The sequence below is a fragment of the Lycorma delicatula genome, chromosome 3 (genome assembly GCF_047948215.1).
Source record: "Lycorma delicatula isolate Av1 chromosome 3, ASM4794821v1, whole genome shotgun sequence".
Classification (NCBI taxonomy): Eukaryota; Metazoa; Arthropoda; class Insecta; order Hemiptera; family Fulgoridae; genus Lycorma; species Lycorma delicatula.
In genome coordinates, this window is record NC_134457.1 from 138,774,707 (window position 1) to 138,890,286 (window position 115,580).

General features: G+C 31.7%; 3 protein-coding genes across 7 annotated transcripts in view; 2 read left to right on the plus strand and 1 right to left on the minus strand.

Moving 5' to 3' along the window:
- LOC142322041 (RYamide receptor-like) overlaps positions 1-8,352 on the plus strand; it is a 591,685-nt gene extending 583,333 nt beyond the window's left edge. For all 3 annotated transcript variants that reach the window (XM_075360648.1, XM_075360649.1, XM_075360647.1), the window contains one exon: positions 7,666-8,352. In XM_075360648.1, coding sequence (XP_075216763.1) covers positions 7,666-7,926 — 261 coding nt within the window. In that variant the 3' untranslated portion in view covers positions 7,927-8,352. The remainder of the gene's footprint in view (positions 1-7,665) is intronic.
- A 6,254-nt stretch (positions 8,353-14,606) lies between these two features.
- DCTN4-p62 (dynactin subunit 4) lies at positions 14,607-52,097 on the minus strand. Of its 2 annotated transcripts, XM_075360652.1 has the most exons (10): positions 51,866-52,097; positions 49,709-49,779; positions 45,739-45,911; positions 43,050-43,198; positions 40,198-40,369; positions 37,728-37,911; positions 33,058-33,259; positions 22,155-22,372; positions 18,403-18,513; positions 14,607-14,917 (listed from the first exon to the last, which is right to left on the minus strand). In XM_075360652.1, exons 1-10 carry the CDS (start codon positions 52,040-52,042, stop codon positions 14,893-14,895), a joined length of 1,482 nt encoding a protein of 493 aa, XP_075216767.1. In that variant the 5' UTR covers positions 52,043-52,097; the 3' UTR covers positions 14,607-14,892. The 2 variants fall into 2 exon arrangements, with proteins under 2 accessions (XP_075216767.1, XP_075216765.1); XM_075360650.1 differs by lacking the exon at positions 14,607-14,917 and having other exon boundaries at positions 16,229-18,513; positions 51,866-52,096.
- Positions 52,098-64,391: 12,294 nt separating this feature from the next.
- LOC142322043 (uncharacterized) lies at positions 64,392-100,935 on the plus strand. Of its 2 annotated transcripts, none has more exons than XM_075360654.1 (5): positions 64,392-64,520; positions 73,412-73,505; positions 81,845-82,043; positions 94,278-94,466; positions 100,119-100,935. In XM_075360654.1, the coding sequence occupies exons 1-5, from the start codon at positions 64,505-64,507 to the stop codon at positions 100,587-100,589; spliced, it is 969 nt and encodes a 322-aa protein (XP_075216769.1). In that variant the 5' UTR covers positions 64,392-64,504; the 3' UTR covers positions 100,590-100,935. The 2 variants fall into 2 exon arrangements, with proteins under 2 accessions (XP_075216769.1, XP_075216768.1); XM_075360653.1 differs by lacking the exon at positions 64,392-64,520 and adding an exon at positions 65,010-65,531.
- Positions 100,936-115,580: the final 14,645 nt, after the last annotated feature.

A 115,580-nucleotide genomic window follows, 5' to 3' on the forward strand; every position in this document is an offset into this window, starting at 1 on the left:
ATTAAAGAAAAACAAACCAACATACTTGGCGTTTATAGACCTAGAAAAGGCTTTCGATAACGTAGATTGGAATAAAATGTTCAGCATTTTAAAAAAATTAGGGTTCAAATACAGAGATAGAAGAACAATTGCTAACATGTACAGGAACCAAACAGCAACAATAACAATTGAAGAACATAAGAAAGAAGCCCTAATAAGAAAGGGAGTCCGACAAGGATGTTCCCTATCTCCGTTACTTTTTAATCTTTACATGGAACTAGCAGTTAATGATATTAAAGAACAATTTAGATTCGGAGTAACAGTACAAGGTGAAAAGATAAAGATGCTACGATTTGCTGATGATATAGTAATTCTAGCCGAGAGTAAAAAGGATTTAGAAGAAACAATGAATGGCATAGATGAAGTCCTACGCAAGAACTATCGCATGAAAATAAACAAGAACAAAACAAAAGTAATGAAATGTAGTAGAAATAACAAAGATGGACCCCTGAATGTGAAAATAGGAGGAGAAAAGATTATGGAGGTAGAAGAATTTTGTTATTTGGGAAGTAAAATTACTAAAGATGGACGAAGCAGGAGCGATATAAAATGCCGAATAGCACAAGCTAAACGAGCCTTCAGTAAGAAATATAATTTGTTTACATCAAAAATGAATTTAAATGTCAGGAAAAGATTTTTGAAAGTGTATGTTTGGAGTGTCGCTTTATATGGAAGTGAAACTTGGACAATCGGAGTATCTGAGAAGAAAAGATTAGAAGCTTTTGAAATGTGGTGCTATAGGAGAATGTTAAAAATCAGATGGGTGGATAAAGTGACAAATGAAGAGGTATTGCGGCAAATAGATGAAGAAAGAAGCATTTGGAAGAATATAGTTAAAAGAAGAGACAGACTTATAGGCCACATACTAAGGCATCCTGGAATAGTCGCTTTAATATTGGAAGGACAGGTAGAAGGGAAAAATTGTGTAGGCAGGCCACGTTTGGAGTATGTAAAACAAATTGTTGGGGATGTAGGATGTAGAGGGTATACTGAAATGAAACGACTAGCACTAGATAGGGAATCTTGGAGAGCTGCATCAAACCAGTCAAATGACTGAAGACAAAAAAAAAAAAAAAAAAAAATCTTTATTTCTAACTCATCAAAATATAAGAAGCATGCGAAAAAATTATTCTTAAGTGAAATTATTGTTTTAAAATTATTTTCTAAATAATAGTATTAACTGAGATATGGATTTATGATGAATAACTGAATAATTATCAAATTGATGGATATAATCTTTATGCCAAATGTAACAAAACTTATAGAGCTGGAGGTTTAATAGCGTACATGCAAAACGACATTCCAGTCAAGGTTGATGAGGCCAGTTTCTTATTGGCTGATGGCATTAGTTTATCTTTGTCTATTGATAATCATGTTTGTAATATTTTTGTTTTTTATAGATATCATTGATCGATACTGGAGGTATTTTTTAATGAGTTAAGTACTTTCTTAGATATCCACAATAGCAATCCTGTAATGATGCTTGTAGGAGATATAAATTTCAATCTTTTAGAGGAAAATGACATTGTTAATAAACATAAATTTTTGCTTTACTCAAATGGTATGGAGTCTCTGGTCAACACCCCTATGAGGTTGGATACAAATACTTGTATAGATAATTTTTTTCATTAAATGTAAATAATTCAAAGAAATTTCTTTAAAATTTTTTGCTGATGTCGCACATACTGGCATCACAGATTATTCCATTATATTTATCTGGAGTGATATTAAAAAGCTGCTTATACATGAACTCAGAATGTAATACTGTACATCAATATAGTGCTATTAGTTTATTTAGGTTTAAACATGAGATCTTAAAGGCTGCTTATAATAAAGTATTTAATGAAAAAGATGTAGACAGACTTTTGAGCTATTTTATGAAGTTTTATAAGTATTTTCTGAAAAAAGGAAAGAGTTTAAAACAAATAAAAATGTTATAAAAATTAAACCCTGGGTTTCGGATAATTTATTAAATAGAATTAAAAGAAAAAAAATCTTGTTTAAAAAAGTTAAAAATTAACTGTATAATTTAGATTTAAAAAGATATTACAGTAGGTACAGGAATAGACTTAACTATGACATAAGGAAGGCTAAAGAATCGTATTTTAGAAACTTCTTTATTAATAACACTGGTAATACTAGGGAACACTGGAAACTAATTTACCAGTTATTAGATAAAAAACATGAAATAGATGGAATTAAAGCCGAGAAAAATAGCCAAATAATTAGTTAGGTTCAAAAGGTTTAGGATATTTTTAATAGCTATTTTTTAGGAATTGCAAAGAAACGAAAATCACCTCTTGACAATATTTATATAACAATATTTTTTCCACATCGGAAGTATGAACCATTATTTTCCTTATGCCTACACATTATCTCGAGATTGAAAAAATTAAAAGTCTATGAAAACCAAAATATCATTTGGTTTTGATGAGATTTTATTTCATATGCCCTAAAATTCATGTGTGAACATATTTCTCATGTTTTTTGTGAATGTATGCAATTTAAGTCTGCAGTAGGGTAAATTTTTCTAGAAAGAAGCAGTGGTAGTTCTTATTTATAAAAAAAAGAGTTATAATTATGTTGGGAACTTTAGGCCCATAGTCCTTCTTTCACAATTTTCAAATATTCTGGAAACTGTAGTAAAGTCAAGACTGGTTAACTTTTTTAATAGAAATAATTTTTCAGAGTTAATCAATTTGGCTTTCAGAAAAATTTAGGCACCGAAAATGATTTACTTAAATTTGTCTTACAATTGGTAAATGGTATCAATGAAGATTCTATTATGTCATCGATCATAATATATTATTAAATAAGATGGAGCAAGCAGGTATTTAACTGGTTTGAATCCTACTTATAGGGAAGAACTCAAAAGGTTAAAATTAAAAATACGCTCAGGAATGAATTCAGTGTCCCTCAGGGACAGTTTTGGACCCAATTCTGTTCTTAATTTATATTAACAACTTAGGTTCTGGCAAATTTCAAGGTTATCTGACCTCATATGCAGATGATACAGTCCTTTTTTTATAGAGAAAAAAGCTTTGATCAAGTTTTGAAATCTATTGAAGAGGACTTATTTAAAATTAGATTGTGGTTAACTAAAAACCTAATTACGTTAAATGTACCTAAATCCAAATACATAATCTTCCAGTTAAAGGGTGAGAAAACTAGCAACTCACATGTTAGATATCACAATCTCACTTGCTCTAGAATAGCTAAGTATAGTTGTGGTAGTATTGATCAAGTTGGTAGTATGAAATATCTAAGGGTAACTATTGATTTCAATCTTTCATGGGAAAAACATATTCTTAGTCTAAAGAATAAAATGCTATATTACGTGAGAAAGTTTTATTATCTTCAGGATTTCTGTCCGTCTGGTGTTCTAAAAATGCTTTACTTGACTTTGGTTGAATTTCGTTTAAGATATGGTGTTGAGTGTTGGGATGGTGCTTATTTTAATAAAATCCGACCTATCGTGATAGGCCAGAAACGTCTTATATGTATAATATGTAGAATACTTGCTAGGACACATTCATTCCTGTTTCTTTTGTATCTTGAACTTGCTCCCTTTGAGGCATTTATACTTGTTTAAGGTTCTAAACTTTTCTTTCTTAGGAGTGAAGATAAGGCTCTTAAGTGACTAAGTGACTGAGATATGCGAAGCAAGGGTAATTTTGTACTTCCTAGACCTCAGAAGGAGTGTTTTCGTAGATCTTTTACTTTTTTGGCACAAAAGGTTTATAATTTTTTGCCAAATTGTGTGAAAGATAGTCTAGGTTTAAATTCATTTGGAATTTCACTTGAGCGCTGGTTCATTCAGTATGAAAACATTGAGTTCTTTTTTGATTCAGTTATGACTAAAATTGACTAGTTATTCTAGGGAAGCATAAAGCTTATGGCTTTCATGAATCACCTTTTGACTTCTAATGACAAACTGAATGATTTTCCCTCTCTTTAATACTTCTATAATCTTTAGTAATTGTTAAATATCTACTCGGCCACTTCTGTCCTAATTTATATATCTTTAATATTCTTCAGTGTTTTAATCATAAATTGATGGTAACTCCTAAAACAGGACTCTTGTCCTCAAGGAGTACCTAATTTTCCAAACTATTGTTAAACCACAAAAATTATTATTTCATCATAAATTATTGCATCACAGTTTTAAATTAGAAAACTACAGTTACTCTTGTGAGCCTGTTGTAGGTCAACAGAAGTATTTATATAATTCATAAGCTATGTCTAATATGTAACTGTGTTGTATATTGTATTGTTTGTCTTAAAAAGTGTATTCTGAGTTTGGAAAATAAATTATTATTAAGTGCTAAAAAGAAAAACACAACAAAACTTATGAAACAAGAAACAATTAAGGACATGGTGAAATTATTTTGCAATGAGTTTCAGGTAGTGGTCTTTAATAATGATGGTTGACCATTGTTCACGGTAGCGAACTGGTTCTTTGTCATTTAAATTTAGCTGTTACAGTGGGTGGATCTCAGGTCTGGTTACTCTGATCTTGTTTATCCAGTACTTCTTGAAATATTTATTTTGAAAAATTCTGCCAATAAATTTGGTTACTATGACTAGTTATCTGAATTGAAAATATCAATTATTTTAGACCTTAGTTCTTAGAGAAGTGCTATGTATCACTTATTATAAAAACGGATGGTGCGTGGCTTTGTTTGTTGCATCTGCTCACATTTTTATTTTAGTTGCTGTTGGCGCAGGGCAAACCAATGGCGGTGTGCTAGGCAGTTACGCATGGCAACTCTCTCTTTGCCGCTAGAAGCAGTCTGTCATCAATTAATTTACAGATTACTTAATTTAATTTCTAAGCATACATTATTTATATTTTATCCACTGGACTAGCCTCTGCAGCTTTTCTTCCTGCTACACACTGAGCTATGGAACACCTTGATCACCTTTCCTCTTTTGCGTCCATAATACTTGAGAAACTTGCTTGATAATATAGGCCCGAATTTCATTTATATGCAATACATATCACATTTACAGAAATAATAATACAATTCTTATGATTATTCGTTGTTTAATAAATGAAAGTAGGCTGGTAAGAGTCTTGTAACAAATTTTTGTCCTTAATTCCTTTATATGACCCAAGTAAGACGGCTATCAAAAATCATACCTAGAAACTTGACGTAAGGAGAGATAGCAATAAGCTCTCTGTTCAGAAAAACTTGCGGAACAGAAGGGTTTCGTAGCTGAGAAAAGACTACACATTTTGTTTAGTCGGATGACACATTTTACACATTACACATTTTTCAGGACCAGTAGTCCTGGACCAAGCCTCAAGGCGAAATATAGTGTTCTGTAGTAGTAGCTCTGCTGTGGGTATTGAACAGCTCGCAATGTAAATAACAAAATCGTCAACAAATACAGAACATAAGACAGGAGCCTGTACACAATTGGTAATACTGTTTATGGCTATAGAAAAGATGGTAATACACTACCTTGAGGTACTCCATTCTCCAAGATGACACTATGCGAAAGTGAATCGTCTACACGAACACAAAACGTTCGGTGATTTAAGAATCCCTGGATAAAAGCAAGCATATTGCCCTTTGACTCCCCATCTCTTGGGGGTGTTAAGAATACCATGTCGCCAGGCTGTGTCGTACGCCTTTTTGATATCGAAGAAGATAGGAACGAGGTGCTGGTGGTTTAGGAAGGCGTTTTGTATGGCCGTTTCCATTGACACTAAATGGTCAATGGAAGATTGTCCTTGTCGGGAGATAAAAAGCCATGTTTCTCCAAGTAACATGTAAGCCTGCGGTTTACATTCTCTCCATTATTTTACACAACACGTTTGTTAAAGAAATAGTAGCTTGAGGGATCGGTTTTGTCTTTATGTCAGATATGACATAGCGTTAGTTAATAAATGATTTTGCATTGCAAAATCATTTATTATTTGCATTGCATTGCAAACCTATGAGAAAGACCTTACAATGCTTCACTTTCTATTTTTAAATCAATTACCAAGCATTCTAACAGATTTTCTTATCAAATCATTTAAAATAAATGGATGGTTTTTTTATGAAACTATATTACTCTGCTAATGTGTTTTCATATAATGACTATTCATTAGCTGAAACTGAATTTTCTGCATAACGTTTATTTAAATTTGCACTGAAATATTTAACAATCAATATCTTAACATCTGTTAGTTTACTATATATTGATTTTATTTGTTTATTATGTTCACATTTATTATTACTTGACAAAACAATTATTTTTTATAATATGTATACTCAAGTTATCTTTTTATTTTATTCTGTACTTTGTAATGCTGTTCTAATTAAGGTTGTTCTTGATTTCCCTTAACCCTTCCAGGAAAATTCTGAAGGCATTACCATGTTGTAAAAACAAGATGTAACCATTCCATACTGTTTATAATAATTACATTTTTTATATTAGTGTTCAGTTTATGAATTATGATGCAAACAACTTATGCAGTTACAGTTTAATTTCATCAAGTAACAAAATGGATGAAACAAGTATGTAAAAGTAATGATTTTGCTTAAGTGAAGTGTCTTATTTTACTTTAGTTATCAATGGGAACCATTTAATTAACCTTTTAAGCCATTTATAAAATATCCTTACTTTAATCCACAATTTTCTAAAATTCTTTCTTTCTAGATATCACAGTATAGCCATTTGCCAAGTGAAACTTTACATAGTTCTTTTTTTGTTATTTTAGTTTTCTGTTAAATCTAAATTTATCATTTACTAGGAAGTTATCATCATGCAGCACTGATTACTAGCAAATGTATTATGGATGTAGCAGCCTAACCAGTTGGATGTACCAACTGATTGGCCAGTTGGTATACTGGTTAGTAAACTATCTACGTCAGCTAATCTCAGGTTCAATACATATTTAACTTGCTCGGTCATATATTAAAACAGAAGGAATCAATGCAGTCTACTAAAAAGAAGATTTGTTTTATCATGTATTTAAAAAGACTCGAATTGAACTTTCATAAACTTGACTTTACTGGTTTGATATCCTTTAAAGTAACCATTATTGCCACAGTGAATCAAAGCCATATAAATTCTTGCAAAAATGTTGCTGCTTTCTTACAAACCATAAAAGAAATTTTCACTATTGTCATCATAACCTGGTGCAATATCAATGCTTCCGTATCTGATATTTTTACCATTGCTGAAGTCAGTAACTCTTGCCCCTTTATAATGAGTGCAATTTAAAACACCCATATAATTTTATTTAACCAGGGGCAATAGGAATCAGTGTCCTTTGTTTATAAACTTATATCAGTGGGTAACTGTGTAATATCTAAGATCTTATACATATAAAAATAACATTATTAACATACAATAGCATTTTATTTTAGATTTTTAGAAACACTTAAGTATCATTACTTTGTACATCTTTAGATTCCCATTACTTATACTAATTATTCTAAGTGAAAAACTTGCCTGTCATTATTGTAGATATTTTCATATTTTTTATTATTGTAATAATGAATTAACTTATCCAGACAATATAAAATTACTCTTTTTTGCCATATAATATCCTTTACAATCCATTTTCATTTAATTGATTTAAATTCTTATATAATAAATTATATTTGTTTGTTTGATTTGTTACAGATACTACATGATAAATATCAAACTGAACTACAGAACTGGCAACATATGCCATACTTTTGGTTTGCATGCCATTGGTTAGCAATGTCTCACACTTGTTACAACCCAGTTATATACTGCTGGATGAACTCAAGATTTAGAGCTGGATTTTGTGCAGCACTTGGAAGAGTACCTAATGCATCACTTCGTCGTGCTAATACATCAAGCACTTATTTATCTGTAAGACGTAAAACAGATCATGCACTTCGTGAGGACCAAATATGAATGTTTTATTTTTAAACTAATAAAATGGTTATTTCTAACTTTATGGGTGAAAACAGAAAATAAAATCATTCTATTAAAGTGGTCCAAGAACAAAAACATAATTGAACTGAATTAGAATAGAAGAATATATTCTTTTTTATTAATGTGTGCTCCAAAGGTTACCATTGAAGTTATTCTTTTATTCAACATACTTTGAATATTCTAATATTCTTGTCCAGTTAATTGTGATTATGAATTGGGAAATGAATTCACTTTCAGTATTTTATGTTAAATGTGAACTGTGAACAGTTATAATTTAATTTATATTTTTACAATGTCCATTCACATTAAGTGTATGTATACATGCGATAACTGCATTTTTTATTTTAAAATGTTGAAAATATTGAAATATATTCTTTAAATTGTAATTTCATTCATTAAGCAATTGAATGCTCTTCCTGAAACCAATCAATAATAGTATACCAGCGACGTATATTTTTTGTCTTCAGTCATTTGACTGGTTTGATGCAGCTCTCCAAGATTCCCTATCTAGTGCTAGTCGTTTCATTTTGGTATACCCCCTACATCCTACATCCCTAATAATTTGTTTTATATATTCCAAATGATTTTTCCACAATTTTTCCTTCTACCTGACCCTCTAATATTAAAGCAACTATTCCAGGATGCCTTAATATGTGGCCTATAAGTCTGTCTCTTTTTTAACTATATTTTTCCAAATGCTTCTTTCTTCATCGATTTGCCGCAACACCTCTTCATTTGTCACTTTATCCACCCAACTGATTTTTAACATTCTCCTATAGCACCACATTTCAAAAGCTTCTAATCTTTTCTTCTGAGGTATTCCGATCGTCCAAGTTTCCATATAAAGCGATGTTCCAAACATATACTTTCAAAAATCTTTTCCTGACGTTTAAATTAATTTTTGATGTAAACAAATTATATTTCTGACTGAAAGCTCGTTATGCCTGTGCTATTCAGCATTTTATATCACTCCTGCTTCCTCTATCTTTAGTAATTCTAATTTACAAATAACAAAATTCTTCTACCTCCATAATCTTTTCTCTTCCTATTTTCACATTCAGTGGTCCATCTTCATTATTTCTACCACATTTCATTACTTTCATTTTGTTCTTGTTTATTTTCATGCAGTATTTCTTGCATAGGACTTCATCCATGCCATTCATTGTTTCTTCTAAATCCTTTTTACTCTCAGCTAGAATTAGTATATCATCAGCAAATCGTAGCATCTTTATCTTAAGAAGTTAATATTAAGTAATGTAATCATTTTACTTAATAAAGATGATAATATTTCAGAAAAATTTAGCAATATATAAATGCAAATAGATTATAAAAAATGTCGAAAATGTATAAAAAGTTCTATTTTATTTAACAATCTATGCTAAATGAAGAAAATATGAAAGATAAGTTTTATTATTTTCTAAAGGCCAAATATTTCTTTGATATTTTAAATCTAAACACTCCAGTTTTTTTTAATAAATTCTAGTTTCTTTTTATTTCATTAAATAGCACTTCAAAATTAGAAAGAATTGTAATGATGCAACTTCTCATCTCATAACATTTCATTTTACCTTAAAAAACTTTTCTTTATATTTTAAAAATTATTTTTTACTAATATTATCATCTTACTATATATATAATTACTTTTTAATGTATTTAGTAAAAATGAACTAGTCTTTCAATCTTTCTGTCTTGTTACTGACTCTTGTCTTGTTTGCAGCTTCACTTATACTTGTATTTACCGCTGTGGCTATGTTCTTGGTGCTTTAAATCCTGAAGCACTAGCCTTGTCCTCTTTTATAATCCAGGTTTAGCATTTACATAACATAACAATGGATTGATAGTAATCCATAGTTATCAATATTACAACTTTAACGGCACTGCAAGTACTACCCTATGTTAACATCAAAACAACAAATAGAAGGATTCAGAGGGTTTTTTACTGGTACTGAGTTTTCTCAATAAATTTCAAATTATGAAAATTAAAATTGCTGCTAAAACTAGTAAACCACCCATATTTAATTGCAAACAGAAATCTTAAAAATGTAGCATTTGTAATATTAAAAATAGTCAGCCTGACTATTAGAAACAACTTCTTACAAACTAGTTTTATTTATTAACACTGACAAAACGCGTGTTTTTCCATTTAGTTTGGACTTAACAATTGTAGACATCATGTTGTGGACCTAACAGTAAGACACTTAATGAGATGCTGATAAACAACTTTTACTTTTTTCAGATGTCATGTTCATTTTTTGTTTTCCCAGTATATGAAATTGTTTCATTACATGAATATGACTAGAAGTATGTGTATTATACAATATCACACAGTATTAGACTAATTATTATTAATTTAAGGAAACACACCTTAATATCCTAAGTTGTCACTTAGGATGCTGTGGCTTTAAACAGACAACTAGTGTTCATCTGCACCAATCACAGAGAATTCATCAACCAGATAACGTAACTCTGGATCTATGCTTGGAGATTTTTCCTACATAATCAACAACAAAATTGAATATTTTCATCTCTAAATGGTGTGTATGAAATGCTTAAGCTTCCTCTTATTTTATAAAAGTTAACTACCTCATTTTTTTATATTCTTCTCCTGACATGTTCATTGAATATTCTAACCACCCATGTTATCCTGAGTATATGATAACATTAATACATCTCAAATACTTTTACGTCCATAAGAGACTATCTTTATGTATAGACATAAAGATAGTCTTTGTACAGAGGCATAGGCCTCTGTACAAAAAATAAGTATGAGAATAGGTAAATTTACTGTCAGCTGCAAGTGACATTTTGATTTGTGAGGAGTTTCATCATTTTGGAAGGCTGCTCTTGTTTTATTTTGTTTATATGAAAACTACTTATAATATAAAATTACTACACTAAATTAGCAAATATATTACCATTCTTTCAGTATGATAGTTTTACTAACAGTTATACATTTTAACTGTTTACAACTGAATTCCCCTGCTTGTAAAACCTAAAAATTTAGTTTTAGAAACATTTAGTGTTAATTTGTCTTTAATGCACCATTTATGAATATTATTCATTTTTTTGCTAGAAAACAGTCCTCAAACAGAGCCTATAAAGTTACACATCATCAGCAAATAACACAACTTGAAATCTGAGTTACAGTAAGGAAGAACATTAATTAGAAGAAGGAAAAGAACTGAGCCTAAGCCTGTGCCTATCTCAAATTAGCCACAATATCTCAAATTATTGAAAACTATTATCAGTTAACTAACACCTTATCAGTTAAACAATCTGTGAAACCATACATAGTTAATATATTTAATGACACTAAAATTGATCAAATCAAGAACGTTTTTAAAATGTAAATAAGCAATACCATTCATCCAGTTTTTATGAAACAAACTTACTATGTGATAACAAATTAGAACCTTAGATCAATTACATATCACCTATGGATAAAAACAAGAAATGAAGTTATCATAAGCCTTGCTGTGCTGACTACTTCTCAGCTTTCTTAAAAGTTATTATTATTTTTTAACAGTAAAGATTGTTTCTACAATTTTCTAAACCAGTGGCAATTATATCAGTGTCATCAGCATATTATTGATAGTTTAATACTAGTATTTACTCTTCCAGACTTTTAATAATAATCTTCATACACAAAAAAGGGTAACATTTTAAACACTCTTTAATACTATGAAATATGTACGTAATCAATAACATACTAAATGAACAGAGATACAATTCATATCTAATGCATTCTTCAACAACAAACACATAACATAAAAAACACTGCCAGAAATAAAAGTAACTGATGTCAGGTGGAAAACAGCAGAACCAGTGGAATGAAACCACTGTTATAGTTTAAAAGCACAGTCATCAATTAATTTACTACATAAAAATCAATTTGGTTCTGTTAAACTAAGAACTAGGTCTTTTAATATTAGTTCACATATGTCAAGCATTCTAATTTTTATTTTTGTTATGAAGAGTAGGTATCAACAGTTATGGTCAATAGCCCAGTGGAGATTGGTAGCGTTTGAAAAAATTCCATGCCTGATCGTGATCTGAACTTTGCTTAGTGGTTAAATAACAGTAATTTAAATACTTAATTAATTTTCTTAAGTATGTTTTCATAATTAGTATTGCAACTAAATTTTTTAGTTTCAATTTAATATTTTAGAAACAACTGTAGAAATTCCATAGTTATGTTTACTTATTTACCTTTTTAATTGTGTTTAAAAGTAGGCCTACCATACATCTGGGATTCGGGCGGACAGTCCTGGGTTTTTAGTGCTGTCCGGGATAATGTCCGAGATAGCAAAAATGTTCAGGGTTTGAGAATTTTATTACTGGTGAGGATTTTTTTTAATTCTAGACCTAAATGTTCGACATCAAATTTTTAAACACTCTCTTACAGCTGTGCATCTTTCAGCCGACCTTGGAGCAAGCACTGATGTCGATTTTGATGAAGACATGGCTACCGGTCTTGCCACAATGTTTTACTTAGTAATTTGGCAACACAACAGGTGCAATGTGTTTTATGTTATTTTCATTTGTGAAGTAACTCGTCTACATGTTTTTTATCATTTTATCTCCATTTTTTATCCCATCATTTAGCAATGGTCAAAAGAAAATGTGTGTTTAGTGTTAACCTGCAACAGGAATACAAAATTTTGAAATTGTGTAATGGTAGTAACAATGAACAAGTTTATTGTTTTAAGCCAAAGATGGGAATAACAATAATAGTGATCTGGAATGTGTCGCTAAAGAAGCTACATTTTTATACCACACTGCTAGACACGAACTCAGTTTCAAAACATCAGACTACACATCTTAACAGTTAAAAAGTTACATAACCCAAAATTTTCACCTGCTAGAACCAGAACCAAGGCAATTATTGTTAACGTTACTTCACCATTTATATTTGATAATGTGTTGCGTTCTTTGGAAAACATTAATTATGTAACAGTAATGATGGATAGCTCAAACAGAAGTGAAGTAAAACTTGTTCAGATTGTTGTAAGATATTTCAGTCTGGAGGAGGGAATTCAAGTTAAATTTTAAATTTTGATGAAGTGACAGCTGAAACTGCTCAAATTTTGACTGAGTATCTTTTGCAGTATGTGAAAAAAATACAAACTTTTAAAATTTGGTTTGTTGTACTGCTGATAATAGTGACAGTAATTTTGGTGGTGTGAAAAGAAAGGGGAATGAAATGTGCTCAGAAAAGTTCAAAGTGATTTAGATAACCTATTTGTTGATTGTTCAGCCCAAATTGTACACAATTCAGTACAAACAACTTGTGATTCTCTACCCCTGGACATAAGTTATTGTTATAAATATTTTCACATATACACAGTAAGAGTAACGAAACTTAGAGTTTCTCATAGCAGCACAAGATGTATTACTTTGTTACCTGCAATAAAAAGAATTCCTTCCATTTTTGATAACCTAAAATCATACTTCTTATCTTGTGACAAGCCCAAAATTATTATTTGATTTTTTTGAAAATATAGAAGAAAGTGAGCTGTTTTTTTTACATTTTTATATGGTATTGTACAGTTATTTAATAATGTAGTTCTGAAATTGGAAACTAATTCTACCACAGCAACAGAAGCATTTCAGACATTCTGAATTAATTTGTCAACTTCAGGAAATAAAAATCAACAAATTTATACAATTTTCTGCCAAAGAATTCCTATGCACTGTACAAGAAAATAATGATGTTCAGGAACAAAGATGTTTCTCAAGCATAGACAATTTTCATAATTCTAGTATCCAATACCTGTGATTGTAAAGAACCAGTTTTGATAAAGTTAGTAAGTTTCATTGGATAAATTTACAAACTGAAATTGCCTGGTATGATTTAGATTAAAACAAACAAACCATTTCTGAAAAAAGTCATGTGTAGTGAAAAATACAACTGAAAAAGTTTAATGTTTCAGTAAACTGTTAAGACTTTTAAATAATTTCAAAATTATGTCCTCGGTTGGACCCAAAAAAGTATGATAAGCCTATTTAAAAGAGAAGCATTAATTTTTTTATATTGTTGAAGTTATTTTCACTGAAAAAAAATTAACCACCGATTTGCAAAATTATTCAGCATCCTTATCAACTACTTAGAGTGAGTAAGGAAAATAAAAATAAGCCTTCTTAGAATTAAATTATTACTCAAGGGACACCCCTATTAGGTTTCAAGTTCTCAACCCTTCTAGTTTTGGGAACATATATTAACACCCTCAGAGACTAATAATGAAAATAATTTTTATTTATATTTTAACTAAAGATCAGCACAGAAATAACTGTGATAAAGTTCAGTTTTTCAGCTATTCAAAAAATGGGAGAAATAGTTATGAGGAAAGATTGTAGATATAATTGATATCAGTAATTTGTTAGTTAAAATTATGATAGTATAATTTACACTTCATTAATTTATTAAATATTACTTTCCTGACTGTTATAGTGTAAACAGAATGAGGTATTGCTATTGGTCAAAAATGGGTAAACCCTAAATATTCATATTTTTAAAATAAAAGAAAAGTACTACCTCAGAGGCTCTAGGTCAGGTATGGCCAACAGTTTTTGCCTCCGAGCTGAATTGAAAAGAATACTTTTTTCATGGGTCAGACAAAATATTAAAATGAAAAAATGTTAAATACAAAAATTATCCATTGAAGTAAACAAAATTTTATTATGGAATTTGTTGTACTTTATTTAGATTCAGTAAAGAAAAAGTTTGTTCACAAATATAAATTGAGCTGAAGATGACTAAATATTTCTTGGCAAGTTTTTTTAAATTTCCATATTTTCCATTACTCAATTGCTTATAAAAAAAGCTAATATTAAAACATTTTTTGCAGGCTGGGTGCAACCCACAGGTCGTATGTTGGCGATGCCTGCTCTAGGCTCTAAACTGAATTACAAGTTCTGATGTTTGTACCTCAGAGGTTCTAGGCTCTAAACTAAATACACCCAACCAAGCCTGAAACAAAAAACTGAACACCTAAGACCAAATGAATACAGGAATTTGCACTAAAGAAAAACAAAACAATAAAGACATGTTAACATATCTCTCTAAGATATAATTTTTAATTATTTACTTTCTCAAACTGTAAAAATACTTGTCATGCAAGGTAGGGCAGCATTTCATGCATCTTTTATTAGTAACAGACTTAACACAAAGAGTATATCTTGTTCTTTTATATTCTGCAGAAAGAAGACAATCCTTTTTATAAACTTCATTCCTTGACTTCCCACCAATATAAAATGGAAATGTAATGGTCCCACACCAATTTTGTGGATCTTTATACATGTACAATTATTCCAATATTATAAAGCAAAAACGTTTTAAAAGTATGTCCTGAAAATCTAGCACAATTTGATAATCTCTCTTCAACAACCTGTAATTCTAATCGGTATTAATGTTCTACAGATAATAATGCACAAAATTTTAGACCAAATACCTATTGTACAGATTCTTGTATTCTGAACCATCTATCAGCATTCCCAATATTGCTATAACATTACTTTACTATATTTGGTTGTGTGATATGTTTTTTCCCAGCTCTGAATACTGTATAGTATTATGTTTCAGGCAGTGCTTCATTCAATGTAAAATGTATGAGATGATAAAAATGTCTTGCCAACTAAAACAACCACATTATTTTTTTCATCAAATCGATAATTTTAAATGTTTTATTTTACTTTTTCATCATTAACAATATCACACAGTTTATTTATTCAATGACTAGTTACTAGGCCATAGATATAAATCAAAATTATAATCATACAGTTATGATTATACAGGCCAGTTGATATTCAAACAGTACATACGCTTAAAATTTAGAAATTTAGAGTAAAAGAGTATAAAGTTTGTAATGCTTAAAATTGATATGGATTTGTACATATCGCATGCTGAAAATACATAACAGGAAAGTTACTAAACAGATCCAGCTGAAATTATGCAGATTATTAGATGATATTGTGGACTTTTTCTCATCTCCTTAACTTTTCTGTTGACTACAGATTGGAGGTATTCTCTATTGGTATAAAAATTAGAACAATAAAACCTTTATGTAACTTAAAAACACCAGCCAGAGAGTACATATATTGGCTCCAAATATTAAAATATCGTTTGAAAATTGTATATAGAACAGTCGAATGTTATATTTTCTCTATAATCTTTTTTACAAAGAAATTTCTTTTTGAACTGACAATTGTATATGAGAAAATAAACTTCCTCAAAAATTTTTCTATCACAGCATTAACTATCAAAATAACAGATAACAAAAAATACTGTATTAATTTTCTTTATTCAATAATAAACAAAGCTTTATTTCTTAAAAAAAAAAACAGAACTATCCTTACATCCATTTATTCTTTTCATAATACAACTATTTTATCCAAATACCAACAGGTGCTTTAGAAGAAAATGCGGTTATCCTTTAATCCCATTTTTTTTTTTTTTTACAATAAAATCAATAATGAATCATAAAAACTTAAATTATAAATATAGTTTAATTTTTATATAGTCTAAAAACATAGATAATTAATAATAATCAATCAATACTCTGTACTGTATTAAGCAGATATTAGCACTATTAATTTTGCACCATAACATAGTCTGTTAATATACAAAATATCTATCAATTTCTCATAATAAGCAAAATAGGTGATTATGAACTTCTAAAACAAATTTTTTTGATTGGTTTTTGTTACTGCATTTTATCTTGTAAAAAATAATACTCATTACAAATTCTGGGCTACCAGCACTGCAATGGTTGACTAACTAAACATTCAATTCACCAGTTAAGTTACTAACTCATAGAAAAAAATCAGATCTTGGGCAATGCACAATCTGTTCCCTCTTGTATCAATGTTAATTATAATTTTCTATTAACTACCATTTCAGTGAAAATACAAAAAGAAATTCAGTTTTAAGGATTATATGATGCTAAACTAATTTCTTAATATGTTTTATGTTTTAGTGTTTTTTCTTAAATAATTTAATTTTTAATTAATTGCTATTAATACATTGTGTATTAATAATTTAATTAACACACAAATCCAGTTGGTCCATACACATAAACATTTCATTCAGACATGCTCATACACATGGCATGTGACAATCTACAAACATATCACAAGTTTGTAAAAGTTATGGTAAAAATATGTAATCTTTTATAGAATAAATTCTTTTGTTTAATTATCAAGAGTAGAAAAACAAATTTATTGAAGATATGAGAAGGAGTATGCATAAAAAAATTCTTCCTTAAAAAGTTATAAAAAATAACTGCTGAAGTAAATGCTAAATTCACTGCAATAAAATATTTTATATATTATTAAATAATCTGAAAGCGTATATATTCAGTAATAAAATTATAAAAGTTGTCAATATGGATTGATTAACTATTTAAAAATATTGAAATACAAGTGTTTTTTTTTGTTTTTTTACTGTAAACTATTATTTACTTTTCTCATATGCATATTAGTCTGCTGAACTTAAAAACTATTAAGAAATTTACCTCCATATGATAATTATGTTAATATATGTATTCTTAATAGATATAAATAAAAACTAATAAAAAATAAAAAGAATAAAAAAAATTAAAAAGAGGAATAATTCCTAACATCATACTGGAGAAGGGAAAATTGTTGCACATTTCAGTTATAATCATACAAAAGCAATGTAAGAACTACTTTTACCGTCCTAAGATCACTTAAGTTATAGGCCTTGACCATAACAAATATACATAATATACTATTTAAAAATGAATTTAAGAAAATTAAAAAATATTATGAACACTTAAATACTAAAAATTGAGAAATAGTACATTATAAATGTTACAGTGCACTCCCATGTTACATAATTGAAATTAAAATTATAGCTTACAATCCACAAAATTCAATACACTTTAAGACAATTCTTTTCTCAAATAAGAAAGCTTATGCAAAGTTAAGGCTTAACTAATGTTGAATTATTAATGTGACAAGGTTAAAAAATTCCTAATAAAGCTGATAACTTTATAAAACATGTAAATTAATAATTAAAACCCTTCCTCTTTTATGAGTTTTTTTATGAAAACTCAAAAACTTATCACAACTTCAATAGATTATAAATTAATAACTTGCATGTAGTCTAACACTGGAAACCTTCAATAATTAATAGATAACTAATCCTTTTCCTTAATCAACTTCTTAATTTCTTTTTTTTTAAGTAGTATCATAAGCACGTAAGAGCAGCAATAATTTAATAAACATGTTTACAAACAAATAATATATATTTCTGATGCAAAGCAGGAGAAGATACATAAACAGATTTTTAATACTTATTTCTTTATATATAGTAATCAATTTGTTTCCTTCACTTCATCTTCAGTAATAACACCAGGTGTTAAATAAACTTTAACTTCAAGATCAACACGCTGTGGTTCCTTTTGTTCAAGAGCAGCCATAGTATTAACATACCCATATCCAAGTGTAAATCCACACATTACAGGTGTACCAGGTTTTAGAGAGCCATCTGGGGTAACAATTAACTTAATTGCAGCTTTATTGCCTTTTCTCCAAATAACAATTCTGAAAAATTGTATTAAAAAACAATAAAAAACAGTTAACTAGTTGAATGAAGTGCTAAAAATATAAGTAGTTGTAATAAATATTACTACTAATTTAAATATTAATAGTAATAAACATCAGTAATCAATCATACGTACTGAAAAAATTTTTTTCAAGAACCACTGGAATGAAGTAACTTTATTTTCTTTAATAGACTACGTCTGCTTATATAATTTAACCATTATTACGTTTTTATTTTTACTATGTTTCAATCTATTTTTATCAAACAAAATGCACCATTTTGTACGTTTGAAATGTAAAAAGGTAGTTACATAAAAATTTATTAATCAAATACTTACTTCAGTTTATTTTATTGGTTACTGTAAGCGTTATGAAAATTTTCACAAAAAAGTGCTCTCATCACTTCTACACCACTGTTAGTAACACTTTTACCATTTCCAAAAAAAATACAAATTTTACTGGTAGACTAATAATTTTTTTCTATTTTATTTTAATAAAGGGATAATTTGAATAAAAACCTACTTTTATTGTTGTTCTTATTTTTTTCAATTTTTTGTATTATAATGGATTACGATGGTTGTCCATACTCACTGATATTTGTAATTTAGCCGATGACTGATGGACAACTGTAGTCGATGTTAACCCATTTCTTCAGAGTGTTTCATGAATGCAATAAAAAACTTTTTTCTCTGTAGTTTTAAAACTATTTTTCAATGTTGTTATGTCTAACTGGAAATTACATATTGATGTTTATATATAAATATAGATTATATATTGATTTCACCCACAAATTATTCAATGAGCAGATGTCGTCAACCTGAAAGTTCTCAATATATTTCGCCTTTTTTTTTTTTATACTTCTTTTTAGATAAAATTATTTATTTTTCCATTACTATGAAAATAAACATAATTTTGTATCTGAATCAAGGGTTAACAATAAATTACAAAGAACAGTTTGGTACATATTTTCATTAATTTAGTTTTTTTTAGAAATACTTAAGTTATACTGTTAAAAGATTTTAATCTGCATATTTTTCGTTTTGTAAAACACAAAAAACAAAAACTGTAAATTTTGAATGAAAAATTTTTTTAATAAGTAAACATAATTATTTATGAAAAACAAACAATAATATTTTCTTTAAAAGTAAATGACAGAGATATTTCTATTAGAATTACTTATTATTCACATAATACAAAAAACACACAAATAAAATTATATTTTTAAAAAAGTTTTGAAAAAATTAATAATAACAATATTAACTATCTATATATATATATTAAAAAAGTATATAAAAAATAATTATAAAAAAGCTTAAATAAATAACAAAATTTTACAGTCACATACTGAAAAGAAAAAAAAATGAAAAACAGATATAATGTTTAATAGTTTTGTGATGTTCTTCAAAACATTTACCGAGACACACAACTGGTAACCCAGGACAAACTGGGCCATGATACATCATGTATTTGCAAATCTTGTTACCTACACATACATATTTTTTTGGGGTATCCTCTTCTGTCCTTCTGGGAAAACTTTTGGGATGTGTTGCAGGGTAGCAGTACTTTTTTGATGAGAAGGAACAGAGAGTGCCAAGCTTGTAAAAATGACAGCAAGGAACCAAAATAAATATAATATGCGCATAATAAAGAATGATGATGGTAGTCCATAGTCACCCAGTAAAGCCAGCATGGATGATGATGATAATAGTCCACAGTGCGTGATGTGATGAAACTTCACCAACAGAAATAAGTAAATATACAAAAAAAATGTGGAATTTTTATTATTAAACTCTTAAGTTTTTCACTAAAAAGTCAACAACTTTATGAAGCACTAAATAACTGGAAAAAGGTTAATTATAAAAATACTTTTTATGTTTTAAAAGCCCTTAACCATAACTGGCTTGTAGTTTTAAACTTTCTTATTTTTAAGTACAAGACAGTGCTAATCAACGTAATTCTTGCTAATCAACAAAACTGAGTTTAAGCCCACTTTAATACCAGTATACTCCATCTATGATTTTAAGTGCTTGAAATGTATTGTTTTTTTTTTTTAATAAAAAAATTTAAATTAAGCATCTTCAAATTATCTAATTATCTATTAATTATTTAATTAATTTATTAGGTATTTAGTGAAAGTGCTAATTTTCACCTTTCAGTGCAGTTAAAAATATATCTAGGGCAGGTTCAATTTTCTCTTTATGGTTTCAATTTTCTGGAGAATACTAGCTAGGTGATTTGACATGAATGACCCAGTTTAATGATCATAAATATCATGTATTTTGAATTCATATTGCCCACAATACATTGACAATACACTGAATTACAAACATGTTTTAGACCGACTGTCCTACCTGCAGTCTGTCCTGTCCTACCACCAGTCTAGAAATAAAATTTACAACAGGATGACTAAGTAAAAGTATGCAAATGGATGACATCCATTGCAGAAAAGATTAAAATCAAATTCCTGATAAAAGAGGGGATCTGGCCAAATGAAATTGTCTAGAATTATGGGACCTATTTACAGAATCCATTCATTTCTCTCTCTCTCTCTCTCTCTTTCTCTCTCACTCTCTCTTTCTCTCTCTCTCTCTTTCTCTCTCACTCTCTCTTTCTCTCTCTCTCTCTCTCTCACTCTCTCTCTCTCTTTCTCTCTCTCACTCTCTCTCTCTCTTTCTCTCTCTCTCAACGTTTTTGGCATACACCTCTCTCTGTAGAACAAGAGGATGATAGAGAATGATAATACTTCAGAGGATGAATGAGGATGATATGTATGAGTGTAAATGAAGTGTAGTCTTATACATTCTCGGTTCGACCATTCCTGAGATGTGTGGTTAATTGAAACCCAACCACCAAAGAACACCGGTATCCACGATCTAGTATTTCAAAAATCAGTGTAAAATCTAGTATTCAAATCAGTGTAAAAATAACTGGCTTTACTAGGACTTCAACACTGGAACTCTCGACTTCCAAATCAGCTGATTTGGGAAGACGCGTTCACTACTAGACCAACCCAGTGGGTGGTGAAAGAATAGTTAACATGGCATAACATAGCAGATTCTTGAAGTTGAATTGGAACAAAAGAAAATTAATTATGGATGTCATTTTATTCCATGACACCAGACCACACATGGTAAACTAAGCACATAAAAAATTTGCAGCTACCCTACAGCCAAAACCTATCACCTTGTGATTTTCACATGTTTGACTACTGAAAGAGGTATAGTGTTATGTTACATACAGGAGTAGTGTGCTTCATGAACAACTGGTCACAGTTAAGGTATCAAAAACCTACAAATATATGGAAAAAATGTGTTTCCAAAGCAAGTAATTATGTATAAAGTGTTTAATACTTTGAATTTCTATTTCACACCAAAAAAATTTAATACTAAAATTCTAGTTTACATTTGTACATCCTCATGTCAAGCAGAAATGTAATTAATGATCACGACCTGAAATTTACCATTGGCTAATTTTTTACTTAACTGATATGATCATCAGCTAAGCATTTCTGCCATTGACATAAAAAATTGAATAATATAAGATTCAATTAACCTTAATCACAGTAAAATGAAATTCATGAGTTGTTGTGATTGTAGTATTATTATGTAATAAGCAATCAAAACTCAGGAAATTTTACTTACTGAGGATCATCCTGGAAGTTATGAGTTTCACCAGAGTCATCATATTCAGCTGCATCATCACGAGGAGGAAGTATAATACCACCAGTTGGTAACACTGCACTAGCTGTCAGTGTAACTTGAATTCGACGTGGAGGTTCAGTTAATGTCAATTGTCTGCCTAAAGACGGTAATACAAGACTGTCCCTTGCACTTCCTGGGGGTGTAGCTGTTATTGCTCTCTACAATACAAAATATTCAAAACTCATAGTCACATAAATTTTACAAAAAAATTCTCCACATATAATTATTTCATTTTCATAATTACTTTATTTCTTCAATCTGATATTTAAAAAAAAATCAATGTAATAGTTATTAAAAGGGCTTTATTACCTTAACACAGTAGGCCTCCTATAACTGTAGTAGTACAATAAATACTATTATTATTACCATTACCCACTACTACCTACTACTACTACATAGAAGAATTGAAAATTATGAAAAAAATAATTCAGTGCAAAAACTATAGTTTCCGTTCTAAAATAACTAATCCTCTGATATCCAGGCACGTTTGTAATAAATGGTTAAAATTCTTGAAAAATAAATGCCATTTAAACAAATTTAATATAGTTAACATAAAATTTCAATGAAAATTAGGTTCACACTTAAAAAATTGGATTTAACTGAATCCAAGCCAAATAACCTCTAAAATGATAATCAAAATATTAATATTGAAAAATTTAATTTTTTTTTTATGACATCATAGTCATTAGCCACCATTAAATGCAATAACATCTGCAGAAAAAGTTGAATTCCACATTGTTAAGCTTTGTTAAACTTTGTTAAATGTACCTTACATTGTTAGAATTGTATCTTTACTTCTCATACTTCACAATTTCCAGGTCTTGTGCAACCACAAGCTAATAAATTGTGAAACAAAATTTACTAATCTCACCGAAAACTCCCAAAAATGTTAATTTCATGATATATTCAGGAAGGTCTTAACTGTTAGAAGACAAGAAGACATATTGACAACACTATACATGTACTGAATGTCGTACAAAATTGCTGCTGGGGAAGTGTGAAGACAAGAACACAACCACTGCTGCCACAACAAGACATTAATGTATCCCTTTCAGTTCAAGAACATGGCAAGGATGTAACTTATTTTTTTTTTATTCATCTCTTGTAGATCCTTTAAAACTAGATGTCTTGACTGTTATAGAACAGTTTTACCAATAATAATAGTAATAATAATAATAATAATAATATTATATTATTAAATAATAAAATAATATAATATTACCAAAAATAAAAAATTAGGTTTATCTAATGTTATCATTTTCGTTACTTTTTCCATGAGCTGTAGCATTCTTATTTTACATAGTACAGAGGCTCAAAAAGGGTTTTTGGAAAGAGTAAAAGTGGAACTTCATCTTAGTGTACTCAAAAATTCATTTTGTTACATAACCAAATCTTGTAGGTATGTTAATAAATTGTTTTTTCAAATTCTGGGCTCAGAATAAATAATGAAGGGCTTACAGAAACAGGCTGTTTTTTACCTTTTAACTCTTAGATATTAATACTACTTATAAAGAAAAAATTGGACTATTACCAAATGTCTTTCAATAAAAAAAATGGCTGCTAAATCATAAATTTTGAAAATGTCTCATTTTTGTCGCCCAAAAACTACATATGCGACATGTACCAAAAATCATGAAGCAAATAACATCAATATTTTTTAAGAAGTGTATATACTAAAACAAAAAATATCTGTACTTTTCATAAAACTGAATATTTAGATAAATATTTTCATATTAATGGGAAACGTTGCTCAGTTGCTCTGAATCATTTAGCTGTCACGCTAAACCGGTTAGGGAATCACTTCAAAAAATATCTTTGATGCTGTCAACAAGCAATCCAAATTTAAAATTAATTCCAGGCACTGTGTACAAAATGCTTAAACAAAATTCAAAAACCACAAGATGATACAGAAAGCAAACCGGAATGTCAAGATATATATATGAGCCTCAATGTGTTATAGTCGAGTCTGTGAATAAATCTTGTTCAGCACTTGGCATATCTCCCTATTAAGTCAGCAACTGACAAATCATTGCATGGAGCTTACTTGAAGCTAGATATGCAAACAAGTGCCTCATAGCATGAAAACATGCTTGCGCAATACTGAGTATAGAGTATTCCCAAAGAATCTGCCACCGGCTTGGCTAATTTTATTGACATGATTTCTAGTAATATAAATGCTTTAAATGCATTAAAATCAATAAGAACTATGCAGAATTTATATTAATTCAACTATTTGCACAATGGTTAGATCAAGCAACTATACGATCTTGGGAATCAACATCCACAGCTGATTCTTTTCCATCTATCGATGAATTTATTGTTTTTCTTAAAAAACGGAGGCAAATGTTAGAGAGCTCTGACTTAATATCTCAAAGAAATCAAATGCAAAAATACTTGATGGAGTCTTCCTCGTCTTTGAAACATTCTAATCAATTCATGTGGGATAAAAATAATTCTTATCAGGCACATGCTTATACTATTACAACTAATTTGCAATGTCCATATTGCAAACAATCTTATCTATTGTATAAATGTATAAAAAAAATATATATATAATTTGTCAAAAATCACAAGCTACATTTTAATTACCTTAATAACAATCACAATGTTAAGGATTATTATAACTCTCATTGTTGTAAATATTGTAAGTAAAAACACCATTCAATTTTACATGATAAGCGTAACTTCAAAATTGAGTCTAATCATAACTCTACTCAAAGTAATTCAAAGGGCAAAGATGAAATTGAAAATAGATGATGCATTGCTGAAAATGACGTTCCTAATTTTAATATAAATGCAAGTAGCAATTATTGTAATTTAAAAATTCAAAGGGTAACTCATATTTTACTTACTAAAGCCAACGTTAGGGTTAAAGATTCGAACAATCGATTGCAATCCTGCTGTGTATTATGTAATGCTGGCTCTCAGGCCAATTTTATTACTGAAAACATGGTGAAGTACTTAAGACTAAAACGACAATGAGAAGATTTACCGACCTCTGGAATAATAAGACCAATCTCTATAATTTGTCATTGCAGAGACCGTAATGACAAAATATAGTGTAAATATTGAATTGTACTCCAACTATGACAATTATTCTACTTCTATTAAATGTTTTGTTCTACCATGTATTACAAGTTTGATGCCCACAGCACATATAAATATATAAATACAAATAAATGGAAATTTTCCAAGTTTGTGATGCTTGCAGATAGATTTTAATAAACCCAGTAATGTAGAATGTTAGTTGGATTTGAATTATACTTACGTTTAATTAAAAAGTGTCAAATCAAGAAAGGTAAAAATTTTCCAGTTATTCAAGAAACTAAAAAGAAAGGTTGCTGAAAGGTTACTGTCTGCAAATACAGAAGAAAAACCTCCTTGCATAACATTATTAGTAAATTCTGAAATGAATATTCAAAATCAATTGAAGAAGTTTTGGAAATTAGAAGAGATTACCACTAAAACTCACACCAAAGAAGAAAACTAATTTGAACACTTTTTGGTAAACTTGAAGACAGATGAAGATGGAAGATATACTGTGCGATTACCAAGAATTTCAAATCATGTTCCTCTAGGTAATTCTCTTAACAACGCCCAACATAGATTCCTGGCATTAGAGAGAAAAGTTGAACAAATCCAGTACTCTAAGAACTGATTACAACAATACTTAACATGTAGGATTACTCAACATGTAGCAATGATAGAGAATCCATACTATCACATCATGCGGTGTTTAAAGAAAATAGCACAACAAAAACACCGAGTAGTGTTTGCCAAGGCGGAAAGTGGAATATCAATCAATGATTCTTGATGACAGGACCTGTTGTCTAACAAGACTTAATATCAATATTTTTAAGTTTTAGAACGCATGTTTATGCAATTTCTGGGGATGTAGCAAAAATGTATTGAGAAGTGTATATTGACCACAAAGACTGTGGTGACTTGCAACAGATTTTGTGGCAAAGCTCAAGTGATGAAAGAATGAAACACTATCAACTGACCACGGACACATATGAAACTGCATCTGCCTCATTCCTTCCCACAAGATGTATAATTCAATTAGCTAATGAAAATTCAGAATAATTTCCAAAGGTTACAGAAATAGTCTCCAGAGATTTTTATATGGATGACTTACAAACTGGTTGTGATAATTTAAATGAAGCAATACAATTACAAGGTGAAATAATTTTGATCCTTAAACAAGCTGTATTTGATTTCAACAAATGGTGCTCAAATGAGCCCGTACTTCTAAATTCTGTGGCTGAATTGGGCAATTCTAATCACGCATTTAATTCTGTAATCAAGGTAGCAATACTTTAGGTTTAATCTGGGATTATCAGAGAGAAATGTTGCGTTTTCAAATAAACTACAAAAATCACAATAGCCCATTCACTAAAAGAATAGTTTTGGCAATCATATCATCTGTATTTGATCCAATAGGCCTATTAGGTCCAATTATTATGCTATAAAAGATATTTATGCAAAAATTATGGCTTCAGAAATTTGAGTTGGATGACATACTTTTAGAAAATCTCCTTCATGTTTGATCTGATCTCTATGAAAAGCTCCCATTTAAAAAGCAAATTTGTGGTCCAAAATTAATCAACGGGATAAGAAAAATAGTTGATTTACAATTACATGGATTCGCTGATGCCTCGAAGGATGGCTATGGTGCTGTATATACCTACGTTCTGTTGATGATCAGGGAAATCTCACAGTCAATCTCCTTTGCTCAAAATCAAGAGTGTCACCAATAAAACAGATCTCCATATCAAGATTAGAATTATGGAGCGCACTTTTATTACCAAAATTATTCAAAAACATTGCTCTTGCTCTTGCGCTTTGTTTAAATATAAATAGTAATTATTTATGGACAGACTCTACAGTTATACTTTCTTGGATAGCAGCCTAACCAAAAAAATAGAAAACCTTTGTAGCTAACAGAGTGTCAGATTCAAGAACTTACTGAAAACTATAAATGGAGACATGTTTAATCTAAAGAAAATCCTTCTGATATACTTTCTCCAGGAATAAGTGCAAGAAAATTACAAAATAATCAGTTATAGTGGAAAGGTCCTTTTTCGTTAGGCCAACAAATGGAAAATCAGAATAAAAAAACTGTTCACGAAATTAATTTTGAGTCATCGGATTGTTTAAATGAACTTCATAATGAATGCACATCATTAATTACATAAACTAGCTTGACAGATTTACCTGATTTGTTTTCCTCAATGCCAAACATCATAATGCATTGTGTTATTGTATGAGATTTATTAAAAATGTTTAAAATATCAAAATAAAATTAATTGTAAGCATGTTTTATCTATTGAAGAGAAGGAATTTATTTTAACGTAATGTATTATTCAAATTCATAATATTCATTTTCAAACTGAAATTTAAGAATTACACACTAATTCATCTGTATCTAAAGTAAGAAAACTATATTCAATATAACCATTCATAGATGGAAAGAGACTAAGAATAGGAGGAAGATTGCAATTATCCAATTTGAATTTTGACAATAAATATCCATCATTCTTCCACCTAAATCTAATTTAACCAAGTTAATAACTGAAAATGAACATCTTAGGCTTTTGCATGCACGATCGCAATTACTCCATTCTCAACTTCGTGAAAGATATTGAATAATCAATGGTAAAAACATCATTACATCAATTCTGCACAGATGTGTAACATGTTTTTGATTCAAGGCAAAACAGTCACAGCAATTTAATAGGACAACTGTCAAAATGTCGCACTGAAATTACCTACAAGCCATTCACTAACTGTGGAATAGACTATTCAGGACCTTTATTAATATGTCAAGGTGGGCGATGCTCAAAAACTAGGATAAAATGTTATGTTGCATTATTTGTTTTCCTATCTACCAAAGCTACACATTTAGAATTAGTCAGTGATTTGTCAACCAATGCATTTATACCTGCATTAAGAAGATTTGTCTCAAGAAGATTTGTCTTAGAAGGTCTGCCTTCTAACCTATACAATGATAATGGCATGAATTTCATCGGAGCCAATAACTCACATCATTCTATGTATAAATTTTTAAATAATGAGAACGCAAGAAGAAAAATAGCGACTTTTCATCCAAAAAGAGGATTCAGTGGCACTTTATTCCGCCAAATTCATCACATTTCAGAAGCTTATGGGTAAGCCACAGTAAAATTAATGAAATATCATTTAAGACATGTGGTAGGAAATTTAGCTTTGACCTTTAAGGAGCTCATTACTATATTGACACAAATAGAAGCTGGCCTTAATTCTCACTCCCTTTGTACATATCTTCTTATTATCTTCCAATTCCTCTGATCCTCAACCTCTAATTCCAGGACATTCCTAATTGGTGGTCTTCTTACTTCTCTATATAATCCTAATGTAACTGACATTCCTTTGAACAAGCTTAAAAGATGGCAGTTCATTCAGCGGAGTATTCAGACCAGCTGGCACCGATGGTCCTCCGATTACCTCTCAATTTCAACAACATACCAAATGGAGGGCTGAGAATTCATCACTTCAACCTGGAACTCTAATTTTATTAAAAGAGAATAAAACACCACCACTGCAATGGAAACTAAGCGTTATTGATGATATACATCCTGGACCAGACAACCTCATTCAAATAGCTACAATTCTAACATCAAAAGGAACTTATAAAAAATCTGTGACCAAGATATGTCCATTACCCACCAGTGACTGATACATTTTTTTATTACTGTTTAATTTATTAATTATTTTTCTGTTTGTTATTTTTATATTCAGCTTTATGTATTTGAACTTTAAGAAATCGTACAGATTTCTAGTGGGTGGTATGTTCAATCAGCCCTGCAGTCTGGCACTATATGATATTAAACATGTGTTTTATCCATTAATTGTTAGTGCGTAACATACAACCATATATGGCCGAGTTGCCAACTTGTCAATCTTATTATATCACAAAATGTATTTAATTATAATTGTTAATTCGAATCACTCTTTGTTTTATTTGTAGTCCACTTAATATAAACGAAACAGGAATTATTTCAATCACGACCGAGAATGCGGGATCCTGCTTTTATGAAAAATTAAGGTAAGATATGTCTTATCTCAATATTCTGTACTAGGTGGTGTATTTAATGTAATTTAACAGTAAAGAGGAACAATATGAATCTTAAAAAGATTAATTTCAGTAAAGTTTTATATATATATATATATATATATATATATATATATTACCCTCCTCTATGAATCATGAGACCTTGCCGTTGGTGAGGGGGCTTGAGTGCTCAGGGATACAGAGTAGCTGGACCGAAGGTGCAACCATATCGGAGAGGTATCTGTTGAGAGCCAGACTAAGGAATGATTCCTGAAAGAGGGCAGCAGCTCTTTCAGTAGTTGTTAGGGGCGTAAGTCACAATGACTTAAACGGCCATATCAACATCACTCAGTCCTCTGAGTACTGCGCAGCTGAAAGCAATGGAAAACTACAGCTGTTTTTTTTTCCAAGAAAATGTGGCTCTGCATTTTCAAAAGCAATAATGGAGGCGCCTTCCTTGGTAAAATATTCCGGAGGTAAAATAGTCCCCCGTTCGGATCTCCGGGTGGGGACTACTAAGGAAGGGGTCACCAGAAAAGTAAAAAATAACATTCTACGAGTCGGAGCGTGGAATGTTAGAAGCTTAAAAAAGGTTGGTAGGCTAGAGAATTTAAAAAGGGAAATGGATAGGGTAAACGTGGATATAGTAGGAATTAGTGAGGTTCGGTGGGAAGAGGAAGGCGACTTTTGGTCGGGTGACTTTAGAGTAATTAACTCAGCGTCAAATAATGGGAGAGTAGGTTTCGTGATGAACAAGAAAATAGGGAGGAGAGTGGAGTATTTCAAGACGCATAGCGATAGAGTCATTGTAATAAGGATAAATTCAAAACCTAAACCGACAACGATTGTTAACGTCTATATGCCTACAAGCGCCCATGATGATGATGAGGTAGAATGTGTATACGAAGAGATTGATGAAGCAATTAAACACGTAAAAGGAGATGAAAATTTAATAATAGTTGGAGATTGGAATGCAAGCATTGGAAAAGACAAGGAAGGAAATATAGTGGGTGAATACGGGCTGGGCAAAAGGAATGAAAGAGGGGACCGACTTATAGAGTTTTGCACGAAGTATAATTTAGTAATTGCCAACACCCAATTTAAAAATCATAATAGAAGAATATACACTTGGAAAAAGCCAGGCGATACTGCAAGGTATCAGATAGATTATATCATGGTTAAGCAAAGATTTAGAAATCAACTCGTGGACTGCAAAACTTACCCTGGAGCAGACATTGATAGCGACCATAATTTGGTGATAATGAAATGTAGATTGGAGTTTAAAAACCTGAAGAAAAGGTGTCAGATGAATCTGTGGAATTTAGAGAAGCTTGAGGAAGAGGAGGTAAAGAAGATTTTTGAGGAGGACATCGCAAGAGGTCTGAGTAAAAAAGGTAAGATAGAAAATGTAGAAGAAGAATGGGAGAATGTTAAAAAGGAAATTCTTAAATCAGCAGAAGCAAACTTAGGCGGAATAAAGAGAACTGGTAGAAAACCTTGGGTTTCAGACGATATATTGCAGCTGATGGATGAACGTAGAAAATATAAGAATGCTAGTGATGAAGAAAGTAAAAGGAACTATCGGCAATTAAGAAATGCTATAAACAGGAAGTGCAAACTGGCGAAAGAAGAGTGGATTAAAGAAAAGTGTTCAGAAGTGGAAAGAGAAATGAACATTGGTAAAATAGACGGAGCATACAGGAAAGTTAAGGAAAATTTTGGGGAACATAAATTAAAATCTAATAATGTGTTAAACAAAGATGGTACACCTATATATAATACGAAAGGTAAAGTCGATAGATGGGTGGAATATATTGAAGAGTTATACGGAGGAAATGAATTAGAAAATGGTTTTATAGAGGAAGAAGAGGAAGTTGAGGAGGATGAAATGGGAGAAACAATACTGAGATCTGAATTTAAGAGAGCATTAAAAGATTTAAATGGCAGAAAGGCTCCTGGAATAGACGGAATACCGGTAGAATTACTGCGCAGTGCAGGTGAGGAAGCGATTGATAGATTATACAAACTGGTGTGTAATATTTATGAAAAAGGGAATTTCCTTCAGATTTCAAAAAAAGTGTTATAGTCATGATACCAAAGAAAGCAGGGGCAGATAAATGTGAAGAATACAGAACAATTAGTTTAACTAGTCATGCATCAAAAATCTTAACTAGAATTCTATACAGAAGAATTGAGAGGAGAGTGGAGGAAGTGTTAGGAGAAGACCAATTTGGTTTCAGGAAAAGTATAGGGACAAGGGAAACAATTTTAGGCCTCAGATTAATAGTAGAAGGAAGATTAAAGAAAAACAAACCAACATACTTGGCGTTTATAGACCTAGAAAAAGCATTCGATAACGTAGACTGGAATAAAATGTACAGCATTTTAAAAAAATTAGGGTTCAAATACAGAGATAGAAGAACAATTGCTATCATGTACAGGAACCAAACAGCAACAGTAATAATTGAAGAACATAAGAAAGAAGCTGTAATAAGAAAGGGAGTCCGACAAGGATGTTCCCTATTTCCGTTACTTTTTAATCTTTACATGGAACTAGCAGTTAATGATGTTAAAGAACAATTTAGATTCGGAGTAACAGTACAAGGTGAAAAGATAAAGATGCTACGATTTGCTGATGATATAGTAATTCTAGCCGAGAATAAAAAGGATTTAGAAGAAACAATGAACGGCATAGATGAAGTCCTACGCAAGAACTATCGCATGAAAATAAACAAGAACAAAACAAAAGTAATGAAATGTAGTAGAAATAACAAAGATGGACCACTGAACGTGAAAATAGGAGGAGAAAAGATTATGGAGGTAGAAGAATTTTGTTATTTGGGAAGTAGAATTACTAAAGATGGACGAAGCAGGAGCGATATAAAATGCCGAATAGCACAAGCTAAACGAGCCTTCAGTAAGAAATATAAGTTGTTTACATCAAAAATTAATTTAAATGTCAGGAAAAGATTTTTGAAAGTGTATGTTTGGAGTGTCGTTTTATATGGAAGTGAAACTTGGACAATCGGAGTATCTGAGAAGATAAGGTTAGAAGCTTTTGAAATGTGGTGCTATAGGAGAATGTTAAAAATCAGATGGGTGGATAAAGTGACAAATGAGGAGGTATTGCGGCAAATAGATGAAGAAAGAAGCATTTGGAAAAATATAGTTAAAAGAAGAGACAGACTTATAGGCCACATACTAAGGCATCCTGGAATAGTCGCTTTAATTTTGGAAGGACAGGTAGAAGGGAAAAATTGTGTAGGCAGGCCATCCTTGGAATATGTAAAACAAATTGTTAGGGATGTAGGTTGTAGAGTGTATACTGAAATGAAACGACTAGCACTAGATAGGGAATCTTGGAGAGCTGCATCAAACCAGTCAAATGACTGAAGACAAAAAAAAAAAAAAAATATATTACACACATATAATTACAATTATTTTTACTACAGTAGAATTAAATTTTTCTGGAAGTGTACATTACTGTGATTTCAATTAAAAAATCCAATTCATCCAGTGATAAACCTGCAAAAATTGGAAATCTGCATGCATGTTCACTTTTGATTATTATACTTAAATGTACCAAGCATCCAAAGTTATCAAATTTTGTAATAATTGTAAACAAAAAAAAAGAAAAATAAGATTTGATTTAAAATACTTTAAAATTCACATTTCATCGAAATTATCAACATCAAAAATCACAACATAAAACTTGGAATAATGGATAAGTATCATCAATACAAATAATACCTGAGGATCTCTTTGTTCCCTTTCTTCACAAAGCTGCACAGCACGTTCCCAAAGTAATTCCTCTTCTATAGCAGTAGGTAATGGACGGAAATCAACAGAAGTAAGATGCTGCGTAGGATTACACAACTTCAGAATAACTTCACTAGCCTTACCCTCTCTTAAAGGTTCAACAGAAAGTAACGTGATCTCCGGAATATGATAACTGAATGAAAGAAAAAATAAATATCAAATAATTAAACACAATAAATAATCATCTAATGTCACATAATACAAAAACAAAATAAAATTCATTTTATGCATAAAATTCAATTCATGATGAGTCTTTAGATGTTTTGAAGCAATTCCACCTGAAGTATTATAAATCTAAAGACAGCATATATTTATTATAGAAATATTAGTCGAGACTTGAACTTTTACATGTTCGTTTTCTTTTAATAAAAAAAATATCTAATTTTTTTTTACAAAATCTTGCAAGAGAGAAGCACAAACTAGCATGATATTCTTTAAGTCCTGAAGACATAAAAACTTAATTCAATAGGGCCTTCAGAAAGCTACATGTTTAGTAGTTACAAAACACTTACATACAGAATGTTTATAAAAACTGCTTCAAGAATTCAGGGGATGGTCCATCACATTGAAATAAAAAAAATATTTTACCTACATATGTTTGGAAACACTTAGTTTACCGGCTATCAGCCATTTTGTATTTTGAACATAAAAATCTATTGCTCATGAAATTGCACATGTAATTTGAATGAGGGCTGTCATGATAATTTGTGTAGTTAGATAAATTCTTAATGAAAAAAACTTTTGTCAGTAACGCTCATGATGTTGAAGCAATAGTTGCACCCCTCCACTGCACAACACATAATTATAAAATTTCTTGCTCGTGAAGGAGTTCAAGAGATGGAAATTTTCCGGAGATTGATTGCACAGTTCGAGGACCAAACACTGTCAAGGACTCATGTGTTTGCCTGACATAAAGAGTTCAAGGTAGGATGTGAACAAAAATCAGGAACACGATCGCCATCCTCCGACCAGCATTACAGACAAAAACATTCACATGATTCAAGACATTCTTGAAGACAATCCACAGGTGAGAGTATCCAAAATTGCAGAACAGGTCAAAATAAAATATGGGAGCTGTCAAGCAATCATCACAAACGACCTACAGTTCTGTAAAGTGTGTGCCAGATGGGTCCCACACCTTTAGACTGCAGATTAGAAGTTGAGACATTTGGAGGTCTGTCAGAGGCTAACAGCAAGATCTGCAAAAGAAGGTGGTGCATTTTTGAGTTGGATTGTCACCTGTGACGAAACGTGGGTCCACCACTACACTCCCCAGTTGAAACAGGCCAGAAGGAAAGGGGAGGCATCCCCAGTGAAAGCCAAAACTCAACTGTCAGCTGGCAAGGTTCTTTCAACTGTTTTTTTCAACTGGTGAGGCATTTTGCTCATTGATTTTTTTCATGAGTGACACACAATCAATGCTGCTTACTACTGCAAGCTGCTGAATGAGGTAAAGCCACAAAAAATGAGACCTACCAATTCAAGAGACCATCCTCCTCCATGACAATACCAGGCCCCATATTGCAGCTTTAACGGTCTCAAAACTGGAAGAAATGCACTAGACTCAACTTGATCATCCTCCCTAGAGCCCAGACCTATCGCCCTGCGATTTTCATTTGTTTGGGCCACTTAAAGAAGCTCTAGGAGGGGCAACATTTTGATGATGACAAGGGCGTGAATCATGCGCAATTGGCTCCTGAAGCAACCAGCTTCATTCTACGATGCTGTGATAAAAAACCTTCCTTCTTACTGAGAAAAATCTAAAGCAGGAAACTATGTAGAAAAATAAATTACATTTGACTTTTACTTTTCAATAAATAAATTTTTTTTAAATTAAAATTTTTAAACCCCGTTTATATTTGATTCTCCTTGTATTTTAACAGAAACAAAACATATTTATTAAGTTTTCAGAATAATTTTTTTTATAATGAAACTGTCTTTACAGATAACAAACCTCTCATAATATTAAATTATTATAATTTATTACACGATAACATTAATAAAAAAATTATTCCAGCTTAGATTGTGTCAAGTTATTTAATGTTATGTATTAGGAAATGAAAATTAGAGTGACTCACTTCAAGAATCTTTCTATAACTTTGTTATTTATGAACAGATTTGAATAAACAAGGTTGGCTTTGTCATAAAACACTTTTTTTTAATAACATTATTTAAATAAACCAGCAGTTGCAAGGATATTAACAATTAAAAATTACATGCACACAATTTTTAAATGGAATGAGTGATCAAGTTCATTATTTTTATATAAGTAAACCACTAAGTATCTAGCAGTACACAATTAACCACCCTAAGAGATAAATTTTTATGTTAAAAATACAGAATGGCAGATAGCCAGCTACTAAGCTAAGTGTTTCCTGATATAGTTCTTTCTTTATTTCAATGTGGGGGACCATCCACTGAATTCTTGAAACGGTTTTTATAAACACACGCACGCACATGCAGGTATGTGCATGCACACACGATTTACATTTTTTGGCCAACCAGGAAGTAAATTCAAGACAAAAAAGAAAACAAATAAGAGTCTAATTTATTAATATTAATCAAATGTTCTAATTAGTTTTTTCATGTTTTGTTATAAAATAAACTGATTCAAGTATTACACAGTATGACACTACTAATACCAAATTTAATAATACACTAACATAAATATTAAAAAATTAAATTAAATTATTAGTATAACTAATTTTCAAGTGAAAAATGACATTCTATAATTACCTAAATTATTTAGATTTATTTATCAAGCATTCAGCTCTCTAAGGAAGAGCAAAAATAAAACAAGAAAGAGATTTTGAAATAATTTAAAATAATTTAAGAATATTTAAAACAAAACTTCTAAAATTAAAAAAAAAAAAATGCGTTATCATTTAATATTATGTTAAAATATAAATATTACCCTTTTAAAAACTGCCAGCAATTTCTTGTACATAGTTGAAAAATTCAAATATTCAGCATTTTGTTATGAGATTTTTTTCAATATCCAACATTTTTTGAATTTCTAAAAAATTATTATATTTAGAAAAAACAATCTTCTCAGTGTTGTAATGTAAATACATTATATTATTGAAAAAGAAAGTTTTACTTGTAACTTTATTTTATATTTTTTGTTAACTCCCTAAAAAAAATTACTTTTTTCTTACTTCATTTTCTTAATTCTCTCTTACAAAATTCTCTCTCTTTTATTCACAATGTCCAACTCAAATCAAATTTTCTTCTTTGATATTTAAAGAAATACAAACGTCATTAAGAAACTTATCTATTTTTAATTGTGAATTAGCATTCACAAATTTATGTATATGCTTATTCTAACGTACTACAAGAAAATTTAAATCTTAATAACTTTGAATAAATCTTACTATAATGTTCAATTTTCTATTTTTCTTCTGAAATTAGAAAATATGAATTTATAGAAAATTTTTAAAATATCAGTCACTACCAATTTAATAATAGTTATTATTTCATACTCACAAATTCCTTCAAGATACTCAACTTCAAAAATCTCTGAACCTCCACTTCACATATTATAAACAAAACATGTAAACCTAATAGTATCAAAATTATAAATAAATTATGGAAATTACTTTACATAGAAGGATATATGTTACATGAAATGTATTAGTCTTAACTTTGTAACCAAAAATTAACAGCTAGTGTTACAACAAAACACTTTTTATGAGCTCACTTTTTGAATAGAACTATGGCTGAAGTCGTAAAACCTTAAAGACCTTAATTAATTCACTTTAAAATCACTCATTAAAACAAAACGTTTTGCAATAACATATAAAGAATAAAATCAAATATTAAAGAGGTCACTTTAACATTCACTGAACTGAATAGAAGAGAAACAAGTAATATTAACAGTACAAAAAAATGGTAAAATATAAATTGAAAACCAAGACCAATATGCACAAACAACTGATGCATAGCAAGCAAATATAATCTGCAAACAATAACTCTCTTTTTGTATTAAAATAATTTGTCAAGTTGTTTAAAAAATTTCTGTAAAAGAATATTCATTAATAAAGAAACTATAATGCAAATAAGTACTGTTGATATTTGGACCATACCATTTCTAGAATGAAATTAGAAAATATTGAGCTCCATTTAACACTTTCACAATTAATGGAAAAACATTTTTTTTTTTCAAGAAGACAATTACAAAACTTATAGTGTCATTTATTTTTCAGAATGAAGGGGTATTTAGAAGATATGGGTTTATTAATAGGCACCTCAGTCACTTTTTGTGGATAGGAAACAGATTTAACAAGTTCCGCCATAGATCAAAAATGAAGAATTTACTGGCCGTATAAGTCCTAACATTCTCAGTACAGAGAACCAGGATCACACCTTTATCTACAGAAGTGATAATTGCGACAAAGGGATAAAGAAAATGAGGCAAGTAGTGAAAAAGAATGGCCTATCTCTCAAGATACGTTAAGTAGTTTTACATCTTTCTTAAGACCAATTACTATTCCATTTACCAGCATATCAAACTTGAGGTTTTTAAAACATAGTTAACAAAAAAATTCAAATGAACCATTTACAATATAGAAAAAAATAAATAAGTAATTTGATGTACTCACAAAGCAGCTAATTGTATTTTGAATTTGATTGAGCTAGGATTATACTCTGGTTTGTAAACATTATGTTCACATTCTCGACATCTCTGAGAACGCTTAATAAATAAATGTTTATGAATAGGTGATAAGTCACTGGTCTTTTCCGGCTGTAGATCTGGTTGAGAAAATCGCTGATTTAATGTTGTTACTGCAGACAGAAGAATGAATCATTAATACTTGTAAAATAGAAATGGTACTTAATTGTAATTATTCTACAGACAAATTAAACAATCTTATTATCTAATTACAGCTATATTCATAACAAGATGACAGTTCTGTAATTTAGCACTCGCACTACATCTCATCACAAGTGGGTAATAATCCTACTATAATACTAACTACAACAAAAGTATTAGTTCTCTGATTAGAAAGCTATGCACATTTACAGTCTGTTAAACAGTAATATAAAAGTCTGTTTGGTAATAATAGCTAAAGTTAAGTTATAATTCTTATCACTACCAATATTGTTATCTGACCATTACAATAATGAAAATAACTCAAACCAGAAAAATTCAGTGGATCAGGAATATCAACATAATAACCTTCATGATAACTGTACAACCTTCAGACCTTCAAGGCGTTTTATGCATTAAAGATGGTGGGGAAGAAACTTGTAAACTTTCCCTATAAATTAATAGTACAAACAATAATAGATATACACACAAACCAGTTTACTAATCAATTCCAGTATAATAGATTACAGAAATTTTATACAAAATAAAATAAATAAGTTGAAAAAGTTATGTTGAGGCATTCACCACTTTAATATTAAGTTTTTTTATTTCATTACAAATGATATTTGTAACCAAATAAGCATTAACCAAACTACATGATTGCTAAAAAAAGAAAAGATGTAGTTATTGAACGCTTCATACAGCATAAAAATATGCTTACAACATCTCTCAAATATCCCTTACAACATCTCAAGGCAAAGTACCAATATCTACAAAATGACAAATTGATTTACAATTTGCCTGTGAAAAATTGCATTTGTTTTAGGAAGTTGGAAATAAATCACACTCAGTTTTTTAACTTGCTTAAATACTGTTTTAAAAAATAAGGATCTAGACATTACTACTAACCAATTTTAAAAGAACCATATCTGAGTGTAGCTTATAGCTCCCAGCTGAAAACAAAATTAATCTTGCAGAATAGAGTTCAAATTTTAGCCTAAAAACTTTAGAAAATGTAATATGTCACTGATCTTGGGCTATCTTATATAAAATACCTTAACTTGGCTGCATTTTTGTATAAGTATTTATAATATGACAAAATTCTACTGTTACACATTGAGGAAAATAAAAGAGAATCTCATTGGTTAACTTAGTGTACCCAAAAAATAAATGGCAACACAGTACAAAAATTCTTCAATACAAAAATATCCTACCTCCATTAGTGTCACAGTTTCAATAACCACTCAACTGCCTGCATTATTTTCAACATTTCACAAAGTTGTACAATTGGAATAAATTGTATAGTCTGTGAATGTAGAAGATTTTTTGGCAAACCCACCAGGTTGGTCTAGTGGTGAAATTGTCATCTCAAATCAACTGATTTCAAAGTAAAGAGTTCAAAGGCTTAAATCCAAGTAAAACTTTTATACGAATTTGAATATACATCATGGATACCGGTGTTCTTTGGTGATTGAGTTTCAATTAACACACATCTCAGAAATGGTCAACCTGATACTGTACAAGACTACACTTCAATTACATTCATACAACACATCATCCCCATTCATCCTCTGCAGTAATACTTAACAATGATTCTAGAGGCGAAACAGAAAATAAAAGAAGGAAGGTTTTTTTGGTAACCCGTTTGGGTGATTTATTGCAAGAAATTCCCATATGAAAAGTTATATCTAATGATAGGTAAAGACATGTAAGAAGTACGTACTAAGTGAATCATGAAAGAATATGGCAGTATCAATCATTCTTGAAAGCCAGTTCAGGTATCAATAATTTGTTTTCATCACCTTTCTCCTAAATTTCATGGAAATAAGCAACCACCTGACTATCATATTGTTTAAAATTAGTTTGTTCCAAAATGAGGGACAAAAATTTCATGCCAACAGAAAATTATTTTTTAAATATATTTCTTGCCTATTGTGAAACTAATCTCTTCCCTACTTTTGTTTTTTTTTTTTTTTTTTTAATTTTTTTGCTTTCTTTCACATAAAGTTTATACTGATATGCTCTAATAGATGAATGGGGTACAATCCACACAATTAATAATATCCAATGGTTTTAATCTTACTTCATTACATCCAGCAAGAAAATTACAACTCTATCAAATAAAAATATGAAATATTCATAGCATCATTTAAAATCACATGATAATAAAGTTTAATTTTTTCAAATAATGAACAAGAGAATAAGACATTTAAACGACAAATGACCACAACATATTAAAAATATTGAATCAATTAACATACCTTTAGTAAGATCTGGCGCAGTAGTAAAAAAATGCTCTGGCAATGGTTCAATATCATCTGTAGCAACAGAGGGTGCTATAGTTGGAGGATTACCTAAATCAGCATCACGTCCAAGACCCAGGGATGGCAAGCCAGCTCGCTTACGAGCCAATGCTGCAGTATAGCCAAGCTTCTGCAAATGTTATCAGTGCATAATAATAAATTTCAGTAACAAATAAATTTTTACTGCAGAATATTTCTAGTCCAAATATAATTAAGTTAATCTGAACTAGATTTAAATGTCTCAGATAATGCAAAAATGCAAAAAGCAGCCTGTAATTGCACTTGAAGTATAATTCTCAAACAAAAATAAAACAGCCATATGTTCTATGGCTACTGAAATTTTTAGGTATTTTTTCTTCAAAACACTTAGTAAATAACGGTCCAAACAAAAAGCAATCCCTTGGGCAAGTAGCAATATGCTCCCAGTGAGTTTTCCCTTATATGATCATCAATCACAAAATAATAACGTTTTTTTTTTTATAAATATAATACTTACAAAGCACTGAAAAATAGTTTCCTTTTGTATCTTAAACTCATACGTTTCAGAAAAAAAATGAAGTGCAGAAATGCAACAAATTAAATGCATTTCAACTAGTCCAAAGTAACTAGATAAAAATTCTTAACAAAAGGTTCAATTACAGACAATAAGAAAATACCCAATCTTATTCCGTTCATTTGAAAACATTGCTGCTCTGAGCAACAGTATGGCAAGTGTTTCAAAACTTTAGTATGTCATCTTAGAATGACACTTCAAAAACACAATGCAGTGAATTTTAACACAAGATTCAGCTAACCCAGAAACTTAAGCCAGACAACCATTAAAAATACCAGACATTCATCAAATGGTGGTGGAGAATCAAGTTTACAGTGATTTTGCTAAGAAAATTATCTTTAGCTGCAAGGTGCATTTCTACCTTGGTATGTCAACAAGTCAAATTGTTGCACTTGGCACACAGAAAATCCTCTCATCAATGGTCTACGCACACCTAAGAGTGAAAGTTTAGTGCGGATTTCATTCTGAAATGGAGTGAAGTGAAGTAATTCAACTTTTTGTGATCTCATTTCTCCAACACTATTTTAGATGACAATCCACTTATTGCAGCAAAAATCTAATGGACACATCTCACACAAAGTGAATGAGCAAAGATGGTGGGGTTTTTCCTCCGTGGATCATTAATTTGTTTTCATCACCTTTCTCCTAAATTTCATGGAAATAAACAACCACCTGACTATCATATTGTTTAAAATTAGTTTGTTCCAAAATGAGGGACACGTTCAAAGTTTATGTTGTGAAAATATGAATGATCCTGAATGAAAGCATAAATTTGAAGTTATTGACAGCACTGCGCCACAGCTATATAATAAACTAATTCCACAATTTTGTAAAATTAATTCAATAATGCCAAAGCCTTATAGAGGACATTTGTCATATATATTATACCACATTTAATGATAATTTTTACCTTTTCAAATAATGTAAAATAACTATGCCAACTAAAAATTAATAGAATAGATTTTTTTCTGAAATTAAATCCAGCTTTTATTTTGGGACACCCTTCAGCAGGAATGTTTAGAAAATTCTTGGACTGACACAAATATAGCGCAAGTTTGAACCAAATGATTATGATATTCATCAAATATGATCCTTTAGATGGCATGCTGCAAATTTCATACAAGTTCATTTAGTTGCTTCTTTGTAGCAACAGAGTAAAACAAACAAATTTTGTCATTTTCTAAAAAATGGATAATAATGAAGATAGGGGTGTTGTTATAAATACTTTGTTTTAAAACTATAACCCCTCAACAGACATACAAGAAGAGTTAATTCCACTTTTAACAAATTTTGCTTCTTTGTTTACGACAGTGAAAAAGCACTACTCAATTTAAATGTGGTCATAGATACAATCAGATGATGAATGCTCAAGATGCCCTAAAACTGCTATGGCCAATGAAATCATCACAAAAATCCACAATGCTATTTTAAATGATCGCCAAATGAAGGTACATGAGTTGTTGACATCACAAAATTTTGAAAGATTGTATCCACTATATTTTGATGTTTTGGGCGTGAAAAAGCTTCTGCTCGATGGTGGCCACATTTGTTAACAGATGATCAAAAATGCCAAGTTCCTTGACATTTATAACAATATATCAAAGAGATCTACTATTATATGCCAAAGACCGAACAGCAGTTAGACACAGAAAGTGCACCAAATAAAGAAAAAACACTTCCATCTGCACGAAAGTCATGGTTTTTTGGAATTCTCAAGGTCTGGTGCTCATAGACAACCAGGAAAAATGCAAGACACCGTCACTGGGAGAATTACACTTCATTACTGGACCAACTGAAAGTGCTATTCAGGCTACACCCACATCTGCCAAAAAATAAAGTCTTCTTTCACCACAATGATAAGCCTGCACACACATCTCTGGTAGTTTCTGCAAAATTCCTTGACCTAAGTTTCAAAGTGCTTTTCTATATATCATATTCGCTGAATTTGGCCCCTAGCGAATACTACTCTTCCCAAACTTAAAGTGGCGGACAAAATTTCACTTCAATATTAAGAGCAAAGCCAAGATAACCTGTCTCATTACACTGAGAGTATCAAAAACTATGGAATGTTTTTGCTCTAAATGTATTGAATTTTCAAGATAACTACATTGAAAGATAAAACATATTTTATAGAAAATTTTGCATTTTCTTTGTCAGGCCAAGAACTTTCCAAATGACCCTTGTATATATGAAAGATATTGTTAGTTTTTAATTCATAATATGAAATAACTTTTAAAACACAACTGATTACACTTACTGAATAGTGGGAATAACTTCGGTGTGGAGTATGGTAATTCTTTTTTTCTTTTTCAATACGTTCATGCACTGCCACAGCTTTATAATGTTCAATTAGAGTAGTTATACGTTCAGCATGTTCATTTTCACGTTCAGGCCAATGTCCAGTGGCTAAATGACAAAGAAACCACTTTAGTCACAGCCAAAATCTCAAACTACAATGAGCGACATTAATTACATGATATTCCTAAATTTTTTATTCAGTGTTTTTATTATTTTCTTATTTTATTTTATTCACTTCATTTATTTTATTAAACATTAGTTGAAAGAATGTACCCAATTCTATTCATATGAATTTAAGTTCAATTGAAGAATATCAATGCTACCTATACAATTCAATACTAACATATGTGACAAATTCAAAGAGAATATTACACATTAAAATTAACAAAAGTTTATCAATATAACAACAGATACACTTTTATAAGACCAATAAAGAGATCTTTTGCGCACGCGTGGTCCAGGTTATTCGACAGTAGAAATAGCAACCGAAATGATTATATCAATTATGATCTCAAAAGCATAAGTTATAGTAAAAACAGTTAGTATCAATGCCATTCTATGATGTAATATTATATTAGTAACACTAGTCACTCCTCCAAATTATTTCACTCTGGGTCATTTATAAATATGGTTAATTTATAAACATCACCAGACATTCATATTTGATTATTAACATAAACATTGACTCACAACAAATCTGTGTTCATCATAATAGAGAATAAATAATTTTTATTTTTTATAACAATTACAAAAGGAAATGAAGCCTTCAAATCAAATTTTGAGATCATATTTGAATTCAACATTAAAAAATATATAAGAGTAAGGCAAAATTATCTGTGTAACAAAATTCTTATAACCAATGTTATCAACACAAATCATATAAGATGATGAATAATTATGGAAATTACGTGCAAGGTAAGAATAAGATAACTAATAACTTTTAAGTAGTTTTAAAGGTGTAAAATTAACAACAATTTCCTTTACAATTTATTTATGAAACTAGTACCATTTAACAAACCATATGAATGAGATCACAACTATCTGCAATTGAAAGTATGACATAAATATTTACACAAATTATAAAAAACACAAAACAAGATGATTTATTTCTATCATCAGAAGTTTTATATAATATCCCATATTTTTATTAATTATTTTAATTTAATAATAATCAATTTATAAAACAAGTTTTTTTTTTTAATATTAACTTTATAAAAATTACAGTTAGTCTTCTACTCAAATTTAGTATCACAGTTACAAACAAGATGGTTAAAAATTAGTGTTGTAAATAAGAAATTAAACAGAGGGACATACAAAAATATTCATAAGCTGTTAATAAACAGATATAATCAAACAACCTATTTTCATTTTGTTTAAAAAGTAAAGGTTTTAAAAATATTATCATCAGGTGCAATGACTTCTAAATTAATAACATAAAAATAATATCTAAACTTGAAAATTATAAAACTGCACTTACAAAAACTTTTTTTCTGACATTTCATTGATAAATGCAGTTTTTCCATGTTGCACTTAATAAACCTGAATTCTTTCACTAAGTAAATTTACAAATAACTTTAAAAGTTATAAATTTATTAAAAAATTAGCACTAAATTTACACTTATCTTTGATAAACAAATGGTTTAGTGCTGTTTTTAAATAAATTTGTAACAATTTTTTTCAAACATACTGGTTCTTCCAACAACAATGTCTCATCATTGAGTACCACCTTGGAAAATTAAGGGAGTGTAATGAGAACAATACATCAACAATTAAACTCCTATTAAAAAAAAAACAGTGCCCATAATTACTATAAATGAACAACAATAAGTAGGATTACTGAAATCTCAGTGAAGATTGAATTGATAATCACATGTAGCATAATTAATTGCTAATAACTGATGCCAATTATTCAATGTTTAGTATTTTATTTCAGGAGATAACAAAAGCGTTTCTTGGGCTTTACCCAAAAGGCAGTTCTCCCATCAGGCATACTGTCTACCCAGCAGATAAGGAAATGGAGTCTCTGGATCAGTCTACAAATAGCTTCTCTCAGAGCACACCAAACATGCACTTGCTCTAAAGGTGTCCTAGATCTTTAGCACACATCTAGCAGGACTTGAACAGCACCCACACAGCACAAAATGGGAGATAAGGGATAACAGGTAAGGAAGGGGTGTGAACTGTGAGAAAGAATGACCAGTTCATATAAAAACTGTAATGCAAAATAAGCTTCACCCAGATAATAGTTCATGGATCTCAAGGTAGCAGGCACTCACTCACATCTTTTAGGAGATCAGGGCTCTTTATCCAGAAGGGAAGCAGCACATCACTGATGACTGCACTGACTAGCTCAAATACATGACATTATCTTTTCCCTAATAAGTGAAGAGCCAAAAAGGAATAGAACAGGGGTTTTTAATGAACAATCTCCTCCAATATCAAAATTATCTGACTTGTGAGAGTATCCAACTGAACTAACTATAAACTCTTCAACGTGAACCCCCATTGGAAATCTGGCATCATACACGCAAGTATTATGTGCACATAAAATTTATTAATAGATAAAATCTAAAATTATTAAACAATAAAAATTCAGGATAACTCTTTAAAAAAACTGAATCCCATTATTGGGTAAATAAATATATTACCTGCAGTCTGATCTGGTATCCCTACATCCCGAGAAGTCCAGCGACAGAAGAAACAAGCCAAGTAATAAAGTTTTGTTGCAGATTTTGAACCATCCTCAGTACTACGTGAGATAGATGTTGCACGGATAGATAATGTATGAAAACAGTTAGGGCAATCAAAACAAGTAGCACATCTAAATAAAATAAACAACACAAATAACAAAGATTCATAATAATGACCAAATAAACTTCATAAGAAAAAGAATTTATCGAAATAGGTCCAAAATTATTTATAAAAAACGCCAAGTTGTCATGGAACTAACAGCTTGATAATAAAATTAACATCTCGGAACAGAATACATACTTTTAAAAGATGGGGAATTTAATCAAGTTTAATGATTAGACGAATTTAGTAAAAATTATGAGTTATTGAAGAAAAATTTGAAACATGTAGGCAAAAGAAACTAATTATAGTAATTTTTGGTCAGTGAAAGTCCTTTCAATTAATTTGAGAACTTCAATAAACAGAATTCCAATTAAAAAATTGGAATTGGAAACTTAAAAAAAAACCTTCCAATTCAAAGAATGTGTATGTTTTCATCTCTTTACAAGTTAATTACAGAATGTTACTGAATTATGTTAACTTTATTCTAACCCCAATAATATTAATAATGTAAACGAGTAAAAACTATAATTTAACAATCAAATACATTATGTTTTTTATATTTATATATAAGTATAGTTTACATTTATAATTACTGCACCTTTAAATTTTCTACTTTAATATAAATTTAAACATATATACATGATTTTGATTATTTCTAATAATAAATGAAATAAATTAATTAACTATGATATAAATAAAAATGTACATATAACAATTTATTCTAGTCATATTTTTATCTTTCAGAAGACTATACCATTTTACAACAACTAAACAAAGTTAAGTGAGTAATCACAATTCAAACAAGGCACTAGTTTTGTAAAAATGTCCATTAAAAAACAAAAAATGATATAAATCACAGGTAAGTATGTATTTCTGCATAAACATTCATTTATCTTATCTATACAGAAAAGAACCATGAATCCTAACAAAAAAATAAATTAACAAAAGAACTTACGGGTCTTTTATAAAATATTGCTGCTACTCAAATTTTTCAACACCTTAAGTCTCTTTATATTTTTTATTATTTACTTTTTGTTTATTTTTTTTTTTATATCTATACATTTTATAGTTTATATTTATAATTTTACTGCACCTTCAAATTTTCTGTTTTAATGTAAATTTAGTCATCTAATTTGTTGTTTAAAACTGATAAGATGTTATTGCAAGTATATCTGTAATTTTTTTTAATAATGAAAAGTTTTTATTTGCAAGAATATAATTTCTAACAAAAACATTTTGTAGGTTAGATCTAATAACCTAGTTATTATCAGCAGTCCAGTTACAACAACAAACAGAAGTTACCAGGCAAAACTGAAACACGACTACATGTTATAAGGAAATCCACCTACAAGGATATCAATAGTACCACATAATGGTTGATTAATGATATTAAACAACATTAATGGCAGGAATCGTGCAATGGTAATAACTTACCTAATTTGCACTTCCAGCATCTCACTCATTCAGAAAATTATGCAGACCCCGAATCAAGTGGACACATCCATTCTGTAGAATAATTGCAGGCTTCAGCAAAGCTCAAAAATAAAAAAACCATGTAGTACTAGCCACAAATTATAATCCTTGTATTTCTGTAAATCCATGTGGAGACAAAGGCAAGGTTCTTTTTGAAAAAACATGGGGCTAGCATAAAAATGTACAGGCCTCTAGAAATATTAATTAGTTTGTATAACACTGGTAAAGATTAGATTAAATTGGGTAGTCCAAATTTTTTATCAAAAACCTTTAATATTCATAAAGAATATACTTCAACTAAATTTGATAGCAAATCATTTCCTGATACACACTGCTAAAATAAAGTTGTATTAAAAATCAACTGACAAATGTCTTCTAGGTAAGGCCTAACATAAAAAGGTTTTACAATCACCAAATAAATAATAAAGCATAAAAATCTTGAAATAGTATATTTATATTTTTTATAAACAAATACAATTTAAAAAATCAACCTTAATGTTAAACCCACAAAACTCCAACTCACAATCAGAAAATTCATAAGTAAATTGCAACTAAAGTATAAGAAACAAAAAAGTTTAAAAAAGGACTTCAAATTGACAAAAATTACACTATGTCAATCTGTATTCACCAGCCATGATATTCTAAGACCTGATGTTGTTTATGTACCCACTGATTATGAGAATATTGGGAAATTCTGACCAATTACTTGATCAACATCAATTTTTTCACACATTAATAAACCATATATTAGATATGCTTAAAATAAGAAAAATACAAGATCCAAATGTTGGAAAGTAAGTTTAAACACCGGGTGAGACCCATGCAAGGTCAAAGTACACTGTCAGTACTCCAGACAATTAGCAATCAGTTTTCTGAGTTATCTAGTACCTAGTAGTTATCTAATACCTTTTCTGAGTTACCTAGTAGTTTTCTAGTTATCTAGTACTTAGTACAGTTATCTAGTAGTATGAGTTTATCAGTACCTGTACAGATGGCAATCTGTTCTGAGAGGTTAGGGTTAATATTAAGGTTAGAGTTGAACTTAAAGTTTTCATTAGTTATAGTTAAGGTTAGAATTTTGTGGAGAGAAAACTAACCTTAACAGTCATCAGTCAGTCATTAACAATGACTGACATCGCTCTTCATTAGGTGATTATCCATCATACACATAAATAATAATGCAGAAATATGTTATAATCTCCCTCTGCAGTAACTACTATATTTTCATTTAAACATAAATTTGGCCAAGTATCGCAAGAGATTGTGTTAAGTAATTTCATACCTTGGGAAGTTGTCCCTAACCTCTTTTCACTAAGAGGTTAGGTTCCCTACCTCTCTTCACCTTTAAGTGTAGTTTGATCTTGCATAGGTCACAGTTACCTGCTATCAAAACCTGTTTTCTAACAATTAGATTTTGTTTTTTCTTTATCCAATGCAAATCTAATGAAAAATTTGAAGTTGATAAATTAATTGATCAAAATTACCACATTGAAAGGACAACAATTTGTGAAAATAGATGAAATAAAGAAAACATAAATAAGTAAACTTAAGGTTATACAAAAAAAACTTTCCATTTTACAAATTTTTGGAGGACTGGAAGAAACACAGACATAAATGTGTTGAATCTCTGTAGGCCTACTTTAAAAAGGGCAATATCAATATACAAGCACAACTAAATTCTTTTTGAAAAAATTAAAACTCTGTTTATTTTTTTATCATTTTTGTATACAGCAAAATTCAGTAATTATTTCACTGATGGTGATAACACAAAAATATTTAAAAAGAGAATAACTTCTTGTTTTCAGGGAAAAAACTAAGTGGTGTACACATTAAGAATTTGTACCTAATGTTATGTTTTGCAAGTTTAAAATATGATATATTTTAACATAAAAATGAATGCAGCTCTATGAAAATGCAGTTGTATCTTTACTACTTTAAAACATAGAACAGTTATTTCTATTTAAAGAGATAAAGTAAGATGACATTTAAATAAGTCAGTTAATTATAAGATAACACTGGGGGATATAATGAAAACATATGCAGCAGATTTCTGATATGACAGTACATTTTATAGGCTGAGAGCTGCCAATCACAACTTTCTTTACCAAAGTACGACATTTATACATAAGACTGAAGAAAAATGTAGCAAAACTAACAATGGACAAAAAATAATTTTAAACACCATTTTAGGTTATGGAGTATAACACAAGAAAAAGTAATACTTCAATATTCTTATTTAACATCATGTTTCCACACAAAATCAGGTTCCAGAATTTTATTAATACAGCCATGAAATGCCTCAACTGAATGTAACATATAGTGTTTGATAATAATTAATGAAAACAGGTTTACCTGTTCTTCTTAAGTCGAGCTTCGGATGATGGAAGATTCTCCAAACAATTTGAACAGTAATGTGAATCCACCTAAGTACAGTAAAGTCATATGGATAGAATTACACAATAATTTTGGTAAATTCATGATCTGATATTATACATAACACATAAAATAAGATCAAACATAAAAGCATACAAATAATTTGGCATCAGTTTTCCCCTAAAGAATGACCTATTTATATTCAAAATTTATCAGAATTAAAAATATATATATATCCTGTACCACAGCAAAGTATTACACCAAGAATATTAATTAAATTTTTTGCCATAATAATACTTGATGTATTTGACATTTAAAAAATTAATTTACAGCAACTTTAATTTAGATGAAAATAAATTATTTGTTATATTAATCTCTACTAATTATTTTCTTATTCTAAAATAAAAGCACATTCAAAAGTTCTTGAAATCACTTCTACCTGATGAGTATTTAAAACAGTTTTAAGTTCAAACAAAATAAAAAAAGTTAATAAACTTTTTTTGGTGGGAATGTTTACTGCAATGTCAGCACATCGCCTAAAACTGACTGTAAAAATGATTTTGCTCTACCTTGTTTCATAATCATAAATTTTCACAGGAAGTAAAGTACCACTAGTTCATAAAGTATAAACTGGTGAGACACTAATCTTTTTACATAATTTTATCAATTAGTTAACACATTCATATTGTAAATTACACCTCTAAGAGAAGAAATGAAATGTTATAATGGGTATGTAAACAATCGTGACATATCTATACAAAAAAAGATTAAAAGATATCCAAAAATATTAGTTTATGGTATGTGCCCAGATAAACATTATATTTATATTAAAAAAAATCTAAAATTGTAATTTATTATAAATATGAAATTAATAATTTAGATCTCATAGTGAAAAATTACAATGTTCTAAAACACAGCACTTGCAGATTAACTGCATTTTTAACAAAATATCTAAACATAATAAATTCAATTTTCACTTTCTAATGCTTGGAAATTTGCTACCAGAAGATATTTTCATGATTATGTCCGGTTTCTTCTTCAGCATTACTGCAGATGGAAATGTTGTTAATTGTCCTTATCTTAAAAGGACTTGGAACCCCGTTAAGTATGTGACTAAATACTCAAGAGCGTTTCAAAATAAGCAGTTCTCAAAATTGAAATAAAAAATTTTATAATCAAGTGAATTTTTTTAATAAAATGTATATAACTCATGTGAATGTTTCATTAATATTTTACACAAGTGATTGAATAGGCCACCACAGGTATCCATACAGGCAAGGGTGCATTTAGAGAAGTTTTAAAACATTTTAACAGAAGAATATGACAAATTGTATAATTCTCATGAAAAATACTAGTTCAAGTTATCTATATCATCCAGATTGATTTGATAAACACTATCTTCAAAATGACCACAGAAAAAAACAACAAACAATTACTTCTGCAAAGCAAACAGCAACATGTTGAAATCATTCTTCATAAAAAAATCATCTCATTGAATTTCATGGGTACAACCCAATAAAAAATAATAAACTTGCTCTTATTTGGAATAAAACTAAATCAAAACTACCGTTTTTAAACACTCAGCAAATTAATGGGTTGAATTCTCAACATATACACAAATGACACTTTGCAATCAATATAACATGGAACATTTGCAGTTTTCTGCTGACCTTGCTAATAATCAGAAATGCTGTGCATTTCCATATTTTGAAATATCAGTTCTTGTGGAATTGTTACAAACCTAGCTGACTGGAATCAGGCTTTATTAAGAAAAAAATCTTTAGACTTAGCAGTATTGCGGCTAAAATTAAGGGCCCATCAGCAGAAATCTACATAAAACACATACATCTTACCTTGAGGGTTTTAACTTTTAAGGTAATGAATTTTTTTACAGATAGCTTATTGTTCACTTTATTCTTGATTACATTCAATTTCCCAGAACTCACCACATCCACAATAGACAAAAACCAAGCAAATCTTCAATGTAAGCTATTAAAACAAAATTGCAAATGGATCAACTGACAACAACACTGAAGAAGATAACGAAATGAAATACTATGCACATAATAACATTAGTAGCATATTAGCAGTAACATTGTAACAAGGCTTTTCAAAATTTAAAGAAATAAAACTAACCTCATGGCAAACACAGTAGCCACATCTTAGTTTTAAACAATGTCTACAAAAGTACATCTTAGTAATTGGTTTAAGCGATCCACATGTGCACGCATATTTTACATAATCTGTCTGCATAGCATGAGCCATTAGTGCGTTTAAAATACACTTTTCAGAAAACTCAAAACAACACTTCATTACCAGAGAGAGCTATCGATAGTTCATTCCCCACATTGCGATTCAATTGATTGTTCTAGTCACATCATACCTCTCAATCTCTATAATTTTTTATTGGAATGATTATTTCATTCAACTCTTGCTGCTATTAATTGTATTACCGGCATGGTTCGAAAAATTAGTCGTGTTAAAAAAAATTTATTTTTAATTTTTTTGTAATCAAAACACGTTTACTATAACATTTTGCAATACGTAAAAAGTTTACTGGAATGAATGAAGTTAAAAATGTTTTTGTTTTTTGTGTGAATGATAATTGTGAAAAACAAACAAGAATTTAATGAATGACTGTTTTGTTTCAAATTAATTCAACAATATCGATGTTGTAGTAGTGTTTTGGTTTGAATATTTAGCCAATCAAAAGAAAGCTAAACGATTTATTAAGTTTACTGTACATATGATTACCTCACTGTAACTAAATACTTAAGAGGTGTAAAATCATGTCTTGAATAGATTTACAGTAGAGTTATTTAGAAGTATATTAAACTGTTGAGTTAGTTATAGTTTTTAGTGCTATAAGAAACATTAATGAAATAGATATTACTAAGAAAAAATTATTTACATCAATTCTTTGGGTCTTTTAATCCTCAACATTAACTCCAGTAGATATGTAGATAATTAGTTTTCGCAAAACTTCTTAATAAAAGTTGACATTTCATTTTTCAAATAAATTTTCCAATGATAAAAAATGAAATTTTTAAGTTTAACTTATTTTAAAAGTTGGATTTTGGTTGTTTATTATTTGATTGTAGATAAATGATTGGTTATTTTTTGGTATCACGACACTCTCGCTACTCAAAAAAATTTGACTGAACACAATAAATGATGTAGATGTTCAAACCGCTTGATATGCCTCATAAATTAATACTGAATATCTAATAGTTTGATGTCTGATTTATGCATTGCGTAAGGAGAGTTTGTTTGATGAGGAATTATGTTGATTGACAGTCGTCTGAAAAGCCAAACGAATCCTTACATAAGGTGTTTATATTTTAATTGCAGATAGAAATATAACAAAAACGATATGTGAAAGTAGTTCATTTAAAATCTCGACTGAAGAATGACTTAGCTTTTTATTTTGCCAATATACTCTGCCAAATTCGAAATAAAATGGAAAGCCATGAAACATAAAAATGTTCTTCATTGTTGTAGATTTGGTTTTACTGGCCTTGGTACTTTATGTGAATATCCAGTAATATCGATTTATTAGAAACGAATACCCCTTCGAGGGAGTACTTCAGTAATAGTGCTTTTGCCTACATGCAATGTAGGCCTCTTCTTCTTTTTTCCTGTTTAGCCTCCGGTAACTACCGTTTAGATAATTCTTCAGAGGATGAATGAGGATGATATGTATGAGTGTAAATGAAGTGTAGTCTTGTACATTCTCAGTTCGACCATTCCTGAGATGTGTGGTTAATTGAAACCCAACCACCAAAGAACACCGGTATCCACGATCTAGTATTCAAATCCGTGTAAAAATAACTGGCTTTACTAGGACTTGAACGCTGGAGCTCTCTACTTCCAAATCAGCTGATTTGGGAAGACGTGTTCACCATGCAATGTAGGCATTTTTTTTTTTTAACCTCCGAGTCCACAGTTAAGCATTACTTCAGAGGATGAGATATGAATGATTTGTAGGGTGTGTGAAAATGCAATGTAGGCCTGCCTAGTTTATACTTTACGCGTAGTTACTCAGTTCACCTACGTTCCATCAAAACGAATTCTGTTGAATAATTATACTATATGGAGTAATTCTTTCAACAGCACATATGTACCAATTTCCACAAAGTGAAAAATGTTTAATTCTGTTAGCAGGGTAGTTGTAATTTATGGTGTTCAAGTTTGGGATTACCAGGAGTGAAAGAGCAGGATAAACGTTCAGCAGTTTTTAAATTTATGCAGTTTTCCACTAAAAGTAATTAATTGATTTTTCATTTTGGGTGTAACTGGACACAAAAAATGTATAGAATTTTAGATCCTAAAAGTTACACTAGTATTCAAATTTGTCTCTTGCATAAAAATTGTGGAATAATTTCATCAATAAACAACTAATCAGTGCTACAGCAATTTTGTGAAAAATGATGTTCCCATCTCTAATTTATTATTATTTTTTTTTTTTTTGACGTTTTTAGGGGCATCGACTACTTTGGTCATTAGCCCCATCCCACTTCAAAAAAAAGAAAAAAAAAGGTTCAACAATTCACATTCTTATGAATCAAAAATTTACGTTCTTCTATAACTTCGAATCCACAATATTACTTCCTAGGCTTTCCTTTCGGCCATCCTTTCTTGCACCGTTTCTGCATTCTTCTAACGGCCTCAACCTCTGATGACAAGGTATCTGAGGCCTCAGACATGGCATCGTCTTCCTCTCTTTTCGATGCCAGTGACGTTCTGCGGCTGACGTCTACCTGACAGAAACATCGTTGGTGCAGTTAGCATCGTTGCTATTGAATCTAAACTAGCAAGCGATGCACTTTCCGCGGCTGATGAACTGGATTCTACCTGTACTGCAGTGCTGGGTCTAGCTGAAATAGATGCTCTCGCTGAAGCTGTTCTTTGGGCTTTTGGAGGCTCCATTGTTGCAATTTTTATTTCATCTACGTCTGGTGCTTTTTCTATAATAACCTGCACCTCCATTTCAGTAGAGTCAGATTTTCTTGTCGCAATTTCTTTTGATTTGTGACTACATGACGGAGTGATCTGTTTCTCTCCATCAGATACATCAAGATTTTTAATTTTAACGCAAGTTGGTGACTTTACAATCACAGATTTAGTTGGTTTTTTAAACGGCGCTGGTGCGTCTCTCATGTCAACGGCGTCAGTCCGGGGATGAGCCTTCTCATCTTTACTTTGTTTTCTCTGATGAGTCGACTCAATCTTTGAATCAATGATTCTTTCAATCATTGTCGCAAGACTTGGTGCCATCGTGTTAAGCAACTGCTCCACATTAATTTTAGATGTGGAAGGGCCAGCCGCTGCTTCTGCGTAAGAAGTCGATGGTCGTGGTGTACGCTGATAAACAATTTTCTTCGCTTCAGGATAACTGACCTTCTAAAGCGTTTTAACTTCCTGAATCGCTGTTTCTAATTTATATGTAGGGCAGTTTCTTGAACGACAATTGTGATGCCCTTTACAGTTAACGCAGGTTGGAGGGTCTTTACATGGGTCACCCTCATGTGTTTTCTCCCCACATATACATATTTCCTGCGCTTCACATCTAGCTGCTGTGTGTCCGAATTGTTGACACTTAAAACATCTCATCGGCTGCGGAATAAATGCTCGTACATCAAGCCGATGGATGCCAGCTCGTACCTTTTCAGGAAGATTCAGCCTATTAAATGTTAAAACATGCGAGGCCGAAGGAACAACTTCACCATTTCTTCGCATGGTTAGTCTGCGACACTGAGTCACTCCCTGACTCGACATTTCTTGTACAATTTCTTCTTCTGTACAATTAAGAAGATCGCGACAAACAACAACTCCTCTGGATGAGTTCACTGTGTTATGCGGTTGGACAGAAACCGCAAATTCACCGATCTTCTTCAACGCCTGGACTTTCTGGCTTTGCACGTCGTTGATAGTTTCGACGTGCAATCCATTAAAAGTCTTTCGGATTTCTTTAACGGGACCACCAGCACAATTTGTAGTTTCTCTTGCGATTAAGAATGGACTAACTTTTTGGAAGTTTCCATTCTCCTTTGTAATAATTAAAAATCTTGGCTTAGGTACACTATAGCCAAATAAGCTTTTACGTAAGTCTTTACTGATTCTATCAGCATCTTTCTTGATTTTGTCACACTCTTTACTCTTTTTCCTCTTCGCTTGTGGCGAATCGGAGGATTCTAAACGAGGGTGTTTACGTGCACCCTCTGCCACGTTTGATTGTTCAATATTCATGAACGGTTAACCCCTTCTGTAGCAAGGCTAGCTGCCGGGGTACACCCCCACTCCAGGGCTACTAACCTTGGAGGTCCGATCCGGTACTCCGGTGGAACCGGCATATGTCCTGGCAGAGAGCAGATGCGCAGTCTCTGCACTGACTCCAGGCTCCTACTCACCGAAATAATAATAATAATTATTATTATTATTGGTCTATCTTTATATATTTTGATTCTGAAGATAAAGAAAATCCTCCTAACTAGCTATAATTGTTTTCTCTTTATAATTCAAGTAGACCATATGTATCATAAATCAACACGAACAAGAATCAACATAAATGAACACAAGAACATAAATCTATCATACATAATGAATGATTATCAGACAGAGCACCTCTGACCCAATTAATCTCAGATGTTTTTCTCTTCTTCTTGGATCATCGATCAGGTCATAACTGCAAGCTATCGTGGTCATAAGTCTATAACTTATAATAATTATTACTGCCAATTATCATTAAAATAAGAGTAGATCAGACAATTTATCCAATTTTATTGTATAGTTAGATTATTCTTCACAAATCTTTTTGAAATTTTGTTTTAATTATTAATTAATATAACAAAGTCACTCTCAACCAGCTAAATTAGGTCTTTTAATCACAACTCATCCATTATTTTTTCCAATAGTGTTTGTGCAAAAATGTAGATCTGTGTTGCTAATTGGGAAGAAAACTTTTCTTGCAGCATTGTCTTTAAATAATTTAATTATTAAAATTTTTTCCTTAGTTCTAATATATTAAGAGTTGAGCAAGAACTGTGAATATTTGTGCCAAGTCCAGTCAATAGATTGTTAAAAGTTAGGAGGATGTAATGATATCCCATGTTCCTCGTCACTAGTATCTCATTTTTAGAAATTAATCTGAGGAACAAAATTAAATTTTTGTTAGCAAAAGTAATAAAATGTCTCTGCTTCTAACAGTACTTTTCAACTTTTGTTAAATTCATATATGTAAATAGTTTTTTCCCTCACCCACCATTTTTTTTTTTGATACTTAAGTAAACTTTATAAAAAGTGTAAGAATTTTCATGTATGTAGGTCTCATTTTTCATTCAACTTACTTAAAATATGGTAGTTGTTTTTCTTTTGTGCTTGGAATCTGGAACATCTCTCTTTAGCATCCAACAATAATCTGCAAACATTTTTGCATTCCACAGTCACTGGTACCTGTTTCGTAACTGAGATTTGCTGGTGGAAGCAAATCTCATCTGATGAGTACATTTTTTCCATGCTTATCACTGATGGTGCAGAAATTGTCTGGAAAGATGACTTTTGGCCTAACAGTTCTTTGAACTGCCCAAATTATAAAGATTTAGTATTTGGGAACCCACAAAAGCTCCTTCCTTGATCTTAAAAATTTCTTTTAAATAATGAAATCCAGCACTATTTTTTTCATTGCCTTAAAGTTTTCAAAAAATCTAATTTTATATGTAGTGGAGGTATACGAATCATTTCCAAGTTAACTAGTGGAGCATATAACATTCTTCTGTCCAGATATAAACACACTTTCCCCCATTCCTTCCTGATATAATGATTTGTCTAGTCCACAAAAAACAACAAAATTTAGTATAGTCAAGCTGTAAACCCATTAATATTGATATATTATTAATTATGTAATAAACTTTAAATTACAACATATAATTCAACAGTACTAATTGTACTGAATCTTTCCTACGAGGGTTTTCATATATTTCTTTTATGTTAGTTGCATAAAGCAGAAGAGGATTCTGCTTCAAAGTTAGGATCATCTTGTTCCTCATGTCGAACTTAAGAAGCTACCTTACATAACGATTTATTTTCTAAAGTTAGATATGTTGAAGAATGCAGTACAAGTAACCTTCACCATGAGGCACTGGCCTTATAGTGGGCAGTAAATTGGGATACTGCACTGTGTGTTTGTTTTTATACTTATTCCTTTTTTCTTTGTAATACAGAAATAACAGTCTAACAAATGGTCTTGTGGTTCATGCCACACCGTTAGTATGACAAAACTCAAGTGTTGATTACCCCTAACCTGTATGTCAAACAATTTATACAGGTTGAACAGCAGGTGTGAGCAGCCCAGTTCTTATCTTGTCCCCCAACTTCTATCAAAAATATAGTCCATAACACTTTTTAACTAGTGAAGTCAAACATTATCCTTCAATCATTAAATCTGCACACATGTAACAAAAATTATCTGGATTATTTGCACACTTCCTTGACATATTTATTCACTAACATAATACAGTAATTTTAAATCACAAAATAGAATGAAACCATACTAGATGCAAATATAGTAAATGTTTAAACAATGCTGTTGTGTTAATTTTTTCAGAAGATAACTCTATGCTAACATGTCAGAACCTACAGTAAATGAATCATTATGCATATGCAACTGTTTCATATGTAAAAAATCAGTTAAATTATTGTTTATCCCCAAAATTTAAGTTTAAATATAAGTTATCCCCAAAAAAAATGTAGAATTCCACAAAAGCAATACTTCAGAAATGTTATCACATAAAAAATTATGGAAAAATTCTGAATGCAGCATAAAAGGCTGCGTTAGGAACATAAGAAAATTTCCAAAAACTGGATTATTTTTTAAGTTATGTACATTTTTCATGAAGCATTTTTTATTTCCAAAAATAATTTTTTTTATTTTCTTCTATTTCAATAATTAGTTTACGTTTATTTAATTTAATTTTTCCATTGTTTTTTCCTTTAGTTCAACAGTAGACACAAGATCCACTACAGAACTTAAACAGTGAGTGAAACTTATATAGGGAACAAACTGATTAAATGGCTGCTGCTATGACAAATCAAAGATGAAACCTTCTGTCTGACAACTATGAGTGATGTCTGACAACTCTAAGGGTGTGTACCTTTGATTACTAATTTTATTTGATACCTTGTGGATTAAGTCTAAATTCATAATGTCTTTAGCTGTTGAGCAGTAAATTCTACCTACAAACTATCATACAACCTTACCATTTCTTCTTTTAACTGTATACTTTCACTTTTTAGAGTTTCTAAGAAATTATTTCCCTCAGAAATCTTCATATCTCCAATATTATATCATCAAAGTAACTGAATCTACTAATTGACTATACTAATCTTATATCACAGCTGCAAATGTATTAACATACGAGAGTTTTTTTTTTTCAAGGTCCGATCGGTCGCGAAATAAAACCTTGCGCAAAAATTGGATTAACCTTTGCGCAAATGTGTTGTGCAGCATCTCTAGTGTGGCCTTCAATCACGCCGCGTCACTTCATTTAGGTCTGAACACGCAGCTAGCACGTAAACATGTCTACAACAATAGCATCTCCCGCCGAGTATGAAGTGCATGCAGTAATTAGATTTCTTCAGGCTGATGGGTGTAATGCAGCTGAAATTCATCAATGAATTAATGTGTATGGTGAAACTTCAATGAGTGACAGCAAAGTGCGACAATGGTGCAGGAACTTTAAAGCGGGACTTACAGATGTTCATGATGCAGGCGGTCAGGGAAGGAAGCGAGCGTCAACCGATGATCTCATTGAGCGAGTGATGAGGCAATTCCAGAAAATCGTCGGTTCACAATTTCTGTATTGAGTGATTCGTTTCCTGAAATTTCAAGGTCAGCTCTCTAAACCATTGTGAGTGAGAGTCTTCAGTACCACAAACTGTGTGCGAGAGGGATTCCCAAGATGCTGTCCGACCATCACAAAACAATGATAATGGACCCCTCCCTAACATTTCTCCAGTGCTACCAAAATGAAGGAGAAGATTTTGAACAAAATTGTCACAGGGGACGAGACATAGGTCCATTTCGAATCTGAAGAAACAAAAGAACAATCCAAACAGTGGATGCATTCTCATTCTCCCAGTAAACCAAAGAAGTTCAAGCAAACCTTCTCCAACAGAAAGTGTATGGCTCTGTGTTCTCGGACCAGAATGGAGTTCTCTTGGTGGAATTCATGGAACGTGGCACAACCATTACTGCAGCCTCATACTGCGTGACTCTTCAACGTCTACGAAGGGCAATTCAGAATAAGCGGAGAGGAATGTTGTCATCAGGCTTTGTCGTTCTTCATGACAATGCTTGGCTGCACACTGCAGCTGTAACAAAGAAGCTCGTGCAGCGTTTTTGTTGGGAAGTGCTTGATCACCCACCATACAGCCCGAACTTGGCTCCATCCGATTTTCACTTCTTTGCTCACATGAAACGCTGGCTACGAGGACAACATTTTGGCACAGAAATCGAGCTGCAGACCAGTGTAGAAACATGGCTGAAAACACAGGCGGCTTCGTTCTATGACGAGGGTCTTGGAAATTTGGTACCACGCTATGACAATGTCTAAATCGGAGTGGCGACTATGTAGAGAAATAGGGTAACTATGTAAGTACTTGTTACAAATAAAATTTTGTTTGTTTTCACTGTAGTTTTAATTTCGTGACCAATCGGACCTTGAAAAAAAAATAACCCTTGTATATTAATCATTTAATCACATTGAATGATGTAATGCATTCTACACAAATGTTTCTAAAAGGCACAGAGACTAATAACACTTAAGTTCAAGTGATCAGGGAATTGTAAAAGTAAATGAAACTAGTCCTGGCAGGTCCAACCTGATCATTTCAAGGTTAGGAAGAAGTTTTTTTGTATTATGTATTTTTTCCTTTCTTTTTTAAATATTACTTATAAAAAGACATTTCAAACTCAGTTGTCTATAGTATAGCTATTCTATAAACATATTGTTAGAACAATCAGGCTATATATAACAGATCCTAAACAAAGAATAAAATACATGCTTTTTAATACAATTAAGTGTGTTGTACACAATTCTTACAACTGCATCATCACAATGTTTTGTGGAAAGAACTTATATGATTAAAAGAAGTTATTGAGAATTTGATATTAAAACAGGTGGCATTGTGGTTATTTAGAAGGAATTTCTTTGACTCTAAAATGACATTAGTTATGTAAACTGATAATTTCAGCATATCTGCAAAACAATTGCAGATGTTTGAAGAAAAAATGCTTTAATAAAAAAAAAGTGTGATTTCATTCATTTGCCTGACACCTCTGAGGAAAGAGTTGAATAAAAAAAGACTGAATACTTCTTGTAGAGTCTAACACAATTCTGTCAAGGAGTATTAACATTTACATACAGTGTTCATATGTTTTATATATGTGTTTCTTATATTATAAAGCTAATATAATATATTATACTTATATTATTATAATATTTTACTATAATATTACATTATATTATATTTGTTTCTTATATTATAAGCCTGCAATGGTTGTGTTTTTTTTTATAATTGATTTTTATATAATTTTTAGTGCTCTTTCTGAAAACACCTTCATTTTTTTCCATCATGTCAGGATTTTTCACAAATCACAAATTTTAAAATTTTTGAAAATTGCAAAAATGTGATACAATGAAATGAAACGTTTTCTTAATAATAAATTAATATAATACATTCACTTTTCTGGCTTATACTATGCATTATTATAGCTGTGGTGTGAAGAGGTGGGTGAGGGTTGTCATTGACCCCTTAATTTCTATTGAAAATTGCCACAAAATAAGACTAATTTCTATTATAGTGCATTTTTAAATTAATTTATTTTTATTTATTTAATTAATCTTTATGAGGTACACAATGCCTTTGGAAACCCCTCTTCGCCTACCTGTAATGATAAAGTATGTAAAATACTTACAATTTTATTTCATGAGTCGACGTTTCTTTGGACGGCTTATACTCTACTTAGCGCTTTTCCTTCTATGTACTCTATCGGGTTCATCTTGGTGTAACATCCAGCAATGGTCTGCCATTACCATAGTAGTTCATGTTCCTTGATACCTTCTTTCCATTTCTTTCATGTCCTGATGAAATCTCTCACCCATCTCTTCACTAATGGCACCCAGATTTTCAGGAAAATAGTCCACATGTGAATTTAGGAAGTGAACCTTCAATCTCATGGAACAGCCTAAATTTTTGTACTTCTGCAGCATGTTCTCAACAATTGATTTGAAGTTTGGATCCTTCTTATTGCCCAGAAACTTGGTTACTATGTCTTTAAAGGCTCCCCAGGTTTCTTTTTCTGCAAATTCCGTTTGTTTCTCAAAATTACCACCTTTGAGAAGTTTTCTAATGTTAGAACCAGTAAAGACACGCTGTTTGGTGGTTTATAAGACTGCAAATTTGTTACAGATGTATTTAAAACATTTACCTTCTTTTGGTAAGGCTTTGACAAATTGCTTCATCAAGTCTAACTTGATATTCAGAGATGGAAGAAGAACTTTATTTGGATCTATGAGAGTTTTGCAGAGCACATTTTTGGTTTCAGGTTCTAATGAAGCTCTTTTTGGCCAATCTTTCCTTATTCATTGATTCTCACTTTCTCTGCTATCACATTCACACAAAAAACAAGTACTATTTGTGTATCCCCCTTTCTGTCCTAGGAGCATCAATATTATTTTGAAATTGCCGCACATAATCCACTTATGATTGCCATATTTAATTTCATTGAGAATGAATTCCAAATTATCTTAACCCTCTTTTAAATGGATAGAATGTCTAACGGGTACTGACAAATACATATTCCCATTGTGAAGGACAACTCTGAGGCTTCTTTTGGACAAATCTATGAACAGTCTCCAATCAGTACTTTCATATGAAATGTTAAATCAAGTCAAAAGTCCACGTACAATGTGCAGAAGATTAATTCTCCTTCTTCCAAAAAATACAGAAGAAGATCCTTTTCTCCGAACCAGACCAGGTGGTGCCAGTTGCTAGCAGCTTTTCTTTTTAAGCCTCGAACCAAGCAATTCTGAATTTTGTTTGGTCAGATTTAAGTCTCAAACCAAATCACTTAGTTCAGACTGTAAATTAAGCTCTGGTGCACAGCATCTCCAGGTTTGTACTCCTCGATGTTATCTTCATTTAAATTACTTGTGAAACCGTGTATTTTAGGTAAATTTTCTGGTGGAATTGACATTGGTATATCTGGACCATGAGGAACCAGACATTAAAGCAGATGGCATATTTGGATATACGATTCTTTTTTTATTCTTCAAATTGAAACCTGTGAACACCAGTCGAACAAAAGTAACAATCATTAGTATGATTTCATAGCTCTCACCACAACACTGAAACTCAAAATCCGAACGCTTCTTGTTCATCCTATGACCACCGTCTAAGTCTTTCAACACATGTGTAGCAAACATAGTAGGTGTCCAAGTTTTGTCTTCTATTTTTACTCCAAGATACGTGAGGTACACTTGTCGAATGAAACTTGTTATATTTATTTTTTGCCTTTCCACCAGTAACTTGCCACAAATGTAAAAAAAAGAATCTGAAAATTTTTGTAGCCTCTTGAAACCATGTTGCAAATGGAAAGTTTGCTTTATGGCCAGAAAATATATTTTCCACTGACAAAAACGCGTTGATCACGGAGGATGGAAAAAACTCAATTTACACACACTGATGGTTGAAACAACACTGATAGTAGTTGCACGGTGCATGAGTGGTGCAGATAGCTGCCAATAAATATGTTACATCTTGCCCAAAGGCCATTCAATAAACAGTATTAATCGAATAATTTGAGGCTAATGAAGAATGTGATAATAAAATAACAAAAAGAAAGAAAAAGAATATATATAGTAAGAGATGGAAAAGAAAAAACGAAGAAAAATAATGAGAAAATAAAAAAAGGACAGGAAAACATAATAAATACTTAGTAATAATGCGACAAGACAGAAAGAATTATTAAAAGATAAAAAACAAGAAAAGAGCAAGAGGCACTCATTTTACAAAAGCTGAATCAGGAATAACAAGGTACACGTAAGAAAAACTATTACAATTTATTTATTACAAATCACTTAAGCTGCATCATGTTGTGAACAATAAAAAAGAAAAGAAACAAGAGAAATAGGATTTTAAATAAAAAGATTGAGAAGAAATCGTAATTAAATAATAAACATTGCACTTAAATAATCTGCTGACCATTAAAACTAAATGCTGCTGTCGTCAAGTAAAATAGGTAAGAGAAGTATTTTCCCCACTGCATACACTAGAGTGAACAAAGTAGAATAAATATTACCCAGATTTCTATTTTTATTTTTGAACAGACTCACCCATCTAATAAATAAAGTAATTGTAAACAAAAAGAAAAACTAAAAGTATGTATGTTATGTTACAGCACTAGCTTAAATATATATTCAATAGCAAAATCCATTAATTGTAGAAACTCTAAAATAAAATCCCACTCAAATTGCACAAATAAAATATTAAAAAAATTACTAAATTAAAAATAAACCTTTAGCTATACAGTGAATAATTTCATTTTTCTTAAACCTAATAAATCAGTTACATTTCAACCTGGCGGGAAAAATTAGCTTAAGAGGCAATTTATCTCCATTATTTTTTACTTCTCATGTGAAACATGGTATTACTCGAAAGGTTGTTGAACAATTAACGGGTTAGTATGTAAGGGTATACTTCCTCAGCCAGAGAAGGATGAAAACTACGAAAAGTAAGCAAAAATGACAATTAAATAATGTAATGATTTTTTGAATTATTTATTTTAATGATTAATAATTGAAGATTATTAATAACAGGAAATTATTTTTTTTAAATTAAACGTGAAAAACCTTCCTTTCTTATTAACATTGTTTGTGGCTTTAATAAAAAATATATTTTAAAATAATATAACAAGAGGTTTTCTATTAAAATTTTTATTAAGAAAACAAGGTTTTTTCAATTATTATTTCAAAGTATGACCCGAAAAATTAAGATTGTGGCGGATCTTGTCACGCTACAGTATGTATTCTAATTTAACTATATTTCAACTTGGAAATTTGCTTTATATTAAAAAATAACTGATTAAGGAAAAATAGAGTATTTGTACAAAAGTTATGTAATTTCATTTCCCAAAGGGTATAAATTTACTATGAAAAACACAACGCAATTTTTCTTTATTTTATTCTCTTCTTAATCAGTAATGTTGGTTGACCTTTTAGATTGGAATAAGTCAGCTGACGTGTTAAGCTGACTGTGAGCATTCTTTTGGTTGGTTGTGGTTTCCCGCTTTGTATTCATGGTATATTTTCAGCTTGTGTTAGTTCAACTTTACATTGCTCGTGTTTAATTATGCCTTGTGAGCCTAATAATTCGGATGAAAGAGAGCAACACAGTGAGGTAAATACAGACCCAATCGTTTATGAGCGTACGCAAACTGATAGACTGAACAGGAGGTTATTGTGTTCATTTTTGGATAATTTAAATCGTAATGATTCGTTATTTAAAAATCTGTTAAGTAATGGCAATGTAAACAATTCAGATAACTCTTCCGATCAGTTTAATTAGAAACGCTCGATAACCGAAGAATCTGGTGTATTGAAGATTTCCGTTGTGAAGATGGCATTGATGGCTGATGATTTATTTGCAGAAAATGTATTGGATGAACCTGATGAACTGGAACAAGTACAGGAGGGCGATGCAATCGAAGACCAAGACTATGATATGAACTACGATAACAACGACGGTATGTTTTTGTATGAAATGTTAGATGAGAACTATTGTATATTATGTTATTCTGCTTGTGCCTTTTGTTGCAGTTCAGATTATTAACAGGTTGAGTAACATTTAAGTTGGTTTTGATTACTGAACAGATTACAGTTTTGTTTATTGAAATAATGGATAAATAAGAACAGAGGTTTGGTAAACGCTTGAATTAATGTTCACTATTAATAAGTTGTCATATCATGTAATTGCCCGAAATTTTGCTGTTGAAATACAGTTCTCAATGAAAAAAAAACCATAAAAATTCTTGTTATTTAAAATAACAGTCATTTCAGTTCTTTGAAGAATATTCTGTTCTGAATAATTTTTGTGTAGAACTGTGTAAATATTGTACTGTAGAATTCATTAATAATTATGTGGTTAGGATTTTATGATGATTTTTAATCAACTGACAGGATATCTTTATTACAGAATAACTCTATTCACAAAATAAGCTTGAAACTTGTATGTGGGAATAATATTAACTTCAATTTGCTTTTCAAAAACAGTTACAAAAATAACAATAAGTAAACAAAATTTTAAGGATAATCAAAACTAGTTGTTTGCCAGAGTTGAGATTAAAAATGTCTCATTAGTTAAATACCCGTTTTCAAAAATAATTGTAGTTTAAAATAATCTATCTAGAATAACTTATTAATATACAATGAAGTAATATAACTTATATCTCCTAATAACACAATTTAATTGAACAACAAAAGAACTGAATTCAAGTTCAATAAACAAAAAACAATTAAATTTCAATGTAAAAATAAATTACAAGAAATAAATATTAAAAATTAAAAAAACATGACTGCCAAGAAAAAACAAAAAAAAAACTTTGCTCTTTAATACAGGATAATTACTAATAAAGGTTAATTAAAGAGCATGCAAGCAACAATTTTGTGTTCAAATTTTTTTAATTTATTAAATATATATATATATTATTTATATTGTAAATATAAATACATATACATTTTATATGGCTTTGACGGCATGTAAAATGTCGTCAAAGCCATATAAAATATGGCTATCCACTGAATAACCTTGTGGTGGCCCTGCTGTTTTTTGTGTTAGAGAAGAGCTGTTGGGTCCGGAAGCTGGTCTCTGGCGAAGTCAGGGAGTTGCGGCTTGTCCATTGAAGGCCGACCAGGCTTTCCCTCAGAGGCAGTTGAGCCCCCACTACAGTGTGGCAGTGGTGGTCCCAGAGCCCTGCAGTGTCGGTTGTCCCTGGCCAAGGTGGTTCTCCACAAGTGATCCCACTTTTGGCTGGCTATTGCTGCTGAGTCTGCCAGCCAGGGTGATTGAAGCCCGGCTAGCTGGAACGGGAAGGTAGCGTCCATGCCCAGCGGCTCCCTCAGCGAGCTGGCCAGGCCTGCTGCTCTGGCAGGGGATGTTGGCATCTGCCAGGAGATCCCACGTTGAGCCAGCCAGCGAACTTGTGTCTTCTTCCATCTTCTTCTTGGTCTTCTCCTGGTGGTCGTCAATGATGAATTGAAAATTCACTCTCGTGCACGCTCTTTTATTGGAGCCTGAGAGTGATGGGGCCGCAGTGCCGCTATGGTGGGAAAACTGCATGGTGGTAGTGATGCTTGTATCAGTACGTCCATATACTGTACGCCAGCTCACATGGAGTTGCTACAGTGTTCATCCGCCGATATTAAATTAGGCATATATCTGGTAACAATATATAAAAAGCCTATGATACTCCCGGTAATGTAAGGATTCCAATAAAGGGTCATACATCTAAATCAGTTCAGCCATTTAGCTGTTACAGTGGTACATACATACACCCTAAGTACATTACACTACTCCTTTTTGGGCAGTCGTGTAAAAAATAAGAATTAATATAATTACCCTACTTATTTAAGAGCATCATACATATTACACATAAAATAACATAATATGTATATACTCACACACACACATATACACACACATTACATTATATCATTTATTAATAATTGACCAAAATATGACAAAAAATCCATAAAAAATAAAAAAAATCTTTTTCTATACAGCAGTCCTCAATTGGCAATTGCTCACAGGCATTTATGCTTGCATCCACACTAACCCCCCCCAAAAAATAATCCTAGCTAATGCTATTAAAGCCTTAATTAGTATTTAATCCAACATTGTTGAAGATAACACACTTGAGCACCAGCGTAAATAAACAACAAAACCAGTCAAAACATACCAACATTCTGGACGCATCAGTAGAGACCAGAGTCTATGTGAGTTCAAAATGTTAACTTATGTTGATTTATGCTTGCAGTGCATAAATCTTATATTATCTTTTAGTAATTTCAACTAGCTACTTTTAGGATCTCATTTTTAAGATTCTCCTATTTCAATGACTGTATTGAAGAATGAAATACAGTTGTTTTACTAAATACAGTACTAGGTAAAGATTAACTTAATATTTTGCACTTTACATTCACTGTTGACTTTTCACAAATTGGTTGAAAAATAAGACTTTCATTTTTGAAATTTTAACGCATCATATGTTACTTTTTATATATTTGTTTACTTATTTACCCTACGTTCCCTTTATTTTGTCAACTTTTTCTTCATATTTACTTTCCCATTCTGTATCATTCATAACTATCCCAAGCAACCGTTTGCCACATACCTTCCTCACCTCATTTAATAATCCTACCATTACTACAACTTCCTCTATTATTAATTACCACTCTATAATAATTCTTCTCATTCATCTTATTTTCTAATTTTGAGGTCAATTCATTTCAATTTCTTTCAACTATAATTTTTGCAATTTCCTCATCAATTCATACACCATTTCTCTTGTCTTTCCTAGCCACCATGATATTCACCTTGAATCTCATCATACTTCTTGTAGACACTCATATTTTCTTTATTGTTGCTTCATTCCTTCATGTTTCAACACCATATAACTGTACCAGTAACAGTTGCATAATACTTAAAGTTTATAATTATTGGCAGTTTTTAGAAAGGTGGAAATTTTACTGGAAACAGCTTTCCAAGTTTATATTTTGTTACAATTTTTGTTAGCAATATTAGGAAACAAATGTATAATTAATAGAAGAATAAATATTTCAATGTTTAGATGTTGGATAACGGAATTTATTTTTATGAAAATCTATTAAGTTGTAGAAATGTTATATTTACAGGCAAATTTAGTAACTGATTGTATTTTATTGAAGACTAAAACCCAGGTTATGTATTTAAGTTATAACAGTTCTAATTATCATTAAAATCTTTCATTCCTTAAATATTTAGTTATTTATTCATCTTTTAAATCATATTAATGAAATTATTGAATACTAAGTTGTCATTTCCTCAATTTAGCAAAATTACACTACATCCTGACTCTCATAGGGGAAAACTTTCTCACCCACCCACCTTGTGACAATCCTGCTCAACCACCATCCCCTTCATTGCCAACCCTGATGGACTTTACCAGAGGTTGTCTTTTAGATCCTCTAAACTTAATAACACAACATATTTATCAGGATGTCATCAATGCAGGTGCCTCAGTAAGCATTTCCATCAGTGTATATTTACACAACCTATTATTACCTTTGTACCTTATTACCTCTTATTACCTTAGTACCTATTATTACCTCTTCCAATCATGACTACCTACCATAACTTACAGCCTTCAACTAAAAAATTAACCGGTTCACGGAAGTGTGATCCCTGCAACTTCTTTAATACAGTAGGTTTCTAAAAAAATCTTATATCTACAATCACTCAGACTATGCACTCAGATCATTATTTGATTGAGCCTTTAAACACCAAAAATACTGTCAACAAAGCATGTGCTGATAGCAACAATGACAATTTTGTCCTACAATTCAATTTACTCAAAGTCCTGTTGATTTACTTAAAAATATTGAGAAACAGATTCACTAATTTAATAAGCTTATAATGAAAACATACCCTTTCTCTCTCTCTGCTCTGGTCTGCTTTTAGGAGCGAGGTCAATACCTTCACACTCTCACACTATAGCTCCATCACAAAGTTATCCACATATCCATTCTCATCCTAATAGCAAATATTTCAGCTAATCAGGGCTTAGTGCTAAAACTCCTATCTTTGGGAAGTAAGCGCCCAAGTGGGCCCCTAGCTACCTGGATTACTACTCTGTCTATACATCTATTACAGCATCAAACCCCTTCAGTCCTCCTTCGCAGGGCTAAGCAACAAGGAAGCCAGCAACTATGTTATATTCCCTTTTGGCTTTCTATTTAAGTTTGAGGTCAACCCATAGTTGATCCTCGCAAGCTCTAGTTACTTTGGTCAGCTTCATACTTGCATATTTCTTACATCAGGAAAAATACCATGTGTGTAACAGCCATTGAATGATTCAGTCCACCTGACCTGCGATAAATGGAAACTTTGGTCGTCTATTTCTTTTATGCTTCCAGAGGTAAGTTGGCCTATCTTCTTAGCGTCATAATGTAATTGGTGCTGAGTTGCAAGGATATCCATGGGCTTACTACCAGAAATAACAAGGGCCGTCTTTCAAGAGACAGTCCTATAGGCACTAATTATAGATAACAATAGGAGATGCTGGGCTCTCAGCAAAATATTGCTATAACATTTTTACCTTATTCAATGAAGTGTCCAGACAGATGCAGCATACAGCATTATAGCATCGTGTACACCCTTACGAAGAGCACACATGGTTCTGAATTTATGCCCCCAATCAATCCGAACACCAAAAAAAGCAGAACTATATGCTTTTAATATGCTGTCTTTTTGACAGCATATTGAAAGTGCACCTTGAATCAAAGATTCTCATCAAGGATAACACCTAGATATTTCTGCAGAGGGATATACCTAATTCGATGACCTGCCATTGATAAAAAAGATCGTTTTATAACGGCTAGTTTGTCCTTGAGTAACATCATTGTTTCTCTGGGGTAAACACAATCTTATGTTACAAACTCCATAACTCAAGTACCTTGCAAACCTGGGCTCCCTGAATTTGATCTCTTTCCACAAATCTCCTTTTCTTTTACACAAATCTCTCGGCAAAAGCCCGTCTTCCACATGCACAATGACACTGCATCTGGGTAACCTCAACCGCATCAAAGAATGAAATTCAGCAACGAAAGCAGGGATCCTAAAACACTACCCTTTGAAAAATTAGATAGCATTTTTTTCTACTTCTGAGACACTGTCTTGAAGAATATCTCGGTTGCTGAAATAACTACATAACACATTCAACTCTTCTGTGTACAATCACGCTTCTACAGGTGAAATAGGGCAGAGGGTCACCAAAAATTATGAAATCAAGTAGTGTTATTGGGTCTCCAGTTTTTTTATTACTATGTTTTGTGTTGTGTGTTGAAATCACTTTTTTACCGTCTACGGGTAGGTAGTTCAATTCCTTTGTTAGGTAGATATTTTCAGTCTTGCTTAAGACTCTGTGAGATGTGTTTTGTTTTGAGTTCATTAACTAGTAGTACATTGATGGGAATGCCACTCTTGGCTTTCGCATTGGTGGCATCCTGGCCGAGACAGACTGGAATATGTCAAAAGCTGAGGGTTTGAAGATGACCTCCAGTAAAGCCCATACGGGCTCGGAACAGAGGGTGTCTTCCCCAACAGGGGTCAGGATGTCAGCTATTAATTAAATTTATGGTTGGTTACCAAATGTATATAGTAAAATTGCTTATATAAAAAAAAATTATAATTTTTTTTACAAAAACCGTCATTTAATCAAAAAATAGGCCTTACATGTCAATTATGTTAATTTTTTTCCCTGTGATAATTCTTGAAACAATTTTCTAGGTGTAAATGGAGGTTTCTGGAACGTTATGAGTAGGACTATTTGGGTTCAACTATTTCATCATAACTACCTTCATTTTCACTATAATTGTCCAAAATAGCATTTTCGTGATCATGTTCTTCAACATTATATCAGGATCATCATCATTAAACTTATTTTCAATATCAGAATCAGTTAAAAAACTACTAGAATGACTTGTAGTTGCCATGCCGACTCAAATACACAATCTCACTCTGAGAATGTAAGTAAGTGTAAAACGATTTATTTTCAATTATATCAATATTGAATTTCACTATTACTTGGGTTTACAATCTTTCAAACAGATGTCAGTTCATTTTTGAATTTCTGTGCATAGCCACGGTTAGTTTGTGATACATGCAAATCTCATTGTCGAGTTATACTCAACAAAGGTGCAAAGGGTTAAAAGGATATCTTCTTTTGTGTTTTTGGATATGCCCAAAAAAATACCTAACACATTCTCAGGCTCACTAGAAGAAACAACATTCATAACCTCAAGAATTGGATCTTCCATGCCCCTGCCTGGGTGAAAACCATACTGGTCATCCATCAACAACGTTCTACAATTCAAATTATCAGTAATACTATGAAAATACAATACCTTCTCAAAAAGCTTTCCAATAACTGACAGGGACATTAAGGGCCTATAAGAGCAGCTCAGAGTGGGGTCCTTGTCAACAACAATTTTAGAATACCTTTTTTCATCTATAAGAATCTCACAACTCTCTAACCAACTCATAGGTAATCAATGATCACTAGAACAAGCATCAACCCTACCAGGAATATTCCTACCAACAGTAATATCAATATTCATTCCAGCGAACAATCTCCTTCTATCTTCCATTCCAGCATATGTTAGTAACTCACTGTAAACACTAAAGACTCCTAATCCATACTAACATAACAAAGCCTTCAACTAATTCACCTCCATCATTTATCACTCCTCTTTGACAAAGAAGCTATTCAGCATTTAGCACTATATAACAGTTACCAATAAGAAAAGTGTTCTATCCCACTTTCCTCACAGTAACCTTGATATTGAAAATATAAACTAACAATGCAGAAATCAAGATCATAAATAACAAAATTAACAGCGACATGATGAGCATCAGAAACCTGCCTCAAAAAGACACAATCCAATGTTCTCTTACCCTCACAACTGCGGACATACTGTTACATAAAAAATATTAAAAAAAAATAAAATTCTTAAAGTGATAAATAACATTTTTGCCAACTAATAAAACCTGGCACATTACTCTGTATCATATATGGATGTTGCAGAAAAATTATATTGAGGGACCTTTTAATATTATCAACCCAGTCACTCTGACTGGGTTGTCTTTACTAGAGCTTGCAGTCCTTGCACAATCATCTGTAATTTGCACAAGTAGGAACCTCAGACGTTTAAAGACAATCTTCATACTTGTGACCCTCTTCACCACAATGTGCATAGAGTGAAGCTTATTGACAGAGTTAAGTCCTATGACCAAATCTACAACACTTAAAACATCTCTGAACATCAATATAATAATCCTTGATTATACAAGAAGAGAAATCCACTAACCTACCCTCAACAACAAATTTGTTAAATAGAGTACGTCCAACTTCAAATATACTGTGGTACCTTTGGGCATCACATCTACCAATTTTGAACAAAAACCTGTACTCAAACTTGAATGTCACCTCATCCAACTCAGTGTTTGCTCACATATTAGAGACAAATCCTTCTCCTGTGACAGGCGACGATTTATGTCATAGATAATGATTTAGCCCTCCTTTTATGTTCTGATTTATCTTGACCGCCAACTTTTTATTAATGATACTCTGAAATTGATTTAATGTAGCTCTTTATCATCCGCTATGACAAAGAAGTATTCTACAGTTTAGAAATGTTGCAGATTTCCATTAAGATATTACAGATCTCTACAGTTTTTAATCAAGGCCATTTAAAATAAATATTTTTTTATCAGTTTTTAAAGGTAAACCTTTATTAAATTAAGTTGTAATTTAAATTTACTTTATCAATTTGTAAATGAAATATTTACTTGATTTGTTCTGATAATCAGGGACTACTGAAGAAAACAAAGAAAATAATGAAGATAAGAAGGAAGAGAAGAAAAAAAGAAAGCAGAGCCAAAAACCCAAACTTAATATTTTAAAGTAAGTATGTACCTTTCAAATTAATGACTTTTAAAAAAAATTTAACCCAGCCGTGAATTTGTCCCTTTTTTAGCCTTGAATTTGACAACATAAAAAAACATATTTCTAATATAACATGTGTATGTGTAAATGTACAAATTGAACAGTTTTATTAAACTAAGTAAAACACTTATTCCATTTCAAACACAGCTAGTGGCATATGAGGTTTGTTCAGAAAATAACTGACATTTTTAATTATGCGCCAACAGAGACAGTTAGTGATGTGTGGTTGGCAGCATTATTCCGCATAAATATTTCTGTAACCACATGTTCTTGAGTTGTTGTTGATATCTTGTTTATTATTATTTTTATTTCTTATTGTTATTTGAGTGCAATGTGTTTTAGTGTTAGTATGCAATTTTTGTGTGATTTTTGGGAGCAACAGTAACGCATAAAATTTTGTGTGAAACTGGGGAAAACTTTCCCACAAAGTTTCAGCTTTTGAAACAAGCTTACAGTGATGATGCTCTGGGTAGTACGAAATATTACAAATGGTTTTCACAGTGTAAAAGTGGTCGTCAGTCAATTGAAAATGACCCTCAACCAGGAAGGTCTTCGACTTCAACTGGACACTCATGTTCAGAAAATCAGCAATCTGGTGTGTGCAAATTGCCAGTTGATTGTCAGAGAACTTTCAGAAGAGATTAGCATCTCAATTGGATCATGCCATGACATTTTGAGTGAAAAATTAAACATGCATAGAGTTGCAGCAAAGGTTGTTTTTCATTTGATGACCGAACAGCAGAAAGAACATCGAGTGGACATTTGTTGGCTACTTCATGAACAAGCCAATGACGATGAAACATTTATGCAAAAGATTATAGTGGGAGATGAAAGCTGGGTTTACGGTTTTGACATTGAGACAAAAGTTCAATCATCATGGACTCATGTATTTTGAATTCTTGCCTCAAGGTGAAACAGTGAACTGTGCATAATATCAAGGTGTTTTACAATGGTTATGTGAAAAAATTCACAAAAAGAGACCAGAGATGTGGTGAGACAACTCATAGTTCATTCCTTCATCACAGCAATGCGCCCACACACTCAGCTTAAGTCACTTAAATAAGGTTTGTGCAAGAAATTAGACAGCTTCCCTACTTGCCAGACCTGGCTTCTTGCAATTTTTTTTTTTAATTTCCAAAATTAAAATCAGTGATGAAAGGATGCTGTTTTGAGACTATTGATGACATTAAAACAAATTCGTCACACCCTAAAGGCCGTTGCAAATGAAGCCGTCCAGGACTGCCTTGTGAAGTGGAAACACGGCTGGGAAAAGTGTGTGAGTTGGGGTATGGAGTACTTTGAAGGGGACAAAAACCAATCTGTAAAATTAATAATAAAGATTAAAAAAGTAAAGTTTGGTTATTTTATGAACAGACCTCATATTTATTGGTTTGAACCTTTAGGAAATTTATTGAACACTGTTTAAAAGTGTATACTTAAGTATCTAGTGATTTGTTTCCTTCAGGCTTAAGAAAAACTGCATGCTAAATAAATATTATATGAATATGAAAAAAGATATTAATCTGAAAATATAATGTCCATTTACTAGTAGAAACTTTGAATTACATATCTAATATCACATGCTTGATATATTTTTTTATTGTAGAAATATAAATTGAAAAATAGTTGCAAAAGCTTATAATTATTTAGAAAACATTTTGATATGTTAGGATCAATAAAAACCTTTTCCATTTTTTTAAGTTGTGTCAGTATCATGTGCAGATTTAAAATTAATATTTTTTTGTTGGCATTGAAATTGTCAATTATGTTTATTTAATCCACTTTTAATTATTGTAAATTCTTATTTTTAGGTATTGGGTCACATTTTTAGTTTGTGGAATGGTACTCATTGACCAATGTTGTATAATAGTTCACTGTCTGAGAACCGGGGTAATCTACAGTTGATTGATTTTATAGTTGAGCTAAATAAGTTAATAACCTGTAATATTTAATAGTGTGGAACATCAACTTGTTTTATCTTTAGAAGATTTATATTTCACTATTCACCTCTTGACCAATCTCACATTGACCACTCCTGAAACACTAATGTTCATCATTGATTACTAATAATCAAATTAGAGAATATTCATTCCCCACTTTCAAAAAAAAATCTACTTTCTGCTAATGAAAAATAAGAATGATCTGAGTTCATGTCATCCAAAAAGTAAAAAAACCGTTTTAAAAATGTAGGTTTAGCTGGTATTTCTAGCTTCTTAATTCCATATAAAATAACTTTTCTGAAAATTTTTTTCCATGACCGTTTTTCAACATGTATGCCATTAAAAAAAAACATTTAAAAGTATTAGTGTAATAATTACAATTTGTAGTAGTAGTTTCACCATTGTTTTGGGTAATTATTAAAATATTTCTGTATTGAATAGTTTTTTATTTATTTCTCATTTGAATTTGTAGTCTTTAATATTTTTAAGACTTGTCTGAGTAACAAGAACTTGCTATGACTTTCAATGAATAGAATTTGCTCTATTTGTCTGGTGTGTTTAAAATGGAATAGGAGCAGTGTTGTATGTGGTATAAGTTAAAGTTAAAAATGCAAAGTTTCCTTTATTTATCTGAAAAATCTGATGTGTAATATGAAAGGGATTTATCCAACCATTTTTGTATTACATGGTGTTTATTTTAGAATAAGCTACATTTATGTATGCTTGATATGTTAGAAATAATATTTTTTGGCATTAGTGTGTGTAATAGTGAATTTGTTACATTTAACTCATAGAAAATGAAATAACAAACATGTTTATTTTAAAAGAAGTTTATGACTTACAAGATCTGTTTTGAAAGTATCCAACAGTAGACTGTGAAAAAATGCACTAGTGTGCATCCCTCTCCTAATCTCTTTTGTAGTAGCCCCATCATCACTCTACAACTTGACCCCCTTTCATTATTGAAAATTTCATTCATGCCCCATCAGTAGACACTGGTGTAAATTTTGGAATGTCTACCAGTTATGCTGTTGTGTTTGTTATTACATTTTCCTCCTAGAATCTTCAGTTTGAAAAAGACAAGAATCTGATTGATGAACATTAGAAATTTTGTGCTTGACTAAGAAATTCTGAATTAGATGTGATGAATGGGTGGGTGCATTATTTTGAATTGGCCACTGCCAGTTGTGTGATTCCACAGGTCTGGACTCATGCACTGACTTGTATTATAAAGATAACTCAGTCTGAACTTCCAGATATTACAGTTTGTTGACAATTTGGCCTTCTGGTCACATAGCGTAATGTGCTACTCGACAGTCAACATCACTTACACTTGTCATGGTTTCTTTGACCTTTGGTACACTGCAGTATGCCCAATGCAAATATCAAAATCTGTTCAAGCAAAAGCAGCTTTGACAAACAAATTTCACTGCTGGCTTTAGGCATATCCAAATTATATGTGTGGAAATATTTATAATTCCAATGTTATCTGCAATTTTCAGATATTCTGCCGGCAGTTTTTTACAGGGTCATTCACAGGAACCGGATGTTTTTAAAATAATCATAAAAAATTGAATATTTAGTTTAAAAATGTTTTATTGGTACTGAAACACTTGTTAAATCAAAGCATTTGTTACTTACTCATGAACGAAAGATTATGTCTGGCAAGTGATGTCCATTTTGGGCAATACATTGTTGTAGCCTTTCACAGTAACTGGCCTCAATTCTTTGCAGCATGTCTACATCAATTTGGGTGATGTGATGACGAATTGCGTTCTTTAGGTTCTCCAGTGTATGCGGTTTATTGCCGTACACACGTGATTTCAGAAACCCCCCACAAAAAAAATCACAACTACTCAAGTCGGGGGACCGAGGGGGCCAAGGAATGTCGCCGAATCTGGAAACAATCCGTCCCGGAAACAAGTTACGGAGAACAGCCATCGTTGCCCTCACTGTATGCGCTGTAGCTCCATCCTGCTGGAATAACACATTTTGAAAATTGATTCCCCAGTTTCGTAACTCAGGGATGAAAAACGTATTTAACATCGCAATGTAACGATCAGCTGTTACAGTTACGGCAGCGTCATTTTCTTCAAAAAAATATGGTCCAATAACACCGACTTTTCCTATTGCACACCAGACAGTCACCTTTGGGCTATGAAGTGGCCTCTCGTGAAGCTGATGTGGGTTTCTTTCTGCCCAATACCGGCAACTGTTTGTTGATGAAGCCATTCAGATGAAAATGGGCTTCGCATTTGTCGACAAAATTGTAATCGCTGCTTGAAATCTTGCTCGTTTAACTGCTGCACAATGGCTATCTTGTAAGGATGGAAATGCAGGTCTGTATGCAGAATTCGTCTTACCGTACTTGTGCTCATTTGAAGCGCTGCTGAATGCCTCTGAATAGAGCGGCGTGGGCTTCTGACAATGGCTTCGCTTACTCGTTTGATGTTCTCCGGAGTGCTAGCAGTTCGTCAGGGACCCGTTGGTTTTTTCTTCAATATTGAACCACTTGTTCGAAGGTGGTTTACCCATCGCAATATTGTGTTATGAGAAGGGACACTTGCATTACGATGGATATTAAACTGACGGCGGAAATCTCACTGAACAGCAGTTACGGATGCGTCATTTCACACAAAACTGTCATATGCGTACAGGCGTTGGTCTAGCGCCCATGGCTCCATCTCAACGACTAAAATGTTAATGCTATGAACAAAGGAAACGTCAGACACCAGATACGTGCCCCTCCCACCATGAACGCCCGAGTACAACCCACTTCAAAAACATCCGGTTCCCGTGAATGACCCTGTATTATCAAATTGCACTTGGCATTAATGGCATTAATATTTTGGCATGTTGATGGCCTACCAGTATGCATGGTCATTCCTAACAGTAGTTTGGCTATTTTAAATACTGTTTAACCACACTTTAATTTGTTTTATCCATAAAAAAGAATGCTTAATCTTTTGAATTGCTTTGCTTTGGATATTGTCATGTTTGGCAGAATTTGGTGTAGTATTTTTGTTTAACATATTCTGTCTTGCACAAAATAAAAATGTAAAAAGCATCTGTTACACTAACACGCAATTACTGCTGTACAACAGCTGCTGTGCTCTATGAAGTTACAAAAAAAAAAACATGGATGCATGTACTACTGCTGTTCTTTACAAAGTTTCTCATCTTTCTGTTCTTTCTATTACAAAGTTTCATGTCAGTTTCTATTCTCATCCACATACTTGTTCAGAAAAACGTCAGTAATTTTTTTAAACAGATCTGGTAATGTTGCAGTTGATTTGTTTTTTTTTTATATAATCCATTAGAACAGTTGTTTATTTTTTACATTGCCTTGTTATAAGGATAACTGCAGGTCGTGAGGTTTAAAAAGCAGTTCCAGTAACGTAAAGATTTAGTAGTGTTTACAGAAACATAATATTTACTTGAAGCAAAATGTGTTATAAAAAGCTGAAACATATAGAACATAGCAAAATTCTGACTTACTCTGGGTCAATAAGTACCTATTAAAATTATCAGTAAGAAAAGTTTAAAAGTTTTGATATTACAGCTCTTGAGTAACTAAATAAATTTGCTGTATCGGGATGGATAGCAAAGTGGGAGTGATAGAAAATGATGTGACAACACATAGTTCAGTCTGTTGAAGAGAAACTACAAACTGAAAACAATTACCAAATAGTATGATTCCAAAAGAGAAGTATGAAAAAGATAGACACAGACCAGTACAAATCTGTGGTGTACAGGGAAAAGTGTTGAACTCTTGTTGATGCAAAGCAAAGAGATTTTGCAACATGAAAAAATTCTGTTCATTTCATGGAGCAATGACTAAATAAAAACTGCTGCTCCTGATTTCAATTGTATCGTAGAGAAATTGCACTGTTGGTTATCTTTTTTTCTGTTGTCTAACCTGTTAAAACTGGATTTTTTTTTTAGAAAAATCGGCTTGCTCCCTTTTACCTACAGTGTGTATTGATATTATAATTGCAAAATCATCAATTAAAGGAGATTTTTTAACAAAATAGAAAATCATAACTAAATTTGAAAAAATACAAAAAAATGAGATGATGATATAGTTTAAGCTAATGAAAGCATCAGTAAGCTTTATTAAAAAGAAAAAATATATTACAAAAGTTTTATGAAATATATTACAATATTAACATGGTATTATTGTAAACAAAATTTTGCACATTCCTTATTTCTTATGGTATGTAATTAAAAATTGCATTCATCATATTAACCACAAAATATTAAACATAGCTTACAGTTAACTATTGAAGTCTTTAAATTATTAAAAAATAAGGTAAAAAATAGAAAATAAAAATTATAATAATGTTGCTAGCCAGTGTATTAAACATCAGCTTACCATAAAACATATTCATTCTAAAGTTGGCCTAAATGCAAAATTACATTTGACCATCACCAGTGACTTAAAAACTTGATGATGAAATTAAACAACTGAGTTACCAAATCAGATCTATAATTGAGTTTAGTTGTATGGTTATTGGTAATAATATTCATCAAAATTTAGGCTACTGTAAGTTTTACTCATTGGGTGCTGCACTTATTAATAGATCACAAATAAATATAATTTGAATCCTTCATGGAATTTTTGACAAAAGTGAATGAATTTCACAGTTTGATTGTTGCTATTATGGTACACAAATGTAATACTGCAATCCAAAGATAAAATGATAGTCATTTGAATGGTATCAACATCTGCCATCAAAAGAAAAAAAACAACAAAATGAAAGCAAAATCTCTATGAATCTATGATCATTGTAATTATATTTTGGAATCCGATTGGTCTTCTGTTACCACAAAAAGAACAAAAAATTATTATTAGGCATGTTGAGTTATTTCATTTAAACAAATTTTTGACATATTCACTACTGAATTTTTATTGAATTTTAGGCATTTATGTGGTCTTTATGCCTAAAAGGTGTGCAGAACCCAAGATTTTCATATTTAATATGAAGATAAAAATATGAAATTGTCACAAAGATGTCCCAATGCTCCTGTTATTTTGAAGTCACTGAATTATAGAAATGAAGGATCCAAGGAATGTATCAAATTGTAATTGTATTAAATGTTATGATATACTATTGACCCTTGACATTTTCACTTATTTTTCTTTACTTTGATAAGATTTTCAGAAGACAAATATTCTAATAACATGTGCAGCAATATGTCTTTGGTAAGGCAAATCTTTACCAGTGTGTATGTGGTTTCATATTAAGGTAAACTACTTAATGACTTATTTTCATTTGTTATGTTTTTACTTCATCTTGATAAATTTTATGTTCTGCTAGTGGGTGTCCCTCTAACTTCTTATTTTTTCCATTTGTTTAATCCTATACATTAAAAATGTTTTATATACTACATTTTTTATAATGTTCTGTATTGCAGCTTTTTTTCAGAATTGTATATATGTTTTCCTTAGTTAATTTTTTGTTGTGTAGTTTGTATTATTGCATTTTGTATCTTTTCTTTTTTAATTGATAATTTATCTTTGTTGCTTTGTGAAGAAACCAGTAGGCCTTTTTTAAATCTGGTGTGGAATGCTTGTTGGGAGTGGCTATGCCGATTTTGGGTCCTTTGTGATGAAAGACGTTCATGAAAAATAAATTATAAAAAACATAGCTGTTAAATATCTGGTGATTTGAAAGTTATAGCTATTTTGTTAGACATGCCGTTAGGCTTTATTAAGTACATGTGTTTTCTTTGCGAATGAGATAGCCGAGCTAGGGATAAACATTATGTTACCAAAGAATGGAAGAAACGAGACAACTTAACTCCAAATGGGAAAAATATTATTCATGAGCCCTTAGTTGAACCCAAAAAAATATTTCTACCCCCTCACCATCTCAAGCTAGGACTAATGAAAAATTTTGTAAAAGCAATGAAGGATAGTCCCGGATTTTTGTACACAAGCAGAAATTTTTTAATGTAATTAAAGGAAAAATTAAAGAAAGAAATATTTGTTGGTCCTTAAATAAGAGAGTTGGTCAAAGATGATGTATTTAACTCAATGTTAAATAATGTAGAAAGTTCACCTTGGGCTTCATCTAAAGACGTTTACAAAAGTTTTCTTGGCAAACAAAAATTCGACAATTACCACAATATTGTTAATAAACTTCTTACTTCATACAGAGCTATGGAATGTAATATGTCTTTGAAAATACATTTCCTCCACTCACATCCATTAATTTGTTTAACTTATGAAATTTATACCAAATAAAAATTCTTGGTTTTTTACATTTTAAAATTTGATGAACTAGAACATTCTTTTTATGTTTTAAGCTGAAAGACATTTATTGTTTTCTTCCTTTTTTGTATAAATTACAGATTAATGGACAATAATGGTCTGGGTGCCTTAGAAGGTATTTTTAAAGATGTTAATTTTAAAGGCAAAGGCTATGAATATGAAGACTTAAAATTGATTATGCGTAAGATGGAAATTTGGGCACATCAGCTGTATCCATCATTGCAGTTTGATGATTGTCTTGCAAAACTTGAAAAATTAGGACATAACAAATCTGTTTCTGTAAGTATTGAATATTATGTTGCATAATTTATATTGTTTGCATTAATTAATTATTGGAATCATTGAATCCACCATAGTTGTAAAATATAAGGAAATATTTTAACTGTATTGATTCATTTTTTATGTCCCATTAAATTGCTCATTTTTGAAGTTATCTTCTTTGTCAGTTCTTTTTATAGATAATATTTTAAAATTGTGTTGAAAACATTATTTTTTGTTTAAAATGAATTCTATTGACAATACTATGCCATTGTGAATTGTGTTGTTGATAGAAAGTTATTTTATATGGTAAGTTAATATTTTGTTTAGTAAATTTGATTAATCTGATAATTACCAGTTAATGTGTATAATCGCCTCCAATGCTGTACAATTTTATAAATATTTAGTAATTTATTAAATATATCGGTAATTTTCCATATTAAAATAACTACTCTACTCCAAGCAGTAACTGAATTTATTATTTAAATAATAATAACATTATTGTTCATTTTAGTGAGGTTAGCGAGCGAAGCAAGCGTACGTTATATTCGGTTAGATTATGTTGATTACATGTTCTGACGAATCATGTATGTATATATACAAAGAAGAAAAGATATATATATATATATATGGACGAAATGATTCCGGAACCGATTTAAACTTTCTCCATACTTAAAATCTCAATTAAAAAAAATCGGTTTGCGCCTCCACGTTGGTTCGTCTGGATAACCAGTTAGAAACGTGGAGATTTCTACTGGTGAACTAAATCGGAATCACCTCTCTGGATCACATCCAGAGTAGTAACTCGGGAATTTATTCCCACCGAAGGCTGACTTGCCTTTGAAAGTCAAATATGGAAGGTCTTTTAAGAAAAAATCCACCGTCTGGTAAATACCAGAGAAGGCTGCACTCGGATCCGGTGGGCAGCTGCTTAAAAGATAACAATGAATCGGAGCGTTTGGAAACACCCAAAAACAACACAACTTCAAAATTGAGGATAAGACACAAGCAAATAAACTACATTGCCACTCACAACATTAATTCTCTAACTCAACCCGGCAAACTAAAAACTCTAACAGACATAATGGACAAACAAAATATCCTAATCGCAGGACTTCAAGAAATGAGAAACACCGATCGAGAGCCATTTGAATCTCAGGGTTACAGAATTTACAAAGGAATCCCCGGGAAACGTGTGATGAAGAATTGCCCACAGTTCGGAACAGGATTTGCAATCAGTCTTAAAATAATTGACTCAGTCGTAGAATTTAAGTCTTACTCCCCCAGGATTTCAACCTTAACCCTAAAATCAGCCAATAAATTCTACACCATAATAAATGTCCATGCTCCCACCAATGACAAAAACAATCTTAAAAAAGATAGAGAAGAGATGGACAAATTCTGGGAACTTCTTGACCAAACTGCAAACAACATAAATAAGACCCACACGAAGATTTTAATAGGGGACTTTAATGCCCAACTTGGTAAAGAACGAAGATATCGTGATATTATCGGAAAATGGCCTGCCCAAAAGAAAACTAACAAGAACGGCCAAAGACTTGTCGAATTTTGCAGAAACCATAATATGATCTCAAAATCCACCTATTTTATGAGAAAACCAAACAAATTGAAGACTTGGAAACACCCAGATTGGAAAAAAGGAGAATGGCAACTGGATCATGTTTGCATGGACCGGAATTATCACAACGAGATTTATAATGTAAAAGTCTTGAGAGGAACAGATACTGGATCGGACCATTACTTAATTAAAGTTAAAATAAAATTCACCCCGCATAAAAAGAAAAAATCCCAACCTAAAAACAAAAGAGCTTATGATCCACATAAATTAATAAACAATGCCATCTTTGAAGAAACAACAAAAAAAATCAAATTAACTAATAATTTAAAAGAACTGACATCCCAACTGAAAGAAATAGCTGAAGAACTAGCCCCTATAAACCCAAGAAAAAAACACCAATGGTGGAATGAAGAATGTGACAAAGCAGTCAAAGACCGACATCGGGCTTGGATCAACCACCAAACCCAGAAAACTGAAGAATCTAACCATGAATTCACCAAACAAAGGAAAATAACCCAGAAAATTATAAGAGGAACCAAACGACAAGCCCAAAAAAAACTTGATTCAGCAAATAGAAGAAAGTTCCAAGAAAACTAATTTCCGAGACTATTATAAAATTTTTGGTCAGGCTCTTCAAAGATATGAACCACCCACCCTTATGCTGAGAGGAAAAAAGGAAATATGGCCCACACCAATAAAGAAAATGCTGAAATTTTGGCAGAAACCTTCAATAGACTCCTCAACTGTGACGACCCCCCAGAGCTTTTTGAGATTGACACTGAAACTCCAGTTAAAACTTCACCAGTAAATATCAACCCGCCAACAATTCAAGAAGTTCTCGCAGCCTTAAATGAAATAAAAAACTACAAAGCAAGCGGAGAAGACCAGCTTTTCGCAGAACTCTGGTAACACTCATCAGTTTATTCAGTCAAAACTTCCCTACATGTATGCCTCGTGAAAATGTGGAATGAAGAAAAACTTCCAGAACACTGGACCACAGCCCTCATCCATCCATTACATAAAAAAGGGGATAAAACTAATCCTGAAAACTACAGAGGCATATCTCTCCTGGATTGCACATACAAAATCCTGTCGAGAATCATATACAACCGATGCAAAGACCAACTTGAACTGGAACTTGGGGAATACCAAGGGGGATTTAGGCCATGGAGAGGTTGCCCGGAGCAAATAATATCCTTAAAACTTATGATGGACTTATATAAAAGACGGAAAAAACAACTAATAATCACCTTCGTCGACTTTAAAAGGGCCTATGATTGTATACACCGACCATCCATGCTGAATATTCTGAGAAACCTGGGCCTTCACCCTAAACTCGTAAACATGATAAAATTAACTTTAACCAATACCCAGTCCAGAGTGAAATTCAGAGGTGAACTCTCTCAACCCTTCTACATAAAAACTGGATTGAGGCAAGGAGACGGCCTCTCACCACTCCTTTTTAACTGCGCCCTTGAATTTGTCATGAGAAAATGGTATGAAGTAAATCCCAAAAATATAAAAATGGGTACTAAGAAAAACTCCATCACACTAAATTGCCTAGGATTTGCAGATGACCTCGCTCTTTTAGCAAATAATATTCAAGAAGCCAAAACACAAATCATGAGCCTTCAAAACCTAGCACAAAAGATAGGGCTTCATATCTCTTTCGAAAAAACTGAACTAATGGCCATAGATCCTCTGGTAATAGAGCACATTACGGTAAACAATCAGAAAATTAAAATAGTAAAACAATTTAAATATCTAGGGGAAATAATAACTTATAATTTAAATGAAAAAGTGACATGGCAAAACAGGACAGATAAAATGATTAAATCCCAAAAATTAACTTGGTCAACATATAACAAAAAATGCCTTTCTGCTAAAACAAAACTTAAACATTATAAAACTGTAGTACAGCCAGAAGTCACCTACGGAAGCGAGACACTTTTCAAAATCACTCAGAAAAACCGAATTGAAAAAATTCTGAAAATAGAGAGGAGAATTGTCAGAACGTGTATCAATAAAAAACACCAAAAAGAAGGCCAATGGTGGATTGTGCCAAATGAGGTGGTGTATCGAGAAATAGAGCCTGTTACTGATACTATGCGGAAAAAAAGAATCTCTTTCTTCGGTCATCTCATAAGGACACCGCAAACAAGACTGTCAAGAAATATCATTGAAAAGCTCTGGTTCCAAAAGCTAGAAGTAGGATGGATCAAAGAAATTAGAGAAGATATGAAAGAATTGGGAATTTCCCTGACTGACCTACAGAATGAAACTGGAAAAATTACAAAGCTAAAAGATAAAAGCATTAGATTTAAACAAAAGACAGACAAACGACAAAATACAACGAAGAGGGTGTTTACGGATAAAGAAAAGAAAGCAAGATCTGAACGGATGAAGAAATACTGGGCAGCTCGAAAGAGTAAAATAACACGCTTTTCTCAGAAAAGATCCAACTAAAATTGACTTAAGTGGTCCCATGTTGGCCGTAAAAGCATAATAATAATAATAATAATAATAATAATAATAATAATAATAATAATAATATATATATATATATATCTTTTAATTTTTTTGAAATTCAAGTAACTCATTAAAATATTGACCACTGTGTTAATAAAATATAATATTATATGAAATATAACTAGGTAAGTTAAACCAACCATATTAATTTCCAATAATTGATTTTCACAGTATCCTGCATCTTCAGTTGGTATATTGAATTCTATAACTACTTTAAAATATAATTCAAAACTATTTAAAAATAAAATAAATTATTAAAAGAGTTACATTTTAATATAATTACAGAATTAACACACTTGTGTAGAAGTGTGTGACATTGGAGTTCCTCCAAAATATTTATTATTCCATTATTCATTTGAAAGTACTCCTTTCAAAGAAAGGAGTAAATTCTTTGTATTTTATTACTTAGATGAATTCAATGATTTGAGTAGTAATAAACAAATAGTAAATTTTTTTACATAATTATCATTATGTATTATTCCAGGTTTTCTCTTTATTCCTTAAAATTCCATAAATTCCACAGAATAAATATGAGGGTTATTTTTTTTCAAGGTCCGATCGGTCACAAAATTAAAACCACAGTGAAATAAAAAAAATTTTATCTGTAACAAGTACTTACATAGTTACCCTATTTCTCTACATAGTCGCCACTCTGATGTAGACATTTGTCATAGCGTGGTACCAACTTTCCAATACCCTCGTCATAGAACAGAGCCGCCTGTGTTTTCAGCCATGTTTCTACGCTAGTCTGTGCCATAATGTTGTCCTCCTAGCCAGCGTTTCATGTGAGCAAAGAAGTGAAAATCGGATGGAGCCAAGTTTGGGCTGTATGGTGGGTGATCAAGCACTTCCCAACAAAAACGCTGCACGAGCTTCTTTGTTACAGCTGCAGTGTGCAGCCAAGCATTGTCATGAAGAAAGACAATGCCTGATGACATCATTCCTCTCCGCATATTCTGAATTGGTCTTCGTAGACGTTGAAGAGTCATGCAGTATGAGGCTGGAACGATGGTCGTGCCACATTCCATGAATTCCACCATGAGAACTCCATTCTGGACCCAGAACACAGTAGCCATACACTTTCTGTTGGAGAAGGTTCACTTGAACTTCTTTGGTTTACTGTGAGAATGAGAATGCATCCGCTGTTTGGATTGTTCTTTTGTTTCTTCAGTTTCGAAATGGATCCATGTCTCGTCCCCTGTGACGATTTTGTTCAAAAAATCTTCTCCTGCATTGTGGTAGCGCTGGAGAAATGTTAGGGAGGCATCCATTCTCATTGTTTTGTGATGGTCGGACAGCATCGTGGGAACCCATCTCGCACACAGTTTGCGGTTTTGAAGTCTGTCATTCACAATGGTGTGGAGAGGTGACCTTGAAATTTCAGGAAACAAATGACTCAATACAGAAATTGTGAACTGACGATTTTCTCGAATTGCCTCATCCACTCGCTCAACGAGATCATTGGTTGACACTCGCTTCCTTCCCTGACCGCCTGCATCATGAACATCTGTACGTCCTGCTTTAAAGTTCCTGTACTATTGTCGCACTTTGCTGTCACTCATTGAAGTTTCACCGTACACATTACTTATTCGTCTATGAATTTCAGCTGCATTACACCCCTCAGCCTGAAGAAATCAAATTACCACACGCACTTCACACTTGGCAGGAGATGCTGTTGTAGACATGCTTACTTGCTAGATGCGTGTTCAGAACTAAACGAAGTGATTGAAGGCCATACTCTAGAGACGCTGCGCAAAGGTTTATCCGATTTTTACGCGGGTTTTTATTTTGCGACCAATCGGACCTTGAAAAAAAAATAACCCTCGTACTTCATGGTCAGACATTATCAGGTGCAATAAAGTTTAGGTAGTAATTATCCATTATCGTGGGAATGTAAGAAAATCTCAACTAGATTTTATTTGACACAATTATGTTTTTTAACCTTTATTGCTGAAACTTTATATTTAAAAAAAAACTTCTTTTTGTGAATTAATTATGTTGTTTATAAACCCCTGGTTTGCAATGAATTCAGTTTTAAGAAAATTTTCATACACAACTTATATGAGGAGAGTTGATACTGTACCTTCTCTAGTAGGTAGATTTGTATGCTTTGTCCCACAGGGATTCTTATTCTTTAAGATTATGGGGATTGGTGTCCCCCACAGGCCTAGTCTCTGCAGTTTTTCTTTCCACTACACATTGAACTGCAGAACTCTTTACTCTATACACATATACTACACCAAGTGCTCTATACAAATTACAACATATGCCCTTACTTAACTACACAGCAACATTCAATACTATTTCTTCTTATATATATATACTCACTGATGTTGCAACACCTTAACTCAACTGTAACCCAAGGTGGAAGCTATCATGCCGATGGGTGAATGGCTCTGCATAGTGAGTCTTAAATGATGTCCTCTGTGCACCTGGGTGAATCAGTTATATTTAGCTCCAGCTACAGTATGTGTGCACTCTGATGGAGTCGTTCTTTTTTTCCGGTACTCATGGGAATCATACATGAGTACCAATTACAAATCCTACAGTGGTGGTTAGTCCACTTGAAAAAACTAACAAAAATCCAGAAGTTTGAAAAGACTTCAACCAACATTGTCGGCTGAAGATGTTTCGAGTGAGAAGGAAATGAGAGATGTAACTGAAAGTGCCAAGTTATTTTATATCTTATACAAGTTAAATAACAATAATACGTTTAATATATTTATTACAAGTTATTTCATTTCCTTTTAGTGAATGTAAATCCATAGCAAAGGTTTCTCCATTCCTAATAAATAAGTGTGTTGTAGCAGCTTCTGGCTCTCCACAGTCCATTAAAACATTTAGGAGTGGTACCTTGTTAATAGAGGTAAATAATGATGAACAGAGTCGGAAGCTCTTGGCCCTTAGATCTATAGGCAAGAATGAAGTAATATTGGAGCCATATAACTCTCTAAATTCCAGCAAGGAAGTAATCTTTTGCCGAGACTTAGTGGATGTTGAACTATCAGAGATCTTGGAAGAATTGTCACCGCAGTCTGTCACTTCTGTGCAGAGGATCATGAAGGATAATGATGTTGATATGTCAACATCCTCATTTATCCTTACCGTTTCTGCTCCAACTGTTCCTAAGAATAAGAATTGGCTACCTCTCTGTTTGTGTGCAACCATACATATAGCTAACCAGAGATGCTATTTTCAGTTTTGAAAATAGGATTTCAGGACTTTGATCACAACAAAATTGGTTGCACTAAGGAGCAAGTCGTGCGCGTTGTAGCTCTAATAGACATGACGATAGCAAATGCACAGAAAGTGAAAAGTGTATAAACTGTAAGGGCCCACATTTGGTGAGAATTCGATAATGCCCTGTCTACAAGGAGGAATTTTTTTTTTGTCTTCAGTCATTTGACTGCTTTGATGCAGCTCTCCAAGATTCCCTATCTAATGTTAGTTGTTTCATTTCAGTATACCCTCTACATCCTACATCCCTAACAATTTGTTTTACATATTCCAAACGTGGCCTGCCTACACAATTTTTTCCTTCTACCTGTCCTTCCAATATTAAAGCGACTATTCCTGGATGCCTTAGTATGTGGCCTATAAGTCTGTCTCTTCTTTTAACTATATTTTTCCAAATGCTTCTTTCTTCATCTATTTGCCGCAATACCTCTTCATTTGTCACTTTATCCACCCATCTGATTTTTAACATTCTCCTATAGCACCACATTTCAAAAGCTTCTAATCTTTTCTATCTTTCTCAGATACTCTGATGTCCAAGTTTCATTTCCATATAAAGCGACACTCCAAACATATACTTTCAAAAATCTTTTCCTGACATTTAAATTAATTTTTGATGTAAACAAATTATATTTCTTACTGAAGGCTCGTTTAGCTTGTGCTCTTCGGCATTTTATATCGCTCCTGCTTCGTCCATCTTTAGTAATTCTACTTCCCAAATAACAAAATTCTTCTACCTCCATAATCTTTTCTCCTCCTATTTTCACACTCAGTGGTCCATCTTTGATATATCTACTACATTTCATTACTTTTGTTTTGTTCTTGTTTATTTTCATGCGATAGTTCTTGCGTAGGACTTAATCTATGCCGTTCATTGTTTCTTCTAAATCCTTTTTACTCTTGGCTAGAATTACTATATCATCAGCAAATCGTAGCATCTTTATCTTTTCACCTTGTACTGTTACTCCGAATCTAAATTGTTCTTTAACATCAACTGCTAGTTCCATGTAAAGATTAAAAAGTAACGGAAATAGGGAACATCCTTGTCGGACTCCCTTTCTTATTACAGCTTCTTTCTTATGTTCTTCAATTATTACTGTTGCTGTTTGGTTCCTGTACATGTTAGCAATTGTTCTTCTATCTCTGTATTTGAACCCTAACTTTTTTAAAATGCTGAACATTTTATTCCAGTCTACGTTATCGAATGCCTTTTCTATGTCTATAAACGCCAAGTATGTTGGTTTGTTTTTCTTTAATCTTCCTTCTACTATTAATCTGAGGCCTAAAATTGTTTCCCTTGTCCCTATACTTTTCCTGAAACCAATTGGTCTTCTCCTAACACTTCCTCCACTCTCCTCTCAATTCTTCTGTATAGAATTCTAGTTAAGATTTTTGATGCATGACTAGTTAAACTAATTGTTCTGTATTCTTCACATTTATCTGCCCCTGCTTTCTTTGGTATCATGACTATAACACTTTTTTTGAAAAGGAAATTCCCTTTTTCATAAATATTACACACCAGTTTGTATAATCTATCAATCGCTTCCTCACCTGCACTGCGCAGTAATTCTACCGGTATTCCGTCTATTCCAGGAGCCTTTCTGCCATTTAAATCTTTTAACGCTCTCTTAAATTCAGATCTCAGTATTGTTTCTCCCATTTCATCCTTCTCAACTGCCTCTATAATACCATTTTCTAATTCATTTCCTCCGTATAACTCTTCAATATATTCCACCCATCTATCGACTTTACCTTTCGTATTATATATTGGTGTACCATCTTTGTTTAACACATTATTAGATTTTAATTTATTTACCCCAAAAGTTTCCTTAACTTTCCTGTATGCTCCGTCTATTTTACCAATGTTCATTTCTCTTTCCACTTCTGAACACTTCTTTAATCCACTCTTGTTTCGCCAGTTTGCACTTCCTGTTTATAGCATTTCTTAATTGCCGATAGTTCCTTTTACTTTCTTCATCACTAGCATTCTTATATTTTCTACGTTCATCCATCAGCTGCAATATATCATCTGAAACCCAAGGTTTTCTACCAGTTCTCTTTATTCTGCCTAAGTTTGCTTCTGCTGATTTAAGAATTTCCTTTTTAGCATTCTCTCATTCTTCTTCTACATTTTCTACCTTATCTTTTTTACTCAGACCTCTTGCGATGTCCTCCTCAAAAATCTTCTTTACCTCCTCTTCCTCAAGCTTCTCTAAATTCCACAGATTCATCTGACACCTTTTCTTCAGGTTTTTAAACCCCAATCTACATTTCATTATCACCAAATTATGGTCGCTATCAATGTCTGCTCCAGGGTAAGTTTTGCAGTCAATTAGTTGATTTCTAAATCTTTGCTTAACCATGATATAATCTATCTGATACCTTGCAGAATCGCCTGGCTTTTTCCAAGTGTATATTCTTCTATTATGATTTTTAAATTGGGTATTGGCAATTACTAAATTATACTTCGTGCAAAAGCCCATGATTTGCCCAGCCCGTATTCACCCACTATATTTCCTTCCTTGCCTTTTCCAATGCTTGCATTCCAATCTCCAACTATTATTAAATTTTCATCTCCTTTTACGTGTTTAATTGCTTCATCAATCTCTTCGTATACACACTCTACCTCATCATCATCATGGGCGCTTGTAGGCATATAGATGTTAACAATCATTGTCGGTTTAGGTTTTGATTTTATCCTTATTACAATGATTCTATCGCTATGTGTCTTGAAATACTCCACTCTCCTCCCTATCTTCTTGTTCATCATGAAACCTACTCCTGCCTGCCCATTATTTGACGCTGAACTAATTACTCTAAAATCAATTGACCAAAAGTCGCCTTCCTCTTCCCACTGAACCTCACTAATTCCTACTATATCCACATTCATCCCATCCATTTCCCTTTTTAAATTTTCTAGCCTACCAACCTTTTTTAAACTTCTAACATTCCACGCTCCGACTCGCAGAATGTTATTTTTCAATCTTCTGGTGACCCCTTCCTTAGTAGTCCCCACCCGGAGATTCGAACGGGGGACTATTTTACCTCCGGAATATTTTACCGAGGAAGGCGCCTCCATTATTGTTATGTGAAAATGCAGAGCCACATTTTCTTGGGAAAAAAACAGCTGTAGTTTTCCATTGCTTTCAGCTGCGCAGTACTCAGAGGACTGAGCGATGTTGATATGGCCGTTTAAGTCATTGTGACTCACGCCCCTAACAACTACTGAAAGAGCTGCTGCCCTCTTTCAGGAATCATTCCTTAGTCTGGCTCTCAACAGATACCTCTCCAATATGGTTGCACCTTCGGTCTAGCTACTCTGTATCCCTGAGCACTCAAGCCCCCTCACCAACAGCAAGGTCTCATGATTCATAGAGGAGGAGTAATCTATATTAAAGATTTGTATTGAGAAATATGTATCCTTTCCTGTAGTTTGTGGGGAATATAAAAAATCCCTCTACATGAGAAACCCAATACAACTCAGCGTTAGTTTTGTACAAGCTCTTCCCAACAATGTACAGGAAGAGAACAATACCCTTATTCCTTATAACCTTGTCTTGTATTCACTTTATTATTAAAAAATAATATAATTATATTCTAAGACGTATTAATAATTTATTTTTTTAATTTTCCCTCATTTTCTTGTTATGCTTCAAACACTAAAAAAAAAGGAGCTAAGTGTGTAAAATATTCACCATGACAAGTGATGCGTTCACGAGTCATGTGTCTTTGTAAGGACAAGTGATGCGGCAATGAGTTATAAATGTTTTTATGGACATATGCCTCAGGTTTAGCGAATACATGTGTTTCTTGTATCACACTGAACATGTTAACATTAGGAAACTCTGAAAGTAAGTATTATTGGAACATTGCAAGTTCATTTTGCATACTATTTAGTTTGTGTGTGATTGTGTAAATAAATATATAATACTGTAACTTAAATTTATTGCATTTGTTTCTGTAAACCAAAAAAAAAGTTGATAACTTTTTTTGTTTTTGCATGTTTACACATAACATACAATGGTTCCATTCTGTAAAGAACTAAAGGAATTATCCGCTGTATTTTATTAGTAGTTAAGGTGTAATAAATTTTTAGATAAAAAATGAATGTTGAAAGTGCTATTAATATATTAAAAAGATTACATTTTTTTAATAAATAAAGAATAAATAAAACCTTTTCCTAATAAAATATTTTCTAATTAATTTTTAAATAAGTGTGTCTATTTAATTTATAACCTGAGACCCAATTTGTTTTGATTATTCAGTTAAAAAAAAAAATGACTTGGACAAAAAGTGATTTGCAGTTGCAGTAATAGTTATTCACCTTTATTGAAAATATCTTGTTACTAATATGAAGTATTACTGTTTCAACAACCGTGTATGTATGTACAGATATGTTATTATCCGGGACTACTTGGACCACATTCTGTACAAATAATAAGACTACAAATAAGGAATTCAATTTTACCCATCCATGTTTGGTTTTATCCATCTGAAAATATATTCATGAATGATAAATATTTATCAAAGTACTTTCTAGAAGCAGAAATAAGTTAAATAATAATAAACTTAAATAATATTTATTTTTAGTATGTTATATTTTTTCATATTGTGAATGCTTCTGTAATGCACTGTTAATTAATCAGGTAGTTAAAATTGTATCATATATTAAAAATGATAAAATTTATTTTAAAATAACAAAAAAGAACAGATTTGTTCTCAGTCTTGAAAAAATAAATAACTAAGACTGTAAAAAAGTGTAATTTTTAATGTATATTAATTTAAATCAGTGAATATTAATAAGTTCTTATTATTATATTTAATTCAAATATTAATTATATTATTATTTATCTTATTGAGAATTTATATATATTAATTTTAAAGAATTTTTTTTTCTTTATTTTCTGATACAGACTTACGTTAGAAAGATAAGGATGGGTCTAGAAGTTGAAATTTCTAGAGATGAAGTTATTGATATGGAAGATGATGATGAAGATGATAATAAACATAATCAATTATGTCCTTCCTCATCCACCGATGCATTTGATCAACTAATTGGTTCTCAAGAGAAGACAACCCATGCTTCCACTGGTGAACCTTCGGTAAATATTACATTTTTTAAATTGTGTTTGTTTTATTTTCATCTTCTTTTTGTAAAAGATCTTTTTATGTTGCTTATTTTTAACAAACATCATCATCATTGTAATTATGATTATATAGTTATGAAAAATGGCTCTTTTTTCCATAATTTCCCAAGAAGTTTTAAAAATGTTTAACATTAATTTAAATTAAGTATAATGTTTATAGTGTTATTATGTTTATATGTATAGTTTGAATTCCCAATCAAATCGTTTCTTCCTGAGCTACTGTCAATATGAAAGATCAGCATTAACATAGTAATATAAGAATGATTTACTGATTATGTAAGGGAGTTTTTGGTTTCGGAAAGCAGCAGAACATCTGAGATGTTCAGCATATATATATATATATATATATATATGATGTGTGGTTAGAACGCAATGTTTGTCAGAAAAGAGTATATTTTCTCTTCACAATTTATTACTTAAATAATATTATCCTTGAACATTTACTTAAAACATTCAATGCAGTTTTTTGAAACAGATTGAATGCAAAAACTTGTTTTAGATTCAGGTATTAATACCTAAATCCCAGTATATAAGTTCAGATTCATTTTGAAGGAAGTTTCATTAGATATTTGCCATGGAAGTATAATTTAAATCATTGTGATGATAGAATGAACTTATTACTTACTTCAGGATGCTCCAGTAGCTGCAGCAAGTTTGACCTCTACTACAAACATATACTCAGTTATCAGTGTTATGATCATTGGCATCTGTTTCTTTAACTGATAATATTATTATTAAATTTTAATTTTATTTATATATTAGTACAAGTTTCTTTATAGCTTGCAGTATGTAATAATATGTAACATTTAGTATTGTATGATGAACCACTCTTTATTTAAATTAAAAAAAAAAAATTAATCTTTTAAGTATTAAAGTATTAGCCAAGAACTTGTCCATGATAATGAAAAAAATAATATTTCCTCAATGGTGATAAGATTGAAGCATGTATTAGCCTAAATTATAGAATAATTAAATTGATACATGAAAAACTGATTACCTTGCTATGTTTGTTCATGATGTGCTATTTACATTTGTGCCTGGAGGACATAGAAATAACTTTGTAATAAACAATGTTATTTATTATTAATAACTGTAGTACTTAAATATATCACTATTTCTTATACTTCTGCTTTTTATGTATCTTATACATTTGTTTTTTTCAATTTTAATAAATTACATAAAAAATGTGAACATTTTAATCGCATTGACGTGTAACTTGGTTTAAATAACAGTTTAAAAGCATCTAAAGTATAAATCTGCCACTAATTTGAAATCACATTTAGGTTCTGAAACCTACCCTTCTAAGCTAGGATTTAAATTACCTTAATGTTTGCAAATATAAAAACATTTTTCTACAATTACAATTCTTTATTATTTAGATGCACAGAAAATAAAATGAATTTTTACAGGTACAGAACAAAAAAATATATGGTATTCATTATATCATTTAATTGCCTTTTAAAGTCCAGATCACAGGTTCATAGGTTTCACTAAAGTTGTGTTGTTATAAAATGTTTTTTATGATTGTAAAAATTGAATTTTATATATGTTTTATAAAAACGATTTGTGACATCTCGCTGGACTGGTGCGCAGAACTCCACCAAACTCACACAACTCGCAGCCTCCTCACTGAACTCCTCTCAGAACTCCCCTTGTGGGACTGACGTCGTAACGTCTTGCTAGGCTGATTCACTTGTACTCATTTGTATCAGGTCTTCTCAGGGATATTTATACTTCTAGCCTCCTTACCTCCTGGACTGGACCCAAGTTGAAGCATGAGAACAAAGACCGAGGCTTTTGTTCCCATGAACTTCAAACCCGATCCCTTTTCACAGTACATCAGGTGTTCATTGTTTGACAGCGGGCAGTATAATAAAGGACGATTGTTAAACAGACCCATTCTTTACAATATCCTTTCTCGATTCCTCCAATTATTGTATTTTCTACTACTTTAATAATAATTGATAGGAATCTGTTACTCAGGTTCGCTATACTGGTCTTGTTATAATATTTTAAAGTTTTAGGATATCAAGTAAAGTAAAAAATGCAAAGCCACAGTCCATGAACTGGTTCTTATCCAGAAACTTTTCAGCCTTTGTTGATCATCTTTATTATAATTACTGACACATAAAAAAAAATTTATCCTGTGATTTTATTCAGACATAAAACTTTAGAAATAACAGTATGTTATGACAGAGTAAGAGGGTCATTCTGGAAAAAAATTATACAAATGGAAACATAACCAACTGTTGGTAAAAGTGACTAACATGATGTGGTATGACTGTGAACTAGTGAAGTAAGCAAGGATATGATATATTATTTTGATGTTCTGTGGCATCCATCAAGTTTAAAAATATGTTATAGCTTAAAATTTCAAGACAAGTTCTTTTGCAAAAAAACGAAAATCTACAAATGACAGTCAAAGGCTAGGGGAAGGGAACATTTTTTGGCCTTGCAGATTCCTTAAATTTCATTAAAGTAAGCCTTTGAGTTCCAGTCTCTCCAGTTCCAGAATGTTTTGAAAAACAGTCAAATTTGTGGCATTCACTATACCATTTAATTGAAAATGTGTAGGTCTGGGCTGAAATGGTATATAATTAAGGTGTATAAGGTGTTGGTTAGTTTCTTTAGAAGCTGGTGTAAATATGAGACATGATTGTCATTAGCAACTCAATCTAGCTTGTTTGAAGTCAAAATATAAATCTTCCTAATTTTGTAATTACATTTTTGGTTCTGAAATCATCTGTGCATCTAAACCAGGATTTATATTATCTTAATGTTGTTTATAAATATAAGAATATTACTGCATAATTATTGTACTTCTTTATTATTTAGGTAAAAAGAAAATAACAATGAAATAGTTATTTTTTTTTAAATTCTCACTTTTAGTTTTAAAGTTAATGATAAGACTTATCATGAGAAATTAATTTCTCCTGATAATCTTGATTCTAATATCTGACAGATAAATAGCTGACTGTCTAAAGAACGTTCTCTGAGAAAATTTAGTCAAAAATATTAGCTGTTTTACTGTTGTTAGAATCATTAAGGAAATTAAGCTACTATCTTTCTGTTATACAGGGTGATTGAAAGAAACGGGAAATTTTGAAAGTTGTGTTGGTAGCCGTGGGCTATTGGTACCACTTGATAAGTGGCGCCAGCCTCTCTAACCTGCCATTTAGTTGTCATGGGTCCTTGGAGTGGTGCGCAACGTGCATTTGCTATCAAAGCGTTTTAAAAAAACAATGACAGTGTGGAGGGGGGAGAGCATAGAGAATTTTGCCGTCATTTTAATCTGGGATGGCACGACCGTGTTCCATCAGCACATGCAATTAAAACATAGATATCTAATTTTGAGGAAACTGGTTTGGAAATGAAAAAGAAACCTCCAGGCCGTGAGCGAACCGTCCGTACACCACAGAATGTTCAAGCTTTACAAGATGCTGTCACACGAAGTCCACATTGGTCAATCCGTCGTCTCTCATCATCTTTACAATTTCATAGTTCAAGTGTTCGAAGAACGTTAGTGAAGGACTTGCAATACCATCCATACAAGTTGCAGATCCTCCAGGAACTGAAACCGAACGATGCAGTTGTGCGAGCACAATTCTGTAATGTAATGCTTCAGAAGATAAATGATAACAAAGAGTTTGTTCACGAACTGCGGATGTCAGATGAAGCGCATTTCCACCTCAGTGGATTTGTTAACAAGCAAAATTTCAGATACTGGGCACAAGAAAATCCTATGCAGCTACACCAGCGTCCGTTGCACAGCCAGAAAGTGACCATGTGGTGTGCTACGTCATCTTACGATGTTATAGGCCCTTATTTTTTTGAGGATGACAATGGTCTTGCGATTACAGTGACGTCGGCTCGTTATGTAGCCATGCTTAAAACCTTTGTTGTGGAACAACAAAAGAGATTTCCACTAATTCTTAACACAGCCTGGTTTCAACAAGACGGAGCAACGTCACATACTGCACGAATATCGATGGCAGCTGTATGCAGATTGTTTGGACAACGTGTCATTTCATGAAATGGTGACATTAGATGGCCTTCCAGGTCGCCTGATCTCTCAGCTTGCGATTACTTTTTGTGGGGGTCATCTTAAAAGCAAAGTGTTCCACAGTAGACCTGCTACAACGGAAGAACTGAAGGCAAAGATCCGTGAAGCAATTGCGGAAATTACAGTTGAGATGTTACATCAAACCATTAACAATTTAACGAAGAGACTTCGTGAGTGTTTACATAGAAGAGGAGGTCACCTGGAAGAAGTACTCTTTAAAAAAAAACTAATATTGTAAAATTACATGAAATAAAATTCATTTTCTAAAAAAAGTTTTTCATTAATGTTATTTCTTTTTTTAAATTTCCCGTTACTTTGAATCACCCTGTATAAAGTGGAAATAAATGTTTGTTTGTATGTTAGCAGAAATCTCAAGAACCGCTAAACTAATTGCTATTAAATTTTAACAGTAACTTCATTATGTAATCCGAAATATCATAGGCTATGTTGATATTTTATAAAACATAAATTTTCATAAAATGAAAAATTATGTATTAAAATTTGTAAATAATAAATAAACCTTTACAGTGCTGCACTTCTCATTCAGGTCGCTCCCAAGAAATCTTTCCATAGAGGTCTTGTTGAAATTAAAGACAACAAACCATGAGTAATTCATAATGCCAAGCAAAAACTACTGAAGATAAATTTATGAAAACTTGCGTACACATTCTTTTTATAGTAACTGCATACTAAGGGGTAAAATGAAGTAACAGTGGAATTTATTGTTTGTTTAATTTCTCTGTAACAAGTGAAGATATCAGCTTGATTTTTTTTTGTGTGTAATTTTCATGTGTTTATGTAAAAACCAATTCTAATTTTTTTGAAATTTCAAGCTTAAAGGGTTAAAATGAATTTTTGAATTTTTTTAAACCTAGCTATTTCTTTTAATTTCTTGGTAACAAACAAAAGATATCAACCTGATTTTTGGTGTGTCTGATCTTCATGTGAACATCTAAAAAATAATTTGTAGATTTTTTTTTTTTTAATTGTGAATTTACATTAAATTTTACTATTTTTTTTCATTTTCATTTCTGTAACACAGATTTCCTATAAATTAAATGTTATTTCATTTATGTTATATAAATAACAGTCTCTTCATACTGGATTGCAAGAGAGCAGATTAGAAGTCGCTGTTTATGTCAGACTTTAAATAACAATGATTGCAAACATTTAGGAAAGATTGAAAGAAAATGAGAAGCAACTAGCTAATGGAGAAAATATATGAGAAAAAAGTTTTTTTTTAAAGAGATTTCACTGTCTCTTTGGTCTATTCATTATCAAGTTAAATCTTTCCTGAGTATTCTTGAAACCCCCGTCCAACTACTTCCCAAGTAATCAGTAATTAGACAGATTAATCGAAATATTAACTGTTTTGTTTCAAGTATGCTCCTATCTTGGTCAGTCAGTCATTTACTGATGTTTATGTGTTATTTAAAGGTCATTTGCTTAGTTAACACATTGATTAACATTGAACAACATTTTGTTCCTTAAAAAGAAGTGCACTTATTGTTTATTATAAAAAAATTATTTGTGTTTTTTTATAGGGACTTACTACAGAACAACGTGAAAGAATGTTGCGCAATCGCTTGATAGCTGAACAGAGAAGAATGGAAAAGATGAAAGCTCAGCAACAACAGAATAATTCAATTAACTATAAAACTGTAATAAATCCAGTCTCACAAGTTGATAATGTTCAGCAAGAAGCACAACAAAATGATTCAAGTTCTTGTGAATTTCCAACTAATATTACAGTATCGAATGAAAGCAATTTACAGTTGTGTGCAGAAGAAATTAATAAAGATGTTAGTTTATCTGTTATAGAAACAGATAAGTCTATTTCTGAAACATGTGATTGTACAATAAAGGATAATCAAATTCAGAATAACACTTCACATGATAATGCTATTCAGAATGAAAATATAAATTATAAAACCCCAGAAATTGTTAAAAACGTTCATTCAGAAGTACAAAGTTCCCATTCAGATCTTAATAGTTTTACAGAAATGAACAACTGAATTATACAACTTTGTTCAGAATCAAGATTAATAATTAATTGTTGATTGTAATTTAGCCTTGCATCATTGCATAAAATATGTTAAATTTTCATCTCTGACTATTCATTTATGTAATTACTTTTTAAGTAATAGCTAATAAGATTTTATTATGAGTTTGAAATTACTGTACTTTCATAAAAATTTTATTAAAAAAAATGTACAAGATACTAATTGTGAAATTTTATAGCTAAATGTGATGGTTTGGCTTGAAGCTAGACAAATAACTCCAGAGATGGACAATAGCAACTTAATCTTGGCACTTAATGTCTCAATATGCAAGTGATTAAATTTTTCTCTATAATTTGTACATATATATATATTTACCTCCTCTATGAATCATGAGACCTTGCCGTTGGTGAGGGGGCTTGAGTGCTCAGGGATACAGAGTAGCTGGACCGAAGGTGCAACCATATCGGAGAGGTTTCTGTTGAGAGCCAGACTAAGGAATGATTCCTGAAAGAGGGCAGCAGCTCTTTCAGTAGTTGTTAGGGGCGTAAGTCACAATGACTTAAACGGCCATATCAACATCACTCAGTCCTCTAAGTACTGCGCAGCTGAAAGCAATGGAAAACTACAGCTGTTTTTTTTTCCAAGAAAATGTGGCTCTGCATTTTCAAAAGCAATAATGGAGGCGCCTTCCTTGGTAAAATATTCCGGAGGTAAAATAGTCCCCCGTTCGGATCTCCGGGTGGGAACTACTAAGGAAGGGGTCACCAGAAAAGTAAAAAATAACATTCTACGAGTCGGAGCGTGGAATGTTAGAAGCTTAAAAAAGGTTGGTAGGCTAGAGAATTTAAAAAGGGAAATGGATAGTGTAAACGTGGATATAGTAGGAATTAGTGAGGTTCGGTGGGAAGAGGAAGGCGACTTTTGGTCGGGTGACTTTAGAGTAATTAACTCAGCGTCAAATAATGGGCAGGCAGGAGTAGGTTTCGTGATGAACAAGAAAATAGGGAGGAGAGTGGAGTATTTCAAGACGCATAGCGATAGAGTCATAGTAATAAGGATAAATTCAAAACCTAAACCGACAACGATTGTTAACGTCTATATGCCTACAAGCGCCCATGATGATGATGAGGTAGAATGTGTATACGAAGAGATTGATGAAGCAATTAAACACGTAAAAGTAGATGAAAATTTAATAATAGTTTGAGATTGGAATGCAAGCATTGGAAAAGGCAAGGAAGGAAATATAGTGGGTGAATACGGGCTGGGCAAAAGGAATGAAAGAGGGGACCGACTTATAGAGTTTTGCACGAAGTATAATTTAGTAATTGCCAACACCCAATTTAAAAATCATAATAGAAGAATATACACTTGGAAAAAGCCAGGCGATACTGCAAGGTATCAGATAGATTATATCATGGTTAAGCAAAGATTTAGAAATCAACTCGTGGACTGCAAAACTTACCCTGGAGCAGACATTGATAGCGACCATAATTTGGTGATAATGAAATGTAGATTTGGGTTTAAAAACCTGAAGAAAAGGTGTCAGATGAATCGGTGGAATTTAGAGAAGCTTGAGGAAGAGGAGGTAAAGAAGATTTTTGAGGAGGACATCGCAAGAGGTCTGAGTAAAAAAGATAAGATAGAAAATGTAGAAGAAGAATGGGAGAATGTTAAAAAGGAAATTCTTAAATCAGCAGAAGCAAACTTAGGCGGAATAAAGAGAACTGGTAGAAAACCTTGGGTTTCAGACGATATATTGCAGCTGATGGATGAACGTAGAAAATATAAGAATGCTAGTGATGAAGAAAGTAAAAGGAACTATCGGCAATTAAGAAATGCTATAAACAGGAATTGCAAACTGGCGAAAGAAGAGTGGATTAAAGAAAAGTGTTCAGAAGTGGAAAGAGAAATGAATATTGGTAAAATAGACGGAGCATACAGGAAAGTTAAGGAAAATTTTGGGGTACATAAATTAAAATCTAATAATGTGTTAAACAAAGATGGTACACCTATATATAATACGAAAGGTAAAGTCGATAGATGGGTGGAATATATTGAAGAGTTATACGGAGGAAATGAATTAGAAAATGGTTTTATAGAGGAAGAAGAGGAAGTTGAGGAGGATGAAATGGGAGAAACAATACTGAGATCTGAATTTAAGAGAGCATTAAAAGATTTAAATGGCAGAAAGGCTCCTGGAATAGACGGAATACCTGTAGAATTACTGCGCAGTGCAGGGGAGGAGGCGATTGATAGATTATACAAACTGGTGTGTAATATTTATGAAAAAGGGGAATTTCCGTCAGACTTCAAAAAAAGTGTTATAGTTATGATACCAAAGAAAGCAGGGGCAGATAAATGTGAAGAATACAGAACAATTAGTTTAACTAGTCATGCATCAAAAATCTTAACTAGAATTCTATACAGAAGAACTGAGAGGAGAGTGGAGGAAGTGTTAGGAGAAGACCAATTTGGTTTCAGGAAAAGTATAGGGACAAGGGAAGCAATTTTAGGCCTCAGATTAATAGTAGAAGGAAGATTAAAGAAAAACAAACCAACATACTTGGCGTTTATAGACCTAGAAAAGGCATTCGATAACGTAGACTGGAATAAAATGTTCAGCATTTTAAAAAAATTAGGGTTCAAATACAGAGATAGAAGAACAATTGCTAACATGTACAGGAACCAAACAGCAACAGTAGCAATTGAAGAACATAAGAAAGAAGCCATAATAAGAAAGGGAGTCCGACAAGGATGTTCTCTATCTCCGTTACTTTTTAATCTTTACATGGAACTAGCAGTTAATGATGTTAAAGAACAATTTAGATTCGGAGTAACAGTACAACGTGAAAAGATAAAGATGCTATGATTTGCTGATGATATAGTAATTCTAGCCGAGAATAAAAAGGATTTAGAAGAAACAATGAACGGCATAGATGAAGTCCTACGCAAGAACTATCGCATGAAAATAAACAAGAACAAAACAAAAGTAATGAAATGTAGTAGAAATAACAAAGATGGACCACTGAATGTGAAAATAGGAGGAGAAAAGATTATGGAGGTAGAAGAATTTTGTTATTTGGGAAGTAGAATTACTAAAGATGGACGAAGCAGGAGCGATATAAAATGCCGAATAGCACAAGCTAAACGAGCCTTCAGTAAGAAATATAAGTTGTTTACATCAAAAATTAATTTAAATGTCAGGAAAAGATTTTTGAAAGTGTATGTTTGGAGTGTCGCTTTATATGGAAGTGAAACTTGGACAATCGGAGTATCTGAGAAGAAAAGGTTAGAAGCTTTTGAAATTTGGTGCTATAGGAGAATGTTAAAAATCAGATGGGTGGATAAAGTGACAAATGAGGAGGTATTGCGGCAAATAGATGAAGAAAGAAGCATTTGGAAAAATATAGTTAAAAGAAGAGACAGACTTATAGGCCACATACTAAGGCATCCTGGAATAGTCGCTTTAATTTTGGAAGGACAGGTAGAAGGGAAAAATTGTGTAGGCAGGCCACGTTTGGAATATGTAAAACAAATTGTTAGGGATGTAGGATTTAGAGGGTATACTGAAATGAAACGACTAGCACTAGATAGGGAATCTTGGAGAGCTGCATCAAACCAGTCAAATGACTGAAGACAAAAAAAAAAAAAAATATATATATTTATTTCTAAAATTGATCCTCTTTCAGGAATATATTTATATATACATGAGGTGTGTTCAAAAAGTAATGAAAATTTTTGTTTTTGGGGAAGAATTTTAATTATTCATCTACATTAAAATGTTATCCCCTTCAAAATAGTACCCATTAGATACTATACACTTATGCCAGCACTTTTTCCAATCCCCGAAACACTTCTGGAACTCCATCTTTGGAATAGTGTTTAGATCTTTCAGCTATTCGCTTTTAATCTCATCTATGCTTGTAAAATAACGGCCCTTTAAGCTTCTCTTCATTTTTGGTAACAGAAAAAAGTCACACAGGACTATGTCTGGTGAGTATGGCGGCTGGGGTATCATTACGGTGTTGTTTTTGGCTAAAAATTGACAAACCAGCAATGAAGTGTGAGCAGGCGCAATCATGGTGCAAAGTCATGAATTGTTTCGCTACAAATCCGGGCGTTTTTTCAAATTGCTTCATGCAAACGGCTTTGAACTTGTAAGTAATACTCCTTATTGATCATGTGAGCTTGTGGCAAGAATTCATGATGCACTATGCCATTAAAATTGGAGAACACTGTGAGCCTGCTGCTCCAGTGGGGGTGTTGACATCCACCAGGAGGTCCCATGTTAAACCGGCCAGGAAACTTCTGTCTTCGTGTTGGCCTTCTCCAGGCGGTGGTCAACAATGAATTGAAAATTCACTCTGGTGTATGCTCTTTTATTGGAGCCTATGAATGGTGGAGATCTGCATGATCAGGTATGTGATGGGACTAACACTTGTGCAAGTGTCAATTTTCTTTTTTGTATATTTTTTAATTTCAAGAAAGGTATTAAGGGAAAACTTATATATTTCTTTTATTTAACACAATACAGTAAAAATAATTTAATTCAAGACAAGATAACCTGATAATGAAAAATGTTTGTCTTCCTGTTTGGAGTGTGTTATTTCCTTTTGATGTCTAATTTTGTTTTATAAAAGCTGCATTTTTAATTCTTGTTTTTAGTGTGTTCTGATCAAGCCTAGCAGTTCAATAAGAACCAGTCGCTGTAAGTCAGTTGTAGATAAAGCAACAAATTCTTCAGTCTCATACTTATTCTTCCTTTTGAATAGCTCCTTCCTTTACTGAACGTTGACTAGTAAATTCAGTAGACGTGCTCCGAGATGATTCTTCATCTGCCACACTTAATTCACCAACTTTTTGTTTTGTAGCAATCCCAACAGCAAGCACACCTGGTATTTTATTTACAGTAGAGTTTTCATATTATTCTGGTTTCTCAATAATATGCTTTTATATTTTTGTTACCTGTTGCCTTTTTTCATTTTCTTTTTATTTTAGTTTTTAAGTTATTCAGAATCCTCTTTATTTTTTTGTTGAAATAGTTTCTCCAATACTTTTTTCATAATCACTTTATTTCATTCCAAGCCTTTTCTTTGTCTAGAACTATTTTCACTTATAACGATCTGTTCAGAACAATCATATTGTTTAGTGCATTAACAAATGCAGCTCTATTGCATTCTGCTTTTGTTATTCATACATCAAATTATGTTTTACTTTTGCTGTCACTAAGACATTTCTAGTATTAAATATGTATTTTAATAAAGGAAGAAGTCCAAGAACAAATTGCAGGAATAAACAACAAATATGATAACATAATGACTTAATTGACAAACGTGTTGAGACAGGTTTGCAAGAATGAATCATTTTATCATTAAGTACTGAACAAATCATACACTATACAAAAATACTGATTTCTTTCACTTATTACTTAACAGTATTTACTATACTTGACTTGTAAATTACTGCTTTTTATTCACTTGTCGTAGAAGTTAGAGAACCATAACTTATGAAAATTTCAGTTGATATTTGCTCAATGTTTGTGTATTTTCGGTAACTCTTAAGAGTTGTCAATTGGCTCTTAAAGAATTGTCTCATTGGAGGTTAGGGTGATGCCTTTTTACATATTCACATATTTATTAAAAAACATTAGAGTAGATGTGGAAGTTGTTTAGGAAGAATAAAAATTTATATGCAAAATACTTTTAATTCTAAAGAGCAATCATCTCCATAAACTATACCCTGAATCACAAGTGATGAACTTTTGTTCATTTTATAAGTCAAGTTTGTAAAGTTCAGTATGATTATGTGTAGTAGCTAGGCAACCATAAGACATTTCCAGTCTTAAATAATTGCCTCAGATTTTAAAATGGTGGCAACAAAATGTTAATGCATCATTAATTGAGGACAAATATCTACTGAAAATGTAAAAGATTAATTAAATTGTGTTGTTAATTATTGATTTTATAATATTTAATTAAAAAACCAAAAATAATACTTATATCGTAGCAAATTATTATAAATATCAAATAATATTACTAATTTTGATGTCGATATTTACATCCATGAAAGATTAATATAATTGTTTGTTTTCTCCAACCAATTTTCTAGCTACTGCTGGGTCTGGTTGTGTGTGTGTGTAAGGGCAAATGCCCTTAAATATAAATATAATATTGACCTTAAAGATAACCTCAAAGATAACATTTCTTCATTAACAGAGATAAAATATGGAACAAAATATAAAATAATTGACACAAATTATTTAATCTTGAAAAGATTAGTGGCTGTATTTGAATTTTCCATTCTTAGAAATCATTTATGCAAGTTGAAGCCTTCATCATTTCACTGTTGTCATTAATTTGTTAATTTTTATTTTTTAATTAACTACTGAAACTGACTGGTTACATTCACAATAACCAAACAGCTATTCAATTCACACAGGCGTTCTACACAATCATCGCTTATGTGCTAATGGACATAATATGAAATTATACTTCACGTAAAGATTTATTTGAAAAAATTCTTCAATGTATTGCAGAATTTATGCCACCCAAATGAATAAATTATCTTCATATTTTCGTATTATTCTACATAATTATGTTCTGCAATATTCATAGCAGTTTATTTTTATGTAGCTTACAAATACAAATTTGTAAAAAAAAAGCAGTCTTAAACAAAAGGATAAATTTTAAAAAACAAGTTAATTAAAGGGCAAGCGGGTGACAATTTTTTGTATAGTATAATTTTTTTTTAATATATATATCCTCCTCTATGAATCATGAGACCTTGCCGTTGGTGAGGGGGCTTGAGTGCTCAGGGATACAGAGTAGCTGGACCGAAGGTGCAACCATATTGGAGAGGTATCTGTTGAGAGTCAGACTAAGGAATGGTTCCTGAAAGAGGGCAGCAGCTCTTTCAGTAGTTGTTAGGGGCGTGAGTCACAATGACTTAAACGGCCATATCAACATCAGTCAGTCCTCTGAGTACTGCGCAGCTGAAAGCAATGGAAAACTACAGCTGTTTTTTTTCCAAGAAAATGTGGCTCTGCATTTTCACATAATAATAATGGAGGCGCCTTCCTTGGTAAAATATTCCGGAGGTAAAATAGTCCCCCGTTCAGATCTCTGGGTGGGGACTACTAAGGAAGGGGTCACCAGAAGATTGAAAAATAACATTCTGCGAGTCGGAGCGTGGAATGTTAGAAGTTTAAAAAAGGTTGGTAGGCTAGAAAATTTAAAAAGGGAAATGGATGGGATGAATGTGGATATAGTAGGAATTAGTGAGGTTCAGTGGGAAGAGGAAGGCGACTTTTGGTCAGTTGATTTTAGAGTAATTAATTCAGCGTCAAATAATGGGCAGGCAGGAGTAGGTTTCGTGATGAACAAGAAGATAGGGAGGAGAGTGGAGTATTTCAAGACGCATAGCGATAGAATCATTGTAATAAGGATAAAATCAAAACCTAAACCGACAACGATTGTTAACGTCTATATGCCTACAAGCGCCCATGATGATGATGAGGTAGAGTGTGTATACGAAGAGATTGATGAAGCAATTAAACACGTAAAAGGAGATGAAAATTTAATAATAGCTGGAGATTGGAATGCAAGGATTGGAAAAGGCAAGGAAGGAAATATAGTGGATGAATACGGGCTGGGCAAATCATGGGCTTTTACACTAAGTATAATTTAGTAATTGCCAACACCCAATTTAAAAATCATAATAGAAGAATATACACTTGGAAAAATCCAGGCGATACTACAAGGTATCAGATAGATTATATCATGGTTAAGCAAAGATTTAGAAATCAAATCGACTGGAAAACTTACCCTGGAGCAGACATTGATAGCGACCATAATTTGGTGATAATGAAATGTAAATTGGGGTTTAAAAACGTGAAGAAAAGGTGTCAGATGAATCTGTGGAATTTAAAGAAGCTTGAGGAAGAGGAGGTAAAGAAGATTTTTGAGGAGGACATCGCAAGAGGTCTGAGTAAAAAAGATAAGGTAGAAAATGTAGAAAAAGAATGAGAGAATGCTAAAAAGGAAATTCTTAAATCAGCAGAAGCAAACTTAGGCAGAATAAAGAGAACTGGTAGAAAACCTTGGGTTTCAGACGATATATTGCAGCTGATGGATGAACGTAGAAAATATAAGAATGCTAGTGATGAAGAAAGTAAAAGGAACTATCGGCAACTAAGAAATGCTATAAACAGGAAGTGCAAACTGGCGAAAGAAGAGTGGATTAAAGAAAAGTGTTCAGAAGTGGAAAGAGAAATGAACATTGGTAAAATATACGGAGCATACAGGAAAGTTAAGGAAAATTTTGGGGTACATAAATTAAAATCTAATAATGTGTTAAACAAAGATGGTACACCAATATATAATACGAAAGGTAAAGTCGATAGATGGGTGGAATATATTGAAGAGTTACAAGGAGGAAATGAATTAGAAAATGGTGTTATAGAGGAAGTTGAGAAGGTGAAATGGGAGAAACAATACTGAGATCTGAATTTAAGAGAGCATTAAAAGATTTAAATGGCAGAAAGGCTCCTGGAATAGACGGAATACCGGTAGAATTACTGCGCAGTGCAGGTGAGGAAGCGATTGATAGATTATACAAACTGGTGTGTAATATTTATGAAAAAGGGAATTTCCTTCAGATTTCAAAAAAAGTGTTATAGTCATGATACCAAAGAAAGCAGGGGCAGATAAATGTGAAGAATACAGAACAATTAGTTTAACTAGTCATGCATCAAAAATCTTAACTAGAATTCTATACAGAAGAATTGAGAGGAGAGTGGAGGAAGTGTTAGGAGAAGACCAATTTGGTTTCAGGAAAAGTATAGGGACAAGGGAAACAATTTTAGGCCTCAGATTAATAGTAGAAGGAAGATTAAAGAAAAACAAACCAACATACTTGGCGTTTATAGACCTAGAAAAAGCATTCGATAACGTAGACTGGAATAAAATGTACAGCATTTTAAAAAAATTAGGGTTCAAATACAGAGATAGAAGAACAATTGCTATCATGTACAGGAACCAAACAGCAACAGTAATAATTGAAGAACATAAGAAAGAAGCTGTAATAAGAAAGGGAGTCCGACAAGGATGTTCCCTATTTCCGTTACTTTTTAATCTTTACATGGAACTAGCAGTTGATGTTAAAGAACAATTTAGATTCGGAGTAACAGTACAAGGTGAAAAGATAAAGATGCTACGATTTGCTGATGATATAGTAATTCTAGCAGAGAGTAAAAAGGATTTAGAAGAAAAATGAACGGCATAGATGTCCTACGCAAGAACTATTGCATGAAAATAAACAAGAACAAAACAAAAGTAATGAAATGTAGTAGAAATAACAAAGATGGATCACTGAATGTGAATATAGGAGGAGGGAAGATTATGGAGGTAGAAGAATTTTGTTATTTGGGAAGTAGAATTAGTAAAGATGGACGAAGCAGGAGCGATATAAAATGCCAAATAGCACAAGCGAAACGAGCCTTTTGTAAGAAATATAATTTGTTTACATCAATAATTAATTTAAATATCAGGAAAAGATTTTTTAAAGTATATGTTTGGTGTGTCGCTTTATATGGAAGTGAAACTTGGACAATCGGAGTATCTGAGAAGAAAAAGAAGCTTTTGAAATGTGGTGCTATAGGAGTATGTTAAAAATAAGATGGGTGGACAAATGAAGAGGTATTGCGGCAAATAGATGAAGAAAGAAGCATTTGGAAAAATATAGTTAAAGAAGAGACAGAGACTTATAGGCCACATACTAAGGCATCCTGGAATAGTCGCTTTAATATTGGAAGGGCAGGTAGAAGGAAAAAATTGTGTAGGCAGGCCACGTTTGGAATATGTAAAACAAATTGTTAGGAATGTAGGATGTAGAGGGTATACTGAAATGAAACGACTAGCACTAGATAGGGAATCTTGGAGAGATGCATCAAACCCGTAAAATGACTGAAGACAAAAAAAAAAAAAATATATATATATATACACACAACCTATAATACTCCCAGTAACATAAGTATTACAATACATCATATACTTAAATCGGTTAAGCTACTACTACATACATTCACTCTAATCCATTACATTCCTTTTTGGGCAGTCGTGTAAAAATTAAAGTAAGCATTAACTTTCTAATCAATCGAACACTGAATAGTAATTGCTTTTAGTTACGTTATTAGTATTAATAATTCAATAAATATTGCAAAAACAAGAATTTTAATTTAGGTATATTTTTAAACCAAAAAAAAAAAATAAAACTAGTGCCTAAAACCATAATTACACTAAATTAGATAAACAGTTCTTTTTTGTTCAATAATTAGAATTATCAAATTCTTTTTTTTTAATGATTGTTTATACTATTATTAACACTTACTTAAAATTTGCATTATATGTCCAGTTGGTGAGCAAGTTCATCATAATCTTCTCTGTCTTCATTGGAACAATCACTTTCACTACCACTGTCTAGATGTATGATAAATTTATCCGTCATTTCATCGGTTAGCAGTTTCATGTTCTTATACTTGGTTTCAGCTTTTTTACATGTTCACATATGGTTTTTAATCATCCTTATTCATTTTCCTCGGCTATTTTTTTAATATTTATCATTGTGTTATTACTACCAATATATATTTTAGAGTCAACCATACATACCATCTCGATTGGATTTAAATCAGGAAAATGGAAGTTGCAGAACCTGATGCCAGTGGTTTTTTGTTCATCAAAATAGTACTTTATTTTTTAATTTCTATGTCATATAATTGTGGTTTTAACATTGCTTTATTAAACGGAATATTGTTCTTTTCTCGCCAATTAATCATGAAAATTTTTCTACCATTTGAATTCAGAGGGTTCTTCTCTAGAAGTTAATTGTAATGCAATATTGATAACCACTGACAGGGGAGGAAGACGCCCATTTCATGAAAATCTTGTTGATGCTGTCGTAATACTCATCACTTTTTGAACTCTTTTCCAAATTAACATAGCGTTCAGAATGAACCCAATGCTCCAATGTAAATTAACCAATCATGCTTATTAACTGGCACTTTTACTCCTGCACCACTACCATCCGACCGTGATTTTGTCGTGGAATGGAATGTTAAAATATACGATTCGTCCAAATAAACAATTGAAGAATTTTCTTTTTCTGTAATCGGTCCTTTTTAAAAAATATTCTATCCCCTTCCACTATATTTCTTTCTCAATCTAAAGTTTCCTATTATCAGTTTCACATCACTTAAACCATAACTCTTTCAGGATATAGCTACTAGTGTAGTTGAAGAACCTTTAAATTGAGTACTCTTTTGAAGTTCTTCACGTAATTTATTTAAAGTTGGCAGTTAATTATGTTTTGCGTGAAATTCATTAACTGTTTTTACAGTGTCTTGCTCAAAACTGTCAAACCCACTAACTAGTTTCGAACATTGTTTATGTATTTTTTTATGTACCGAATGAGAACGACGACTGCGATTTAGATTTAAGGTCCTGCTATTCTTTTTTGTAGTTTTTGAACTTGCGATCTTTAAATCCCACGAGCTGCAGCAGTTTTTTCTTCACATTTTTGAATGTGCATTAAATGTTTATCATTCTCTAATTTTAGTAAGTTTATAGCTTTTTTTTATAAATTCATATACATAACTACTTCATGAGCTTGACTACGGAACTTTTTCAATGATTATCTTATGTTCGAAATCCTGTATAGGTCAAATTTAGTAATTGAAATTTTGCACACTGCTTTGGTTCTGATGACAATATAATATACCTTATTTAATATCTCTAAATCCAATATGGCGGACATTGTGAAAATAAATTTATTTATTTACATATGGGTAACAAATCATATGTTTCGGTAACAAAGGGTTTGTTGTGGCAGCGAAACGAATTTCTTACGATAACAAAATAGATTTGTTATATAACCTATCATTACCAATTTGTTACAACAACAAACGATTTGCTATAGTAAGTAAACGAATTTTGTTACAATAACAAAATAATTTGTCATCCCGTCTTTTGTTATTTTAACAAAATATTTTTTCTTCTGAGGATAGTAAAGATTCTTGTGGAAACAAACGATGAAACCAAAGAACACAAAACAAAAAGAAACTGCAACACAACAGAAAATGTAGTTATGAAAAGGTGAAGCGGGTGAGAGTTGATTTTTTACGCAGCATTAGTAAAGAGAAAAAATTATCCAATGTGAATGAATTGATGGTATTTGAATCAACAAATGCGAGCGGGAGACTAAAAAGTAAAAAATAAATAAATTGAAAAGCAATTTTTAAAACAAAATTGCTCTAAAAAGTAGAAAATTTTTCAGTGATCAAAATAATCTTCAACGTTTGTGAAAAGAAAACCACTGTGCACTCATTAAATACTACTGAAGAATTCAATAGGTATTCTGTGAGAATCCATAAAAGTAAGAATGTAAACAAATTAAAATGATTAGACAGAGTAATAGAATACTGAAAATTTTGAATATGTGTTCTGTGAGTATTAATAAAAGCAAAAATGTGAATATAAATTAAAATGATTAGACAAAATAATATTTTATGAGCACACAATGGTTTTCTTTTTACAAATGTTGAAAATGTTGATTATCCTTATTTTCTACTTTTTAAAACAATTTTGTTTTAAAAGAAAACCATTGTTTTAATCTTTTTTAAATTTATTTATTCTTAACTATGGATTTAAATTCTGCCATTGTCAAAAAATATTCACTAGCAAAAAACATACAAAATCATTAATACAAAAAGCATTAACTAACATTCCACACATTACAGAAACAACTATACCATTTGTACCAGGACATGCTGAGAATTAAATAATTTATTGAAAATGAAAAGTAAACATTAGTCAATAATGTGAAAAAAGAATTACTTATATATTCTTTGAATATGTATAAAATGACCAAGCAATTATTAAATTATTATAATTTTCCTATTATGATAATGTTTATTACCACAAACATCACCAACAGTACTGATACCCATTACAAGTGCATATAAATATTACTCAAATGAAATATTTTGATAACATTTATTAGGTATAATGTAGTCATTCATTTTATGACTCACTTGATCAAAGGAATCTACTCGTATTAATAAAAGTATAAATAACTAGTTTTTGTACTGTACACAGTAAGAAATACTTATAAGTATGCTAAATATTTTTAAAGAAATTATATCTCTGTATTTAAACAGAATAATAATAAATTTTAATTGTGGAAAAAATGTTTGCTATTTGTGAAAATGGCTAAATACACTCGCTTTATTGCAGAATACTTGATTTGTAAATTGAGTCTAATGTTATGAGAAAAGAGTAATATAATGCTCAGCACAGTAACTGTCTACTTCAGGTAAGCAAGCTTTTATTTTTATCATACACACACTGTATATATGTGGCAGAAAAAAGTGTGATATACTAAAACTTTTTCAAGGAAAGACTCAAGCTTTGATCATTATTGACAAGGTAACAAACCTCTCTGTCCAAATAATTTTAATTAATTGAAAGGTTTTTATGGTAAGATCTCCAAATCTATCTTCCTTGGATTGCAGTTGAGTAAATTGTATCGCACCAAATAAGTTTGTGCTAGTGATAAGACTTTGCTTCCTAATAAAATTTAACCAAGCACAGGAAGAGAAATTGGCATCAGGGACCTGCACTTCTACTCTGGAAAATAACTGTTGTCTGAATGAAGTGTGGGTAAGATATTTCAGGGACAAAAAAGACCAGCATAAAGTCATGCTTCAGTATGTAAATGCCAGCATTCAATTCATCCAGTAGTGTTAATTGAATTATAGCAGAAGTCTTAACATTATTGGATGAGTGTTGTAAGTTACTCAGTTGATAAGCAATTTTATTAATGTCTATTACTAAACCAGGATTTTTGATTTGAGCTTTCTGTTAGAAAAAAGAATTTCTATGTCAGTAGGGCCTGTCCAGCTGTGATGTAGAATGATTTAGACTCTCTTTTACCAATTGATCATTATCTAACACAATAAGACTATCTCTTTTCAAGCCCAAATAACTAAATAACCTGACTGTATCCTATAACTGTCAACCCTAAGTTCTCCAGTTTTTCCTCATTCTCAAAGTGAGACCAGATGAGATTCATCAGTGCAGAAAGCTGATCTCTGTGTATCAGTAAGGTGATTTCCTTTATAGAATGGCCAATATCTTTAAAATTATATTCTCCATCTGCATGAGGAAGATGTCTTCATAGACTTGCTAACAGAGAAGCTGCTCCACACCTATGAAGGCCTGAGAAATTGAGACGTTTGGTTTTCCAGCCTCTGAGTAATGAGATGAGAGGGCTTTTTTTTGTACACCTGTCTGGTTTCCTCAGTCCACTGCCAGCCAAAACGAAAATTAGTATCACTTGAGGTACCAGTCCAAATCGTTGACTCAGCAGGAAAAAATGATCTTAAAAAAGCAAGTTTACAGCAGCCTCAACATCTTCCTGACCCTCTAACTGAGGGTACTCAGCTCCCAATTCTACAATCTGCTTACCTCCCATGAAGGTAAACTTTGAAGAAAAAACTAAGAGTTGAAAAAGTTTAGTATGGGAACAACCTTTTGATTGGCAGATGGCTCAAATAAAAAGAGTAGTGTGAGGTAAGATGTGTTTATTAATTAAATAGAATTAAGAAGAAAATAACTCTAAATGTTCAGTCAAGTCTGGACAGAGCTAATAAAAAAGTAACAAAAAATGAAAGGTGACAATAAATAGCTGACTATCTAAAACGTGAAATACTACTGAATAAAAGAAAGTCACAGTGTCTACTAGCACTATCTCTTTTTTTCTGTTTAGCCTCCAGAACCACCTTAAGGTAATACTTCACAGAATTAATGAGAATGATATGTATGAATGTAAATGAAGTGTAGTCTTGTACAATCTCAGGACTTACCATTTTTGATATGGTGGTTAATTGACGACCAACCACCAAAGCATACCCGTATCCACGATCTAGTATTCAAATTCGTATAACAGTAG

Coding starts and splice junctions, on each gene's coding strand:
- DCTN4-p62 (XM_075360650.1), bottom strand. CDS start 52,042: ATGAAGTGTTGTTTTGAGTTTTCTGAAAAGTGTATTTTAAACGCACTA. Junction 45,912..49,708: donor GCTCGACTTAAGAAGAACAG/GTAAACCTGTTT, acceptor TATTTTATTTAG/ATGTGCTACTTGTTTTGATT. Junction 40,370..43,049: donor GAAGTTATTCCCACTATTCA/GTAAGTGTAATC, acceptor TAACATTTGCAG/AAGCTTGGCTATACTGCAGC.
- LOC142322043 (XM_075360653.1), top strand. CDS start 65,405: ATGGCATTGATGGCTGATGATTTATTTGCAGAAAATGTATTGGATGAA. Junction 73,506..81,844: donor CCCAAACTTAATATTTTAAA/GTAAGTATGTAC, acceptor TATAAATTACAG/ATTAATGGACAATAATGGTC. Junction 94,467..100,118: donor CTTCCACTGGTGAACCTTCG/GTAAATATTACA, acceptor GTTTTTTTATAG/GGACTTACTACAGAACAACG.